Consider the following 144,179-nt stretch of genomic DNA (forward strand, 5'->3'; position numbering starts at 1 on the left):
ACCGACACAACATGACACCCGTTAGATTTGTTAGAGACATAGACAGACATACATTATCACCATATGACGCTGTGTCATGATAATTATTTTAAAGGTGGCTATTAGCATGGTGCCCATTAGTGTGCAAAGTACAATCTATGGGAGGTCTTTCCATTATGGTGCTTGCTCTGCATTATGACAGCAGTATTAGTTTAGTCAAGGGATCATGGGGGAGGTGGCATACACATACTGATTCACATATTTTGCTCTGAGGACCATACATATTTGTGCAAAATTGAATGGCAAGTCATGACACAGCTGAGCTATGTTTTTATCATCCCTAGCCACCACCAATGACGCTAGACTTCTAGAAATATATAGATAACGTTTATGATATTTGTCTTGACTAGGATTGTAAGGTTAGGGGTTCAATAACAAATAATCTTTTAAAATGATAGTCAATATGGTCATGTTTGATTTGGTGGTGAAAGGCATGTTTGGCGGGGTCTTAAAGGCAGTTGAGCTGCTGACATTGGGCCAGCTAAGTTATGTTATGATTGAACCTGAGACTTTATTCATGTTAATTTGTTCTTCAAACATGTACTGCTGTACTACCATATTGACTATAACCTTAATCTGGTGTCCCTGGTAAATGGGGACAACAGTGTAGAGAGATCTATTGTCATACACAATGGGATTGCTCATGTGATTTGTCAAAAATGTCCAAATTAAAGGTAAAAATGTCTTCTTTGACCACTCCATCGTTGTGCCAAATTTCACTCAGGAGGGTTTGAGTCTGAGTGTCAATTAGCACATGCCTATAGGACTCTCGCTTGATGGGTCTTTATTAGCGAGGTGGTATATTGACTGTGAACTAAGTAATTGACTTTGCACATTTCAACAGACAAGTATGCCTGGGAGGCAATGGATATATGGATAACTTCATTTGGATGAATTGTATACAGATATATAGATTTTATGCATTGTGTGATGTAGAAGAACAAACAATATTTGTAAACCGTGACATCATCCATATTGATTTGCTATGAGCGGAACAGAAAGGTGTGAAGTACTCTGTGTGTTGTAACTGGGGGTGCACAATATAGTTTTTTTTCAGATGATAACGATAGCAGATAATTCCCTGCTTCTCATTGCCAATACCGATAAGACCACTGACAATATCAATCATTTTATGTTTTAAAAAGAGGTTTGGTACCTGTAGTTCATGCACAGCTGAGGGTAAGAAAGAACAAAGGCAAAGTTATAGTCAGCCAAGATGGATGACATGACCTATCCAAATCTGACTGAAAAAGTTAAAATGTACAGATGATACAGTTGTTAAGTTATTATACAAATGGCTTCCATTGACTAATCGGCCAACATTTCAATATTGGAATAATACCATATAATATAAATGTACCATTATCTGATGCTAATTTATCTGTATCGATATATTTCATGCATCCCTAGTAGTAACCATTAATTCCATGTGTTAAGTTTTACTGTATGATTCTACTGAAAAGCTTATGCCAGGGTGCTGGAGAGGAGGCTCCGACCGCTTGTCGAACCTCAGATTCAAGACGAACAGTGCGGATTCCGTCCCGGTCGTGGAACAGTGGACCAGCTCTTTACCCTCGCAAGATTACTGGAGGGGTCCTGGGAGTTTGCCCAACCAGTTTACATGTGCTTTGTAGACCTGGAGAAGGCTTTCGACCGGGTCCCTCGGGGGTTTTTGTGGGGGGTGCTGCGGGAATATGGGATGCCGGACCCGTTGGCACGGGCCATCCGGTCTCTGTACGCCTGCAGTAGGAGCTGTGTTCGTCTCCTCGGTAGTAAGTCAGACACGTTCCCGGTGGGTGTTGGCCTCCGCCAGGGCTGCCCTTTATCACCGGTCCTGTTCGTGACCTTCATGGACAGGATATCTAGGCGCAGCCAGGGGGCGGAGAGGATCCGGTTCGGGAGTCTCTGGATCGCCTCTCTGCTGTTTGCGGATGATGTGGTCCTGTTTGCCTCCTCGGACCGTGACCTCCAGCATTCACTGGGGCGTTTTGCAGCCGAGTGCGAAGCGGCAGGGATGAGAGTTAGCACCTCCAAATCTGAGGCCATGGTGCTCTGCCGGAAACCGGCGGATTGCTCCCTCCAGGTGGGGGCAAACTGCCTACCCCAAGCGAAGGAGTTCAAGTATCTCGGGGTCTTGTTCACGAGTGAGGGTAAGGTGGAGCGGGAGATCGACAGGCGGATCGGTGCGGCTGCAGCAGTAAAACAGGCGCTGTACCGGTCCGTCTTGGTGAAGAGGGAGCTGAGCCGGAAGGCAAAGCTCTCCATTTACTGGTCGGTCTACGTTCCAACCCTCACCTATGGTCACGAACTCTGGGTCGTGACCCAAAGAACGAGATCTCGGATACAAGCGGCCGAAATGAGCTTCCTCCGGAGGGTGGCCGGGCTCAGCCTTAGAGATAGGGTAAGGAGCTCGGACATCAGGGGGGAGCTTGGAGTCGAGTCGCTGCTCCTTCGTGTCGAAAGGAGTCAGCTGAGGTGGTTCGGGCATCTAGTCAGGATGCCTCCTGGACGCCTCCCATTAGAGGTTTTCCGGGCACGTCCAACTGGTAGGGATTATATCTCCCGGCTGGCCTTGGAACGCCTCGGGATCCCCCAGAATGAGCTGGAAAGTGTTGCGGGTGAGAGGAAAGCCTGGGTCGGCCTGCTGAACCTGCTGCCACCGCGACCCGACCCCGGATAAGCGGGTGATAATGGATGGATGGATGGATGGAAGTTTTACTGTGAACCTGATGTTGAAGGTCACGTATTAGCAGAAGCATTTGTTTTTGGCGGCGGTGTAGAGCCAATTGAATTCATGCCTTACTGATTCCAACAAAAGGCTAGTTTTTACTAAAATGTCTGTTGGGTCAAATACAAGTTTATTATTAGCACTCTATATACAATGCATTAATAATGTGTCACAGGGTCATGATCAATTTTCTGCATGTTCAGAAAATGTCAGCTGCACTAGTGATACAAGGTTTCCACAGAAGACAAAATGTATTTTATTTTTCCCAAGTGCATCAACAGGTCTGGCAGCAGTAGTGGTTTGTTATTGGATAAAATATGCCTTTAAACCGTATGCCTTTAAACACTCAACAGTCAACTTCCTGAACAAGGGAAGTATCAATGAGACCTCACGAAGCTCTGCCTATACGTGTGTGCCATCACATATTTCATTTTGCTCATATTTTAGGCTTATTCAGTAAGAAAAACTAAGTTGGACTGCACAGTCATTAAAACGTACAGCTCCGAGACAGCAGTACAAAGTATTGCCAGTGAGTATTCATAAATAAGTAAGAGAAGTGAGTCAATTAACTTTTTCATATCTTTATATAAAAATAAAATGCAGTGAATCATCATTACAAATTATTGGACAGATGACTTAACCTTGGTCTACCAAAACCAATTTGGGACTTCAGATAAATTTGCCTGCATCAGCTATTGTATAAAGTCAGCACAAAGAACAGTGGATCTATTATGGCCGCAGACTTCTTTACAGCATTGTCAAATTTGTGTAACGCTGAGACTGTCCCTACAGTATATGCTAATGTTTCTATTGTGGAATTGTTACTTGTTACAAGACATGCATAAGTTTGCATCAATGGCAAAACATTTAGAAAATAAATCATATAGCTATAGCCTACAATTTTCAAGAGCAAGTAAACCCATGCTCTCTTTTGTAATTGCAGCAGATCCTCTGTGTTTCTGATTCAAGTTTTAAGAATAAAATGTCATTTAAGGATGATATGTAAGAATATGAACAACATGCTATAATGCGGTACAGTTCTCTGTGCCATGGAGGCAAAGTGATAGTCACAACCTGCAGCACCAGGTGATGTCACTAATTAGCACACCTTTACTAGGAGAGAAGCAACTAATCAGTGTCATCTCCTGGTGTGGTTGTTTGTTTTCAGCATTGCCCGCAGATGCTGAACTCTCAGTGGCACGTGGTGTGCGAGCGGCCAAGAGCCAGCTCTCCCCTTCATCCTGTTGCCGGCATATAGCGCAGTTTGATTTCAGCACCATGGACAGAGCCCGTCGACGTGATGGGGATCTGAGGGCGCAACCGTCTGAGCGCTGTGCTTCTTTAGTTGCAGCCCGCATTACACCAGTGATCAATCACACCGATCGACCCAGGTCTTTCCACTGAAGTAGATCTCGAATGTGGGCAGATTCACATACATCGTAGTTAGTTAAGTAAGTAAGCTGTATTAAAAAATAATCAACTATTAATTCAAGTTGGGTGCCGTGAGGGATATCGAGAGCAGGGTCCAAGTCTCAGTAAATGAGTATCCTGTCTGTGTAGGAACATGTATTTCTTCCAGGCTATTTGATTTACTCGTATGCTTAGCAGCCGACTGGGAACCCCCTTAGAGGACAGACCGCATCTTTCACCGAGACAGGCCGTGAAGCATCCCTTTAGTTTTTCCATCTGTAAAAATGAAACTGTGCTCTCCACCGTGTAACTGCGCGATCCCAGACCGTCTGTCAGTTTTACCGACCTGCTACCGGCAGATAAAACGCCTGTGAGTGGGATACGACTAACATAATGCACTCTAACAGAATCTACTCCAGGCTATGAATCTTTTTCACCGTTTTATTTTCTTATTCTAAGCTGAACAAAACACCTCATTATCTCTGGCTTTTATCATACTGTGTCCGGCTTTCTTTCTTGCGCAAACGCTGTTTCCCATGAATGATCCAGGGTGTTGACCGAAGAAATATGAGCTCTGTTAGGCTAAATGCTGTCGAGTTTACACCAAAATAGTGCGCGCAAACACGCACGCACACTCACGCGGGTCCTTCTTTTTTTCCGCTTTTCCTTAAATGAACCCCGATGAAGCCTTATCAATAGGTTGCAGCTATACGATTCGGTGTTACAGCGAGTTAAATATGGGAGGCAGGGTAACGAGAGAGAGAGAGAGAGAGAGAGAGAGAGAGACGGGGTGCGCATGTCCAGTTCTTACATGCAGGCTGTTCTCCCAGCTTGCCAATCATTGGAGCGAGTTTCCCCACTCTTTCCACCTTCCCCTCTGTAGCTACATGTGCGCCCGACACAGAGCTCTCCTCTGAGCGGACACTGCAGGGAAAGAAACGAACGAGCCCACCATGGAATAGGACTACTGCAGGACAAAACGGGGGAAAAAACCTCTCTCTCATCTTTCTTATTTTCTCCTTTTTTTCCCCTGACGCCTTTTTCTCTTTTTTTTCTCTCTCTCTCTCTCGCATCTCTCCCCACTCTCCCTCTCCCGATGTCTCTCAACAGTTTCTGAAGGGATTGAAGGAAAGAAAAATGAGGATTATTATTTTGTCTTGGCACTTTCTCGGGGTGTATTCCGCCCTTTGGGGGATGGCGGCGGGGGCTTTCCCCAGCTCAGTGCAGATAGGTGAGTTGGAGGATTACTGAATTTACGCACGTGCACTTAGATCTGAGCACCTACACTGGTTAACAGTGGATTTTAGCGGACAGAAGGGGGGGGGACCCTCCAAAACACATAATCAATGTAAAACTAAAACAATGTATGCCGGAATAATGGAACAAGAACATACAAGTACAGAAACACATTTTCTTCTGGTGCATCTTTTTTCTACTCGATGTTTTGGGGTTTAGGGTAGATTGGTGTGTCTTTTCTTTGCTGAAACTCATATGGTTTATAAATGCCCACTTTCACTCTGGCTTTTCATTTGACGAAATGTGCTTTTATTTTAAAGGTTTCTCTAGGCTGAATGTTTTAGGGAGCTTTATTCCCTTCAGTCTACTTTACTGTTAGGACACTGCAGCATTCTCTCTCTCTCTCTCTCTCTCTCTCTCTCTCTCTCTCTCTCTCTCTGCCCTTTCCCAGTTACCCTCCCGTCAGTGCAGGAAGACTGTCTTTCAACCTGCCTTATAGATCAGAAATAAAGTTAACTAAATCTGGATCGTCATTGGTTTGCTCAGTGGGACCACATGCATGAAGTGTCTCTCTCTCTCTCTCTCTTACACATACACACACATACAGGGATGTGTGTGATAATGAATGCACTGCATCACTCCTTGTGGGGGGCAGCTGGGAGGTCCTATAATGAGATTCGGCTCCTTGACTCTGTCTCCCTACAGCTGCCAGTAAACTTAATATGCTAAATATGTTCTGCTTGGCACACATACACAGAAACACACACATGTACGCACAGGTTTGCACATGCAGTCCCAAAAAAAATGCACACATACTGTTGTCTGTGCACACAAATATGCATTCATATACATGTAGAGTACAGCATACATGTACCAAACACCTCTTGCACAGGTAAGAATGCATGTGCACACAAAGTGAACATGCGCGCATGCACATGCATACTGTATAAAGCATGTGTGATCGTGCAGAAGCACACGTGCACTCTTTCCATCCCTCCCACTGACTATCCTCCTTAAACACTCCAATATACATACATGATCATTCACTCGGCTCTACAGCACTTCACTTGAGGAGTCATTTGCATATCTCTGTATTGCACATGAGTGTAATGTCAGTAAGAGCACAGACAGTTTATTGTTGCATGTGTGTGTGTGTGTGTGTGTGTGTGTGTGTGTGTGTGTGTGTGTGTGTGTGTGTGTGTGTAAGAGAGACAGACGCAGATGAATTTCTTGGAGAAACTGGTGCAATAACGTGTCATGTTAGGACTTATCTATATACTCCTGTAGATGTGTGTGTGAACGTGTGTGTGTGCTCTAAGGTGGAATTCTATACCCTAAAACAAAAACTAATTTCCTTGGATAATTCATTTTAGGGAGAGTTTACATGTAGAATAAATTAATAATTATATCAATGCAAATATGTGTGGTTACTGATCTACTGCAGGGAATGATGCCAAAGAAAAAGGGAAGATGATACAAACATTTAGTATGAACAAGACACAGGCAGACACATACATAACTGACATATTATTGATTATTGCTTTCTTCAATACGCTCTTCCTCCCAACTACTCACCAATAAAATGTCAAGGCTTCACAGTCTGCCTGTATAATCTAATTCAGTTGAGTTGGATCTGATTTAGTTGAACTTAAGTCACATCAGTTTTTATTTCACTTCAGTTCAACCTACCGTGTGAAGCAATGTAGAACAAATTTATTGGATGAGCATATCAAATCTATGTCCATAGCAATACAACAAAATGACAAGTTCTATAGAAACAGAAGAGGCCCCTTATTTACAAACCCTTTGTAATATCACAGTTTATCCTTCTTTCCCAAAGTTTACATATCTCATATTGCAAATTCAATTACAGCTATACATTTACCCAGAATAACACCTCAGGCTTTTTGCATTTTCTGTGACGGTTTTCGTCAATACACTGTTAAGGCCTCTCTTTTGTGACTGGCCTGACCTACAACAGCCGGGCAGGACGTGGTTAATATGTGTGGATTTTGTTGCATGTTGTCTTTGCCAGATGCCATTTATTCCCCTCCATTTGGCCAATGGCAAGTATATGTATATGTATATTATGTTTAATCCATTTTCTGTTGATTTCATCAGTTATTGCCATTAAATTCCAGTATTATATCATTCATCAGTCTCGGGTTATTGGAGACCTCTGAAAGGATCAGATGACTCTTAAATTAGTATTTTCTTTAAATTTCAAGCAGAAGATATACCATATACACTACATCTATCTCTCTCTCTCTCTCTTTCCCACATATCTTCATATCTCTTCATCTTAACTGTGTCTATTTATTTTTTGGGACTTAATACTTTCAGCTTACTGTTTAATATCATCTTCTCTCTCCCCTCTGATTCTCAGTTTATCAGATGCATCCATATTGAGGGACACTCATTTTTAAAGGCCAACTCACACTTAGCACTCACCTCCCTCTCCCTTTATCTTTGCACGGTCCATGCCCTCCTTTATTTAGCCGACTCTGTCTGATCTGGCTTTTCTCCTCTGTTTTCCTTTATGCCCTGTCCAACTCATTATCTCTTTGACTGCCTTCCTGTCAGCTTAGTTGTCTCTCTTTTCTTCTCCTTTCCTCCTCCCCCCAGTCCCCCATCTGTCTTTCTCCGATTTCATCAATGACATGTGCTGTGTGGGTATCCATATGTATCTGAATTCACGTTTAAGTGTATGTGTGAGTGAGGATCGGCTGCAAGACAAATGACCTTTTGTAACAAAACTAATGAAGATCTCTCTGCTCTCTTTTTTCTCTTCCATCCTCTTCCTTATCTATCTTTCTTTCCCCACATTACTCTTCTTCTTCCTGTCTCTCTACCTCTGTGACCCTGCAATGACTCACTTCCTTTCCACATCAATGTGTTCATCTCCTCTTTGCCCCGCCTCTTTGTCCCTCCCTCTAGGTGGGTTGTTCATTAGGAATACGGATCAGGAGTATACAGCGTTTCGATTAGCCATCTTCCTTCACAACACCAGCCCTAATGCTACGGAAGCTCCCTTTAACCTGGTCCCACATGTCGACAACATAGAGACCGCCAACAGCTTCGCCGTCACCAATGCATGTAAGTATTTGACTGAGAATGAGACTGAAACAAATACTCTTTCCCTCCATCTCTCTCTGACTCTCTTCTTGTCCGTTGTTCAGTCTCTTTCCTTCCTACACTGTTGGATGAAGATTGGTTTAATTAGGAACTTGTGTTGTTAAGGATCAGACTGCAACTTTATTGGACGAGTAGTTTATGGTGGATATAGTTTGAAAACTCATCAATTTGCAACTGTTTGTTGATTTTAGACACTGTGAAGTATGTTTTATTAGCACTAAATACAAATGTTCTGACTGCAAGGCATTTTGAGGCAATGTTGGTGGTTAATGTAGCGTACCATTATGCCCAATACACTTTCCTAAATATACTTTGCTTCTTTTTATGTTATTCACATCTATTCCCCCTTTGCACTAAAAGGTAATATTACCCATCAGAATTACAGCACACAGCTCTAACATTAGTCTCGGAACAGTTGCAGACGGTGTTGAAATTGGGTCCTTTGTGTTCAGAACAGAAGGGAACAGTTGGTACTTGTGTCCGCTGTGATCTTTTGAATGAAGACAGCTAATCTTCCGCCCTCCCTTTCTGTGGGTCGAGATCTAATGCCTCACACTTCCTCTCGACCTGGAATCATGCAAGAGAGAGGTTGTGATGTTTGTTAGTGTTAACAAGGCGATGTGGGCAGCCAACAGTTTAGAAGTGCATTCTACAGGTGTTTGCATTGTAGGTGTGCCTTGAATATAAAAAATGTAACTATTAAAAAACAATCAAGCCTATTATGTCACATCGTAACAACTTGCAGTGTCTCAAAAACATCTTTGATTATGGAACATTAAATGCAATGTTGACCATAAAGCCAATGTTAGCCATTAAACCCCTTTGTATTTGGCTTATTTTACAATGGACATTTGTGTGCTTGGATGTGGACTTAGATTAAATAAACATGACACCTTGGAAACACTTTTGCAAAAAAGAATTGCGCCTATTTGACATTCACCGGCTGGCCACTTTTGCTTTGTTGTTTTCCTGCGCTTATCTGCACCTGGAGAATGTACTTATTCTCAATGATTGTGATCTTTTCCCTCCATATGTAGATGGATTTTGCTTCTTTAACTTAATTGCTTCAATCTGACTGGCCTCTTGAAGTATCACTTGCCCAGGCATTGCAATTTACTGAAACTGATTTGATCATATGTAGTTATCACAAAAGAAGATTATGATCATACTCATATTTGCCAGGACTGTGAGATGTCCTTACTTGATGGATTTGCTTCCTCTGGCTTCTTTCTTAGAGCAGGGGAGCTTTGCTGGAGCTCTCTGCATGTATTTGCATGACTTAAGCAGTTTGATTATTCGCTTTCTGGCATCTGCTGAGTGAGACTCGTTTACGCCACACTGATCGAAATGCCTTTAATGTTGTTAGATGTTTTTTGGTTTGTGAGTATTTTTGAGTATTTTTTGAGTATGACAAAAAATCTTAATTATCTTGCTCATCTTCCTCCTAGTAAGATATTGTCATGTCAGTGCATGAGCGGGTACAAATGTTCTGTTGTTACTTTGAACAGTGTCATATGTTAAGTTTAGTTATTTGCACACAAAATAAAAAGTTGTTGGGGCTGAGCAGTGGTAATTATATTGATAAGGGGAAAGCATATTCAATATGAAAATACTATCAGATTATGTTGCTGCCTTTTGCACTGAAGCTACATTTCCCTATAATATACCACATACCGTTATTTACACAGTAGTATGGTGCAACACTCTTTTATTGAGGTAAAGTGTCATGTGATTGTTCTGTAATATTTCACCTCCTTATCTCATCAAACTTTCCCAAATCGACCACTGGTACTGTTCACTAGGCAGGGCGAACAAAATCAATACAGTATAATACAACAATACAGTTGTGATGTTATATCATTGTGTTTGACAAGATTCTTTAAAAATCTCCAGATTGTAAATGAAAGTTGACACAAGCTGCACCATTGTCAAACCAAGCTACTAAAAATGACCAAATAAATGGTTCCGAAAGGAGCGCTTGAAAGGTTGAAAGATCTTGAATATCATCTCGAGTTGTGTTCAGCATGATACATTTTGACAAATTATGTACACGGAAAGTTTTAATGCAGGACTTAACTTCAGCCAAATGCAAGTCACATATAGTATCATAAATCAAAATGGTCTAATGCAATTTAAAAGTCTATATGTCTCCTGTCCTCTGCATTGTAGCCCCACATGAATGAACAATCCAGTTAATGCAACCTACAATGACTGGAAAATTAATAATCCATCTACTACCTCCCACCCACGACAAGCTGCATCTATTTATGTTCACTGTTTAGCAGTGTGAGTGGGAAGGTACATATTTAATGCTCATTAGGTGGCATTCTTAAAATGTAAGGGGAGTTGTATGAATTTCACAAGTGATGAATAAAGCGGCGTGCTGATGGAAAACGATTGGGCACACTCGTTCTGAATGCAAAGAACAATCCTGCAGGTGTTTTACAAAATGTTTGCTTGTACTGAGGCCAGACTGACTGAGATACATTACAGGGTCTGCTAGAAATGTTGCTATTGGTTTAGTTACATCAAAGAAGTTGCACTGGCTGTTCCTTCCTTGCCAATAACAGGTTTAATGTACACTCCCACATACACTAAACCATCAAAATCCTGTTTGAGTAAATACAAACACACACACACACACACACACACACGCACACAGGGACGCACACACAAACACACACACACTCATGGAGGCAATGGGTCATAAGAGGAGGAGTTCTCTGCAAAATGAAGCTCTTATGTGAACCGTCTGCTCTCCGCAGGCTACATGTAACCTCTTCTCTGTCTGTCTCTATCTCTGCCTTTCTTTCTTGCCTTCTCACTTGTTCCATCTCTCTCATTCTCCTCTGTGTTACTTCCCCCTTTGTCTCCCCATTCCCCCAGATTCTCTCTCCTTTCCTCGGCTCCTCTATTCTTCGTCATGTTTTGCCGTCTCTCTCCTCTCCACAGGCGTGGCGAATGGATCTCTAAATTAATCCCTGACACTTGCTCCGGGTGGTGAGCAATGCTCTGAATTAGAATGGGGAATTCTGCCTCTGACCTTGGCTAGTTCCTCTCTATTCTAGTATTCAGGAAGCGTGAACGGATCAAAAAAATCCCTGGTCCCCACCGCTTTCCATATTTCCCGAGGAATACAACTAGTTTATTGTCCCAGCGTCACACATTCATATGTCCCCTGCTGCTGTCAATCTTTCTTTGTGGTTGTCCTGCCAAGACATGCATACCAGTGTCTGTCTCTTTTGTAGTTTATATATGCTGATACCGTCTCTGTGTAGCTCTGTATTTTTGTATTTTCACCTTGCTGTGTTTGCATAGGTGTATATATGTGTGTGTCTTTTGATGTGTCTCAGCCAGAGAATCACACTATTCCACTGAGCTCCTCACCAACGTGTCTCTATTCACTGGCTTATAGAAAAGAATGCAAATGGTCTAGCATGACCAAAAGCCACTGTGAATGCGTGTGTATGTGCCTGTATGGGGATATGTCTGTCCATTCTGAAGGCATATGTAGAATATGTGCCATTGAGTAGAATGGGCACATATGAATGAGACTGTGTGTGTGTGCTGTGAAAAAAAGCTGCTGAGAAAGAGCGTGATGAAGATAGACAGAACGTGATAAGGTGAATTATGGACAAAGGAGAAAGAAATGGAGAGGAAAGGATTTGTAACAAATGCTAAAATGCAAAATGGTTATGCCTGGTTTGTCTGCCAGAGCTCAAAGACACAATGATGTGCTGCCACGGCTGTAAATGTGATTCTCGATACGCAGGGTAATACTTCTGTTTTAACTAGTTTCCTGTCCAAAATGAAGATAAATGCTTGTATTGAGCACTACTTATTGTATTGTTCTATTCTGTACCTGCTGTACAACAGTAATGATAGTGATTATGATGTGTGGTGTGATGGTTTGGGTGGTTGATTGTTGCGGTCATGCATAACCTCATTCGTCATCTAGAGTTAATATAGATTGCGCTTATAGTGAATAATGTACCAATCAATACTGTTAATGTATTATTGACTCCCACCGATTGCATTTACATGCAGGGTGCACCTGATTATCTTTTCTCCTTGAGCTGTTGGTCATGTTTTGTCCCTCTGTTGTTCGTATAGGACAACATTTATTAATTTAGTGATGTGAAGGCGGTAAGGAATGGTAGTTAAACCTACACTCCACCTACACTATGACAAACATTCCCATCTTATCCATCTTCATATCATCAATCCCTGTATTTACATTGATATAACATATTCTTATGAAATATTGACGCTTCACCTCAATGTAACCTGGTTGACTGTTGGCACTATTCAAAAGGTTAGGTTAGTTTCGCCATAAAGCACAGGACTTTAGATCGCTATCATTATACTTGTTTTCTGATGTTGATAAAGGTTCAGTAACATTTGTGAACAGTCATAAAACAAGTCATTGTTTTGTGATTCAAAGTCACAGTGAATAACAACTAAATATATAGCCGCATAGAAATGGAATCACGCATCAGGGCTACAGCGGAGGACTGTGATTGGTCAGCTTGCGCTTCTTGTGTTTTCTCCTGCAAGTTTCTGATGCTGGTAGAACATGTCCATAGCAAAGACAACAGTATGAAAGTTAAAGAAAGATGATAGATGTGTTGTTTCTTCACTAACACTTATCTTACACAACCATCTTCATCAGCCGGCCTCCCTGTTGGCCCTGCTGATGCGCCCCGCCCCCCCTCCTCTCTACCTCCTTCTGTTTCATGGATTGGAGTTCCATTCATACATTGTCATATTCATGTAATGTGTTTATGTAACTCTGTAACTCTGTTCATCTGTACACATGACATCTATTGCTTCTGTCCATCCGGGGAGAGGGATCCTCCTCTGTTGCTCTCCTGAAGGTTTCTTCCCTTTTTTCCCTGTGAAAGGTTATTTTTGGGGAGTTTTTCCTGATCCGATGTGAGGTCAAAGGTCAGGGATGTCGTATGTGTACAGATTGTAAAGCCCTCTGAGGCAAATTTGTGATATTGGGCTATACAAAATAAATTGAATTGAATTGAATGCAAACGTGCTCATCGCAATCACTGCTCAATATGAACAAAGGTAAACACAAAAGGGCAGTAGTCTCCTTTTTAGTAATGAGACTAAATCAAATAATGTTAAAATGTACTTGGTGGTGCTAAACACGGGTGACTGATGACGATGAATTACGTATGAATAAAAACCTATGGTAAGGAATGCACAGCGGTATTCTCATTAATCCCTTGCATCGACTACAAATCTTTCTTTAGAAACATCCTACTTTTTAGACTCTGGCATTATAAGAGTAATTTGTATAGCCAAATGACATAACATTTATAATGGATTGACAGTAACAGCAAGTGTAATTATAAAAGTTCGACCAGGTTTAACTTTGAACAGTTTTTCTTCACAAACTGACGCCGTCGTTTTAGTTTTCACCATTTATTAGCGCCTTCCTGTTCATTAAAGATGACGAGTGGAAACACACCCTTCAGTCTGTATTCCCATGTTGACAAGAAAATGACTGCATCCGCGGTGATGAACTTGTTAATTGAAAGGGTGTTAATACAATGGTGTTCACAAAGACACGCATGTGGACACACACGCACACCCTTTTAAAGAGTTCATCAGTGTTTCACATTCACCCTACATGTCCAGGCTTGATTAAATAGATTCCTGGTACAACTCAGCACCACCCACCTATACACACAAGCACCAATATAATATGTTACAGTCTTTTCTCTCTCGGACACATATACAAATTGATTTGCCACCATGTCCGTATATTTTTCCCTTCCTCAGTGAGCAAGGAAAAGGCACAGCAAGTATCTGTGCCTTTTCCTTGCTCACTTAAATGGCTCAGTCGTCTTGGAGATGATTTGAGACTCTCAATAGTAGCACTCAACCATCATCTTTATAGGAGAATTTGTACATGGTTATATGTCTTCTTAATGGCCACACTGGGGGAAATAGAGTTAAATGATATCTGAAACCCTGACAGGACAAGGAGATTTATAATGCAGCTAGCCTTCGTTTATTCATGTTACTGGCATACGGAAAGAGTTGGATGACTCTGATGGCGCTCTAAATGCTTTTCCTGCCATCAAGACACATTATCAGGGTCAGCACTAACAGCACGGCAATAAGGGACTGCATTTAACCTCCATCCATTTACAGGTACCTTTAGTAGAGCGTTATTTTGTTTGTCACCAGTTAGCAATAAGTCTGCCATTTATATGGTTGTTATTGTTTAGTTCCTACCGAGTTTAAGCTTATGTGTTTACTCCAATAGCGATAATGGAACAGTAGTAAAGAGAAACAATAGATACAGAGATTCATTGCAGCTAAGTTGGTATTTTTCTCTGCATAATGTCATCAGACCCAAGTCTGCACGCTCTACAGATGGCTGCTTCACCAGTAAAGAGGTTCAAAGCTGCCTCTTCAATTAGATGGCCCTTATTTCATCCAGTCAAGTACGACTGACAGACTTTATCACATCAGTCTGTCTCACACACACTCGCAAATGTGATAACCGTTGTTAGATATGAAGGTAAAGCATCGGCCTGTATGCCTTTACAACGCCGACAGCCGTAGCTCACTGTGATCTCAGAAAGCAAGGGGAAGGGTAGAAAACCACATTGCCATGAATCAGGAATACAAATGCTAATTATGACAATTTCACACAAATGAACAGCCACGGCTGTACACATGACCGGTTGGCTGAAGCATACAATCACAAGGCTATCATTCTAGTTGATATTAATTCATATTTTCAGTGGGTCTCAGGAGGTTTCAAACCTTTTAATTTACTGGTCCAGTGACGGCCAAATGCTGAACAGTATTCTGTGTATGTGTGCACACTTGCATAGTGGCTCATTTGGGGCGCTGGAAGCACTCCATGAAGATTTGTTTGTTGCATCATTTTATTTGAGCGTCCGCAGTAATGACCAAACAGCAAGCAATATCATTAGAAGATGCGTCAATGAATCCGCACATTTGCTTGAGGTAATCTGATTTCATTTAGTGGCACAATAAAACAGACGGTTTCTCAGTAGGTATCACTTAAAAAGTCTACCGCCGTAGAGTAAAGCTGATATCTCACTGCACTAGCCTATCGTGAACGTTTTTTGTTTTTTTTAACAGCAGTAAATGTTCTTTTTTCCAAAGATGGTGCTGAAGGCTATGGGCACAGAAACCATTAGACTCAACAATTATGGCAAACTGTATTATGAAGAACCAAGAACATTACGGTGAGTCCAAATTGTTGAGTCTTATAACATCAACATGAACAGGCGTTGAGAAATCTTAGGGTATGTCAATGATGATTCAAAGCAATGGTGATAGCTGGGTGTGTCTACTGGGAAAATACATGAATACAGATTGTAGATTTTTAAAATACAACTTTGACTATATGGTAAAGCCAACAGAGGCAGATATGGTACTGAAATATCAATGAGCTTTTAAAGATCAATAACATCACAAATATGTTTGGACTTAAAGATCTCATTTGATATTCATATATATAATGTGGGTCTGCAGTTCCTTGAGGCAAGATGAGACGGAGTGAGAGGTTTTACAGACTAGTGAGCCTGAAGCTGGTTGAGTAAAATCCTCCCACAACATGCTGCAGTGTTTTGTCTGGCAGCCCAGTGATATCGCAGTAACACTCAGTAAAGCCTCTCAGTGGTCAGATGGGAAACGTCAATCAGAAAGATGGAGGTTTTTTTCCTCCATGTTCGTTCAAGCCTCAGTAGTAATGCACAGTGAATAATAATGATGGACCATGTACGTCTCAATGAATCACCATGATGCCTCAAGGTAATCTAACTCCACTGGGATAAAAGGCAGACTGTGTTTCTTTAATCCACACACTGACCCACACCTACCCACTTGTATACACTCACACACACCCCGTAAGAGCCTCGGCTAATATATCGGTCTAATATGTCTAGTAATATATTATGTTTCATTAAGACCTCTATTTTCCCAGTGGGCATGATAGCTGATACAGAAGGAAATGTCTTTATTCTCTGAGTTTGTTTTTCCCTCTCTGGCATTTGGAAGATGAAAAGCATGAGAAGAGATGACAGCGGATTTTAAGTGTTACCCATCGCCTTAGCAAACACAGGGGTGTTTATGCTGGATGGAGCCATGTTCGCAGTAATTGCCTGTGACGTCTTTTTGTTGTTCTTCACTCTCTCGACTTAGCTGCTGTTGTTTTCATGTTCTGATCAAAGGATTTTTGATTCTCCATTTGCATTCTTTCTTCTCTTCTTCTTCCTTCCTCTCACTTTGCTTTCTTTACGCTTATAAGCACAAGCATGCACTCTTGCATAATCACAAACACAAACATGATAGCGAGTTTATTTCTCACGTTCAATTTCCTTGAGTCTTGCTCACCATTTATCTCGTGTTTTCACCTCGCTTACAGTACTTCCTTCCTCTCTTTCTCTCTCTGTGACTCTCACACACCCACCTCTGTCTGTCATTGCTCCATCTCATTACTCATTAGCTGTTAAGTGTGGGACAAAAGCTGTGATGTGTGAGTCGTGGCTTTATTTGAACTCAAATGGACACATTAGAATGCTGAAACAATCACTACACCTACATCTTCACATCTGTCTCCCACTGTCCCTGTTTGTTTTTACTTATCCCTCTCCTCCATTGGCACAAACTGGAAGGACACACACACACACACACACACACACACAAGAACTTGTCCCCAAACCCTTCTATGGGTTTGTTTCCATGGATTTATGATGTGGATGAAAGGAAGGGCATTAGTTAATATTGATGAGTGCTGCCACTCCGTGCTTCTCACAAAGGCACACTTAGAGATGAGAGGCATGACCTTTAAGCACGCACGCACGCACACACGCACGCACGCACGCACACACCAATGTGTGCCCTCACGCACAACCATCTACAAGTTCACACAAAAGATCCCCATCAAAGGTTCAGTTATTTCATGGTTGTATATTAAAGTTCTGTTCCCAGACTGTGCCTTTAATTGGAGAAACCTAGCTTCGGTAAGTGTGTGTGCATGTACATTGCACGTGCATGTTGGTCTACATTCTTTGAATCTGTGTTCGCTCATCTAAAACACTGAGATTTTCCCAAACCTCAATTGTCGGTCTTGAACCAATTCATCCCTAATGGCCAATTGGTATTCAGCAAGGTTAATAGATTATTAGGTAACCAGTAGGTAATTCATCACACTCACAAATAGGAAGAGACAGAGTAGGAAGCCAAACAAAGCTATTACACCGATCAGAGCAGCAGCGGGAAGAGAGAGAATGCCTCTAATGGAAATAAAGGAAAATAATTAATTGTGCACTGTGTGGCGATTATCATGGCAGCTGATGCACATAAAGAGGCCAGCATGGCAGGCACGTACGAGCACATGAGCATAGACACATCACACAAACATACTTAGCGATGCGGTTGAAGCAAGTCATCTAAAACTTTATGCGAGACAGCGAGATGGCTGCTGTGTCTATATGGACGTGTTGTTATCTGTGTGTTTACTGGCCTTAGAGGTCAATTCATTTCTGACAGCATTGGTATTTATCTCCGTAGGCTTACTGGTTACCTGTGTGTGTGTGTGTGTGTGTGTGTGTCTGTCTGTTTGTGTGTGTCCACGTGCGTTTGTGTAAGTGTGCATGAGTGTGTGTCAATATCTCAAAAGGCACGTCACAGTTTGACTCACATTTGAACTCTTCTTGGTGAGATAGTGGAGTGCATCAAATAACATGCACACACACGAGCACACGCACACAATCGATCCGGCCCTTCAGACAGTCACAGTGATAGATGGACCCTCTCTTGCTTCTATTTTTACCGCCGAGCACTCTGTGTGTCCGCCTTCTTATCTTCAGAAGTCAACCTGGTCAAATCGTCAAATACCGATGGTCAGCCCCATGGCATCTGATACCGTCGTATCAGGCTTCCAACTAACTCCAATGTAAACCCACCGGCATCATTATTAGTGGGGCAGAGCAACTACAAAGCGAGATTTTACACAGGACTTTTGTCCGAGAATTAGCTGTTCGTGTCATCTGCAAAACTAAAAGTAAACTTCAATATTTTCTCACGTCAGTCATTGGTCACAAGTGGTTATTGTTGTCACGTTTTCAACCACGCTCTTTTCTTTAACCTAACCAAGTGGTTTTCCTACGTTTATTTTGAAAAGAAACTATGCGTGTAACAAGAGGACACTGCCATGTCCAACACTAATGCGCTATAGAGGGGTACCTAGAACATCATCGTTTTAAGCTGACATAGCCACTGATCAAGCATCAGTATTTGACCTGTTGTTGATACTTTTACTTTGCATCTTCTTCCACCACTGGTCATGGTCACCCTGTTTTAGTTTAGTTAGCCGTATGTGTGTGTGAGCTATTATAATCTGGGCTAACGTTCTCCTTTTAATGCTGATCCATGAAAGATTTGAGAAGATGAATTTGAGGCAAAAGGACAATCTGTACTTAATGATGACCATATTTCATCCTTTGACCCTCAATAAAATCTTGTCCAATATTATTGGAAATATTTCTTCACAGGCTCTGACATTGGCTGCATTAACACTGAAGGACAATACAGCTCTTCATTATTGTACATACAATCCACTATGCTCCTTCTTATTGTAATGTCAATCAAAACAGAACCAGACAACAAAACCTGATTGGAGATAGTCATGTAGGTGGAGTGTGCTACCACTCAATTAAGAATCAACCTCTATATTATAAAAACATACTGGTTTGTGATTATCATAGTGAGACATTTTCAATATCTGCTTCTATGATGACTCACTCCATTTAGAAAAGCATTGAGTTCGGAAATTAGTAAACTAGCTGAGCATCAACATTACCTCTTGGCAGTGCGGGATAAGTTCAAAACAAGGTCACAGCCTTCCCATCTGGGGCCCTTTTAGTTCGAGGAGTCACTAGAGGGTGCTTACTAAATGGGATCACCAACCGCCTGGAGAACCCTGGTGCTGCTGTTCAGTTTTTTCCTCTCTAATATCCTCAAGGAAGAGGGCGCTGCTCACTGTCCACTCCAGAGCTATTCAGCAGTGTCTATTCTTTCTCTTTAAGTACATGTGTTATCCTGACAAGAATAACATTTGTATTTCAAGATTTCTGTCTTTCATGTTTTGTGTCCATCCATCCATCCCTCTGGAGTACACACAGTAACTAATTACCATTCATCAGGCACTATTATTGTCTGTTGACTGAGTAACTGCATGGAAACACTCCACTTAGAACCCCTTGATTGCAATTGATGTAATCGCAGAGTTAGTAATAACATATACTGTATATATTTCCCATAGGTAAATGTCAAATCATGTGCAGGAGTGTGTTTTATGTGCCAAGATACAGCCCAAACTCTGCTTGCTTCTTTCTTTCTTTGTTTCTTTCTTTCTCTCTTTCTTTCTTTCTTTCTTGCTGGCTGACTTGATGGATGAATGGCAAGCATCAGTCGGTCCACCACCAGGAGGTCAAAGTCTCAACATCAACCAGATGAATTGGCAGATTCAGAGTGTGTCCACACCTTCATTGTTCCCAGATGATAGTGGCTTTAATGATCCTCCCCCAGACATGTCCTTTAGCACCAGCATGAGTTTTGGTTTGGTTTTTAAATAAATGTGCTTACAACTCTGAGATTAGTTGACATGGAATTTAGCATAGATATTCATGTCCCAGTGAGGATGAATTGATCGAGTGATCCCTTAACTTTTAGTCAGGCGCCATCAAGTAAAGTGTTCCAAACTTTGGTTTACATGTTTCCAAACCTGATAACATCAGCTGCATTTTGAGTTTAGAGCTAAAACTAAAATGGTGAATTTTAATGGGATTTGATTTGGCTAAACATCAGCTTACTTTCTTTCTCTCTTCTTTTCTCCACTCATGGTAAAACATACTGCCAGACAGATGGAAGACGAGTATTCCCTCTGACAGTTTGTGGTGTTTGTAAGGCAGTAGGTGAGACTAGAAAAGAAAGATTCGGGTCAGGAATGTGTTTCATGTCTGCTGGAGGATGGAAGGGGAGGGGCAAGAGAGGGAGATGCAGAAGAAATTAAGAGATATAGTTCAGAGCCCTGCATTTGTACAGCTTTCTAGTTATGTATATGTCGCAATTTTCATATAATCACATATATCTCCTTGGTAAAAGCAAGCTGTGTGATGAAACACGTATTGTTGTCTGCTTGATGTTCTAGAAAATAGTGTCTGTAGTGTATTAAAACACCCCCACCGACAAAGAGCATCAACTATAACAATCAGCATAGGTTGGGATTATTACACTGTGTCTCATCATGGCAGCACCATACAGACTGTAAAGTATTGGAACCAGTGCACATGCACGTAAACTCACTCTCCATCTCTCACACACACACACACACGCACGCACACACACAGACACACACACACTCGCACACACACACACACACACACACACACGTCCTTCATCTCTCTTCGTTCATTCTCACACAGGCACTATTCTCTCTCTCCCACACACACTCTCACATACACACACACACACACACAGTCACACCCTCGAGGGCATGGATGATAGTACAGATGGCATACTAGAGTATTATTCTCCATATGGGAAGGTAATATCGTCAGAGCAGTCGTCGGGGGGGAAGGAGAGAGGCAGATTAGATCTTCAGAGAGTAGCAGAGTTGCTGCCGTATATGACCACAGGATTGTACATGACTGAATTTGGTAATGTGGAATAATTGATGTTCATGCTACAGTAAGTAGTAGTAAATATAGTACAAAATAAAGCTTTAGGTGTTTATTGAGCTACAGTATATATATATATATATATATATATGTGTGTGTGTGTGTGTGCAGCACACACACACACACACACACATAATGAACTGTATATCTGAGTTGTTGCCATCATACCTACCATTTGTCATGATAACAGTGGAGGGACATTGTGTGGCTTAAGATAATAACCTAAATTCGGAGACAAAGCAACTCATAGACAGACTTTTCTTTTCCATTCACTGATGCCATCTCTCTGGTGATTTAATGGGATAAAACAGATGGCTTTCGTTAGTGTGGTGATTTATTGTGGTGATACTCGGTTACCCATTTTGAGGAATACCTGCGGGAACACTGATGCTTTCCTCCCAAGGATCAGCACCATGCTAATACACAAAATCGAGCCGTTTTCTCATCTCTGCCTCTTTGGATTTAATCAAATAAACAAACCAAGCAAACATACATGGACTGTACAGCCTGTGGTTAATGTAAATCTTAACACAATATGGGCCGACGCCATACATGAAGGTTATAAGATAGCAGTGCTGTTACTGCTGACTGTACATTTGTATTTTATGGACCCCGTAGTCGAAGTGAAATATTCCCCCTTTTTGTTTGGAGCATGTCGCCATGGTAATGCACATAATATAATAGTGCCTGTTCAGAGTGCATGATTGTCCTGTATTGCTTGGCCCCCAGAAGTGCACCATGGCGATAACCTTGGCACGGCTGTCAAGTGTAAAGTTGATTTGATAAACGGTTCTCAAGATATGCAAAAGACAGACATAAAGTACATACATACACATGTGGACACAAACATGTAGCCGCTTCAGTGCTTCCTATCGACCAAATGGCACCAAATTTGTCATTTTCACATGTCAACCATATGTGGTTGCATTAGCACATATTGTTTTTGAGATATGACATTTGTATGTGATGAAAGCACTGCACAAACTTTGAGGGCTAGATACAGCACAACTATAATATATTAAAACATAAAAAAGTAACTATTTGGTCGAGACATGTTCTTTACCAAATTTGGTGACAATATGTGTAACAGTAAAAGAACAGTAGATTTCGACATAAATCTATCAAGATGTTAATGGGTGTGGTTTATATGGATATATTTGTCCTCCCACAAACTACAGCTTTTTATTAAAGTTAACATAAAGTTAATTGCTACATCGCCACCATCTGGTCAAATTTCACCATATTCAACACATATTCCCCAGCAATATACGCTAAGTTTGTAAATGATCAGATGATTATATTATCACCACCTATGATAACTTTACTGCAAATGTAGCTTTGTGTCCACCTGTTTATATTTTGATACCATCGTCTGATAAATGTGTGTTTCTTTTTGGCTGGTATGTGTCTTTTAAATCATTTCACTGTGGACCCCTTAAATACAGTCCTGGTCGGGAGCTGCTTCACTATTTTAATGCTCATCATTAGATTTTGGTTTTATTAGTTAACAACAGCAGTCATGCTACACAATACCAACTTATGTCTCCCCATCTTGTTTAATGCATCTGTTGTTCAGAAAGTACCCAGGCTTTTGCCACTGAATTAACTATTTGTAGAAAAGAACTAACGTAATCTAACGTAAACATTTCTTTCCCCTCATAAGAGATACTGCATGTCATTAATCTTCATACTCCTACAGATCACATCCAGTGTTGTAGAAACAACTCTGAAAAAAGTCTGAAGGGTATAGATTGTGGCTTCTTTTTATAGAGCAAATCTATTTTTCATGAGAAGACTTCCGTGTTTTGTGTTCCCTGGACTTTCTTAGTGTTTGTCTGCTGTGGATGCTATATATACAAGGCTGCAAACAGAGAACATAAGAGATGGGAGAAATATATATGGAATAGACACATATGACACTAACCACATATTAGGCTTGGGAATCATAGTCATCATTACACATTGGATCAATGTGTAAGTGTGTTTGTGCATTTGTGCTCATCCAACCCATATAAATTCTGCACATGCTTTTGCACATTCTTCTTCATATTTCATTTTGTGTGTGCAATTGTTGTCTTCTCTGTGTGTTTGTGGTTATCTACATGCAAACAGCTCAAGATAGAGAATGAGTCATTATCAAGTAGAGCCCTTGAAAACGTGCTGTTCAGATAAGGCTCTGAATGTTTATTTCCACATGTGTGATATGTATATAGAGTATAAGCCCAGTGCTTTAAGTAAATAGCATAGTAGCTGCTACAGGGAGACGTGTCTGTCTGACCTAAGCCACTGCTGTGCATTGTACAACAGAGCAACACTGGTTATCTGGTAGAAATGAGCAATCAACTGATTTTAGCTTTGCAATTTAGAAGCAAAAGACAAGAGTATTTAATACGAAAATGGAGTTTGGATTGGAGGATTGAGTATGATGTGTTATACATAGATAAGGAGTAAGCCCTAGCTATCTTTTAACTATGACATTCTGATGCTGTGTGTCTTTGATGAGCTCTTTTTCACTGTATTCACATGGAAAATCCTCAGCTTTGGATTCCCTACCCAAGAAAAATAAATCACTAAAAAAACACAAAAAACAAAACCTGCACTGTATTTATTTATACATCTTGCAGACGTAATGTGTCAGTGTGCATTCTAGTTGAAATTATTACAGGTTTTTTTTAAACTGCAAGAATTTTCATATGATAGATTATCTCCTTGGCAAAACTGTAGTGTTTTACACCTCTCAACTTATAGTGTAAAGTTCACTGGAATAGCTGCTTCTATAGAGAGTTCAGGGTTATTTATATATCTATAACTAATAGCTGAACATGTTTTAATCCATATGTTCTTCTGTTACAATAGCCTGCATTTCTAAAGATCTTTTGATTGATACATGGTAGTTTTCATCTATCTTTGTTTGTCATTTATTGGCAGCTTTGTTGCATAACCCTTTTCTGTCATTTTGGCTTTAGAATCAGCTCTACTGAAGCAATACTATAGTGCCTTGTTCAAGGGCACCTCAACAGTAGTTGTTGAGAGAAGTTGTAGCACTACTCGTTGCTTCCCCCGAACCACACTTGAACCAGCCATCCTCTGGTCTGAGGCCTGTTTCTCTATATTACAATCTGCCACCATATGGGTATACTTTGACATTTGAACATATTTTTATGCATGATTCACCAGAGTTACCCCAGAATGTTGACAGATTATTATATTATAACAACCTGAGGCTCTTGGTCTCTTGTCGCTGTACTACTTGACCATCAGATTGAAACTCTACCTGCTCACTCATTGTAATTCTCCGGATGAGAGCCTCAACAAAAGGCTAGATACGTTGTAAAGGAATGGGGGTTGAAGAGCATGCAGCAACCTTTAGTTATGTATGCGCGACTTTTGGAGCCAATTCATTATCCCTTCACTGAGCGAGGGCAACATGAAACTGTGCTCCTAAACCGAGGACATATTCGGTTCACTGTTTTAGAGGTCAGTTTAAATGATTATGTGGGCAGCCCAAGAATTTCAACAACATATTTTTTTTTAGAAGGCTTGTACAGAAAATAGCAAAAGCTGGAATTGTCCTTTGTGTATGGTTTGTAACTCTTTCAAATATGACCATGTGTGGTCAAGTCTCAAGACAATATAATAATAATGTATCCTTTATTGATCCCACAGTGGAGAAATTCTTCTCTGCATTCAACCCATCCTTAGTTATTAAGGAGCAGTGCCCGGGGAGCAACTGGGGGTTCAGTGTCTTGCTCAAGGACACTTCGACATATATGTTGCAGTATCTTTGTTTAATCATGATTTCTGTGTGTATGTTCACACAATATACAGTATATCATTGATGCTGTGAAGTGTTAGTAAGTCCATCAAAGGTTATGGTGGACTGTCTCAAGAGAAATGCATGAGCATACAAATGGTAAATGGTAATTGTACTTATATAGCGCCTTTCCAGTCCTCCGACCACTCAAAGCTTTTACACGAGATGCCATTCAATCAATGACACCCATTTATACACTGATGGCTACCATGCACGGTTCCACTTGCTCATCAGGACTAACTAATCATTGAGACGCATTTACACACTGATGGCTCAGCCTTCGGGAGGAATGATGGGTTAAGTGTCTTGCAAGGACACATCGACATGGACCTTCTTAGCCGCAGTGATGTCGAAGTGCCTTTGTGTGTGTCTCCTTAGCTTTCAGCAGCAGAGGTTGACTTTTTGCCCGGGGACGCTGTTCGCTGTGCTGCAACCCTACAGTGTGTCTGTGTGTGGAGACTCCCGGGGGGACTGAGAGTGTACTTACACTCAGGGCAGAACTGTGGAACTGCGGACGCTCACGGGAACAATGAGAGGGAAAGATCTTGTTCTCTAACAAGCTCACCTCTGCCTCTTCATCGCACCTTCTCTTATTTCACTTTTTGTTATTCAGGTGTGCTTCGCTGAGCCTTGAGACACAATTAGTGTCAGAAATTCCAGGAGATAAATGCAGCAACAGATACACGTGGCAGCTTTGATTTGGGGGTGTTTCTGATTACATCATGCTAACTATTTATCAATCAGTGTGTTTGTGTCGGAGTCAGGTTAAAAATTAATACAGCTTCCCCTCTTGAAAGCGAGTGAGGCATCTACTGAACAGCATTTTCCTTTTACCCCTTTTATTTTTGCAGGTCCAGCAGTTCAGTGAGATAGTTCAGTTTGATAGTTCCATGAATCATTAAGCATTAGGGGAAAACCCTTTGAATTAAAAAAAAAGATATTCAGAAGCTATTGCAAATAAATGTAAATCAGAAGAATATACTTTAATCATGCAAGAATTGCATTTAGCCTTAGTGTCTTATTACACAGAATTCATACATTTTCTCACATTAAATGCAAATGCATCTAATGCCCACTGCTGCCAAACTCTCAGCTTAACATAAGTTGGAATATACATTTGATTACATTTTAACGTAAAGCATTTGATGGTCATATGTATTTAAAGTAACATGAAAGTATGCACTTTAAATACCCCTTTATCGTAAGCCCTCAACATGCTGTAGCTAAAGGCCTTTGCACCTACTACGTTTATAGACTTATTATTCATGATGTCAATGTGTTTATTTTCTAGAAATGGCAGTTTTTACAGTATTACCAATTGAAAATCAAGGTAATCACAATGTTTGGTAAACAGACAGGAGTAAGATGAAATGTTAAAGTCTAAAGACATTTAACACCCCAGTAATGATATGTTCCTTTTAAAATAAATTGCAAGTGCCAGGTTTGATGTTTCAAATATATTTTTAATCAGATTTCTAAAATATGCAGATATCTGTGAAGAGCAAATATTGCCTTGCTCAGCATTTACATTGGTATTAACAGACATACCATCAGCCCTGTGACAGACCAATATAGTAGAAATCAATGGAGAAAAAGCCACCAATCATACATACAACGTCACTCACAATCTAAGCACATTCACATTCAAATGTGGAGCACAATGTACCACACAATGAAACCAATAACAATGCAGGAAATTTAAAAAGGAACTTATGCTAAGTCCAATGCAATGGTAGATGCAGTTTCACGCATACCCCCAGATACAACAATATGAAAAAGGGTTCACTATTATTTACTGTTATTATTTTTAAGTTATAGTGCATCTAAATCTGATTCACTTTTGGCAGTGATGTGGTGGTCTGACAAAGGGACAATAAAAACACAATAATGACTTCATATCTGCATTTTGCATTCCTTTGCCCTAAATGTACTGGTCAAATAAACTCAATTACAGGTATTACCTGTAATAATGGCTATTTGTATGCCATCTGTAGACTATTAACTATACTCAAACTAGCCACCCCTATAATCATGCAGATTATGCAAGATTATGCAGTCTTCACTTGCTAATTAGTGTCATCTGTCATGCAAATCTGTATTTTAAAACCAACTTCCCCGGTTTATTCCCCCGTGTCTGCAGCTCATTTTAGTATTTGACAACTACATTAGCATTGGAAATACCATGTCATTAAGAGACAAGTTGGTTCACAAGTTTTCTTTAATGATTAATGTGTTTGTTTTGGATTCCAAAACCTTCTGTCTAAAACAATCTGTGTTTACCCAGGCTGGGAGCTCAGCAGTAGCCACAGTCTGGTGTTGGTTTTAAAGGAGAATGCTGTCTTGGTCCCACTGTTGGAAGTGTGGTTGTACACGTCGCGGCCACATGTGTAAATGTCTTTGAATACTGTTCCACCTGCTGCACATTACACTGTGTGACTGTATCCACGGTGGTTGCCAAGCTGTCCTCTTACTTACATAATGTTGTGGCATTTGATTTCAATGTGAACCGTACATGATGGCATGTTATACAATATCTTCAATTTGTTATGTGGAGAGAGCAGTGTAGACAAATCTTCTGAAAAGTACATTTGCTGTCAGCTTACGTCCCTGATACAGAATGTGTGTAACCCCCTCAGATTGCACAGTACATGCAGCTAATGTCCAAATTACATGTACTGCACATCATTGAATACAAAAAGTTTAAAAAAAGTAAAGTAAGACTGTGCTGAAACATTATGCTATTAAATAAACAAAATATAAAGGCATCCCTTGTTTTCTCATACATTTGAGTAAGAAACCACACAGGAATCTTCTAATATAAAATTAATCCAAATATATACGAGCTTGTAGTGTAACGGACATGCAACTTTCATCTCCATCAGCCGATCAGAGATTGCAGGGTCAGCTGTGGAACAGCACTCAGTGTCTGCAGGAGCAGGAGGCATATCACTGAATTGGAATAAATAAAAACAAATGTGATTTGGTTCTCCTAATTAAATAGCTGTCTTTGCTCCTCGTATGAGATATGACGCACTTAGGGCCTTAGTACCTATTTTCTTAACTAGCAGCAGCACTCAGCAGATGCTTGGGTTAAGTCATGGTTTTCACTGTTGCTATGAGATAATATGTTAATACTGGAAGCACAAAGTGCTTTGGGAAAATGTGTTTTTTAATTTTAATCACATTGCACCACATTAGCTAAAACTAAGCTCAGCTCTTAGCATCTTTTTCATTGCAAATGAGGTAAAGTGGCCATTGACGGAGGCTTTTCCAACACACATGCAGACATGTTAGTTCTTTCATTCACTAGTACTACTACTTTCCTTTCATACACATAGTATATGGCATTTTCTCTCTTTGTCCCCTTCATAATTCGTGCGTTTTGTTTTGTAACATTATCCACTAATGCATTAAACATTAAACTAACATAATAACACCCATATAAGACAGCGTGGTATCCTCCTTTAACTACTGTTAATCAAATTCTCTATGCCAAGGCACCTCTTCAGTGTATTTCACTTGAGCATATTTACATTTTGTAGAGGCAGAGAGTAGTATGACACTGTCTTCATATCAAGTTGTGCCAGAACTCACTTTTCTACTGTTCTTCTCCTTCACACACAGAAGTGCAATTAGGGGTTGAGGGTCTTGCTTAAGGACCGTTTTACTTGTGGTCCACGGGATTTAACCAACAATCATGCAGTCAGGGGGACAACTGGTACAGCCATCCACGCATATCCTGTGTTGTTATAAGATGAGCCAGTCGACATTGACCTGAATTGAATTGACCAAATCGTATCAAAACAAGTCAAATTCAATTTGATGGTAGCAGAAGACCGAGGAGACAAGCAGGAGAAGGAGATGGATGGTCTGGAGGAAGAATGAGGCAAGGTGAGATGAAGAGTGAGACAGCAGGAGAAATGGGTGTGGGATGTCATTTCCTCTGTGAAATTACTGCTCTGTTTATCTTGTGAGCGCATTCAATAACTGTGGACCAGCTCAGCTGGAAGGGCATACACAAACAACCACATGTGAGAGTGTAGTTGTGTGTGTGTGTGTTCCAGACACACCTATACACAGAGATGAGGGAATATTTTTAGAACCTTTTAGGACATTCTTTTAAGTAATTGTTTGCCATTCATTTTGGTTATAACGATGGAAAAGGATAGAAGTAGAATACAGATACACACACTCTCACACACACACACACACACACACACACACACACACACACACACACACACATACATAAATACACACTGTTGAACCCAGGTGTCTTTTTTACCTGAAGTGTATCCCTGTCTCATCTTGCTGGTTACCGCAGACACCACATTCAATTCACGCACTCACTCACATATCTCCCTCTCTCATGTCCAGCCATTGTTTACCCATAAATTCCAATCAAACTTGACAAGACAAGGACAGTGATAGTCAGAGAGACATTTTGCCTTTTTTGCAGCAACATCAGGTACCGGTAGTTGCGTTGTAAGAGAAGGCTACACAACATTTCCTGGCAGCTTCTCATTCTGCCTCACTGCATTGTCATGCATCAGACGTCAATGCTTTGTTCCACGTGGCTGCAAGAAAAACCTTTGAAATGAGATGGACAACTTATTGATGATTCAATTCCCGAGTCGATACTGGACATCAGACCAGTACGATTCATTGTCTCTGAGGTACGTCTTCGACTTGCTGTGTGTTAAGAGTGTAAAGCTGAGCTATTGTTTCCCTGTGGAAAGCACACCAGATGCAGCACTACCTTTGACCTTGCACACAAATCCTCACTGATGCATTCAAAGTTGAAATTACTAGAATTTGGCACAATTTGCAGCTGAAGTTTCAAGACTCCCCTCCCATGAAAAACAACATTTGTTTGTATTCAGGTGACAAAACCCTCTGGTGCCTGAGGAAATTATGATTCCTGTCCATCGGGAGTAAAGGACAAAATCCCCAAAACATGATTTCTTATACATATGTCTTACCTTTAACCCAAACCATCCTAAACCTAACCAAGGAGTGTTTGTGCGTAACGGTAACCAGAAGTTAACTGTGGAATTGTAAGGTAGTATCATGTATTTATTTTCCCAGCAGTAAATTGTAACCGTTATAGATAGAACAAACAAACGATGTTGTCCTGCGTCGATGTCAAGGGAAAAAGTATTTTGAGTAATCTTTTTCTTTTTACTTTGTTCTCTCATAGAGCTTCCATTCATTGAATGTTCTGTATACTGTTTGATACAACAACAAGAATAAAGTAATAACATTTTGTGTAGACTAATATTTGGTATAGTCCCAGCAGTCCCGATACATGCACACTTCTGTTATAATGTATCTACTTATGCCCTAGTTATCTTTCTGTAGGATTGTCATACAGAACATTAATCATGTGTTGGCACTCTTACGGATCACACAGAGAAGTGTCACAACAGAAGAATCTTCTTCACAAATGCATATCGGTATACCATGTTGGGGGAAATAGATGTCACGTTGTGTGTAATTGACAAGCTGAGACTACTTGAAGGTTTTTGCATGGCTCCAAAACTGCAAGAAAAGTATAAAAGCCCATCACAAGAGAGGAGTGCATGCCGGGGGTGCCATATCATAGGGAATCAGCGGTTTCTGCAGGTTTGTCTGCGTGATCACTCTTTCATAGGGAGATGAAAGTGCCATACTTATATGCAGTATGAGTCTAGCATAGTGAGTGAGCTTCTTCTCCCTTCCTTACTTTATTCCCCTTCTCCCCATGTCTGCTGTGATGAATGGTTTGATGTCAGCCATGTGTGTGTGTGTTTGTGTGTGTGTGTGTGTGTGTGTGTGTGTGTGTGTGTGTGTGTACAGTATGTGTGGTGAATGTCTGCGTACCGGACAGGCCCGCAGGGCTTTAGCTACTGTTAGTAATGCTTAAAGATGACTGGAGTAAAAAGGCTCTCTGTCACTCAATCTCTCTCTCTCTCTCTCTCTCCCTCTCTCACAGACACACATATGCACTATATGCACACACAGATTAGCCCTGTTTAAAGGACTGTCCTCGGGGCACCATGTCATGTCAGGTGACAAGCAGTTTTCTCTCCTGTTCTATTATCTTCTCCCTGCCTCCCTCTTCCCCTCTATCTTTGTGGCTGCAGAGCTTGGTGAGGCAAAGTTTCCACATTGTCACTATAATATATGCCGCTGTGTGTGTGTGTGTGTGTGTGTGTGTGTGTGTGTGTGTGTGTGTGTGTGTGTGTGTGTGTGTGTGTGTGTGTGTCTGTGTGTCTGTCTGTCTATCTGAATACATGTTTTACTGGTGTATCATGCTGTGAGCGGATATACTTTAAGCTACAGTTTTGCCTTGAGCTGCTTTTTGCCAAGTTCAGCATCACAAGATTCATAACAGGCCTCGGTGACCACAATTCTTATTACAGTTGTTTATTGAATGTTTAACAAAAGAATCTCCTTTGCCAGGGTGACACTTCAATTTTCTAGATGTCAGAGACCAAACTATACCTATTTCCCTAACAATGGAATTCAAACGTGTATTGCAGCCATTGTCAGTATTGCCTGGCAATTAATTCAACGATCTTGATTAGGGACACCCTTTCGTATGCTTCTGATTTGAGTGAGTTTAATACAAAGGCAATATATGACCCTGCTGATATCAGGCTGTGGTAAAGTACAATGTTGATGCACAAAACCCAATTTATTCCTACTTGGTTTCATTTCATTCCTGTTTAGTTTTTATAGCTAAAATTATTAGATATTGGAGGCCTTTTTAAAACATTTTAGCCAATAATGTCTCATATATTTGAGCTCCACTCCAAGGATTCTCTGCTTGTGGTCAATTATCTGACATTATTTGAATAATGTTGTGACAGATTAATGTGCTTAACATTTAGTAGATACTTGGTAGAAGCATCATACTTAACTTGCCTTAACTTAAGAATTAAGGTTATAATAAGCTTCAATTCCAGGAAATATCTGAATACTTGACTTTGGAATACTTGGGTAAAATCTCTTGGAGCAACAAGCGGGCCCAACTCTGTCACTGTCACTGTGTATGTGTGATTGTCTCCGTCAGACTGATGACCCAAGTAATAAGAGATATGAACTTGAGACATTAATGAGATGTCATGACAGTTTGTTAATTTCCTCATGACTTAACAGAAAAGGAAACAGAAGTGCTGATTGGTCATATCCATGCCTCATTGGACTGAGATAGTACCAGTTACAACCAACGAATGAGCTATCAATGTTCAATCGCTTTTGCATGTCATTTTCTCCCTCCCCCTTTCTTGTAACTCTTCATTTTCACTGTTGACTAATGCAGATAAATTCCACAAACCTAATATTTAGCAGTAGTTTTTCAGGCCCAGGATTACCCTAATGCGCAGGGCTTTACACCACGTCCCAACAGGATATTTAAAAACATTAAAGTCAAAGTGAGAAGTCTCAATATCCATACAAGCAAAATAAAAATAGATCACTTGTGTTATGAGAGAGATGTCTTTCTCAGCATATATGTTACCTCTATCAATAGCTTAATTATGTGATTAATTATGGACTAACCCTAACTAAGGGTTAGGGTTAGTCCTTTATTTCTGCTACAAGAACCCTTTCTTCATGAGAATACTTACTGTATATTCAGATAATACAATATAAATAGAACATATTTATAATGGAAAATACAGACTGAATTATACTAGCTTAATAAATGAATGAAAATAAATAATAACATTATTTTTACCCTAAAACATGTGTATTACATACTGTTTTGCCCTTAGTAGTGTCAGCAGGTCTTCTTCTCAAGCTGCATACTCACCCAACAAACTCCTCTAACAAGGTTAGGCAGCCTGTGTGTGGCCTAAGAATCCTCCTCTCAACTACTTCGGACAATAGAAAGGTATAAAAATGTAAATGTAAGCAGTAAGAGCCGGTGCTCTAGCGGCACCAACTATACACATATCTGAAGACTGGTTGTATTCGAGTAAATCACTCAATAGAGGAAAACCAATCAGAGAGAGAGTAAATGAGCTATCAAAGAATACTGCTCATGAAAAAAAATAATGTGTTAGCCAGTTGGAAACTTGAGTGAGGATCGATGCCAGCATCATCCCTTTTGTATCCTAATTACCCTTGTGAGCAGCAAACTGTGGAAGCCATTACATTCCTGCCACCTTCCTCACTTATCAAACCATCACAGCCAAATGTAAAACTATACATTTTTTAAATTATTCTCAAGTGAAAACTGAATCCTTGCACAGTTGGGAGGTTGATGATTTTCTTTCCTCTTATTTGATTGCACAAGGGAAGAAGCCATGTGTCAGCAACTATTAGCATATTCACTAACTGCGACAACACTAATGGCCATAGAGTTGTCCAAACTGACCCCCCCCTGCCCCTTCTTGGGTACTTGCCCTCATTTTCCTCAATCAGTGCTCTTATTCTTAGACGCTTTATTCATGCCGCCGGAGGAGGAGGAGGAGGAGGAGGAGGGACAGGAGGAGGAGGAGGAGGAGGAGGAGGAGGGAATGGGCCCTGGCATTCTCTTTTCACATTCACACATATTAAGCTTGTGTTGAGCTACACGTACATTATGACAAAATAACCTGGCGACGTTGATGCCGGTAACCATAGTAACTCACTCCTGCCTGTATGTGCACAACAAGAGAGGGAAGAGATGTTGCGAGAGGAGCACAAGTTGCTAAAATGTTCATAAAACATTCTGGGCTGTAGCCCTGGACGCCCAGACAAATCTGCCTGAAGGTCTTTTTGGGGACGGTTATTTCTTTGCGCTGCCCTTGCCTTTTGTCTTATCTATTTTTACACTGTTTTTTTGCATATGCATTGTTTAATGAAGGCCCTGAGCATAAAGTGGGAGATGTGATTTGGCCTGCCATTTAAGAATAAAATACCAATGGGCCAATCTGCTTGTTTTGTGGACCGGTCACGGTCAGACTAAAGACAAACTGGTAGCGTCGGCCCAAAAGGCATGTCGGCCCACCAAGAAAATGTCTGGAGTGCCAGATTACCAGTCCAACCTGCTCTGACCACATATTCAGCCCTGTATCCAACACAGGTGCCCACAAAAATACATTTTCCGAATTGCCTTTGAGGCCGCTCTGTGCCTGTGTTGGTTTGAACCTGAATGGATGTGCACATTCAACTCCAACATACTGTATGTGCACATGAACATAAAGAGCTGTGAGAGCATCTAAGGACTATTCCGGTCCTTTCTTATCCTTCGCTGACGTGCAAGGCAGCAATTCCTCACATTCTCTTTCTGAACTCTTCAGCATCCCATGCTTGTGCTTTCTGTCCATGTCTCCACGTTGAGAGAGAGAGAGAGTGTCTGCATGCAACAGAAGCCCCCTTTTTCTCTCTGCTTGAGGCAATTGTGTGAAAGAGGGTCTAGTGGCAGACAGGAGGAGGCAGACAGAGGGACCAATGGCCTCATGCACAAGCAACCAGACACACACAGCACACAATACACTATTACTCACAACAATCACTGCCCTGTTTATGAAGCTATTGCGGATCAGTTATCTTGTAAACTATGTTCTGGTGGAGAGGATCAGATATGAAATCCATATGGTGGCTGAGCTCCCCTTCTGGACTATTGATTGCAAGGCTCTATCTTTTATCTTGTCTTTATAATGCTGCTGATGAGCACACTTGAGGCCTTGTGTCAGTATAAACTTCTAAACAACTAACCATTGCACGTTGGCATCTTTTGTTTTTTGGAAGTATTTTGTTACAACATAATCTGTGATGTTAAAGAGGTCAATCAAAAGTCTTGGTTTGGTGCTCTCGACTGAACACAGCTGGTCATTGCTTAAAAAGTTATAATTTCTGTGTGTTATTGAATTGCGAGCATTCTCTCTTGATGATTGATCATCAGGCTTTATGCTTGTCATCATAACATTGCTTATGATGGATGAGTTGTTGTCTGGGCTAAACATAGTCATCATATGTTTATCTGGGAATGAGGAGCATGTGTTTGAGTGTTTCTAGTCCAAAGAAAGTACCATTGAAGCTAAAGGTTGCTCGTAGAAATAGATGTTCTACTTTTTCAAAGAGTTATTGTAATGATGTCATTACAGGATATCCTGTAAAATTATATAAAAGCATCATATTTGACCAAATTCCTTTTCTAATTTCTGAGCAGTTGCTCCATTGTCATAATCTATGTTGTAGTGTAGAGGAACACTTATTAAATCCATACAGTGATTGCGCTCCCTGCCTGATAGTGTTGATCTCCAGACTGTGTCTGTAGTTATATAACTTCTGTACAGTGTTTCTGTTATGGTTTGTCTCTGACCCCAAGCGCACGACAACAGCAAGGTTTAGTTCTAGCCGAACACACGGCGTAGTTTATTGAGCACAAGTCGCTTAGAAAACACAAAAAACTCAAAGTGTCCCCTTAGTCCACGGGTGATCGAACATCAAACCCCAAAAAATCCAAGAAAATACTCCACACAAAAAAAGTCAGCAAAGACACGAGGGAAAGTTCAGTGACGACACAGGAAGGGAAACTCCACGGACATCATGGCACGAACTCACAACGTCAGCACAGACAGTCCTGATCTTTATTTCCCCCCCCCCCCCCCCCCCCCCCCCCCCCCCCCCGAATACGACGAGCTGCAGCCGTGGGACGAGCTGAGTGGCTTCAGGTGTGAGTTGGAGCTCACCTGGCTTGGCCCCGCCTCCAAGCCCGTAGCTCCCTGGCAGCGCTCTGAGGTACCGGGTGTCACTGTGAGACCGGGCTGAGGAGGGAGTCCGGCTGGCTGAGTCCTGACAGTTTCATTGTCTCTACACAAGTGTATGATTAATTGTTGATGATATACTGTGTACACGTGTTAGTTTTAGTTTGTATGGCAAGATGTAATATCATGCATCTGTTGCATCTTTACAAAAATGCTTATTTTAATAATCAATTTACCTTCACATGAATGAGTCTGTTGTGTATGTTGGATACTCTGCATCAGTCTACAAGATCACACAAAAAAGCATTGTAGTCATCGACAGATGAACCAGTAATGGTTGTGGCGATGCTGATTTGGCTTTTTAATAAACATTTATTTACTCTCTGTTCAGCTTTGGCTGCTGCAGACTGCAGTCACACCTGTGACTGGCAGAACAACATCTTCCCTGTTATCTGGAGACACAAGGACCAGAAATAGCATTCATTATTATTTTATGATATAATAAATTAAAACTAAAACAATATAGGGTACGAGGCAAAGAGGTGTCAATATATATAACACAATCATAAATGACTCACTGGTTGTGAATGTGTTATTTTAGATATTAATATTATTGTAATATTATATAGGGCTTATAATTATACACTATGAACTAGTGTTTGGATTTTTTTTGCACAAAACAAAGAAAACATAGATGGCATTTAAAATAATGTTATGATAAGTTAATGTGTTTTTTTTGTAAATTGTAGATCATCTATATCCTTCACTTCTGACCTTCAGAGTTGGTCTTGTCTGTCTTAATAATACCACTTTGGGGAGCTGAGAGCAGCTAGCAAACACTAGAGAAAAATAGTTACCCAGCGAGCAAGTACCATCCACCAAGTGAGAGCTGTGCCATTGAAATCACTCGGGTACAGAGATCTCTCCATTTTAAAACAAACTACTGTCACTAAGTCATGGGCTCAATTCCCCCCAGCTTTATTGGAATATATTGACAGTAAAGTTGTATTTGACATAAAATGTGTAAGAGCTTGCTGCCATTAATCATAACGTAATAATTCATGATAAAACCATATGCTTTGAGGGTTCAACCCTGTCTCCTAGAAGTTCTGTTTATATACTTCTCGAGTAATTTGCAACATAAATTTGTTTTGGAGGATTCATCCTTCTGCCTGAATTACTTTTATTTGTTATCAGCATAATGAGAAAATATTCGTACTTAACTTATCAGTAAAAATGTGCATTAACAACATATTTAATTTGTTTTCAGCCAAGATATCCAATCTTGCAATGCAAAGTCTGTGTTCCATATTTAACAGGCTTGTGTGAACCACACTTCCCCCTCCTGGTCAGTCTGCACCAGTAACTATAGTGTAGTACAGTGGCCACTGTACGGGGAGATTGAGTTTCATCAAATTTGGGGGGTTTTGCTTCAAATTTGAGCTACATTAATTGTTCGCTAACATAAGCCCCGGAAAAGCGATTATAGATTTCACACAGAAGTGTCTACAATGTGGATTGGAAGGATATATCCAGGATGTCAAACTGATTTCAGCAGCGAAAAGCAGGTTAAAATGGTGAAGATAGAAGCTGAAGATAAAGCGAACGTATATCTCCTTTTAACCTCTCTGGGGAACAAGTGTCACTATTACTTGTGCCCTAGGCACAACGTTTAACCATGACAAAACCACAAAACCAGCCTGGAAATAAGGAAAATCTAAGACTATTGCATGAGAGTCTAGAATGTGTTCGAGGGGCAGGACAATTACATAGATAATGTAAGCTTATTTGATAAGATCTTTTGGAAATGGAATAACTATAAGACCCTTAAAAAGAACTAAAAACAGACTCTGATAGGGATAAGGGATGCTGACAGGGATTTCATGACCACTAGCTACCTGAATGCTACTTCATTCCTCTCATACTTAATTTTTGTATCTCCGCCAATGGGTGTAGGCCATCGGTCCTGTGTGTCTGTGTATGTGTGTGCGTGTGTGTGTGTGTGTGTGTGTGACTCTGTTAATTGCTAATCCCTCATTCAGCTGTCTACATACAATATTTTCTAATTTTTAGCTTTTTGTTTTGGACATCATACTTACCCCTGTTTCAATATGTGAACTCATCATAAGTGTTAACATATTTTACACTTTGAACTAGTTGTGTCAGTCTGGATTAGAGCTTTAGTCATTGTAGAAGCTCCACTGCAGGATGCTCCACTCTTTGCCTCTCTCAAAAAAAGATATCTCAAAACCCACACAATGCTGAAACAAGAGCCATACTTTCCTGGAGGTTACTACTGTTAATGCCTTAAATATGAATTGTAGTGTAAGGCGCTGAGCGGTATATTTAACTCTAATTAGGTCATAAAAGCTTATTATTGGCATTTACCTTCCTTCACCCTCCAGGTACCACTGTGCTGCACTGAAGGTAGCCCCTGGCAATGCCCGTATCAATATGCCTGATGGCTTTTAAACTTGTTTGTATTCCACATACACAGGTGCTTCTTTTACCTTGGCCTGTAGCTGCGGGTAATGAGAGCTCACAGTATTTCTTGCAGTGTTTCTGTGGCTGCCTGGAGAAATTCTCTGCAACGAGAGGGTTATACAGACTAATGAGTGAGAAGCAACTGCAGCAACAGGACCGAAAGTCTGAAAGTTGTTTATTGGAGGATGGGGGTTTATACTTTAGTGTGTTCAAAATGTGTATAGGTGACTATGTCCGTTATGGGTGTTACCTTTTATATTATGTGCTGTGCAGTGGTAGTTAAATCAGTAGCTGATTTATATGTGAGCATCTGTTCTTGCTGTCAAACAAGTGGCCAGTTTAGAGACAGAGGCACTATGCTGAGAGAGGCGAGGAAAGAGGGAGGAAGGAGAGAAAACTTGAGAGTAAAGAGAGCTACGCTATTTGTCTGTATAGTATTGTACTGATTGAGCAACACATCTTCATCCCTGTTATACAAATTGGACAAGATTGAATTTGAAAAACAAGAAATAAAGTGATTTGCCATGTGTGCACTTGATTGAGAAGTCTTTCTAAATGCACAGAGACTCAAATGAAATGAATCAAAGAGAGAGAGGGAGAGCTGCAGAGGAAGATGCGACGATGCTGAGGCTTGATCTGCTGTATATAACAGCTTAAGGAGGGGCGTTTTAAAGAGATATATGGAGAGGTCTGAACGGAGAAAGAGCAAGGTTTGACAGGCAGAGCGAGCAATTAAGAACCTGAAATAGATAGGAGAGTGTACAAACAAATAAATCTAACATATGGAGATGCTGAGAGAACAAGCGAGGGGGAGGCAAGAAGATGTAGAGGAAGTCCCAGGAGACCTATTGTGTCCGATGCCTTTACTGTGGTGGTGATGATGCATCCTACCGCTGGTCCCCTCCTCTCATTAAAGCTTTATGAAGCAAGCTTAGCACACATTTTATTACAATGACGCCACTGTCTGGTACATTCCAGCCTTGCGGCGGGATGGTGGAGGTGGTGGAGGGCATTGCAGAGAAACAAGCCCATGGAGACGTACATCAGAAAGGGAAACATGGGAATAAGAAAGGATGAGAGGGTCAGAGAGGCAAAGCCAGCATCAGAAGGCATACATCAAAAATAAGGGAATAAGGGAGCGAGAAGGTGAATGATAGGAGATTAAAAAAAACAGGGAAAGAGACAGTGGATGAATGAAGAATAACACATAGAGACTCTTGTTATGCGCTCTGGGCCTCTGTGTGGGTTTGGTAAAAGATGTCTTGGTGTTGTTTAAAATAGAATGTTTTGGGATTAGGGCTATCAATATTTCCTTAAGTTTTGATGGAGACACAAGAGATGGGTGAAAAATAAAATATAAAGACAGTGATGTCACAAACTGCATCTAGGCCAGCGGTTTCAGTCAAGTTTTAAAAGAAATCAATCAGATGGCATCGGAGGAGCACTCCACTTACCCAGTCACTTCACATGTGCAGTGCCTTTGTTTTTGTTGTGCTGCTTTTGCTATTTGTGCTCTTCCCAAAAGCAGCTTATCCCAAAAACACATTAATTTAACAAGCACAGGAATGGTCATGTTGCCACAAATAAATTGTGCTTTGATTTTTTTCTTTTCCCTGAGACCACCATTTCTTTCAGCCAAGACAAGCCATTATGAATGAATGCCAATGCAGAATTTTCCCTGCATATTTTCGAGCTGATAATATGCACACATCTTACCGAACGTTCTCTGCTTGTTTTTGGCTTCAATCCCTGTAATTTCGTTGTTATTTCAATTTTGGGGGAACATTTGCTCCTATATTCCGAGCACTTAATAATTAAGTCAACTTCAGTGATGTATTGTAAACATCTTTGTGCATTCCAGGTACTGAATATTACATATAGCACCTATCATTTAGTAGTTAATCACACACAGTCTCATCTTTTAATCATCTCTCATGTTGTAATGTGCTCCAAATTATCAAAGAAAACCTGGAAATGCCATAAAAAACCTCTTGTAAGACATTTAAGTTTGTTAACTTTGAGGAGATGACTCAGCTCGTACTGAATGACGCATGCTAGCATACGTAGTATGAATTCAAGACATTTAGCTGCTGTCATAATCAGAGACTAAATCCCTGCCTTATCGCCTCCTGGGTGCAGGGGCCTCGGCTTTGTTTAATTGCCACAAGCCGAACCGTCAAAGCTGCATCTCCTTCAGTATTTACCCCCAGTGAGGCTTATAGCTGATAATGGAATTACTCTGAGTCCCAGGAGGAGGAAGAGAGGAAGAAACAGAAAGAGGAGGCAGTCATAGAGGAAGAGAGGGAGAAGAGATGACAGAAAGTGGATGATGGAGGCTGCAAGAAAGATGATGGATGTCGTGTCCGTCTTTAAAACAAAAGAGACGGGAAAATGTATGCGATGAAGTGATGCGCAAGGAGATTAAAACGGGAGAAAAGGCTACAGAGTGATAGCCGGTTGATGCCAAAAGCAAAGTCTGCATTCCCCCTGTCTCCCCGTTTACTCCAGTGTGACGTATTGCAGGGTGGAGAGTGAATTATGACGCAGGATAGAGCTCGTGCTCAAAACATGCCTGCCTGAAAGAATCTAGCTGTAAGGATGAATGGGTCTAAAGAGAGAAAGGAGGGGATGAAATAAGCGGATGAAAGAAAGAGAAACATTAAAGAGTATAAATAAATAAAAAATGAGTTGACATACTTTCAGTCACTTCTCTCGCGGAGTCCTTAGAAAGGGAAGCACGCGTTTGTGTGCACATTTCGGTTGACTTGTCAGAATATGCAGGACTCTCCGACTCGCAGGGCCAAGAGCTTTTTCTTTTTTTTTTTTTATGTGTGCAAACAGTTTTGGTCGAGCCGCATTGATGAACAACAAACCGGAGCACAGGAGAGATTTTTGTGGAAACGAGATAGCGGAGGACGTCAATGCTTTTTCACTCTCCTCTCTTTCATGGTTGAAAGCTTCAAGGTGTTTGAAGACTGAGTTGCAGTGTTGTAGTGGAAAAGTACTTCACATCTGAAGTGAGCTTGCGGCTCGGTCAAGGGTTTTGTATCTGTGCGTGTGTTTGTGTGTGTGTGTGTGTGTGTGTGTACGTGTGTTTGTGTGCGCGTGTGCATGGATGTTACAGTGTAAGCTCCAAGCAGGTGGGGCTATTTGACTGTAATTTCCTTAACGACTGCAGTTTTGGCTCTTGGGAATGATTTTGTGAGTCAGAACATTTTAAAGTTGCTTGCTCTGGTTTTTTAGGGTGTTCTGATTTCCACCCATGTACATGCACATGTGTGCTTATACGTTACGATAACATGTAAATGTGTATGATGAACAGTCTGGGCGAGAGGGATTCTGCTTTAAGTGCCTCATGTCATTATGGATGAAATACAATATATTATAATACCTATAATACCTCTGTAAAACTGATTGATTTGAAGCCGTATTTCTGTTTCAATAGACATTAGACTTTAGAGCAGTCAAATTTATGGTTGCTGACAGAAGCTGAGGCCGCCACTCATTAAAATGGCTGACATGTTTAAAACATCTACAGTGTGGATTTAATTAGGGAACATGTCTCTTTCTCCATTCCACCTTCTTGTTTTCTCTTTTTCTACTCTGTCTATTTACAACGCTCTCAACTCTGTATTTGTGTTCTCTAATTGTTCTCCCCTTGTTTTCCTTCTTTCATCTGGATCCCTCCCCAACACCCCTCCCTTTTCCTTCAATTCCCTCCTCACATCAGTCTGTTCTCAGTATTCAAGGGGGGTCTTCGCCATCTTTGGCCTTTACGACAAGCGCTCGGTGAACACGCTGACGTCGTTCTGTGGGGCCCTGCACATCAGCCTGGTGACGCCCAGCTTCCCCAGCGAAGGGGAGGGCCAGTTCACCCTGCAGCTCCGGCCGTCCATCAGGGGGGCTTTGCTGTCACTGTTGGACCACTATGACTGGAGCCGATTTGTCTTCCTCTACGACACTGACAGAGGTGAATGCACAATGACAAATGCATTAACATTATTTAGAGAGTTGGTGTTTCAAGATAAAAGAAATTGTCTCTCAATTTGAAAACCCGGAAACTTATTTTCTATAATAATATTGACGTTTTGGAATTGATTTCCATATGAACAAGTAGGAACAACTAACTGGTATTGATGGACCTTGAAGTTGATTGTTTCTTTCAAAAGATAAGATATAATGTAAGATATGCCTTTATTGGTCTGCAGAGCAGAATTTCAGATGCTAGTATATAAAATAAAAATTGTTTTACAAGAAGCCAGTAAAGTCAAAACTCCAAGGCAAGAAGTATACGTGAAAAGTACCCACGATGACTGTTGTACTTAAACTAAGAGTGAGAGAGTGAAAAATACAACATAGAAAATACATATGCCGTTATTGGGCTTGGGGATTGATTGAGGAAATTGCATGGCTGGAGTTAAAGTTTACAATATGTTCGCTTTTGTAAATCCTCCAGTTGCCATCAAAATGCTGCAGTACATTCACATTATTTTGACCTCACCTCTCTTGTGTTTTCTTCTCCATTTTCATTCCTTATTGGATTTAAAAAGAAAGGTCAGAGAGCAATTTGGGGAAAGTATGCAAAAGGTCTGTAATTCAGTGGTATCGGCTGCATTCCAGAACAGTCCAAACGACTCAAGTGATGCTGTGTCCTTATGACGCCGCAGCTGAATTCATAAACTCTGATAACCAGTATCTTTGGGTTTAAATGAAATACTCAGTTACGGAAGATTAAAATTGATTTCCAAATTAGTCTGATTTTAAATACTTTTTTTGTATGAATAATTATTTGTTAATTTGGGCTCAGTTTGGAATGGCATCAAGAACAATATTATAATATCATGAAGGCATGAGAATCTTTTTAAAGGTCTGTTTGCCTTGGATTATTGTTTGCCTTAAGTTAGTGGGCTGTGCTACTGGACCTGCAATTTCTTGATGAAAGGATACAGCTGCTGAAACAAGCGTGTAATTTAGCCCTTTTCAGCCAGAAACTATACAGTCTGTCCTCAACTCAACTGCCTTCAATTTAAACACCCATCATGCAGTGCACGTAAGTTAGTGGAGCAGCCACAGCTGAGGCCCACGGCCCCTAACCACTGTCATGAGAATGCTTGGATCTCTCTCTCTCTCTTTCTCTCTCTCTCTCTCTCTCTCGCTCTCTCTCACACACACACACACACACACCCACACACACAGCCACAGGGAGAAACGCAGGTCAAACATGATGCAGAGTCCCCGGACCATGGTGTAGTGGCATGCTAGGGGGGATCTGTGAGCTGCACAGTGTGTGTGCGTGTAATTGTGTAGTTGTGTGGGCTCTGTCTCTGCCAGTGTCCCTCTGGTCCAGGTTGTCTGGGTTATTACCCAGGGGGAGCAGAAGGAGAAAGAGGAGGGACAAAGGGGAGCAGGAGGGACAGGTTAGGTGAGTCGAGCTGGTGGGGCTGCCAAAAAGAGACAACATAGGAAAGACAGGTGTGAGAAAAGGGAGGAGGAGACAAAGAATGTGACAGAGGAAGAGACAGGAAGAGGAGAAAGTGGAGGAGGGAGGCAAGGGGGAGATTACAGAAAGGGCAAAAAAGAGAAGTAAGAGGACAGCCAGGATGGCAAGCCTCTGGGGATATACACAAGCACATAACAGGAAGAGGGGTTGAAAATTGAGAGTAAGGAGAGAGAAATGGAGCGGAGGATGGATGCTTAGATTTTGGGCTTGACTTGGCCGAGGCAGGGCCCTTCATTATAGGCTCCCATCAGGCCGTGCTGCTGGTAATGTGCCGGAAAATGGGCAGTAACACTGTGATCTGTTTTATGCTCCCTGCTCCGCAGACAGCCCACTGACACACACTCACACACACACACACACACACACAGATGTCCACGAGCTTGCACACAAGCTTACAAAGACAAATGCAAACACAGACACAAATTCACATACAGCAGATCAATGTGTTTACATCCATGCATGAATAAGATTGATATAAGTTCAGCGACACAAACAAAATGCGTACACATGAACAACTCACGGACAACCGTTACCCTAAATACAAACATTAATTTAGAGCACATACAAATTATTTAGAATATCACTTGTGTGAATGTACACACATTTCCACACATACACACCGTGATTACTGAGGCTTCAGATGATCTTTTTTTAATTTTATTTTCAACTTAAGCAGTAAATAGCTACTTCCACTGTTGCACCGCAGTGTGTGTGTGTGTGTGTGTGTGTGTGTGTGTGTGGTTGTGTATCAGTCATTATGTATTGTCATGTACATGTGTGTCTTATATTGTAATTGACCATTAAGATGATACTGAGTTTTCTCTCATTATTGTTATGACCCAGCTAGACAGCTGTTCAATGTAAAACGCCTTAATTCATTATCGCTTGTGTTTTCACCTGCTGCTCATGGGATTATATTAACTTTGAAACTCATCTGATATCACGTCGAGAGGCATATTCAGCCTTTTCAAACGTGTGAAAAAATATCTTTCCTTTCTTTGATTTGTTCCAGGCTATAAAATTGATGAATTGATTGAAGTGGCAGTGTGTTCTCAGATGAGTAGCTTTTGAATAAAAGTTCAGCAACTAGAAGCTTAATGTCAACATTATCAACAGTCTCTATTGTTTTTGCACATGACTCGGGGTGCTTAACCCTCACTAATGAAGATAAGATATTATGGTGGTGCTTTGGTAAATGCGATTAGCTTTTTTTTTGGGGGGGCGTTTAAAGCAAAGGGTTGTAATGTTTGGAAACTCTTAAGAGTACGCTAGATTTTAAAGATGACACCCGAAAGACCAAGCCCGGTGTTGCTGCCTCTTTATCAACAAAGGAAGTTGCAGCGCAGCACGAGCCTCAGAAGTCGTTAAATCAGGAGAGAAAATCATCAAGTCGGAACACTGACAGTTGCCCTGTCCCTTCATGAGCTGGATGGTTTTAATATTTGTGTCAGAGCGTTTGATGTATTGATGGATGTAATGTAAAGAATTTCAACACAAAAACAAAATAAATGTTTGAGGAAGATTACCTACCATAACCAAATAGAATTACTCCTCATCCCAATTACGACTTCTACCTTCAGCTTTAATTATCCCTCTCTCTCTCTTTTCCTTCCCTTACTGTCTGTTGTCTAGGTTATGCAATACTGCAGGCAATTATGGAGCGAGCGGGGCAAAACGGATGGCAGGTCAGCACACACAAACACATACTATCTGGAAAAAGGGCCCAAAAAAATCACACGCAACAACCCTTTCATGCTGCATACAGTGCTGTGTAAATTACACGACCACACATTCACATAACTGAACCAATGTTTTTGTTGTTAATTCTTCAAACACAATTATCATCTTGCTTCTGGTTTGTGTGCATGAGCGTATCCCCACATGCTGTTTGTGTTTGTATGCGTATACACGTTCCCCGTGTACGTTTTAACGCAGGTGAGCGCTATCTGTGTGGAGAGCTTCACTGAGGCAGCATACCGCCGACTCTTAGAGGACCTGGACCGGCGTCAGGAGAGAAAATATGTTATTGACCTGGAGCCGGAACGATTACAGAGCATCCTGGAACAGGTAATGTGTTTTTCTTTTTAGCACTGAATCAATGTAATGGTAAATTACTTTTAAATGTAACGGTCAATCTAGGACCATTTAATTTATTTTCTACATGTTTCTTTTTTTTATGGTTCATATAAGTAACAGAATTTTTAGCATTACGCTAGCACATACATGAAATGACATGAGAACACATGGTTAACAGAACTGGTTTACCAACACTTTTAAAAAACAACTTTAAAAAGAACAACCACCACATCTCAGAGATTATTTAGGTAACAGGACTTGTGTTGGGATTTATGTTCTCAGTCACACTTTAATGGGATAACCTTTTACCCTCCCCTGGCCTTCAGGATGGTACTTCCTCTTGATCATGATTTGTGTAATGTCCCAAATGTGACTATTATATGATGAATTTCTAATAAAAAACTGTATTTGTATATCTAAATTGTAAAACAATAATATAAAAACAAGATTTTTTTAAAGGATTATAATGCCGATCATGTTTTGTAAGGAGGCTCCGACCGCTTGTCGAACCTCAGATTCAAGACGAACAGTGCGGATTCCGTCCCGGTCGTGGAACAGTGGACCAGCTCTTTACCCTCGCAAGATTACTGGAGGGGTCCTGGGAGTTTGCCCAACCAGTTTACATGTGCTTTGTAGACCTGGAGAAGGCTTTCGACCGGGTCCCTCGAGGGTTTTTGTGGGGGGTGCTGCGGGAGTATGGGATGCCGGACCCGTTGGAACGGGCCATCCGGTCTCTGTACGCCTGCAGTAGGAGCTGTGTTCGTCTCCTCGGTAGTAAGTCAGACACGTTCCCGGTGGGTGTTGGCCTCCGCCAGGGCTGCCCTTTATCACCGGTCCTGTTTGTGACCTTCACGGACAGGATATCTAGGCGCAGCCAGGGTTCGGAGAGGATCCGGTTCGGGAGTCTCGGGATCGCCTCTCTGCTGTTTGCGGATGATGTGGTCCTGTTTGCCTCCTCGGACCGTGACCTCCAGCATTCACTGGGGCGTTTTGCAGCCGAGTGCGAAGCGGCAGGGATGAGAGTTAGCACCTCCAAATCTGAGGCCATGGTGCTCTGCCGGAAACCGGCGGATTGCTCCCTCCAGGTGGGGGCAAACTGCCTACCCCAAGCGAAGGAGTTCAAGTATCTCGGGGTCTTGTTCACGAGTGAGGGTAAGGTGGAGCGGGAGATCGACAGGCGGATCGGTGTGGCTGCAGCAGTAAAACAGGCGCTGTACCGGTCCGTCTTGGTGAAGAGGGAGCTGAGCCGGAAGGCAAAGCTCTCCATTTACTGGTCTGGTCTACGTTCCAACCCTCACCTATGGTCACGAACTCTGAGTCGTGACCGAAAGAACGAGATCTGGGATACAAGCGGCCGAAATGAGCTTCCTCCGTAGGGTGGCCGGGCTCAGCCTTAGAGATAGGGTAAGGAGCTCGGACATCAGGGGGGAGCTTGGAGTCGAGTCGCTGCTCCTTCGTGTCGAAAGGAGTCAGCTGAGGTGGTTCGGGCATCTAGTCAGGATGCCTCCTGGACGCCTCCCATTAGAGGTTTTCCGGGCACGTCCAACTGGTAGGAGGCCCCGGGGAAGACCGAGGACACGCTGGAGGGATTATATCTCCCGGCTGGCCTTGGAACGCCTCGGGATCCCCCAGAATGAGCTAGAAAGTGTTGCGGGTGAGTGGGAAGCCTGGGTCGGCCTGCTGAACCTGCTGCCACCGCGACCCGACCCCGGATAAGCGGGTGATAATGGATGGATGGATGGATGTTTTGTAAATTGAATCAGTGGGATTGGAAAATTATTTTAAAAATGTTGATTAATGAATTTACAATCAAACATTAAACTAAACATTTTAGATGCCATATAGAGAGTGGTTTCATAAAGTTATGTATTGCTGTCAATGACATATAGCTCTATAGTCCCTAGCTACAGTGCACTACAAGATAAAAACAAATCACTATTAGTTTACTGCAGGCACAGGATGATATTTGAAACTCATCTGGAACCTGAACGACCCTGCAGCGTTTTAGATCATGAGATACTGCTTTAATGGAGGCCGCACTGTAGTTTTATGTGGTCCTGTTACTATCACTGAGATTACTACAGACAGGCCAGAGATGATAGCACTGACCTGGATTCAACAGCACTTAACACTTAATATAATAAGGTACCAACACACCAAAATGACACATTATTACTCCCTTAAACCACAGACAACAGAGCACATAGTAAGCTTTTGTGCAAGTAAACCAGAACCTTTTTAACAATTTTTTAACAATAACATTGTTTGTTTCTGTTGTATTACTGGTGTTGGTCTCCTTCCCTTAGCTAGTTGCAACAACCCTCCTTATTCTCTCTGGAGTGAAAACAAGATTTGAATTTTGCCCTGGAGTTCATAATGTGGAGTGGAAAGAAAGTGACTTCCCCAACATCCACATCAGTGTATGATTGCAGTAAACACACCACACTGTCCACACGGATACAGATTTTGAGAACACACACGCACACATATGAAGGCACACACTCTGACACCTTACACTGGTCCATGTTCATTATATCATCTCTCTTGCTTGATGGTTGAGCTCTGGCAGGTGGCGCAGATGTGTGTGTGTGCGTGTGTGTGTGTGTGTGTGTGTGTGTGTGTGTGTGTGTGGTGTGTCTGTGTGTGTGTGTGTGTGTGTGTGTGTGTGTGGTGTGTCTGTGTGTGTGTGGGTGTGTGTGGGTGTGTGTGTGCTCTTTGACTCTGGTTTCTGTGCCATCTGATCCTCTGTCTGCACACAAACTCGAACATGCATGCACATGTATCTATAAAAATACAAACCAGCACATAACCAGCTTTTAAATGCACATTATCATACAACTACACGCACACACACACACACACACACACACACACACACACGTACACACACTAACAGACACCAGTAACAGCATCACAGACAGATAAGCAGCAAGACAGTTTCTTAATTGGCTTCTGTGGCGAGTGAACAGACAGACGGAGAGACTCACACTAACAACACACACAAGTGTATACAGAGACAGGCATACAGACACAAACACACACTCCTGACACAGTGGGCTCTGTGGTACTGGCGTAGGCGTTGGCAAGCGTCCCTGCTCTGAGACAGGGACTGCTCTGTTTCACTGCCCCTGCCAGCTGCGATATTTGTGTGTGTGTGTGTGCGTGCATGTATGTGCATCTGTATGTGTCACTACCTAGATGTTGATAGGTGTGGATGACAGAAATAGAACAAAAATAATGTGAGCAATTTATAAGTTAGGTTTCGGCACCATGTTTATATGAAGAGGCTCATTCCTCCTTTCTTAAATATCTTACAATGTGTGACATTTCCCTACATCCCGCTGTGCAGATGTAACAATGACAACAACATTATTTCATTCTTGAACAGAATTACACTTTCAATTTAATCACTGGACCAAACTGTCAGCTATTCAATCTCACACAACCACACAAGGCAAACAATCAGTAGTCTTTTATTTTAAACCGCAACATGAATTCACATCGTAGACTACGTTTTGGGGTTTTAGTTGCATGAATTTAACAATTTTTCAATCAAAAGTCAAAGTCAGTTTTATTTATCATTTCTTTCATTTGTGCAAACATACAAAACATCTTACTCTTGTTTATTTAATAAGGGACAGTGCACATTAATAAAAACATTTCTGTAAATGTGCCAGAGTTAGCCAAGAGGCTATTTTTCATCTGTAAAAATCTGAAATTATTTTTCTCTCTTGAAGTGATAGTAGTGATAATAATAATAATAATAATAATAATAATAATAATAATAATAATAATAATAATAATAATTGCAAGAAGTAGATGTTGTAGGGGAAGCTGAACATTGATGATGTGTTTTTGTATGCGCTCTATGCTCACACTTACAGTATACACTTCTCTGCAGCTTAAAAACTGTACTGTGCCAATACAAAATGTGAACGTAAGTATCTTTAGAAAGGATTGGCTCTTGTGGTGACTGTTGGATTCAGGCCACTATATCAAAGTTATTACCAAAGGCAAGTAAAACCGTCCTTCTTATAGGATGCAGGGTTAAACCAGACGTGTTCACAGATCTCTAACCGAGACAACACATTGCTGAAGCTAAATATCCCAAGAGGCTGAGACAGCATGGTACCAAGGACAAGTGTAGCACTCACAGGCTCATCACTCCCTCTGCTTTTAATCAGTATCAGAATATAACCACAGCCACAGATGGTGGGGAGTCTCCTTCATCTGTAGTATGACTATGCTGCCCTTCTCTCTAAAACTTAATTAAACCAACTTTAGGTTCTCTTGCTAGGTAATTCAATGGCTCGTAAGTTGATTGTGAATCCTGGTTTGCCTCACCACATGTATTGTCAATAGATAGCAAATAAATGATGTATTGTTTCTCTCTCTCTCTGTTTTTTTTCCTTCCAGGCTGTAAGTGTGGGGAAACATGTAAAAGGTTACCATTACATCGTAGCAAACCTGGTAAGAGCTCCGAATGGCATTGCTTGTCGTTGGCTGTTATTTTGCTAAATGTTTTGTAGAATGCTGATGTGGTGTTTTGTCTTAATAGACTACAAGAGGAGCATTGGCTGCGTTTTTCAGGCGACATGTTTTACTGTCCCCTAGTTTGACATTCAGCTTATTCAAAGTTATTGGCAGAAACAACAAATACCACGTTTGCCGAGTTCTGCAATGATCTTTACAAATTCACACCGAGGTGTCATTGTTATCTTTCACTTCAGAATGCATACATTTGTCTTTCCTCAACAAAGTCAGAGCTGCAGGTAGCTGCCAGAACTCGCATCAGTAAATGAAGTATTGCTTCAACCATAATCCCCGAAATCTGTTCCACAGCAGTTCTCTCTGGGACGCTGAAAAAGGGTCCAGTGAGCTCAGGTCAAGTTAGATAGACTTTTACCAATTAGCATCCATCAACCCAGGATAACCCTCCATGTTTTTACACTCTACATTTGTCTTTGGCCTGTGGATCCCTCTCCACAACCACTTTACTATGAAGTGTCACTGCGAATGAATTCACACTCTCAGCTGTAGAAGCCACTCCATATTAAATCATAAATAAATAATTAGATAAACTGATGGAGTATGTGGAGTTTGATTTGTCAGCAAAGGTCACCGCACTGTGTCGGAGGTGTTTGTCGTCAACTTCCATCAGTGGGCAAAATACCCAGGGGTTATCATCGGGGTGCCACCTACCTGATTACACAGTGCTGAAGTCTTACACAGACTCAATTGAAATCAACACAATTTAATGGTTGCAAGCCAAAACAATCAGACTGCAAGGGACAAATCCTTTTTTCAAGTTTTTCCAATGAACCCCAAAATGTTGCTGGTGAGGCTATGAGAGGGTCAATCAAGTGGTCTCGGACCCCCCTGGGACACCCTGTATTCTGCACACTGTTCTTGCATTGTCCCTTATTTGTATTTCCATATTTCTTTGTTTCTCTCTCAGGGATTTAAGGACATATCTCTGGAGCGTTTCATGCATGGTGGGGCCAATGTGACTGGTTTCCAGCTGGTGGACTTCAGCAGGCCTATTGTTATTAAACTGATGCAGCGTTGGAACAAACTGGATCAGAGAGAGTACCCTGGATCTGAAAGCCCACCTAAGGTGATAACAAGTTGCTGTCCCATCCCTAAATACAAGGATTGGAAAGAGCTTCCCTAACCCTAACAAATATCATTTGAAATAGTTGCAATAGCGGGACAAAAATGCAGAACTTCTCTTTACTTCAGACATGTAGCTGAAGGTATTTTCCACTATATCACATTGTCGGTACATCTACATATACATCAGAAATATGTTCACAGATGCACACAAATCTTTGTAGTGCACACACTTACACATTTAGTGACGGCGGCATTGATGTGAAAATGGTTCTTTTTACCTAACATTTCAGAGTAGAAGTAAATTGTACAGCTTTTTCAAACAGGTAACTAGTCACAGGATGATGTGCTGCATTGAAACCATTCAGAGTGTGATTTAGTGCATTTGGTATAGCTTCTATAAGCCAATCAGAGTGTGACCTCAGGATGTCAGAAAGGTGACTTGGCTGATCCTACTATGATTGAATGCATGAATCCCTGTGTGATTATATCATTTACTGTCAAGGTTAACGTTCAGACTTCTTTCGCATGTCTGTCATGCATGATATACCCTCATTAAATCAACGTCACCTTTTTCGATTTTGATTTTCACTCACCTTGTCTCGGGTTCTGTATCCAAATGCATTTGTATTATATACAGTATCTATCTCATTCTCTTATTGTATATCCCTTCTCCTCTCCATTCACCATTTCTCTCTCTAACCATGTGCCTTTTTCTATGAAATGAGTGTGCCATTAGTCTCTCCCACTCCACTCCCACTCCCACTCCCACGTCCTCTCCTTCAGCTGAGTGATGACAACTTGCCGGTACTGGTTACAAACTGGTTCGACAGTGAACACTGCGCTAACATTCTGACGGAGTCTTTGTTTTTAGCTAAGACCAGAGGATATTTGGTTGAAACAGATTGGTGATGCTGTTGTGCCCTCAATGTTCCCTGGGAAGTTTGCTGTCATGTCATGCAGCGCTGGTGCATTTTATGTGGACTTTAAGAGGCAATTTGGCCGTGTGTGCTCTGATTAATTTGTCCTGCAGTTAACACATCCGTTATAGCTTTGCTTTAATTAATTATTATATTATTATTATATTATATTATCATAATAATGGGAATGACAAGCAAATCTGCTTTAAAAGTGACAGAGTCACTTTTGATCGAGTACTGACCCGTAGCACATTGTATTTGATTTGTGCCTATATTAACTGAAAATATGACCACCTACCTATTAAAAAGACACCATATTGCAGCTATCTGTCCATTCCTCATTATCAGAAAACATGCACACAATGTAGTGGTGATATTAGTCTTAAAACGCTGCATTGGTCATATTCTTTCATTATTGAATCGTCATTTTTCCCCCAAGGACCAATGTCAACTGTCTAATCATCGCTCTCATATTTACCTGATGAATTTTCATTAGTGGATGTCAGCTGCATCAATCGACCCGTTGACACACCAGTTGGTTTGTTAATGGAAAATAAACTTATTTTAAATGTTTGTGACAATTAGACACAGTGGATGCTTACATATACAACATACAGGTAAACACAACTGCAAGTGTTCTCATCTTTCAGATTCTTTTGCCAAAATGTAATTGATTTAACACAATAACACAAAACCAGATATACCTATAGTGGCAACAGATGCTTCCAAAGTGCTCCAGGATAATTGGTGCTGTGTAAAAACCCAGCTCACTTCGCCTTGGGCCAACTCCTAGCCTCAGGCCAAGTAGTCTAATAATGTGCAGTGTGCAAAGTACTGTGGATGTCCCTTTCATACTGAATGAAGAATGGAGTTTAGCTAGCTGCTTTTGGCCTTCAATCAAACTGTGTAATAAAAATACAAATTGTTCAGTGATATCTCAATATTCTTTAATGAGCACTATTGTAGCTTCTGTGTGTAAAGTTGCTGTGAGCAGAGCTGGTTGTCCTTTAATTAACCAACAAGTTGGTGGTTTGGAGTTCAATTCCAATTTGTTGAAATGTCCTTGAGGGAGACACTGAACCCCAAGATGCTCCACTGCTCCTAAGTGCTTAGGATGCAAATCAAGGGAAGTCAGTAAGAGAATAAACTACCTGTAGAAGTAACATTTTGTGCATGTAATGGATGTGACGATTGAATCCAAATTTATTTTTTATTGCATACATTATTTATAAATCTGGTCCTTGTTATAGGTAGAGTAAACTTGCACTAGGCTATTTGAGAAGGCTCGTTTAGTTTTCTCTATTTTGTCTTGCTGACTTTTATCTGAACTTGGAGATTTGAACTGAACTAGAAAATATTTCCAGAATTAGGCACTTTTAAAAAACAATACTGATTTGAATGTGTCCCAAAGGTGTTTCTGTATATGCTAGCTGGCTCAGTTTAGTTTTTTCTCTTTGGTTTGGAGTCTATAATCATCATATGTCCAACTACCTGCATCGTCTGAGTCTCTCAGCTGACGTCCCTCTTTCCTCCCATGTTCATCTCCCCACTCGTTTCTGCCGTGATGTGAAGGCGGCCCGCTGTGTGTTTGACTGCCTCTGTCTGTGCGCCGCTGTATGCGCCTGTGTGTTGGCCGGGTGTGTTGGTTGCTGCTGAGTTTGTGGTGATGTCCTCCGCTGTGCGTTACCTATAATGAATTTGTCAAACAATCTGTCAAGATCATCACTACTTTCAAGAGTTTTATCGGAGAAGAGATAATAGTATCTCTTACCCTTTCACATTTCCTTACTCACTGAAACTTTTCAAATGTCCTTTAAAACTTTGAGGCGTTGTAATTTACTCCAGATCATTTCTTAAGGGCCACATTGTATTTTAGAATACAATGAAACCACAAATAAATCTTTGGGAAATAATCTCCATTCCCCCATCAAAGTGGATTTTAATTATCAGATTAATATTATTATTTAAAGACATTTTATATCATTACAATGGCCCATTGACTGTCTAAAATGAGCACATTTACAGTGTCATTCCATTACAGAGACTGCTGTTAACTGTGGAAGTCTAATAAAAGTTGTTGCGATAGACTGAGGCCAGGTCAGCATGTTTGCATGGTGGTGTATGGATTTAAGATGGTCTGAGGACTGATGCAGTGATACAGTTGTTGTCTAAGATCAAATCGGTTCTCATTTAAGGAATAAACCACATAGGCATTATTGCATTTTACTTTGGCTTTGTAAATCATAGAAAGCATTCATTCAAACATTGTATGTTGTGTATCTTAAATCATGAAGTTACTCACTGAAAAAAAAAGAACAAGTTTAAATGCATCCAAAAATACATTGAAATGATTGGACTGGAATATTGTATTCTCAAAGTATTACTTTATAGGCCCACTTTATCACCCACCAGCAACCTTTTGATCAAAGTGAATGTTTTGTTATGTTGTTTAAATCATAAGAGTGTGTAAAGACAAACCAAGCCAATATTCATGATTTTGTCAATTTTAGAAATTATGAATTTTGTGTAATACTCTAGATACAATAGACACATTAAATACTGAAGTTCAGTCTTTAATTTAAACTTTTTTGTAGGTACACATCAGCTGTATTTGTTAGAAAGATAAGCGTTTGGACATTAAGCTATCTTAAGCCCGACATTCATCCTGAGTAAAACAGGTTCTCGTTCTGTTTGTTTCAGGAAACATTTTAATGCTCGATCAATTGTATGACAGGATTTAGTTCTGTAATACTGTGTACTGACAAAGAAGAGGTTTTGATCTACAAAGCAATTTATTGGTTTAAAACTTGCTACAATGATAACATTTATCTTCTCTTCATGCGCTCTGTTTTTCTTCCATCCTTCAGTATACCTCATCTCTAACGTATGATGGCGTCCTTGTGATGGCCGAGGCCTTCCGCACCCTTCGCCGTCAGAAAATTGATATCAGTCGCCGTGGCAACGCTGGTGACTGCCTGGCCAATCCGGCTGCTCCCTGGAACCAAGGAATAGATATGGAGCGGGCACTCAAACAGGTTGGCACAAGTTTGGTGTTGTATAGATTAGTAGAGACAGGTTGCGAAACACTTAGATGTTCACAAACATGCACAAAAGAAAACCATGCTGACATTTCTGTGTTTTAAATTATTGTTTTGGACTTTGATGAAGTGCCCGCCAGAATCCACAAACACCTAACACACAAACTTGTATTGCTATTCTTGTGGGGACATTGTAATGACCTCCATTCACTTCTCAGGTACCTACCTGTTTGTGTCACCCCACACTAACCTTAACTCAGTCATAATTATACCCGTCAAACCAAGTCTTCACTCTAAAATAGGCTACTTGTTGGAACAGAATTTTTGTTATTTGACTGTTTCTATATATTTTGGATACTACACGATTTCTTCTGCAATCTCAATTCAATAATTAAATCTATATTGCAGTTTTTATTTTTGGTGGAGCTGTCCCACACTGGATTCAGATTGCCTAGCTAAGCACAAGGGATGGACAGGAAATGATTCATGCATGCATTCCATTGTTGTAATATTATCTCACAGATATAAGCCTCACTGCTTACTATTAGTGTTTGGCTGCACTTTAAATGGATATTGCTCGAGCAGTGTTTTCTGCCCTCAGAATGTTACAACCAGTAACTTTGGATGTTTCCAAATTAGCTAGATTAAAATCCTAAGGATTATAACAGTTTTGTTTTTATTTCTCTCCAGTTCTTACTATCATTGTTGTTATAAATGCAGGTGCGTATTCAGGGCCTGACTGGAAACATTCAGTTTGATCACTATGGTCGGAGGGTCAACTATACCATGGACGTGTTTGAACTAAAGAGCAACGGACCACGCAAGGTAGGCTGTCCTCATGGCTGAGAAACAACACACTTCGATCGGAAATATACCACAAAATCAACTTATTCCATTCAGTTTTTGTCATTTATTTTTCGGGTGTAGTGCTGAAAAGCAATGTCTAACTGCATGTCAAATGAAAGGAAAGCTTCCTTTAATCACCACTGAAAGGACACTGTTTTTGTTTTAGGATAATAACTGTAGTTTTTAATCAGTCCTGCACATTTACTTATTCATCCATCATGATTGTTAATTATTTAAACAAATATTAATTCACTGCGTACTTATCTCCAGAGTTCTTAAACAATAACTGCAGTTACTTACTGCAGTTATGAATGTATTTATATAATTGCAACTGAACCATCACAGCTTGAGTTTTAATAACTTTTTATAGTGTATATTGGGGAGCAGCTCCCAGTCAACCTGGGGGTACATAAACCTCTACAGTGACATAAATAAGGAGTTTGAACATAACCCTTATTTGTAATGGCAGAAAGTAGGAGGACAAGGCTTAGGTTGCAACTACTCATAGAAATACATCTAGCACCTATAATAAAGAAATAACATCATGTTCCAGCTTCTCAATTGTTCCTTTGACAGCGATGTGTGTTCATTGGAAGTTCCTGCCTCACACTCAATACCTCTCGATATCTTCTACAGTACCAATGGGAAATCTGCTGGAGCGTGCTCATTCTGTTGACTCAATTCTTTTCATTCCCTTCTCTTCATCTCACATAGCTTTCATTTCTTTGTATATAAATATATATTTCTCTCTTATCTCAATGTTTCTCTCAGATTGGCTACTGGAACGACATCGACAAACTGGTGTTGGTCCAGAATGAAAATGCTCTGTCCAATGACAGCACGTCGATGGAGAACCGCACAGTAGTCGTGACAACCATCATGGTAATGTGCCCTCACACTGTTTTCATTTCTGCATAATGTGGGTGCTTCTTTGAGATTTGTTTGATGCTGTCCTTTAACAGACAAAACAGTCTTTCCAATTCCACAACTTAATTTTCAACAACACCTTTCACTCACCTGATTTCCCAGCTCACATGTGCTTCATGGAAAGGGTTAATGTTTTACGAAGAAGCAGGATTAGTGCAAATGCTAATGTAAAATAAGGTGCACAACAGGTGATTAATAACAAATGTGCTAAATAGGAAGGAAAACAAATCTGTAATTCTTCAAGCAACCTCAGGTGCCCAGCATGAATGTGGTTGAACAGCACTACATAATAACCAATGTGTTACGGGCATGGCTTTGCTTCTGTACTAGTGTGTTTCCAAAAGACGCATTTAAGATGATTGACAGTCTAGAAAAACATGTTTTTTCTAATAGTTGCCTCTTAGGTTACAGAAAGCCAGGGGATGACTTACAATGTGTGGATGTAATGTTGCAGAGTTTTTTTGATGTCAAAGAAAAAACAGGTTGAAGCAGGATGAGCTGTACGAGTTGAAGAGAGCTCATGGAGCTCAGCCAGGAGGGAGTGGCACTTATCCAGCTGGAAGATTACATTAATGTCTCATTAGTAGGCAAATCTAAAACTGACCTCAGATCACCATTTTGAAGTGACCTCAGTCCAGACTCCTCAAATGGCTTTCTCATAGACACCAGTCTGCAGCCGAGTATAATTACTCCTCTTTCTTACACAAACACGGATAAAGGATGACTAATCGGTGGATTTGTGCACATCCTCTGCTTACATTTGATTTCACTTCACCCATCTGCAGCCTTTTTATGGTGGCCATCCCCTTCCTGTAAATGCAATCAGTCTAACTCAATTGGGCATGCAAAATGATGCAAGTGAAAGCAACTCAAAAGACTAATTTCAGCCCTGAAATAAAACAAGCCACAGATGCTTGAGCTTTGGCAATTCAGCACTTTGTCTCAAGCCACTTCGCTTCTTCCAGCAAACTCCTAAGTATGACCAAAATATCTATAGTTGTACTGTAGTGCTTGCGATACAAATACCTATAAACGTTCAAAGATTTGATAACAGGGTGAAAGTCTACACCCAGTGGCCGGGAGTGGAACTGGCCAGTCAGGTCTGCACAAAGGGGAAGAAACACATGCTGCAGGAAAGAGTTCAGAAAAAGGAATTCAGCTGGACTAAATGTCCCCAGCGTCCTTCAGACATGCACAAAATAAAAATAAAATACACCAACACAAACTAAATTAGAGGGCAAGTTTTTCTGTGGCAAAACATGTAAATATGTGTATATTGTGTTACCATTACTGTTAGAATATATTATAAATATCAAATTGCATTCATTTTGTGTCGTTGAAAAAGAGGTTTGTGTTCAAAACAGAGTTTGGCATTACTGCATTTGTCTTTTTGAGGTCTGTTGCCTCCCTATATAATCCCGCCCGTGTCTTTCTGTCACATGATTGTTTCCAGCCTCACAACATTCTCTCTCTCCCTCCCTTTCTCTAACTGTGTCTTGCTGTCTTTCGTTAACCCCTTCTCACCTCATCAACACCCATGTCCCTTGTTTTTACCTCTGTGCCTACCCCACCTGCATATTTATATGTGGATGGTGACCTCAGCAGGCATTGGCTAAACTTAGCTCAGCCACCTCCTCCTCTTTGCAGCCTCTGATGATGAGGAAACCTCTGCTGCGACACTGATTCCGGGTCTGCAGACAGAGCGACAGACAGACACACAGACTCACCTGAGGACAGACAAACTGACAGACCGAGTGTCTGTGAAGCTCTGTGCGAAGACTCAGTGTGCTTTATTCTTGCTTTGTCGTGGTGGCTATTGACTTTACGTATATTTTGTTTGAAAGGTGATTTTCTTATTTTTGTTGTTTCAAATTTATTTATTGTCCTGTGTAAGATATGTGTTCAGAACTTCGGGTCCCGTGGCCGCAGGAAATTCAGGATTCAATGAATTAAAGTTTAACAATATTTAATGGCAAAGATAACATTAATATAGCGTTCACGATCGTGCAGCTGGTAAGGGAGAGCTCTCCACAGACGGACACCTCGCTGCTCCCAAGGCCTCTCTCTCAGCCAGGTGCAGCGTAGAGCCCGGGGCGGTCTCAAGATCCCGAACCAAAGAACTCTGAGTCCAGAACAAATGCTCGGCTGTTAGTCTGGTCATGCAAATGAATTCACACCTATGGGTTAGTTCTATTGGTCAGTTCAAAGGATGCCGCCGTTCTGTTCGCGAAGTTAATCGATAAACTGGGGGGGTCAAAGCTCACACTTACGGTCAAGGACAGGAAGTTCCCCTTCAGAATAAAACCTATTATCCTGCCTTCAGAATAAAAGCAACATCTCAGGTTTCAATCGGCATCCATTTTAACTATAAACAATAAAACATCATTCATTCTCATGCATCATACAGTTACTCATTACATTTGTCATCAACAAACAGAATAATAAAACAGTGATCCTCTCTTATGCTTTATAATACATTTCTCCTCAATATTCCTCATAATATCCCAAATTAATTATCATAACTATCTTTATGTATTAATTTAAAACAAACTTTCTTATCTACATGTGCAAGTATATATAAAATCCACTACAACTCAACCCCTGCATTAAAACAGAAGAAATGTCAAAGAGGGGACATGAGAAGGAGACACCGTGTTTTGAGTCTGCGAGGCCCTGAGATGCCTTGCTCGCTGTACGATAGCTACAGTTGGACGGATCCTGTGGCTGCTGTCAAGATTTGACACTTGGCTACACAAAATCACCAGACCATCAGACAGCCCTATTAATTCAGATTCTTTTCACTCCTTTCGAGGACACACCGATCACCACCACCGTCTCTGCTACACTACAGAGGACCTGCAGGAAATCACTAAAATGTATCATTTGTTCTATTTCTCTATAAACTTTTGTTTTTGTTTTTTGGAGGTGAGGGATACATGGACAGATCTTTGTGTCAAGTCTTGTATTTTGCTGCCCTCACCTTGGGATACTACTCTCTATCAATCTTCATGTTTCTGCTCCGTCGCTCTGTAAAACTCCTCAGTCACGCTCACTCAGCCAACTTTCCTCTACTGTATTTCAGTTCCAGTGAGAGCTCTACAGCACCTGCATGTAGAGGAATTCAACAATAGGGGTGCTTGACTAAAGCACAAGAGATCTCCACACATGGCATTGTAATCGAGCCAATATAAATGTGTTAACTTGTCTAACGTTCACACTATAGCAAAGTGGACTAATGGGGATTGATTGTTAAGCCTGTTGACATTTACTTGACTTGTTAACACAGTCACTGACGACTTGACAATTTATTGTTCATGCTTTCAATTTTGCCTTAGTTAATTGCAGCATTCAAAATGTTCCTTTAGTGATTTTAAAGTTTTTTTGGCTTTGATATAATATTCCATTATAATAGATGTTCTGACTTCTAATCAAGTAGGATGCTCATACATAGAGCTGAAGATGGGAACGTGTCATTTGAGAGTTACATTATTTATGTGATAGTATAAAGTAGATCAAATTACATAAACAGAAGACAAAATACGAAAGCTTTTAGAAAATATTGACTTTGGAAAAATATGTCCAACCAAAAACGGTGTCTTAAAAAAAGTGTTGTAGATGCTGTTGACTGGCTAATGGACTGAACGGGTGGTTGTTGAATTATTCGCTAGACAGACAAGAAGGCTTGTTTTTGGCAGCCTGGTTAGTTACCTGGTGGACTGATTTATGCAGCAGCTCACAGTCTGGCTGACTTTTTTAACTGGCAGGTTGTCTGGTGACAGACGATTGGCATCGTGACGAACAGTCTGGATGCTGACTGACTGTCATTCGTTTGCTGCTCGACTGCCTGCTGAACTGCCTTGCTCTTTTTATGGTGGAATTGCTGCAAGATAATCATACTTGCTCCCTGTCCAAGAATGTAAATGGATAGATGATTATGTACGATCATTGTAGTATTCAATCAATGAATTAACTGATTGACCAATTGACTATTTACTTTGCCAATTTGAAAGAATGACTGCTCGGCTTATTAAAAGTTTTGGAGGTTGGATAACTTTTTACGTCTGGCAAAAAGTCTGGCTCTTTAGATGCTGAACTGATTGAGCGTCGGCAGCCTGAATCAATGACTGAACAGCAATGTGACTGTCCAGTCGGGTGCCTGTCTTTTTCGCTGGTTGGCTAACTGGCTTACATAGCAAGTCCTTTCTGCCTTTTTGGCTCCAGTGTGAAGTGTTTCATGTCTTATCAGCTCCAACCATTTGCTTCTACAAAGCTGTTCTGCCTCTTTTTCCCCCCACCGTTTTCCCTTTTTTATGTCTGTCTTCTCAGTCTTTCTTCTGTCTTGCTTCCCTCCTCTTTTTCTCCACATTTTTCACTTTGTCATATTCCTCTTCCTCTATCTCTCCTTCACATTCCCTTTTTCTGGACCTATCTTCTCTTCTTACTGCAGCTATGTTTGTATTCTGATCTGCTTCTTCATCTTTTTTCTGTAGTTTCGTGCAGCCAACACATCTCTGTCTTCAACCCCATTTCTATACTGTCCCTTTAATTTCCTTTCAACCTCCTGATCAGCATTGGCATTATTACCTTCACACCAAGACAACGGCATCTGGGGCAAACTGATAACGAACCATGAGGAGGCTTTGGCAGAGCTCACACTGTATGTGTGTCTGTTTATGTGTGGCTGCTTACATGATACAAAATGAACTAGGCTGATCTGATTTCAAACACTTGACCTTCTAACAATGATACACATCAGGGCAATTTGATGGAGGAAGCAACTGAGATGGTTGCAGACTCCTTTTGAGCACAAATTAAGTAAGTGGTTTCCCTTGAGAGTCAATGATTTAGACTTCTTGCATTTCTCAAGTGAGGGGACGGGGTCATTGATGACACAATCTTCTGATGTGTGACACTATATAGAAATGATAACTTTAAATAAATATATTAAAGTCGTAACTCAACATTTGAGATTGAGATTGATACCATTCTCATGTCTGTCCATTTGATATGTCGCCGTAACCAGCAGCCAGTTAGCTCAGCTTATCATAAAGACTGGAAACAGTTAGCTTTGCTCCATCTTAATAAAGAAAGAAAGAAATAAGAAATATAAAAAAATGCACTAATTAAGATGTCTCATGTCTTATAACATCTAATTTAATCGGGGAGTAAAAGAGTACAAAATTAAATGTCTTGGAGCAGGGACTTCCTGAAGCATCCACTGGCTGCCTGCAACCTCACAGCGTCAACAAGACCCAAGTCACTGTGCTAAGCAAACCTTCTTCTGGCTGTAGCTTCATATTTCAAAGATAGATATGAGAGTGGCATCAATCTTTTCATCTAACTCTCAACAAGAAAGCAAATAAACATATTTCCCAAAATGTCAAATTTCTCTGAATGAGAAATGCTGAATTAATTAACAATGAAAAGGGTTACTGTATTAAGTGCTACTCCTTTGTTGTGTCCATTAGATGAAATATATGGGACAATAATCTCTTTACAATTTGGCCCAAAGTTTCCATTTTGTTGGTTCCAGATTCTTGAATTTGTGTTTCAGTGTATCTGAAACAAGTCTGCCAAGTACAGCTTTTAATGAATACAATCATGTCCATCTGGTTATGGCATTATCATCTTTTTTTTTTAATTACTTGAAAAAAACCTGAGCTAAATATTCCCTTATTGTCATTGTTACTTTCATGTTGCATGTAACAAACGGGCAATTTAGTATCATTCACCAAATGTCTTCTTCGAGAACGTTTCCTCACAAACTTTAATGTAAAAAATGTTAAGTCAAGTTTATGATGCAAAGCAACACATATTGAAATAAAAAAGACAGTAAGATGATTGTGAAAACTGTAAATTACTAGTAAGTAGGCTGCAACTATGAATCACAGTGGTATTCTATTGTCTTTTATTATTTTATTTTTTTAGCTCACATCGTCATAACTTCTCGTCTTCATCCTGCTACAGTACAGAGTCGTCCTCATGATCTGTATGAGAGAATTTACTTCAAACAGTTTCCTGTTCATTAACATTATGATTCATGTTGAGTCAATGGGATGAGCTCCCCAGGACATGCTATTGTCCTGGGGAGAAATTGTTTTGTTTGTTCTGACATTGAAAACAATGGGGCAAATGTTTGTGATTGATGGTGGTGATGATGATGATGATGATGATGATGATGATGATGATGATGATGATGATTGCGTTATTGATCAAAGTGTAAAGTGTCTTATCTGTGTAGCTGGTTTTGGAAGAAATCTTATACTATGTATAATAGTTTGTATTTAATGTAATAATGCAATGCTCGGGGTGCTTTTAATTTGTTTTAAAATGTCTGTTTTTGTTTCTCAATCTTTATGTAAATATGATTTATCTTTATTAATTCACATGTGTGAATTAATGTTCAATATCAATGTTAAATGTGGTTTATGCACACAGAAATGGACATGCACATACCAAAGAAAATTGTGACAACATTTTCAATCTTGCAAACAGGAAGTTTACTGAAGAAAAAGGATTAATTTACCAATTCAGCTTCCCTTTGTAGTTTTTCTTTTTTTACCGTTCAGTTTCCACTGTAAGATTTATTTTCATCCATGCCTGCTTTTTTTCTGATCTAGATATAGATCTAGATTTTTTTTAAATTATATTCAATTTCCCAGATTGAAGATCGCTCCCTACAAATCTGTGTCAGAGGGATTATGTTGCTCATTTGACCCTTTTCATAACATGCAATTAAACTATACTTGTTTTCAATATGAATCAATTTCCTAAATGAGGAATTCAATCCGAAATATGTTATCATCTTTTATTGTGTTGTATTATCTTTATAAACCATTTCATAGCAGGGGAGTCCTGGATATTTCGAAAGCCGGTTTGATTAATTAGATGAGATTAGTCATTGATTAAAAAGGGTTTGATAGCATATTAATAGGCTTGGTTTCAGTTGGATTACAGAGTGAGCAGCCTCAGGCATAATACCATAACTCACTGCTCCTGACGAATGCGCTGTCACTCGAAAGTCGGTATGTGTGTTTCTGCTCTCTGTGGATATCCTGCATAGGTGTGGTAATGTATGTGCATGCTTATCTGTAACTATGGTTGTGCGTGTGTCATCGCTAATACACCCACCATCTCTCGAGACAACATTAAACTCTCTCTTTGCTTTCATCTTTGTTTACTGCTAGCACAGAAATCAGTCTACCTCTTATGACACATTACCAAAGCAGCAGTCTCCTCCTCTTTTTTTTTCCTCCCTTTCTCAGTATTTTTCCTCTCTTTTGTACATTTCTTTCCTCACAGCATTAGCGTTGCACTGAGTCAGGTGCAGGTCCCAGTGGAGGCATGTAAAGTCAGACCAAGGCATAAAACAAAACGTGGCCTTTATAAAAACAAAAACAAACAGCTCTCAGTTTACCTTCACTGTCGTCTATGTATGGTTAAATCAGTCTCTTATAATACATACACTTCAGAATCTTAATGTTATGATGACACTCATATTTCATCACGAGGTTGGTGTCCAGTTTAATGTGGCAGCATTGCTTTGGTGTATTTCATAGAGCTGTGCTTTTCTTTCCAAACAGTTGTGTCTTTATCCCCTTATGCTGGTTTTGTAGGAGGGTCCCTATGTGATGCTGAAGAAGAACTGGGAACTCTATGAAGGCAACGACCAGTTTGAGGGATACTGTGTGGACTTGGCCTCGGAGATTGCCAAACACATTGGAATCAAATACAAGATCTCCATCGTACCGGATGGGAAGTATGGAGCCAGAGATCCAGAGACGAAGATATGGAATGGCATGGTTGGAGAGCTTGTGTATGGGGTAAGTTTGGATGGCAAATATTTTGACTTTTGATTATTGTTATTTTTGAATTTCAGTATTCAGCCTATCTAATGACAGTAAACGGTGTTAAATGTCCATTACAAGCTCTCAGATCTCAAGATGTTGTCCTTAAATACATGCATGCAGGTTAAGATACATTACAAACATTAGCAACATAACTGTTGTACGTGTAGACACACAAAACGTACAGGTAAGAATGTTAATACAAGTACAATAAAGAAGAAGAAGAAGAAGAATGAGTTTTAAACTTGAAGTTGTGTTCACTCAACACTTCTCTGGCACAGAGTCTAACTTCGACATTGTAATCTTATAATCTAATATATACAGCAGGGCTATTACATAGTATTTGTATGTGCTCTTGCTATTGTGACCCTGCCACAGGCCAGCTTGCAACAGATGATAAATGATTAAATTAACTCCTATGCAGTACATAAACTTGTCTTGAGCTCTCCGTCTCCTTGGTTACCATGTCAGCTTCCTGCAAAGATTACGTGTCTTGGAGGGTTGACTTATCCTTGAGAATTTGGCAAGCTGGCTAATTGCCGTTGACGCCCACCCATGGTCTGAGATTTCACACTGCTGTCTTCATGCAAACTTTACCAACATGCAGAAGACAATGTCACTTGTCATTTTGTGGAAAAGTGAAAGTGGAGACGTTTGCTGCAGAACGTTGACAGCATTAGTTAGCTTTCAGAAACTGTACAGTGGAAGGTGACACAGCAGAACAGCTGCACTGACTAATCAGGTTTGATTTCTTGCAAACGCATGCAGTCATCTCTAAAGACTCTTCTGCCACATAGAGAAAATACAGGAATTTGTCCTCTACTTTATCTCCTTTACTCGGTTTTGTGTTGTTACTTTCTTCTCCTTTTCTTTCATGTTGTGTACTTGTGTACCCTGTTTTCACTTTCTAATTGATTTGATTTCTCTGTCTGAAGTGTGTTTGCTGTTTCTCCGTGCATTGTATCAGCCTGCCTCCTTGTAGTGAAGAAAGTGAAGTCATGCTATGTTATTGTTGCCTTTTTTTCAGATGAGACTACCAACCTTGTATAGACACACACAGGGACTATTGTAGCCGATAAAGCTGCACAATTAAGACAAAAAGTAATCCAGAACACACTAGAAGTGAAAGGTAGAGTGTAGGATTTGGAGCCATCTAACTGAGAGGTTGCACAACTAAAACTTCTCCCGTGTGCCATGTGTGCAGGAGAGTGCTAAAACTCAAATGGCCCTATATCTAGGGCCTGTGGTTTGTCCTTTTCTGGGCTACTGTAAAAACATGGCAGCCAGCTGTGTGAAGATCTCCTTCTGTAGATATAAACCGCTCATTCTATGGTCAAGAAAAGTTTTGTTTTCAAGTTATTTGACACATTAGATTCCTTTTCTGCTAATAGATCCCCCTGAATGCTACACGCTGTAGCAAGTTCCCTGTCAAGCAAATAGCGTCTCAGTATCGCTGTGCTTTGGACAAATTTAAATTAGGTAATATACATTTATTGAGTAAAAAATGGTCCCCTTTCTATCTAGATGAGTGAATGAAAATCAGTCCAATTAAAAAAAAGGCACATTGCACTCTGCTGCAAAACGGTATGGGTGTGTTTGCTCTGCAGATAGCGATGCACAATTAATGACGCTATCACCGGCCGTATTCCATTATTTGTAAAAGCGCTTTCAGTGTACTGAATTAATGTTTTTTTTTGTACTCTTCTATATATTTTGTGTGTGAGCATGCACACAAACGTGTGTCCTTGTAGACTAATTTATACTCCGTCAGTGTCACTTTCATGCCTACGTATGAATTACCTCTCTGTCATTCTGGTTTTCCATCCTCTGTCTCTTTCATTGTTTTCCCCTCCCCCGCTGTACCACAATTCCCCTTCTTTGCCTCTCTTATTTAAATCATTCCCTTTTATTGCTCCCGCCTTAAAACTACACTAATCTGTTAGAGTGTATGTCTACTTTATCTGCTTCTTGTGTTTTAATTCAGATTTATATTTCCTTTGTCTTTGTCCTCACTTTTTCCTTCTGCAGATAAAAGAGTTCACAGAGAATTCCTGCTTACCATCACGTACATTAACTACCACTACAATATGACGAAACTAAATCAAACAAACACAATTCTTCCTGAAACATCTTTGCAGAAAGCAGAAATTGCCGTTGCCCCGCTGACCATCACTCTGGTGAGGGAAGAGGTGATCGACTTCTCGAAGCCCTTCATGTCCCTGGGCATCTCCATCATGATCAAGAAGCCCCAGAAGTCTAAGCCCGGTGTTTTCTCATTTCTGGACCCGCTGGCCTACGAGATCTGGATGTGCATAGTGTTCGCTTACATTGGAGTCAGTGTCGTACTGTTTTTGGTGAGTGGTTCTTAACAACTAGTAGTCAGTACTTCCGTTGCATTGCAGGGCTGTAAGAGTTTGGAGCTTTAGGGATGAAATAACTGATATATTATTTGGCTCTCAGGCTCACAATGTTTTTAAAGAAAATTATAATTACAGTTCTCTACTAGGGGACTACAGCACATGGTGCCCTGTCTGTTTCCTACTGAGCAGAAGTCATTTTGGTCAACTTTAATGACATGGGAGATTATTGATGCACTGTTCTAATGATATAGTACATTGTGTCCTCAGTGATCATGTATCCAGACGTTTCTGAGAGCACACTGTGTGTATGTATTAAAGATTATTACAACCCTTCAATAAATTAAATAATGTAATAACTGTTCAAGTACATTGCCTTTACCTCCTCAACTGCAAGTGTTGAAGAAAGCGTTGAAATTGTTGGCTTCATAAGGGCGTCCTATCTGGACAGAAATACAATCACGGTTGAATGCAAAAAAGGCAATTAATTAATTTGAGACATGCAAGTTTATGTTTGTCAAGATCAGGTTGGCATAACTCTATGACACCGGATTGTCTGCATATTTAAGGAAACATGTTTTTGTCTTCCAGAAAAGTCTGTTTTTGTGTGTAAGTCCCTGCACTGGGCGCTCTTCCTTTATAGACCTCTAAAAGATCTATGACACTCGTGTTTGTTTTCCTTCAATGTCTCAGGTGAGTCGCTTCAGTCCATATGAGTGGCATGCAGAGGAACCAGAGGAGGGCACAACGGAGCTGGGCCCCACCGACCAACCTCCCAATGAGTTTGGCATCTTCAACTCCCTCTGGTTCTCGCTGGGAGCTTTCATGCAACAGGGCTGCGACATCTCGCCACGGTGAGGGAGGAGGGAAATGTAGTGAGACAAACGGAGTGCTTTGAGTAAGCGATAGTGTTGCACATGAGGCTGTACACAAGATGTGTTCATAAGAGAGTGCGTGTGGGCCGGGGATAGTGTGTGGCTGTCTAACTGTCTGTAATGTTAGAGTGCTTTAGTATTTAGGCTGTGGTGATTCAGACTGTTGTCCATGTGAATCACTCTCCGTACTTTTCTAGCTTTCTCCAAGACAGTATGTTACAGAAGCTTAAGATGTGCCAGAAATGCACACGTACATAAAAATGGAGGTGGGACAAAAACACCTGCACATAGTGCAATGGTCATGTCCATATGGGTGTGGTGCGGTGGGAGATTTAACAGTTTGCAAGATGTGAATGCATTTTTAATGCAGGACTGAAGAAGCAGTATTTTTAGAATATTTATAAGATTATGGCATTTTATTATTGATAACCTGAGAATGCAGTTTAGTGAAATATTTATAGCCATCATACTCAAGACCTTTAGGGAGCAAATCTAAAGAGAGCAGCAGATAGCAAAGAGTGATAGACGACGAGCTGAAAGAAGGAAAAGGTGTGAGCGGTTGAGCAAAATGTGTGTGAAAGAATAATAAGAACGGGAAGCAAAGATGTGAAAGGACACTTTATCATAGACATTGACACAAAGTGGTCAGTGGTTCATGTTATTGTGCTGACAGACAAAGGTGCATATACAAATTCAGATGTACTTTTAAGATGCACAGATATGATTGATGGATATGATTGATGCTATATCCTCAACGTGATCATGTGAGAGACGATTCTTTGTTTGTCTCGACTTTGGTGACACGCTTAGTGAGAAGCCTTCACTCACTGGTGTCAACGTAAAGCATTTTATAATGATAACAACTGGAGCTTCCTACATATTGTTAACGTTCCATTTGTTCCAAACAAACTCTCTGTTATTACTCTCATAAATATTACAAGTTGTATACGCAAAAACACATCGCTGCCTGTGCAGCAGGAAATAGGGTTTTTCTTGTAGTTGCTCCGAATACTAAATGTTCAGTATTTCATTTTTTTCATTTCTTTAACCCCAGAGAGACTAACTCCTTTTCATTAATAACTTTAATGCATGTCCAGGCTCACTGACATTCATATAATCTTTAAGAATCTTTTTCTCATCTCAAGGACTTTACTTCTGCTTTAAAACCTAGTTAAATCCAGTATCTTTCAAACATTTCTGCTGGATTTCCATTAACATTTCACTTTTTGGAAAGGGAAGAAAGTTGTAAATTGGTTGCTCAAACTTAACTTTCTTCTTCATCCTCTGTCGCTCATTTGCCCTTCTTCTGCGCTCTTTCATCTATCTCTTTCACACTTTCTCTTTTCCTTCCTCCCCCGCTCCCGACACCTGTCGTCTCCTACTCCTCCCCACTATACTGTGACTGACAGGCCAATTCTATCCCCAACACACAAAATAGAAAACACTCACACCAGCTGCAAGCACACTCACGTGCACACACTAAACGCACATGAATACACACAGACATTTCACACTGTGACTTTGCTTACACGCACATGCAGAAAAAACACCCACTCAGCAGTTTCACAACAATCCAACACACGCATGCAGACCTCTCCATCACTGACAGGACTTGTTATAGATGTGTGTGCGTAAGCCACAGCTGTCATAGCGCTAATGTGATACTTAACATGAGGGCAGTGTTTGTCATACAAATCACCTGGCCCTGTCACTTATAATACAGCACATCTGTAGACCAAGATTAATGCAGTCCTAAAGGCCTGATTTTATTCGTATAAGGAGGAATCTGTAACTTGTGTACATTTCATGATTTCAAAGAGGTTTCTACGCTAACCTAAGTTGAAGTTAACTTTAACATGATGTTGAATGTATCATCACAATGCTTGAATGGAGAGAAAAGCTATTGGTACTACAGCTGTGTTTAGTGGTGTGGCTCTGGTCCCAGGATGATCTGAGAGCAGATTGAAAGGAACATGGAAATTGTTCGGCTCGGATTGAAAAGCCGGCCGTTGTAGTGACAAGAATGCAGTGAACTGTATAAATGGGCATAATGCAAGACATTTTCTGTTGGAGCTGGATTTTCAGTTTCTAAAGTTACAAAAGGTTTAGGCAGGAAAGGCGTAGGGGGGATCAAGCTCTTATACGAGAGCACACACATAGGCCCTATAGGCCATGCAGGATAAATTGGTGCTGTAGTTTATTTCATGTAAACTAGTTACTAGTTGCTGCTATGATAGAGCATTGGCATTATTGAACCACCCAGATGAACTGGCATGGCCAAAGCTTCCTGCCTGAACAACTTGTTCTTTGTCAATGTGTCTAAATGGTTGAAAGGTAAACACAAACTAAACACAATATGCTACACATATTACGCTCTCCACTTTTTTCAATACATACCCACCACACTCGTCTCTTTAATCTGTCACGATGACTCTTTTGTTCTGCCTAAGCTGCTGCTGCTACACTGCTCACTGAGCATGCCTACATCATCATCATCATCGGCTGCATCCACCTGCAGCTGCTGATTAGGGAAGTCCCTTCCTAATCTCTCTACGCATGAGCTTAAGTGCACACTGTCGGGAGTGATGAGGCTCGACTGACTTGCTTAGACGTCAAACATGTACAGTACCTCGTCCCCACATACATCCATTCCACAGGCACTGACTGACTGATTATGCTAGAAAATTAGGAAAAAACTAAAGACACTATGGTAAAAGAGGGACATTAACTCGTTCATTAGATTCATTGATGAAGAAATGATATAAACCTGTAGACCAGGATTTCTGCCATAAAACCAAGTGATGGATGAGCCTTCGCTGCGACACCGTTCCCTGCAGCGACACTACATCATGTTCTTAGAAAAGGAGATGTGTCATGCATATCATCATATCATATCATTTTTCTATCCCCTCAGTACATTTCCTTTAATTTCTCATTGCCTTGTTCACCTTTGCAGGCAGACAAAGTCATAATGCTAACTTCAGTCAGCAGAAGTGTGCTACAAATATAGTTAATACTATATCACACAGTGTTGTATTGCAACCTTCCTTTATACAGAAATATCAAATATTTGACATTACTTTCGTTGCTACATTAAGGATGTTGCAAGACACGTTCATTTAATCACTGTTGGAGAACATGTCAAATCCACAGGGTGTCAATTATAGTGAATACAGTAGCACCATTCTGCGTGGTGTGTTGATTTAGGCCAATAAGACAGCTAATTTTACAAATAAATACTGTATGGGCCAGTGGAGCTTTTGCTTCTGTGAGCATCAATGATACAATTAATTATTTCAAGGCACTCCACATAGTGTAAATGGTGAATAATTAAACAGGTCAAATTAAGTCTGTTTCTTGGGCTGTCGTGACACAAAATAAACTACTGAATTGATACTATATGAGTTTGAATGAACTTTTTTATTTGGTTGTTATTTTACATTAGTCCTCTGATAGACTGGTGACTTTTTGTATTTCTATTTGGGTTGTATAAGACTCTGTGTATGTTCCATGATGCTTAATGACTCATTTCTTTGCCCCTCATATTTTCCTTCAAATTATGTATTACTTTTTCCATCTTTCATATGTTTGACTCAACCATGGGATGCTCTTTCATCCTCTGGTGTTATCCATTTCATTCATCCTGCCACTTGTATGGTCTCTGGCTCGTCAGCAGGGATTAAGAAGTATTGAGGTTGACATTTACTGTGGAGCAGGGAATAAAGGGCAGGAGGCACAGGTAGAGATTTTTTTTAAAGACTGGTTGAATGCCTTTCATATGTTTCTGAGAGTGTGTGCAGTCTCTCTTGTTGTTTATTAACAGTGTATTTGTGTTTTTCTTTCCAAAGTAAAATCTCTTCTGTCTTGCATTATATGTTTCTGAGCATCCGTCTGTTAACCGCTCTCCATGTGTGAGACGCTGGTTGTTTGACTTCATACAGTGAACATGTGTGTGTGAATACTGTGTGGGTTGTGTATTGTGTATTAGGCTGCCATAAAGGTCCATTGGTATTCAGTGTGGGTCCCTCTCTCCCTGCTGCAGTCATCTCTGCAGTCTGGGAGACACAGTATAACACACACTCCTTTTCAACTCACCCACTTTCTCTCTTTTATATCCATCTATCATTTTTTTTTTCTTCCTCACAGCCTTTTTTTGCTCTCTGACTAAATGCCAATCATTGCTGCTTTGTTGTCCAATCATCACCTTAGTAAATTGACATTCAGAAATTACTGCATGAGCGTGCTGGCATGTCTGTGTACTCTCTGAGACAAACACCTGCTCTCTCTTTTGCAAACACACCAACTTCTGTTTCCTTCACCTTCCTGATCAAGCAGAAGCTAATGGCTGGAAGCAGACACGAACGCACGCACACACACACACACACACACACACACACACACACACACATATTCACAGTGACCTTGAGATGGCATTTGCACCGCACACACCTGTCATCTTTCAGCCCAGGCTTTTGGGTTTTTCGTAATGGGGCGATTGGCCCGGTCATCTCGCCAAGGGTGGTGACAAAGTAATGGACAGGCATGTGATGGGACAGGAATTTTAAAATATAAGAAATCTATAAATAGTGACACGTTGTACATTAAGGAAGACCGAGAGAGGGAGAGAGAGGTAAACTGATCACCAGCGAATATCTCAAAGGGATTGGATCTGTCTCTGTCAATAACCATCTGACATTGCAGCCCTCTTATGTGTGGATGTGCATGAGTATCTGCTGCTAGGTGAGAACACTTATGCACTTTCTGCCTGTGTGTGTGTGTGTGTGTATGTGTGTATGTGTGTGTGTGCGTGTGAGTGTCATGTGTAAGTTTGTTAAATAGTTAATGACAGCACCAGATCCAGTTAATGGTTCGACTAACTAACTACAGTGGAACACTGAAGTCTACTGATTAATAATCTCAAGGTCACTGATTCGAACTGTGTTTATGAATTTCACCAGCAATAGTTTTCATTAGGGATGCACCGATCCACCTTTTTCAGTCCAGATACTAATACCTGGGCTTTGGGTACTGGCCGGTAGCCAGTGTTTAATCAATAAGCTGTATGCCTCACTGTGTGGAAGTGACTCGGATCTTTATTTTATGTGTAAGGTAACATCAGTTCTAACTTTGTAAAACAACATGTCAAAAATAAATAGACATACATTTATTGAATTATTATTTATCATTCGAATAATAAATTGGACACGAGCAACATGGTAATAATATTCAAATGAAATTAAAATTCCAGTATATTATGTATATCGTATAGAAACAGATTTGAATTGAATAGATCGGCCCCGTGGTCAATGATACCCGGTCGGTGTCTGATCGATATCCAATATCAGCATCGGAGCCCCCTAGCTTTTATAGATCTTATCTTTTCTGCTTCACTGATATGATCCCTGTTCTTATTTAGTTTGATCATTCCTTCATTATCTGCCTGCTGCATCTAATCTTTGATCTATTAATCAGATTGTCATTCATGTGTGTCCGTTTGCCTTTACGCCCTTCATTCTGCCTCCGTTTACTGCAGAGTATTTCTGCCGGTTTCAAGCAGTCATTCGGTTCACTTTATTTCACACCAGTATTCCGAGTCGGACCGAGTCGAAAGGCAAGAACAAGAAAAGATCTTTGTCTTTATTTCTATCTGCATTGGTCTTTCTGTCCTTTATAATGGACTAATCGAGCATGCATGCTTCATTTCCCCAAAACGTCTAATTCAACATCGTTAACATATCTGTTACCATCACTTGAGAAAACATGTTTTCTTAGCACCCCAATCAGGTGACGACAAAAACATTTTCATTTCCTCTGTCTGCATGACTTGATAAACAAGGACATTAGTATAACAATATCAATAACATTCTCACGATTTGCATCATCAATTGGAACGTATACGTCACTCTGGTGTGTCCAAAGTTTGCAAATGTATCAGGTTATGATCAGTTATGAGGAGCTCAGTAAAAATGAGCATTTGTTGGAGAAAATATGCCTGTTCATTAAAACTTTACACAATTTGAAAAACTGCTATATAATATGTGGTATTTTATCATAATAAATGAGATGTTTATAGATTGGTGTATGGTTTTCATAATTTCAATGGACAACAACGCTCCAGCGCTGGCTCATTTAGTTGTTTTTGTATTTGTGTGTTTGGATGTGTCGACATCAATCTACTTTAGTACTTGTGTGTGTTTGTGCACATGCATGTGTTTCTCTGTGTGTTTGAGTATGTTTGTGTGCTCTTGTTATGGCAATTAAATTAACAGGTTTTTCTTCTCGGATGACTGTGATAACTGTCGTACTAGTAAGAAGCCACACATCATAATCTGAGGAAATAAGTAGATGGTTGAACCACGGGAAAACATATCTGTCTTCCATTAGTCCTCATAAGAATGAAACTAAAACACACATGCAAGATAATATGCACACGCAGCCTTAAACTGCTGCAGTCTCTTGTATTTTAGGTGAATAAACTGTATAGCTTGGAACTATGGGTATGTGCGTGTGCGTGTGCATGTGCGTATAAAAGAGAGAGAGAGAGAGAGAGAGAAAAAAACAGCATGCCGTTAATCTTTCACACGGAGGATTGGGGAGGCAATCTGTTGGCTATCATAGATGATACATGACCCGCTATAGAATGAGGCGCCTGTTGCATACCAACAACTACACACGCAGGCAACACACACATTCACACTGCCACAAACATAAAGAATCAAGGACGTCACTCCCAAAGCTCGTCCACAGACACCAAGATACACTTTCATACGAACACATACGCGCACTCTTCCATTCTCATTTGATGCGAGCATGCTCCATGAGCCTTGAGAAGGTACATTTGGCTCAAAGGCCAAACACTGGTGAATACCTCCTTCATGCTGTTCTCATCCACACACACACAAATAAATCAAGTACAACACATTCACAAAGAAACATACTATTAATCATGTTGCTCTTAACCAATTAGTTTCCGTCTTCTCAGCAGGGTGGTTTCCTTTCATGCCCACTGAGATAAAGAACCATTTCGGTTCTGTCTTATTTTACAAACTCATAGTCACATGCAAAATGGCCTCTCCTAATGATGTGTTAATGGATTTGTTTACAGTACAATTTATTCAATTAACATCAGTTTGTGTGCTGAATCCTTACTGAACTTGAGTGGACAAGAGGTTGAAAGAGGGCGTCGAATCGAGGGTGATTCACTTCTGGTAACTGTGCCAGTTGAATGTTATCTTGTCGCTATGCTAAATAAATTAGATTTAAAGATGCAGATTGGAGCTGCTGCAGTGAGAAAGCGGAGCTTTGTGTCAAATGTGAGGAAACAGATATTGCTGAAGTTGCAGAAAATATCACAGTCCTCTAAGCTGAAGTTGCAAAAATACCCAGTTGTCCACCTTGGCACAACAACAACAACAACAACAAAATGAAGAAGAAGAAAAATAGTTACTGGATGTATGGGAACTGCAATGATACAGTGGATAGATACTCTAAAGAAAAGCTTTAAGAGTGCAGTACCCCCGACAAACACCGGGGAAGGCAGTATGTGTCAGCATGGCTTGAAAAGTTATTTTTTCCATAATTAAATCTATGCTTAAATTCATTTAAACAAAGTGTTGTGATGGAGTTTGTGTTGCCAGAAAGATTTTAATTTGTATGGCAGATGTTCAATCTATCACTTTCAAATATTGGTAATCAGTCTCCTTAATTGCTAACAATCGGTTGCAGTATTGGCCCAGAAAAAAACACCAGTTGAATCCTATTGCCTAATGCTCCTGGAGTAATTAAAGTGGCACTGCCAATTAAAGTGACATCTATTGCACAAAAACATCTCTCACCGTTCCTGTTCTTAAGCTGGACACGTTCATGAGATAAACGCAGCATGTTTCACCATATTTTGGTGGTAACAAAATTGTTCTGAACATACTGATCACAATGATGCACAGTGGAGAAGTGCTCTGCCCTTGAACCTTCTCTCCATTTCTTTATCTCGGTCTGTTTATCTTCCTGTTCCTTCCTCCGCTGTGGCTTGCTTCCATCCTCCACCTTTCCCATTGGATGTCCACTGAAATCACAAAGTCACTCCATCAGTTCAGATTAAAAATGCTGTCACAGCCCGTTTACTAGCCAACCAATCAAATCACACGCCCAGGTTGGGCATTGTCCATTGGTTTTAAGAATCACATTTTCAGTGCAAAACTATATCTCTGTCTTTCCATCATTATCAATCTTGTTCCTGCTGTCATTTAATATGTATAAAATGAAACAGCTCTTTTCGCAGGAGAATCCATAAAGTGTATGCCAGGTTCATTAATTCAGGTAAACAGATCAATGCCTCAAGGACACATGCTATCAATTTGTGTGTGTGTGTGTGTGTGTGTGTGTGTGTGTGTGTGTGTGTGTGTGTGTGTGTGTGTGTGTGTGTGTGTGTGTGTGTGTGGATTAAGAGGTGTGCTGGCTTTTGAACAGTTGCTCCAATAGGTGCCGAGTCAGGCGTCAATGCACCGCTCAGCTCTCTCACTCCTCTTTTCTCTCTCTAGCACACACTCTTTAAAACCCAACTCTAACAATACTAATTTATTAAGGCTTTCACATCAGGGTGGTATTACCAAATGGCTACCTATCTGAGACATGTTGGGCCTTATTTTCTGATTGCGTGTAAAAGGGGTTAATAATGTCACCCAAATTTAGATAAAGCCACTATAATCACATTTGTTATATTAATAATGGCTCAAATAATGATGTGCAATTTGATAGGGGTCACTTGTGAAGAGGAGCCAACAGATAATTAGCACCCATGTCTGCTATTTCCCTCAGCTCGGAATAACTTAATTACTAAATAAAATACATTGGTCAATTTAACTTGACATTTAAAATATCTGTCATCAACATAAACTGTTATACGACTGGAAGTTAAGTGATTCAAAGAAGCATATTTTGAAATCACAGATTCACTGAGGAGTGTAAATAACATCATACTGGCTAGGTAAAACCTGAAAGGGAAATGGTACAAAACATGTTCCTTTTCATTCTCTGTGAATGTGATGGCCCTCCTATATTTCATAATTACGCGAAACTGAGGAAACTGTTAAAATATATTTCACCCAGTTACGTCTCCTTTTTCTGTCTCACTCTTACTAAAGCGCGGATATGTTATGTCTCTGTGTGCACCCATTTGAACGTCAAGGTCTTTTGTGGACTACAGCGAATTAGAGAAAGCACAAGATTGTACTACGTTCTCCCATCTCTCTCTCTCTCTCTCTCTCTCTCTCTCACATATGCTCACTCTCGCCAGCTCTCTTCCTTTTTACTCAGTGAAAACAAGTTTGTACAAACAAAATGAATTGCCACTTACTCTGATACTTCAGCTCACAATTGGTAGATAAAGAAAGTAAACACGGAGAGAGAGAATGAGGATGAGAGAGATGTAGGAGTTCCCAGATTACAATCTGTTTCATGTAGGCTTTGTTATTGAATTGGTTTGGGGCCTGAAATACAATTACTTTGGCGCAAGTGTCATTTTCACAGTTATGCATACAATGGTGATGAACAATGCTTTGTAGAGCTACGGCGTGTTGTTTAGCATATCTCTGACTCAGGAACTAACCTTGAATATGTTTCCTTCCTCTTTCTCTTATTTCCATCCTTCACCTTCATCTTTTCCTTCATCATCCTCTACTCGTCCCGCTAATTTCTCATCTACAAATCCTAATTGTTAACACTTTTTGCATCTCTTTACCCCTCTTTCCCTCCTCCTTGTTTACTCCCGACCTCTCCAACGTCTGTCTTCTCTCCAGGTCTTTGTCTGGACGAATTGTTGGAGGTGTGTGGTGGTTCTTCACCCTGATCATCATCTCCTCCTACACAGCCAACCTGGCTGCTTTCCTCACAGTGGAGCGGATGGTCTCACCCATAGAGAGCGCAGAGGACTTGGCCAAACAGACAGAGATAGCCTACGGGACACTGGACTCGGGCTCTACGAAGGAGTTCTTCAGGGTATTGTCTCCACACGTTCATTTGCTTTTACTTTAACTAAGTTAAGTCAAGTCAATTTGCTACTGAGCTCAAAAGCCAATAGCCCCAGATGAGCTGTCTCAATGTTGATACTGCTATTAAAATCCCAACGAGTACTGCACAGCTGCTTTTTTTACACACAGAAATCTATTTGAAATTCTAGTCCAAATTTAAGGTCCATATTCTTTGCCAGAAATCAGAATCAGAATCATGTATTGCCCACGTATGTTGCACATTCAAGGGATTTGACTCAGTGAAAGGTGCATTACAATAAATATAGGCATACAATAAAAATAAAAATAGAATAAAAACAATGAATGTAAATATGCTAAACAAAACAAACAAATAACAGTATTTTGAACAAGTATATATTATAAAATAAAAGTGGCAAGTGTACCAATTTAAAAGCACCCTGCAGTTTTTGTTAAGTCTATTTATGAGCTACTTCCCATTTTGTTGCATCCATAGCAATGCATATAAACGCATAAAGATTTGCTGCTCCACTTTTCAACTGTTGTTGGCAATAATGTGCCAAGAAACATAGTGAAGAAAAAAAGAGACTGTAAGCTAGCAAACGTGTAAAAAATGCAGGTTCCATAATCTTTGAAAATATGTTTTTTGCAAATGTTTATGAGGAATGAAAAGTATTTAACTTTCATAGATACACACAATACATTTTGGTGTGAAATATTGACAGCAAAACCATGTGTGTTTCCACAGGGCACTTTTAAGAAATGGATGTGCATTTTCATATATATTGCTTGTGGTCTTTATTTCTTTTTTGATGGCCGTTATGTAAATGTGATGGAGCACAATATGCCCTCTGGAGGCGGAACAATGCTATTCTAAATATGCTTTGCAGCATTCATCACCTCCATTCAATCCATAATGCATTATTGTTCACTTATTGTACAGCATAAAAAAGGGGAGAAACAAGGTGGAAAAAAGTCAGAACAGAAGAAGGGATCATGGAAGAGGATCACAATATTAAAAAACAAACAACACAATCTTAATTTTCTCCTGAAATACACTGGCCAGTAAGAGGAATCAAATGCAAAGGAGGTGATTCATTTATTGAAGTCAGACAAAAGCCAAGCAGCAGAAATCCCCTCTGACTGCGAGTGGGACAAGGACAAGTGACTAATGACAGTATAAACCAATTTACAAATGTCCAGGTGGGTGGAAAGGAATGAATGGATGACTTTTCCCTGATCTTGAATTGAGAGCCTTGAATTTTGGAAGTGACGCTATGCTGAAATGCTTGACTTGATGGTTGTTCTAAGTTCACACCAAGGTGTTGGAGGAGTGCTGAAAGAAAAAGGAGCAGCGTGGGATCTTAAAACTTTTGATTAAGATTTAAATATTCAAATAGAATAATGTTTGTTTATTACACCCCTGTTGCATTGAGTCACTTCCCAACACTGTCAAATAAAGCAATGATCATATTAGTATTCATACCATTTAACAACAATGAGCAGTAAAGTAGAGATGAATAGACTACAGGGAGCTGTTACTAGAAAATGGTGAGCAGGAAATTATAGCAGAGTGGAGTGAAGTGGCCCAGAAGAAACCCGTAGTGGCTTCACCCAATAACCTATTCACAAATGTGAATTGTAATTACATAAGTACTCATAAACACATAGTAACATAGAAACACACATGAGCACAATGCTGACGAAGACAGATTTTTCATGTGTACCAAAACAAATCTGCTCCGTCATGCTCTGTAGGAATATTGAGAAGTGTTTGTGTGCTCATGCATTGTGTACGTGTATATATACCAATTTACAGTTATGCTTTGTGTGCACCAGTGTGTGTATTTGGGGATGTGGAGGAGGGGGAGGTTGTAGCAGACAGTGTGTGCTTCTGTGAGCGGCTCTGGCATCATCAACATAACGAGCGGGCTGAAATCTGTGGAGGGTGGAAAAGCAATTTACTCTCCCACAGCTGAGGGGGATTCGCCACCACCATTAATTATCTGTGTCTGTGTGTATGTGTGAGTATATTTGTGTGTGTGTACGTAAGCGTGCCGATATGCATATTCTTCCACATATGTATGCGCGTATATGTGCACGTGAATGGGTGCCACACACAGCAGATTTGTGTTTGTTAAATGAATATTTGAAAGTGTTCGCCATAGTGTGGATGCCTGAAGGTGACTTGCAGCATCCATTTCCTCCTTCACCCTCGCTCATTGTTAAAGAATCTGGAAAGAGTCACACCGCGTTGTCACACATCCATTCCTCCAAGGCCAGGCGTTGCTTTATACGTGCACAGTCATCATCATCACTGTCTCTCCCTCTCTCAGTCTCATTCTCACACACTCACACACACACACAGTGTGACACACAGGCAGATACAAGTACACACAGTGCACAACACACATTAATGCATACACATTTTGCTGTGGCCAGACGGAAAACAGAGGATAGAAAAATAAGTGAAAGATGGATGGACAGATCAAACTTAAGGAATAAGGATAATAAAAGGGCTGGAGGTGTAAAAAAGAAGGGGATGGTGAGACGTTTTTCTTATTTTTTTATCGATGATGGTAAACAGATCGACAAATGATAAGAGAAAGAATGGAGAGAGAGAGAGTAAAAGGGTAGAATGGAGCGACGAGGGGCCTTCTGGTCCTGATAGATGTGAGTGACATTATTATGGAATAGGTGTCCGTCACGCACTAGTAACACACTTACACGGGCGCACACACATCCCCCAGGGGCTGGTTTCTGTGGCTGAGGCCGTGGCTTGTCGCTTGCAGAGCGACAGAATAACGCTTAATCACCAGGAGAGAAAGAGAAGAAAGAAGCAGGACAGAGGATGACAGTTTGACTCCTCTGCTTGTTATTTTCACCCTTGATTGAACATGTGAACACATAGATTTACACATACATATATAGACTCACACATACACACACATGGTATGGTATGGTACACACACAATATAATACAATCTATTGCATCATACCAGATCAATGTCCAAAGACATTGATCTTGTGAATTCATAACGGCACCACCAGATCAGTATGCCACTATTCCAGTCATAAACTCATTTAAAGTAAGACTGAAGCTTGACGTGCCATGGGAGATGTACTGTCACATTTCAAATGTGGTTGTAAATGTCATTATGTGCCAGAGGATCAACATGGAAGATGGGAGACAGAGCCCTCCATCAGAAGTGTAATTTTATTCAATGACTGTAAGAGGAAATTGCTCCACATCATAAGAAACTGGAGCAATAAATGAAATGCAGTAAAAGCATATCGATGATTAAGACACTGTGTATGTGCTCAATCTCAGAAGAATTATGTTTTTATTGTAGAGGCATAGAAAAAGCACAAGTCCTCAAACATAAACATAATTGCTTACTCTTTGGGCATCAGTGAGGTAGACACAGAGCATGGACATGTAAACAATAAGACGGCATTCTTAAATCATAATGCTGATGTTGTTTACTATTTTTCTGAGTGTCAACAGATCCTGTGAGAAGCCAACAAGTTTGTTTCCCAGTTTATGATCCAAGCCCATTCATCCCTGTTGAAGACACAAAGCCTTTAAAACAGGCCCTATTAAAGGGCTAAATAATCCACTCATACTGCTGGCTGTATTTTTTAGCAAACCGTTTTTAATCCAGAGTAAATTGTTAATTTGTCTGGGACTATTTTCAGTGGCGGATTAATACACATTTGACTATTGAGTATTTACAGCTACAGCGCCGTGTATGTGGAATCGACTAAAAATAAACTACAGTTACCGGGTTCATGGTGATGAAGGAACATGGAGCCCATTGGAACTGGTGTATTTTTTTATAGTTTTTGGACAACCATTGAACTCAAAATAAATATACTTCTTGGCAGGCAACACTTGTTTGTAGGATTGCTTCAACATTCAGTATGGTTTTCCTTTTGTCAAACTAAATCTTGTTTCACAAGGTCACTTGAAGGATTCAGGAAATTCTAGCTTGACTTTCCTCGATATTAAGTGTAAATAGTCTTTTTCAACTCAACCACGCTAACTAATGAAAAAAACATTGGTTTTTAAAATTCAAGATTAGATTAAGTATAAGATAATTGCAGAACAGAGTGGAGACACACTGGAGACACATTGGAGACACATTGGAGACATACTGGAGACACACTGGAGACACACTGGAGACATACTGGAGACAAACTAGAGACACATTGGAGACACACTGGAGACACATTGGAGACATACTGGAGACACACTGGAGACACACTGGAGACACACTGGAGACATACTGGAGACAAACTAGAGACACATTGGAGACACACTGGAGACACATTGGAGACACATTGGAGACACACTGAGACACACTGGAGACACATTGGAGACACACTGGAGACAAACTAGAGACACATTGGAGACACAGTGGAGACACACTGGAGACACATTGGAGACATACTGGAGACACATTGGAGACACACTGGAGACACATTGGAGACATACTGGAGACACAGTGGAGACAAACTAGAGACACATTGGAGACATACTGGAGACACATTGGAGACACACTGGAGACACATTGGAGACATACTGGAGACACACTGGAGACACACTGGAGACACACTGAGACACACTGGAGACAAATTGGAAACATACTGAAGACAAACTGGCGATACACTGGAGACGCATTGGAAACATAATGGAGACAAACTAGAGACACATTGGAGACACACTGGAGACACATTGGAGACACACTGGAGACATAATGGAGACACACTGGAGACATACTGGAGACACACTGGAGACACATTGGAGACACACTGGAGACATAATGGAGACACACTGGAGACACATTGTAGACACACTGGAGACACACTGGAGACATAATGGAGACACACTGGAGACACACTGGAGACACACTGGAGACACATTGGAGACATACTGGAGACACACTGGAGACATACTGGAGACACACTGGAGACACATTGGAGACATACTGGAGACACACTGGAGACACACTGGAGACACATTGGAGATATACTGGAGACACACTGGAGACATACTGGAGACATACTGGAGACACATTGGAGACACACTGAGACACACTGGAGACACATTGGATACACACTGGAGACACATTGGAGACACATTGGAGACACACTGAGACACACTGGAGACACATTGGAGACACACTGAGACACACTGGAGACAAATTGGAAACATAATGGAGACAAACTAGAGACACATTAGAGACACACTGGAGACATAATGGAGACACACTGGAGACACATTGGAGACACACTGGAGACACACTGGAGACATAATGGAGACACACTGGAGACACATTGGAGACACACTGGAGACACACTGGAGACACATTGGACTGGAGACACACTGGAAACACATTGGAGACATACTGGAGACACACTGGAGACATACTGGGGACACATTGGAGACACACTGGAGACACATTGGAGACATACTGGAGACACACTGGAGACATACTGGGGACACATTGGAGACACACTGGAGACACATTGGAGACATACTGGGGACACATTGGAGACACACTGGAGACACATTGGAGACACACTGGAGACACACTGGAGACATACTGGAGACACACTGGAGACATACTGGGGACACATTGGAGACACACTGGAGACACATTGGAGACACACTGGAGACACACTGGAGACATACTGGGGACACATTGGAGACACACTGGAGACACACTGGAGACATACTGGGGACACATTGGAGACACACTGGAGACACATTGGAGACATACTGGAGACACACTGGAGACATACTGGGGACACATTGGAGACACACTGGAGACACATTGGAGACATACTGGAGACACATTGGAGACACACTGGAGACACACTGGAGACATACTGGAGACACACTGGAGACACACTGGAGACACACTGGAGACACATTGGAGACACACTGGAGACACACTGGAGACACATTGGAGACATACTGGAGACACACTGGGGACACATTGGAGACACACTGGAGACACACTGGACACACACTGGGGACACATTGGAGACACACTGCCTTCTGCAGTCACTTCACATGGCACATGTTCACTACTGTGGCAATAACTTTACTTTAGCTGCACAGTGGGTTTTTTAGGAAATGATTACAGTGTGGACAATAGCTAAACTATCATCTGTGTGAAAATCTGGCCTTGTTAGCGAAAAGATGCCCACTCATTCCTAATTAACATCAGCTCTCTCCTCTTCCCCCTCCTCCACACCACAGAGGTCCAAAATAGCCGTGTACGAGAAGATGTGGTCATACATGAAGTCTGCCGAACCGACCGTCTTCACCAAAACCACAGCGGAGGGCGTGGCGAGGGTCCGCAAGTCTAAGGGGAAATATGCTTTCCTGCTGGAGTCCACCATGAACGAGTACACGGAGCAGCGCAAGCCTTGTGACACCATGAAAGTCGGGGGGAACCTGGACTCCAAAGGATATGGGATTGCTACACCGAAAGGCTCACAGTTAAGGTGGGTGGAATAGTGTAACAATAGGAGACAGTAACAAAGCTGATACTGTCCTATTGCTGCGATATTCCACTTACCCTGCTGTGCCTTTTATACTTCACCTAGATTAACCTGTCACTGATGTCAGGTGAAAATCCACAACAGATTAAGAATTCAGTTACAGTTGACCAGTATTTGGCTAATGATTTTTTTCTCACAAAATCTAAATTCACTGTAAAGATTATGGCACCAGTCCAATCAATGTATGTATTCGTTATCATTATGAACTCCAAAAGCAAAGAAGCAGTTATAGGTTTTCACCTAGCAGCAGCGATATAAATGAGTATGTTGAATATGTGAAGTATGTGTTTCATCCTCTCTTGTTTGCTTAATTTCTTGACATCTTCTTAAAAAAATATTTTGTCCGTCCGTGCTTGTCCTCATTTTTTCCGCTACCTCTCTGTTAATTTAGGGCCTTTTAGCTCCATGTCTGTGTCCTCTGTCACTGTCATTCGTCCATCCCTGCATGGTCACATCCCATCTTTCATTCCTCTTTTAACCACTCTGTTTCTCCACAGGGCCACCTTACAGGTAACTTTGTCCATTTGTCTGCCGTCTCGTCTCTTTGTTCCTTTCATCCTCAATGATGGTAGTCATGATGATGATAATGATGATGATGATGATGATGATGTTGATGATGGTTATAATTATTATAGGAGAGATTTATTAACTCTGCAAGGAGGGGCAGAACCTCAGACTGCTGCCGCTACATCCAAAGCTTCAAGGGGGAATTTATCGGAGACAGGAGCCAAAAAGTGAAAAACAGGAAGTAGAGGGGCCTGGCCAATGGGGGGACTAGAAACTAATCATATTACATGATCCCACATCAAAAATACTGAGTCACAAATGAGAGAACAGAAGAATAGTTCTTCAAATTTTAAATAAACAAAATAAAAAAATATGTATGGTAATTGGACAACACAAAAATAACCCAGAAGTAATCAGTAGTTTATTAAAAGGATTGCACATAATTGTGTGTGAACCTTAAAAAAGAGACCAAAAGCTGGAGGAAATTCTGAGAAAGTGACTGAGTTTAAGATCTAAAGTTGGTCCTTTTGTTTAGATTTTCCGTCAGCAGACACTTGTTTATCCGGCTTGTTAACTTGAGCCTACAGTAACAGTCCCAGTAGGTTTAACTGAGGTATTCTCTCAGTGCAAATAATCAATTTTTCAGGCGACTGTGTGACAGCAGTTTTGAGAGACTTTGTCTTTACGATGTTTCAAGTGACTGCCGAGGGAAAATAATTGACTAAATTCTGCAAAGCCGGACCACTTGCTCTCTCTTCTCTACCTCCATCTCTCTCTGTCAGCATTTCAGATTTGTCTTATGAAAGGCAAAACACAAACACCACATCAGCCTCACATCCTGTCCTGTAACTTTCCCCTGTGTGCGGTGCAAACAACTTCCACTAAACCCCAGTCACTGTAGTTTATTCCTTGTTATTTACACAAAGGTTTTTCCGTTTATGAGGGAAAAGTGACAGACAGCGGGTGGATAGATCCCTTTTTTTAAGCCCCCTTCCAGAACACATTTTTGGGACTATCCACGGTTGTCTCTGGCTTCTCTCGATCAGCGGAAACCTGATCTAACAGGTGCACACGAGGCAGGAGAGTGTGCATGTCAGGTGAGCCTGCCTCTCCTCTCACCCTAATCATAGTGTTAATTTGACTTGATGATGTTGATGAGGAGATTGAATACTCTGATGATTACTATGGTGTTCTGAAGTATAGCTGCTTTTGATATGTTTATTTTTATGTCACTGCTATTATCATGACTTGAAAAGAGATGTTTGAACTGTTTGCTTACCTCTTACGTTGATGAGATCAGTCATGGTTTGTAGATTGGATCACCCCAGAGAACGCTGTCTCTTTCTGAATCTCTTGACTATCTTTATTAAGAGAGCTGAACCCGTAGAATGACTGTGTTTTACTCTTACTTTCCTAGTTTGTCCTGAACGGACAACCTTACAGTCACAAGCCAGCTCTTACCTGCAGTCTACTAACACACTCTGTGATGAGATAGGACTTCCAGATAGACATGTGTACAGACAAAGAGGCAGATTAACAAACGAGCAGACAGCGACTGCAGTGACCTTTGTTGTATAGATTTTCACGACTGATTACAGCATCGCACAAACAAAACAGTGGACAGCAGAGGGTGGTAGCAAGTGAAACAAAGTATGTTAGGGGTAGCTGTAAAAAAACAAAGATATAGAAAATCAGGAGAGACGGGCGAAATTGATTTATAAATGGCATGCAGGGAGTTGAGACAATCATTCAGCCCCTGCAGCCATGTTTTGGACATCGCAGTAAGGGAGATTTAACCATCATATTTCTGTTTAGATTAAAATCCATTTTGTCATCTTTTTCCGTTGAAGTTATATTATTCTAGTTGAAATAATGGATTCTTTGAAGTTAAACAGTAAAAACAGGTAACAGTCCCAGTAGGAGATCTAAGAGTTGGCTTAATGGCGGAGCATTCACAAGGTTTGCTTTGTTCTTAAAAAAAACAACCAAGCAAACCTGAGCATTGTAAAAAAGGATTGCTTTAAACTGAACTGCAGGGCAATGGTCATTCCAGGTTTTTTTTATAAAAAGACAACCAATTTTTTGATTGTTTAGTAAAATGTACTGGAGACACACACACACACACACACACACACACACGCACACAACCACACGCAGAGAGTAGCATTACGGTAGGAGAGCATCAGGAGGGAACAAGAGCACCATCAGCAGGCTGCAGAGAGCTGGTTACCACACTGAATATTACAATCTTCCAGTCTTAGTGCCGCCCGGTACAAGAAAGCCAATAAAAACAGAAAAAGTTCAACAAAAAAATTTCGGAAGTGGAGAGTCAAAGAGAAAGACGTTGCCTGGGGTACATCCTTCCCCACTAACCCACCTTTGTCCCCTGCACCCCACCCCCCCACCCCCCTTCTGCTCCCTCTCCTTATCTTTTCCCTCCCCTTTTTCCTCCTGGCTGTGGTCCACGTCCATCTTGTCTGTCTGTCCCTCCAACCTCTGACCAAACTATCTTATCTGTTCCTCCTTTTTTACTCAAAGAAATGCGGTCAACCTGGCCGTGCTAAAGCTCAACGAGCAGGGCCTGTTGGACAAATTGAAAAACAAGTGGTGGTATGACAAAGGAGAATGTGGCAGCGGGGGAGGGGATTCCAAGGTTAGACCTCTCTGTCTGACCACACCACCACTAGGGGGACAGGGGCCACTCGCTGGTTATGTAGCTGGCGGCAGCCCCCGTCCCGAGAGTGTAATGCATGCATCTGCCCTGGCAAGAGTCAAGCAGCACAGAGGGAGGACAAAAAGTGACACCCTAAAATCTCCCCGGGACACCCTGCAGCTTCAAAAATGGGCACAATGTTGCATCTGCTGTCAGTGAAGTGTGCCTTTTTATATAAAAGGTTCAGACACAGTGACAAAGATACAACACTTGAGCTTGTTGAGAAACAGAAAAGGAAAACCCTCCCAAAAAGATAAAGGCATTTGGCTAACCCAAAAGAGAACCAACATCATTTTTTTAAAAGATCAATAAGATCATATAATTTTCATGTTGAATAGTTGAAAAATTTGTAAATTTTTTCCGTATCATGCAGGGACATTTCTCCATTTGCTGGTGAGTGCGTGCCAAGATAAATCGAGCACATGTCATGATAATAACAATTTTCAAATGTGTTTGGCACATATCTGGTAATGCCCCTCTGAAAGGACAGAGTGTGAAGGTGGAGAGATAAAGACAGCAATTACTGTCAAGGCAGAAATATGTGCACCCCAGTGGCAGCTCTGGGGAGAGGAGGGAGAAGCAAATTGCAAGGACAAAGACAACAAAATGAACCTTATCACTTCTTCAACTGAGAATATTGGATGCATGGCAGATGAAACTGGTTTTAAAATATGTCATGGGAAAACGAGACCCAAGTGTAGCTCCTTTGGGCTCAGTTTACTTGAGGCAGAGGAGAGGATGAATAATTAATTATCAAAGTATAAAGTTTCAGTGGCAATTCATTTTGTAGATGTTTTTATTGGATAAATGTAAATTTAAACCTGCCGGTGGCACTGAATATAAAGTCAAACCATTACTAAAGTCAGGATTTGCCCTGTGCACATCACGAATGTCTGTTCAAAATATCATGTCACTCAATCTATTCATTAAGATATTTCTGTCTCGAACAAAGTTGTGGAGTGAACGGTAGACAGTCTGCCAGTCAGAGAGACAGACAGACTGAACAACCTGACAGTAATATCTACTAGAGTAGCAAAGAGTCATATGAGTGCAACCAGAAAATATCATATCTGTAACAAGATAGGAGTTTCCTCTGGCCCTTAAAGGCTGTAGAGTTTATGAAATCATCTACACATTCAAGCCCGCCTCGCTGTAGCCCTCTCTCCCAGTTGTAGCACAGTGCTGGCCTGACACCAATAGTCCTGACTTAACAGTACTTGCCTCTGGCTTAGTGTAGGATCAGCTGGGGCAGCATGGGTGTGTTACCTGATGTGACAAAGGTGGGTCCCACTCATATGTCTGTAGCTCGCCTTAGATCCTCGCTCCCCCCAGCCCCTCCTCAACGAGCATACACACATGTACTCAGTGGGATCCATCCTAGGTCACTGGATGTGTACTTTTTTATGTACTTTTCTATGTAACTGAGCTGTGCAATGCAAATGTGAAATACCCTAATAACATAAAATAACATGACCTATGATGTTATTTATGTTATTTTTACACGCGAAGAACCCCGGTAAACCTTGCAGTATTGAAACTGAGCGAAGCAGGAGTCTTAGACAAACTGAAAAACAAATGGTGGTATGACAAGGGAGAGTGTGGACCCAAGGACTCTGGAAGTAAGGTCAGTCTCACGCTGCTGCGGCCCTCAGAACGCTAGCCTGAAACTCTCACCCTGAATACGCTCCAGATTAATGCAACTACTGTTTTAGTAATAGGCAATATTTTCAATTAGCCTGAAACATATCTTGTATGTGCTCCACAGTAGATTTAACTGTCCATTTAGTGATTTACTGCAACATGTTCCTACCTCTACTTTGATGCTGAACCACATTTACCTAAATATGCATCAGAATAACTCAAATCAGTTTCTCTAGCATTAGAAATGCTATGACCATTTGGATTATCATCAGCAAATTATCACTTTCATGATTTTCTTTAAATATCATACAAAAATAAATTAGATTAGTTTTAGCAACGTGTTGCTATTGACTTTAGCCTTAATGTTTAAGCTTAAAGCGAGACGTAGGACATTTTATTTATTTATTGGAGTAACGTGTGGTAATGCTTCATTTTACAGGTCCATATTTTTGAGATAAAATCCTCTGTAGTTTTGTGAAAGGACTCTGTTATTTGGTGCTAATTATACAGTAGGTCAGTTAAAGGGCAAGGTTAAATTTCTACACATATTTAGGAATTTATGAAAATTCATTATTAGTGTATAAAGACTTCAGTGAACAACAGGTCAGCTGAACATTCATGTTAATTTAGTTAACAGACAAGCATTCAATTTTATTATCAATTTAACATACTGTATATTCAATAATAAATGAATACTTAATAATGAAATGAGTTTAAGTAGAGCAGTTCTTTCCTCTGGAAATCAACAACTTCCATATGCTCAACACAACCACCCAAAAAATATTTAGACCCAAATTATGCAGTTTGTTTCAAAGGGTATGGACCTGTAACATATAGTGTTGCTCTATATATATACCAGTTGAAAATGGTTACTGTTTAGTTTCAGTAAAAAAAAAAAAAGATGTTCTTAAACAGAAATATTTTTACAATATAGAGTATAGGAGCTTCTCACTATACATGTTTAGACTATTGGAGCTTTTAAATTACATTAAAATTGCAGTGAAAATCATCACCGCTCAGATTAAAGCCTGTTGTTCTTGACCTGATTTAAATGTTTATTCAAGCTGCTTTGATATCATGTTACTATGCTACAGTTAGAGTTGAAATATTCTGTAGTTTTATTGACTGTTGCAGATGTATAGTATGTAGTAGGCGTTGTGGTGATAGTAGTAATAGTAGTAATTATTGTAGTAAAAGTAGAATGTAAATGTATGTAACTCATAATTAAGTGATAACAAATGTAATTTCAGTGTCATACTATAGTACATTTGAAAAGTATAACACTAAACATCACTTTTCTTTCTGTGGCAATCTCCATTTCTGTATCTAACCCACTGTATCTACTGTTTCTGTCTGCTTTTTCCCCCACCTATTTTCCCATATGCTCACCCCCTACTCCTCATTCACTTCCCTCTCCTGCTTTCTTACTCCCTGTATTCTCCTCTTCTCCCTCTACCTCTTATCCCACTTGCCTATCTCCTCTCCTTAATCACATATTGTCTTTTTCACACACCTGCCTAAACTTCATCTTTCATAAACGTCCCACTCTGCTCCTTTGCTCTCTTTTGTTCTTCTTTTTTCACATTGTTTCACATTGTTTCCCCTTTTTACTTAAACTCCATCCTTCTGCTGCCTCCTCCCTCCACCCCAACTTTTTCCTTTTCCTGGTCCACTCTTCCCCAAACCTCATCCCACTGCCTCTCTCCAGGACAAGTCATCCCAGGCTCTGAGCCTGTCCAACGTGGCGGGGGTCTTCTACATCCTTGTGGGCGGCCTGGGCTTGGCCATGCTGGTGGCCCTGGTCGAGTTCTGCTACAAGTCACGGGCCGAAGCCAAGCGCATGAAGGTGGACCTTAGCCCCCCCCACTGCCCCAGCCCCTCCCCCAGCACCCAGAATCTAGCCACTTATAGGGAGGGGTACAACGTGTACGGCTCCGAGGGGGTCAAGATATAGGGGTAGGATTTAGAGGCTCCCATATAGGTGGGGTAATGGCGTTGTTGATCATGGTGGTGGTGCTGTAGATTATTGTATTGTCGATGTAGAGGCTGACGCAGCAGCCCCACGCAACCGTGTTGTTCTTCATGTGGTGATGAGGATGTGGTCAAGCATTGTGGAACCAATGTAGCTGTTTATGTTTCGTGAAAACTTTGGGCTGTTTTGTTTCTTTATTGGCCTAATATTATCTTAGATTTTTAGATTTTGGGGTTTAAATTTGTTTTGTTGCATTTTTTTTTTCATTATTCAGCATTTCACCCCCAGCTAGATTGGGGTTATATTTGTGACTACATATTTGGTTCCATCGTCTTTGGCTGCAGATGATGATGATGATGATGATGATGATGCTCTTGGCTCATGACTTGATTAGGCACCTGCATTGTAATTTTAGCTAATAGTCAACACAATAATGACGAAGAAGGGATGCACAACTCCATCCTCAGGGACTAGTGCTGTGCTAAGAACATTTTTGTATAGTATAGTGTACTGTATAGGACTGCAACTCACAAAAATGTCCTTCATCAATTAATCTACCAATTGTTATCCCAAGAAAGTAATAATTAATTAAATACCAATTATTATTCAATGAACTATCATTATCATAAGTCATTAAAAGCAGAACATCTTCACAATTAAGAAGATGAAGTAGTTTGCAAGAAAAACTATTTTAAGGTTGTAGCAATAGTCTACATTGACACTTCACTACCCTTAGGAACACGGTTACTGTGATGTTCCTCATTAAAGTTAGTGAATGCTTCTAGCTACAAATTAATTGGAGAACGCGTGGGCATCAATTATCACTAACTACGGTCTGAATATAACTTTCAGCCATTATGTGATAGATATTTCAGGAATTCAAGAACACTATTAAGTTGTTTTTATGTCAGTGGATGTCTGCCATACTTTTAATAACTAGACTAGTAGGACCCCTGCAATGTCAAAATGGCATGAGTGCGTGAACAAACTTTTAAAACCAATTCACGTTAAGCCAATTCAAACTAATTTAGGTTAAAAATGCACTTTTGACAACTTCAGCCAAGTTTCAAATATTCCCTTTAAATACTGATCTAATCTTGTCCATTTAGTTAACATGTATAATCTAGTAAATGTGTGTTATTATGTAAACAAATTAAATAGCAGGATTTATTTTCATCAGCAGCAGTTTTTAATTGTTTTTAATTTGTGTCCATAGATGACAGTCAACCTGCAGCCAAACCTGCAGGTTTAGTGGTTTTATGTTCTTTATATTCTATCTAATATACTGATTATAAGCCAATCCCTTATGGGTACACTATACTAATCTTGACTTCTAGAGGCTCATTAAGATGGACTCATACATCAAGTGTTTTATTTCAGATGTTAATCTATCCAACCATGACTAGAAATATCAAGCGTAGACATGAGAATCTAGTTAACAAACGACAAAACTAGGCACACAAAACCTTCGTCAACCTTGTACAGTACCGACAGTTTAGTCTTACTGAATTGATATTTCACAGTTCTGGTGGCTAGTAGTCGGCAGTGTACCCTATTCATACACTGCACCTTTAATTTGCCATCCATAAACTGGAGTTGTGCACCCCTGTCGTAGACGGTCTAAACAGAGACTCTGACTTATTCCAGCCCTGACAACTTCCAATCATCCCAGTTACTTAGTGTTAATGGAGAGGAATAATTGATGAAGCAAACACTTCATACAGAACGGTGACTCAGTGATGCCGTTGTAAAAACATGAGTCATGTTTATTGATGGAAGAGAGCAATTCACTTAAGCAATAGGAAATACTGGACCTCAATTCGACGATGTGCTTAGCAAACCTTCCAGAGGCATTATGAGGTCATATTTGATAATCACCTAGTGCAGATCAATACCCAGGAAACAGAAATAATGACAGATAAATGTGGTACACTAAATATTGGTTACTATCTGTCCACAGGTAGCCATGCCAAGTTCAAATGAAGTGTAAGGTTTACCACAGATAAATCATCTCGAAAGTAGACTGTAGGACTAAATATTTGTAGGTTCCTTGAATGTTTTCTTAGATGCTCTATTACATGTTCTTCTTTGGTTTTTAATTGAGCTGTACATCAGCAAGACAACACGTATTAAAAGAAGATTATTATGTATTACCAAATACATCTGGCTGTCTTTAGCTGCAGAGTTAACTGTTCTGTCCTCTAACTTCAGTTACAGACACGTGTTGATAAAGCCATTCAGAGCTCAAGCAACACTAATTTTACTCAATACATGTTCTCAAAAGATGCACAGCCAGTTGTAAAATATGAGATATGACAGTGAAACATCACAGAGTAGCCTGTCTGTGTGAAGTGTCACCATCCTCTGAGCAGTATAGTCTGTCACTCCCTCTCTATAAATCTGAAACCTTAAAAAACTCCTTCTTGTTTTCCTTTTGTCTTTTTCCAAAGTCCTCACCTTCTAATTCCTTTCAAATCCTCACTGGAATTTTTCATTTAAGAGAAACCCAGAAATGCATGGTCACCTTTAAAATGCAGATGTCTACAATCCAAATCCACCTGTCTACTATGTACATGTTTGTTAGTTGTGCCTGCTTTTACATTTACGTTTGCCTCTAGTTAAACTATGATGGTGGTGCATTTGCATTGTGAGGTTTGAATGTGTAGTTTGGGGTGCACTCACAGATGAAGTCACAGGCATTACAACTTTGATTAACAACAAATAAGTGCACCCAGAACATCTATAAATGCTATTTAAAGCAGCGGATGGTGAATTCTGATCAAAAAAACTGAAAAGAATAGTTCACCCAAGAAAATATAAATTATATTTAGCACTCACCTCCCAGGGCTCTCTATGGTCCCAGAGGAGTTTTTTCTACAAAATAAAATAAATAAATAATAACATTTAAAAAAAATAATGATATTGCTTTTGGGTGAAATATTCCATAAAAAATGTCTGTAACTCTCTATTTAATGAATTACTTACTTTTTAACCTGGCAGTGTGACATTTGAAATGCTGGAGCCACCAACCACTTGGCATTTTTTTCTTGGAAAATTTATTTAACAATTAATCAATTATCAAAACTGTTGACTGTTATCAATTATTTGATTGTTTCATTCGGAAGCTTATAATGCGAGTCTTACAGCAACAGAAATAGACTGGAATGCAAATAGCACAATGTACCCTGTACTGTTTTGACTGTGCGTGATTGCACCCTCACACCTTTCTGTTTGCCTCATTGTATGTTCAGTGTGTATGCTGTACAGGCACATGCATGTAAGTGTTCTTTGTGCATGCGTTTTTATAGAAATTTCTGTCTTTATGAAAGTTTGTTGTTGCACAGTTGTTCTAACTCACTCCATCTCTACTGAACTCTAAAGGTAATACTCTCCTCCAATCACAATCACAAGTTTGTCAACTAAAAATGGTTGCTGGCCAAATTGGACGTGCCTCCCCGAAAACATGCGTACCCTACAGTATATAAGGCATCCTTTTCTCTGCCGTAATGCCTTTTGTCTTCAACCCCATGTAAGAGACAGGAAGGCAAAGTTACATCTGCTTTACCAAGTACTTGTGTTGTCATGTTATATTGAATGCATGGCCCCCATCAGACTCACTGAACAGCTGTGCTTCGGTGTAGCCAGTAAAACCCTGTCCAAGAAAGGTCTTGCCGGATAGCTTTGTGAGTCTCAAGTCTATAGTCAGGCAGGAAGATATTCTCCCACTGTGGCCCACAAACACTTTACATGCAGTGAGGCAGTGTCTGCAGGGTTAGCAGTCTTGTTCGGTTTGGTGAGTGTTGAGAACATATATACGGCTTAATTGTGGATTACGCCTCGCTCTACTCATACGACATGTCTACTCTTGGACATGTCGGGCTTCTTTTCAGGGTCTGCGCTCTGTAACGACACAAGACTTGTGAAGACTTGTGAATGTGAAACATTCAGATTGTGAACAATCTGAATGTTTGTTGCTTGTGTTACGCCTGACCTCCCTCTGGGCATCATACACCTACATGGCCCAGCGCTCTTTGAGTAATGTGGTGTGCAGGGACTCTAGATCTTGTGTTCTAGACCCCTGCAAGGTCCCATGACTCTAGCCAGGTCAGTTACATACTACCTGGGTTTACTTGGGCTCCCTACTCCTACTGCTCCGCTGTGGCAGCCACGGTTATAAAGAAGAGCAGCGTTGTAGGGTGGGGTTCACCTGTTTACGGCTAGGTACGTCCTGATTGGCCGGCTTATGCAACTTTTCAATAGACATACACGGCTCGTGATTGGAGGAGAGTGTTTCCCATAGAGTCCAGACGAGCATTTGCATATGACTATGACATGATTGTTTTTCCAAACTAAATCTCCACTGCCATCTCTATTCCCTTCTCCGTCCACACCTCCACCTCTCCTCATATAGCTGTCTTTTTCTGAAGCCATGCGGAACAAGGCCCGTCTGTCCATCACGGGAAGTGTGGGGGAGAATGGCCGCGTCCTGACGCCAGACTGCCCCAAAGCCGTGCATGCTGGCCGCGCCTCCCTCCGACACCCTGGCCTTGCAGTGGTCTCCTCCGGACTGCCCTGAAAACCAAAAACACCTTCCGTGCCTTAACGACACTCAAACATACAGACTTCGACAAGGACACAAACAAACAAACATGCAATCAGACACTTACCATTTTCATGCATAACACAAACATATATATATATATATATATATATATACAATTACAGATACTGAAATACAAACACTCACATTGTTACACACTTGAGTACACAAACACTGCGCATCATCATTTCACTTTCCTGCTGCCATTGACTTATTTTACAAGAGATAAGTGGAAAAAAAACTACGGAGTGAACAGTGGAGAAAAAAAACAAAGGACAACTATGACTATCACACTTGCCTGCAGCATTCATTCTATTGTTTTTTGGGAGGACACCATCCTGATATCAACAAACCGACAGGAAAGCCAGCACAGACTTACATGAAATGAACTATGAGCTGTGAACATGACCGCAAAACTGATCATGATGATGATAGTGATAAGGATGATGATCGCAGGTGAACGTTAAAAAAAAGAAAAAAAGACAACCAAACAACTCTATTCCTGCTCTGTCTTTGTAGGACAGTGTTGGCCAACGCGCCGCACCCCTTGACAACGCCTTACTAAGACTACAAACATTGTTTTCATCATCATCATCATCATCATGGTCATCGTCATCTTAACTTGCCTGCAAAGAGTGCCAGGTATTATCACCCTTAGAAGACCAGAAAACTGTAAGCTTGAACGTTCAGACTGTGCAAATTAGCTACTTTGCCATGGACTGTTCAAATTGAATGAAATGCTTTCTTACTACGCATATAGAATGATTTCTCGCTCCAAAACCAGCGAGATAATCAGCCAACATAGAACAGAAGTAACCTCGAAACACACATGATCTCACGGCTGAACACGGCCATAGATTTCACAGGGGTTTGTAAAAGAATAAATAAACAGTAGTAAAAGTCCTTCATCAACAGCATCATCATGACAGTAGATATGCTAAATAGCAAATTGATGATTACTTTTTGCTGAGTGGCAAATGCAAAGTTTAAACTGTATATTCAGTTATGGAAAGAAACAATTAAAGACATGGGCAGATCTCAAATGGCTACCTAATGAAGTGCTTCTCAACCTGTGTGTGACCTTGGGGAAAAATTGAATGGTGCAGGAAATGTGATGTTTAAAACCTTTTAACTGTGGAAACTAATTCTGCCTCCGTGTCCTCTTGGATAATAAATTCAAATAGCAGAGCAATATAAATTCAAATCAAAGTCCATCGTTCTTTGAATGTTTCCCAGCAGTGGACTAGAGAAGTAAACCATTTGTTTCAAGGGCCGTAATAAGGTTGAGAACCACTAGTTTATGGTGGGTGCGCTTCATTTGACTTGAACTATAGGTATAATTTAAGATTTCTCTGAAGGTAATGACTCTAATGGGCAGTTTGGTTGTCATTTGAGATCCTCAGTCTTTTTCAGTGGCCGGGGAAAGGTACCATATCAGAAAGCTTGCTTTTTAAAACTGTTGTAAATAACTGCGTAGCAAAACACACTCACCTGTCTTTTTTAATCATCTTAGATAACAATTCATTGCAATAATGAATATAAAAGAAAATGCCACTACTTGTAATTAAGATCAAATCTTTTTTTATAAATCTACATATTATATATAATACAAATAAATATATATCTATACGTCTATAGAGAAAACATTGATCACAGATTTTCATAGGCCATGGCATACATTCTGTTATATGGCTGTTTTTTTTGATAACTTGAGAATATTAATACGCCACAGTCTCCTGCTCAACACTGAACAACACAGACACATACGTAGGAACGCACGTACACACACACACATTGTTGCACACACAGGGTCAGCTCAGATCACTCCAGTCCTGTAAGAGGTTCGAACCATTTTATTTATGCCTGTCTGTCTGTTTCACACTGATTTTCATTATCTAACAGTGTTGCTGGGCCCCTGAGACAGCATGTAGGTGCCAGTATTGAGCACTGAAGCTTTTAGGAAGGCCTCTAGAGAGGATGGGCTACTGCAATTACCAAACTGTAGGGAAACAATACTGTTTGACATTTGGTGAGTGTAGCATTTGTGTTGCATTTCATATCGCCTCAGTGCTTTTTGTTATTTGTCTTCTCATCAGATGTAAGTCAGCTTCAGATTTAAATCCAACACCAGTGCAAACTGAGCCGGGTTTACACATGTTGAGGACATCATGCTTGGCAAGACCAATCAATCCTACAAAATGTTTAAAATATGTGACATAGCGTATGGCAGCCTGTTTTGGTGCATCCACCAACTGCCGGCCTGAGGGAGGGTGAAATATACATTGCTTTAATATCTGAGGATCAATTAGGAAAAGAGAATCTATATATTTAATGGATATACATCAGTGCATTTTTACTTTTGTAATGCAACTTAGCCTGGTGGTGATGCCTAGATATAGCTCGTGTCATAATCCATCTATACTGTGTGTAGGACTGAAATATTGTGTTTGCTGCCCTGCTCATCTCTCCTATTCTTACTTGACCTCTTTGTTTTTTGTTATTCTACTGTTTGACCATTGCCCTGTCAACCATCTCTCAATCCTTGTTCCTTCCCTTGGTTTGTCTTTGTCTTACCTTCTCAATGCTTTTATCTCCCATAATGTCTGTCCCATTGTAAGACAGAACTGTCTGTACAAAGTGCATCTCAGCAATGACACATTACTTTATGTTCTGCCCTGACTCACTGCAAAGTAATGGGATAGAGAACTCAAGGCACCATCTGACAATCTGAGTTTCTTCTGGCTCTTTGTTCTGAACATTGCGTACCTTCTACGTCGTCACCTCAAACCTCTAACAATAAAAAAACATTGAAAAACGTCCAACTTCTTAGTTAAACTCAAACACATACCTCATCACGCATCAGTCTGCATGTATTTAAGTCACACTCTAAAGACACAAGTATAAATGGGAAATAATACCTTAAAACCACAAGTATCTCAAACAAAAACCCTCTTCATGGCTCTAAAGAATAAGGTAGACAGTTTCATTCACGTCCTCTCAGCCCAGGGTATCAGTTCAGCAGCACTGCAGCAATCCAACATATATACTGGAAATAGTTAGTGGATACATTTGTGAAGAGACATTTAACACTGATCTAGCTATCACCACACCAGGCGGTTGAACTGTACATGATACTGTTGTCTTTCTTTTTTTGCCACCTCCAGCACATAATTAGACAGCTAACAGCAAACTGCTTGGCTGTCTACGTTCTGGCTTTAACATTTTTTTTTTTCTTCCTTTGTTTTTTGTTTTACCATTTGGTTTCTTTTTCTAGTAAAACATCAATGCTGAACCTGCTCTCTCTGCGTGGTTATTTATCCCCCGATCCTGTTCCTGTTTACGGCAACCATCCATCCTGTGGGCCTTATTTATATCTGAATCATACTGTAAAGGTCATTTTATTCAGCATATTGGATTGCTTCTTCTCTTTAATTTCGAACTGGTAATAAAATGGGATTAGCAGATTTAACGTGTAAGTAATCTATAATGCATAAGTATTATTACAGCTACATTTATTGAAGAAAAACATTATAGATTACGAAATGTGGCTCGGTTCCAGACTATGGGTTGAACAAATACAATTTTTTACCTGATGATGGCGCTAGACCATAAGTCAGAGGATCATCCAAAGGTATGTACAAAATATTGAATGTGTGTACCAAATGTCATGGCACGCCACCTAATATTTGTCAAGACCTTTCATTCAAAGCCACAAATGGCATCCTGAGGTTGACACTTGAGGAAGAACATCAGGGGATCCCCAAAGTCAGTAGGATTCGTCATCTGGGGACGATGGATGTCAGTGCAAAAGTGTGCCAATCCTTCTTATAGCCGTTGAGATATTTCCATCTGAACAAAAGTGGTGGACCGAAGATTTGTCATAAGCTCGAACATTTCCATTATAATTGTGCCTAATAGTGTCTTGAAAATTACAACACAGCTGTAGTGGGGGATTTAACCTTCAAATCAGAGCTCAACTCAATTACTCAGCGGCTTTGAAATGTCCTCAAGAACAGCTGCACTTTTAAGCCTCACCAGAAGTTTTAAAGTTGTAATATCTGTTCTGTTTATGTGAAGCCTCACAATGTTGTAGACCAGCTGGTACAGGGTTAAATTCCCTGCTGCGATTTTGTCATTAGGGCTCGTTTTTGTCTGTGGGGACCCAACACTTCTAATGCAGAGCCATCACTGACAAGTGTTTCCCATTATTTCCTATCTCTTTCACACACACACACACACACACACACACACACACACACACATATACACGCTCACACACCAAGCTGGGTTATTACTGACAAGTATTTCCCATTTACCCAAAGATGAAGCAAAATAACAATTTTAAGGTGGTTCCACCAACCTTTTAACCTTGCATCTTCACGTGCAAATGCACACACACACATACACCTTCAATCTACCTCTTTTATTGTCACTTAGAAGCGACAGCAGCCTTTTCATTTTTATTGTCTCATTTCATCTCAGTCTCTGTCTTTCCCTCCCTCAACTCTGTATTGCCCCCATCTTGTTCAGCCCCTCCTCATTTCGCCTCTGTTGTCGCTCTCTTTTTACTCATGCTCGTTCTCTTCATCCTCCCACTTCCTGTCATACTTCAGTTATCCATTCTTCTGCATTACTCTCTCTAGGGAAGATATCTCAAACCCTGATTTCTCATTCACAGCCCCTCTCTTAATTTTTATTTGAGGAGAGGAAATTGAATTCCCCAACACTCATAGCACACACAAGCCATCCTTGTTGCTGTTGGACTGCTGAGATATGAATTTATATATTATAATAATATTATAAACACTTACCTATACTGTATACAGACGTACATGTCATACACACAAGACATTAGATGACAACGAATGAACACATGTGATTTTACATGGCTGGATTAATACAGATGTCATTTTTTGACAGACTTAAAAGTAAATCTGACTTGTATTCATGTTTAATGCTATCTGAAAAGTGTGACTACAATATTTTGGTTTAGATTAAAGAGTAAATCAAATGGAACTGTTTACAAGTTGATTAAGAAATCCTTTGGTTCTCAGTATGATTATCTCTTTTCAATCACAGTGAAAACTAAATATGTGTTGCAATGCATTACTGCTTTTGCAGTATTCACTCATCTTGTGATACATATATTTGACACTTTTTTAATATAAACTAGGAGTGAAAGTCACCTTCTTATCATCTGCAAATCTCAGAAGAAATTGTAGAGAGGATGATATACTATAACATACTAGCAAGATGAATCACATCAAGATTTTGAAGCTGGGTGCAAAAAGCAGCATTTCCCCAGCGTGCTTTTTGAAACTAGTCATAGATCCTTAAATCCAATGCCCAATGGCAACAACAATATTACCTTTGCTCGTGTGATGTGATTTGGTGTGTCTGCAGATGATTTCAAAAACAGGATAGCAACATTTAGGTTGTGTATTAATCTGAAAGCTGTACATATATCTGACCCATCCACTCTGTGTAAGAATATACAGCTAACATTGCCTATTTTAGAGTAGCTGAAACTGAACTGCTGTGCAAAGTGAACCTCAAACCTTCATGCTGTTATATTCCAAGTAACATTTTAAAAGATATAGAAGATTGTGCCATTATAATGTCATTCTTTTGAACAGCTTCACTTTCCAGTTTGGAATATCTTTACACCAATCTCACACTCCACAAAGTTCACAAAATACTGTTTAATACAGAATCTTGACAGAGAAAAATTCTTTGGATACAGCACCTCTAGTGGAGGTTAACTGAATATTAGAAATGGCCTGGCCGTGACACTACCTCCCCCTCAACGAGAGCCTCCAGGCGAACCACCAGGCCTGCCAGGGTGGTCCCTATGGAAGTCCCGAATGAGGGAAGGGTCCAAGATGAACTGGTGGGATATCCAGTGCCGCTCATCAGGACCATATCCCTCCCAGTCCACAAGATACTGGTGTTCCCGACCCCGAGTGCGCACATCCAGAATCCGCCACGGTAAATGATAAATGGACCTGTACTTGTAAAGAGCTTTTCTAGTCTTCTGACCACTCAAAGCGCTTTAACACTACATGACATCAATCACAAGGAATTTTGGGGTTAAGTGTCTTAACAAGGACCCATCGACATGGGCTAGTGGAGCCGGGGATCGAACCACCGATCCTCTGATTGAAGGACGACCCTGCTCATCACTGAGCCGCCACACCCTAATGTAGGGTGGCAGGGTGGTTGTCAATGATCCGGACGGGCAGAGACAGGCTTCAACTGGTGCTGGTGCTGGGGTCCGATGGCAGTCAGCAATGCGCTGGGTGCGTTCGGCGGATCGAAACAGAGCCAAGTGGGCCTCCCACATCCGTGAACGATGGTGAGTATGGAGTCCTTATCCTGACACGGTGGAAGCTGGGAACAAAATTGAGACCAATGTGGCTCCAAGGACACCGCAGGACAGGAAGGGGACAAACTATGCCGGTGGATGGTTGGTGAGATGACTTGCTGCGAGTGCAAGCAGTGCAAGCAAGTACAAAGGCACAGGTGTCCTTGTCCATAGATGGCCACCAGAATCAGGAGAGATAATGTGCGATAGGTTTGAACCCACTGGAGAACTTGTGTGCTTCGGCACAAAAAGACAGTTAATAGGACCCCCACCTGGATCTTACTGGGTTCTGTGGGACTAACCAGGGACGACGTTCAGGAAATCAACAAAGTACATCAAGACAAGAGATAGAACACAGAGTCTGGGCTCCGTTTTATTAAACTCTGATCATTACAGATTTTGTCTGGAGGTCATGTTAAAATTATTAAGTAATTTATCAACACAGAGCACATGGACTTAGTAAGAAATCTTAAAAAATTATACGTAGAAAAAAAAAGTACACACACATATGCATACATATATATATCTATAGATATATATACATATACTGTATATGAATATATGTACATAGTATACATATATTAGAAGAAAATAAAAAAATGCTACACCGGTTATGTGACCTGAAATCAAGTTGCTTACATAGACAAAACATTAAAAAGGGTTAATTGTTTCCAAAACAAGTGTTCGATGTGTCGGACAACATAACCTTCTGTAACCAACTGTAACCTTCAGTACACACTAGCAAAATATAGTTTTTAGCAGCCAGTAACACTTCACAGTATATTCACAGCACAACAAAACTGGAGACACAAAGCATTTACAGGAATATTTCCCTTTCATTTTTTAGCATGCACACCAGTAGCTGCCCATCGCAGATGTTCGGGCTCTTTTCCAAGTCCACAAATCTTAATGGCACAAACAGCTAATCTTAATAGTACTTTTTTTAACAGCAGAAATTCTGACATGTCACAAAAAGAAGAGGCTGGATTCAGTTTCAGGGTGCTGGATTCACCCAATGCCGTATGAATAACTCAACAATTCGTCATGTTAGACCATTTAGTGTGCAATAAGATTGCTTTTTTGCGTGTCATTAATATGCCATGTCGTCTGTACTGACTGCAATGTGAATGTATCCGCTAAACTACGATACCCTCTCAACAAGTGACGTAGTATAAAATGCAAGCGGGTCCGCTTTCGGCTGGTAGGTGGGGTGATCGTGACCAGTGCCACGGTGGTTACGTTTTTTATGTACTTATGTTACGTTATTTACATACGCATTGTACTTTTGTTTATGCAGTTTTTTTGAGCCCGGTTCTGCTGAGTGAAACCGATGCGGAAGTGTCTTAAATGTTGCATTCTTTCTACTGAGAAGCTTGGGGCGACTCCTCCGGTTGCAAAAATAAATCAGATTGAATGGAAGTCTCTGAGTAAATTAACCTACTTCTCACGTGATTTATTACCCTCAGTAAACATTATAAACTTGAGTTTATGGTCTTAATCACTAGTTTTAAGTCTTCTTCAGTACAGCATGATGCTTATTTAGTAAATTATGGTCCATTTAGAGTAAAATAGATCATAAAGTGGAGTAATTAACAAACTGATAAGAGCCTCGGAAATATTGACATACCACTTGATGCAATTCTGTGTGGCAACATTAACTGTAAGAACCAAAACCACAATAGTGATATATGTGTAATGTATGATAACATTGTGAATTGTCTAAATAATGTTAGTAAATCATTTTGCAAAAAAAGGGCTAAACAACATAATCTTAGACCAGGATGGAATGAATATGTATCTGAACTCCATATAGAGGCTAAAGAAGCTTTTTATAACTTTGGTTTTATCCGGAAAAGCAAGGCGTGGTCCAGAGTGTGAACATAAGAAACAAGCAAATGCTAGATTTAAATACACTGTGCGCTTCATTAAAAGAAATGAACAGGCCATGAGGGCAAACTCCATGGCCAACAAGTTTCAACAGAACAATGTTTATGAATTCTGGAGAGAAGTTAAGGTTGCCAATAACATTAAGATACCACTGCCATCCAATATTGATGGGGCTATTGGTTCAGACAGTATTGCAGATCTGTGGAGTAAACATTATAGGGATATTTTCAACAGTGTTAAGAGTGACACATGTAATATTGGTGAGGTTCCCAATGATGCTGGTGTGTGTATTCGACCTGATGAAGTGTTGTATGCCATTGAAAAATTGGCATTGAACAAATAACAGCAGAACATCTGAGTTATGCTAGCAACAGAATGTCAGTGTTACTGGCTCTGTGTTTCTCTGGATTGTTAATGCATGGCGTACTTCTTCCTGACTTGATGCTCACTGTTCTGTTAGTGCCAGTAATCAAAAATAAAACCGGCAAAATATCCAGCATTGAAAATTACCGACCAATTGCTCTGGCCGGTATAATTTCTAAAGTATTAGAACGAATCCTCTTAGATAGGCTTCAAGATTACATCATAACCACTGATAATCAATTTGGTTTTAAAAGTAAACATAGCACAGACTTATGTATATATGCACTGAAAGAAGTTGTTAGTAAATACAGGAGACATAACACCACAATATTTATGTGTTTCCTAGATGCATCTAAAGCTTTTGATCGAATGAATCATTCCAACTTGTTTATCAAATTGCAAGAACGAGGGGTCCCTCCGTATTTGATTAGAATGTTGCACTTTTGGTATTCACGTCAAACCATGCGAGCTAGATGGGGTAAGAGTGTATCTGCACCCTTCCTAGTGACCAATGGGGTCCGACAAGGTGGAATACTGTCACCTGCTCTTTTTAATCTATATATGGACGACCTTTCTAAAGAGTTAAAAGAGTGTAAGACAGGATGTATGGTGGGGGAACGTCTTATTAACCATCTGATCTACGCTGACGACTTCGTGGTCCTGCCCCCTTACAGCGCTGGTTTACAACAATTGCTCAGAGTCTGCTCAAGATATGGGGTGCACTATGACATCAGGTTCAACTCTAAAAAGAGTGTTATCATGATAGCTAAAACCAAGGAGGATCAGAAGCTACATTTTCCTTCCTTTTTTTGGGAGACCAGGAGCTAAATGTGGTGCAGAAAGTCAGATATTTGGGTCACATCATCAGGAACGACCTCAGTGATGATGACGATGTGCAGCGGCAGTGTTGCAAACTTTATGCACAAGCCAACATGCTGGCACGTAAATGTCATATGTGTACAGAAGATGTTCAAACTGCTCTCTTCAGAGCCTACTGTACTCCTCTCTATACAGCCCACCTGTGGTGCAGTTATAGTAAAGTGGACATTAAAAAGATTCAGGTGGCATTTAATGATGCTTTCAGAATCTTGCTCCAGCTTCCCAGATGGACAAGTGCAAGTCAGATGTTTGTGACTCGTAATGTTCCCACTTTCCATGCTGTGTTGAGGAATTTTATATACACATTTAAATGTCGATTAAATGACTCAAAAAATGTAATTATAAAAGTCTTAACTGAGCCAACACAAAGTGATACAAGGTATTTTTGTATGTTTTTAAACCACAAGTGACTTTTTAACTGCAGTAATTGTACCTATGTCCCTGTATTGTATTGTATTTTATATATTGTTGTTGTATTTGTGTTCATTGCTTTATGGACTCATGAGTCTGGAATAAAAGAAATATATGCTATAGGGCAGGCTACCGGCTTCTCGACGTCACTGCTCAAATATAGTAACTTCTGTTCAATGGGAGCAAAAAAAACAACATGGCGACAGCTGAATTCGAGGCTTCAAAAAACAATTATATAATACCGGTAAACGTGACAGTTTAAAACTGCTGGACGAATATACAAAGTCACAAGAATTACCATGTAAACGACATTTTAACAAAAGAACTTAACAGCAAAACATGAATACCAAAGAATGTACAAGTAACAATATTGTGCTTTTGTTTTTGAATGTATGAAGTTAAATTATACGAACAAGAACCCATGCAGTAAAAAAAATTGGCACGGATTTGGTGCATAAATGCAGAGTAAGACTACATGATTCCGTTCTTCATGTATAACATTATAAAACATTCCTACAAAGGTAAGGGTGTTTTGCTTTGATATCCCAGCATTTCAAGTTTAATACTGCACGCTATGTGTATTTGGATAAGGTACTTAACATTTCATAAATCAAATATGTCCAAGGCCAGCCAACAAATCCTTGATTTTAACATCATGGCATCTTTTCTGTCCAATCACCCATTTTCTGAAGACATCATAAGGCACTGCTTTATCATGTTGGTCATAAATATGCCAGCCCTCTCTCTCAGTCTTGTCCTTGGCCAGATTTCAAGTCAGGATTGATCATTTATGTGCCTACCACCTTCCTTTTGTGTGTGTGTGTGTGTGTGTGTGTGTGTGTGTGTGTGTGTGTGTGTGTGTGTGTGTGTGTGTGTGTGTGTGTGTGTGTGTGCGTGTGTGCGTGTGTGTGTGTGTGTGTGTAACTCAATAAAGGAACAGCTGCCGATGCAATTCACATTCTGGGTTGTTTTCAGTATTAGAAGTAACCCTGAATCTGGTGAAAATCCAATGTATTCATCTCTCTCTCTCTCTCTCTCTTTCTCTCTCTGTTATTAGTCATTTTCTCAGTGGCCCTGATAATCTTTGTGCAGCTGCATTCTCTCTTTCTCAACTTGAAGGCGTTCTCTCTCAATCTGCAGTCTGCCTGCCTCAAATTTAAAAAACTGCAGCCTCTCTTTCTCTAGCTGCACTCGCTCCTTCTCTAGTTTCAGCCTTTCTGTCTCCAGATTCACCATTGGAATCCACGCTTTACTTTCTTTATCTCTCTCCCTCTGTCCATCATAAGTGGAAGGTAAAGACGTGGAGGATGAAGGCGGGCCTTGTTGTGGTGGCAGGTAGAAGGAGGAGTCGACCTGCTCTGATTTGCTAAGGAGCAGAAGCCTCAGCCTTTCCCTTTCCACCTGCAACCTCTCTCTCTCCAGCTGCAGCCTTTCCCTCTCTACCTCCATCTGACAAAGTCGCTCCTTCTCCACAACCAGACGCTCTTTTTCCACTACCAGGCGTTCAGTTTCCACAACCAGGCGCTGTTTTTCCAGCTCCAATCGCTGTTTCTCAACAGCAACCAGAATCCCCGCCCCCGTGTTTTCATGATTGGTTTGTCCACCCAGAGCATGGGCTGGCGTCCCCATCGGGCCCCCAGCGAGTGGAGGGCCTCTGTTGGTGGTCGAGGTCGGATTCTTTGAGGAGCTGAGCATGTCCAAGTCGTTGTGGGTGTAAACATCACCAACATGCCCCCCACCACGTGACTCAATGTCACTGAGGAGGGAGGGAATATCATCTTCATCTAATTCTCCATCTCCCATATCACCATCACCATCCAGCTAGAAGGAGAGAGGAAATTCTTAAAGGAGCACTCGCGAGTGTATTTGTCATGAGAGAGTCTCAGAAAGTAACCTTGATAAAAGATGATGAAAGTTTATTTAGGGGATATGCAGGATCGCAGCATTTTTGGAACTTGACCTACAGAGACAAAACAAATCAGGAGATCTAAGCCTCTGCAGCTTTGATCTCCTTTTACTGTATAAAGAATGTTTGGCCGTTTTTTATTGAATGCCACTGAATACAGATGAGACTCAATACTATTACCCCTTTTACTACTGGAGATTGTCTGGCTGATATTATAAAGAATTTTAAAAGACTGGATACAGGTTAATTACACTGTTAGGAGATGGGATATTTTTTTTGAGAACGATTGTGGAAGATTGTAATACCACAGTTTGAACAGGGGATGATTTTATCTGTGAACACATCTAAATGCAATTGTAAAAAAGAAACATTTACATGTCAAGTTTAAATAAATCCTAATGAATACCTTAATCCCTTAATTTAATTTGATCTTAACCTTCATCAAAAGGACGGCTTAACAGGAGCCACTTGAGCTACAACGTGCTGGCACTGTGCTATGTTTAACATAACTACCTCTGCCAGTGGGGATATTAATTAAGCTAATGAACACATTAGAAAATACTTGCATCTTAGCAACTTAACATGAACACTGTTAATGTGAGCTCTTTATCAAAGAACATGAAGGTGTTTGAGAAAAGAATGTCCTCATTTACATGTTAGTTTAATTAACGGACTCTAAGGTTTAATTAGAATATCTAATCTATAGTTATCAGGCACTACCGTATGACGTATGATGGGTTTTGTTTCTTACTCTGTATTCACTGACATCGTCCTCCATCTTCACGCCCAGCGGTGCCATCATGGCCTGCCCATTCGGTTCCCCGAGAGATGCCAGCTCCGGCCAGTCACAGTGACAATCCTTCGAGAGGCTCGAGAGGTCAAGCAGCTGGTCACACCCAGATCCCAGAGAAACTGCCTCATGCTCGGGGGAGGAGTGATCATACTCAGTCTTCAGGGCCACAGACGAGGATGAGGAGGAGAGAGAGAGCTCAGCCCGAAGCTGTTTTCTTTTCACCAGTGAACGCCAGTCCAGGTATCGACGCTTCACCTGCACAGGAGATTATGGAGGAAAAGTACTGGTGTTTAATAGGTTTTATATAAAACATTAGAAAAGTATGATTCAAACATAGAAATAAACACACCTCAGCAGCAGTGCGTAGCTCTCCCTCTCCCAGTGAATTAACACCTTGAGCCACTTCATCCCATGCCTCTCTCTTCAACTCATTAATGGCTGTGTTCTTTTCACACAGAGAGAAGAAAAGAAAAAACAACAACAGTGTGATTGTTTTATTCTGACAATTCTAACATGGCTTCTGTGAGGACAAAGTAATTCCTGTCAAAATAACAGAAATGTCAGTTTTACAACAAAAAAAAGATGACACGTCTGTAAGACAAAATTGCAGCTCTATAATAATAGGGGATAATTTTGGGGCCAATACCAATGTAGATATTTTACGCTTTAAATTTTATTTCCACAAATACATTATGTAAAGAAAAACATTTGTGACAAGCATCACGTACATTTTGGAAAAATGAACTGTATCAGTGCTCTCTGGTGATCATGGAAATGCTACTTCTAAAGTATTTCTGCACTACACTTTCATTTAACTTAGGAGCTGACCTATCGGAGACCCGGTCGAATGATCAAGATTTACTCTTTATCTGACTCATAATGTTTTAATATGTTATGACTTGCATTTTGGATGAGCATGTCAGTTGTGTCCTCAATGACACAGTAATGAAATGAATGACATTAAACAAATGGTTTGAAAACTATTTTCACATAAGAAGTTTCTATTGATGAGAGATCATTGATTTGTGCTTCAGTTGATCTATCTAATAGAAGAGAAGAAGAAATCTATACCTGCTGTCTAGAGAACAACACGTCCGTCCTCTTGTGGATTTCCCTGATGAGCGTCTGTGTTTCTCTCACACTGTAGTTGCTCTTCCTCTTCCTCTTCAGATGCTTCACCTGCAGGAAATCCAGCGTGGCAGCAAGAAGGGGACAGAAACCCCAGAGACAGGGAGAGAGAAAAGAGACAAGGATAGACAACTGGGGAGGGAAGCAAGAAGACAAGGAAAGAGAGCAGTCAGAGGTCAGAGTAAAGGGGGGATGTTATTTGTAAAAGTTAATCCATGTCTAGAAGTGTAGCTTTTCTTCAGAATCACAGTGGTTTTCCTCAGGGAGGAATCCCTCAGTGGCTCCAGCATTCCCTGTGAAGTTTTCCACCTGGAGGACTAATCTCAGCTGTTACACTAGATGCTGGCTCTGTGTAATGCCACGTGAGAGAGAAGTGTGTGGAGTTGTAGAGGTCACACCTGGTTGGCTGGAAGATTAAATCATCAAAAGTCTTCTTTTTTTCCCAGAAGAGGGTTCTCTTTTTCATTGATGAGGCCCTGATTTGATGTGTGCAGGGTTTTCCACCTTTATTCCCTGATCTGCACTGCTGCCAGGTGAGCGTACACGGGTAGAGAAGCATCACAGACTGAAAGGACTGCAGTCTTCCTGTTTGTAAATCAGAGAGTAGTTAATATTGCTGAGTAAAAAAATACTTCTCAAGATATTAAAGAAATAGAATTGCAATATTAAGTAATACAAGGAAGTAATATACTACATACATATTAGGTGCAATAAGTTATTCTCTCACCTTTGTTTTAAGGAAAAATACAGACATGTTTGTTGTTTCTTCCCTTTTTTCCCTGTCAAAGGTTATTTTTGGGGAGTTTTTCCTGATCCGAGGTGAGGTCCTGGGACAGGGATGTCGTATGTGTACAGATTGTAAAGCCCTCTGAGGCAAATTTGTAATTTGTGATATTGGGCTATACAAAATAAACTGAATTGAATTGAATTGAATTGTTTGTCTCGTGAATTGGAAAGACCAAAAATATATATCTTTTTTATAAATCGGAAAGGAATCTTTTCAAATATTTCATGAGGTTACATTTTTAGTAAGGGCTCTTTTATTAACTGATTATCTGTCAATATGAAGAAATGCACATTTTGAGGTTGGGAGTAGGCTCGCAAATGCTGAGTTGTCGCCAATGAAATACTGCTGATGTTTCATTTTTTTCTCTGGAGCACATTAACACACATTGTTATGCGATGCTTACTTCTTTTATTAGGCTACTACAAGCAGACAATATCGACAACATATCGTGTGTGCTACCGTTACTACAATATTCAAGTGTAGCCTTGGGAGGTTTAGTGTAAGTACATTTCAGATGTGTGTTTCTTCTGTCAGCCTACACATAGACCAAATACCTATAAGCAGTATGTGCTTCTAGGTTATGCCCTCAGACTGTACCTCCAATATATTTCGAGTTAAAATAACGTTTTTTTAAGGACGGTAGCCTACGCTATGAGATTGTTCTTCTCACCAAACGAATTTCATTATCATTATCAGAAATTTAACGTAATCGTGTGTGTTGCTTCAACCAGCACCTCCAATTAAACATCATCTTTCATATATTGTGAAGACAACCTACCTTTTACACACACAGATGTACCGCAATCAAAACAACATCGTAGAGGTACAATTTAATGGTGCTTTCAAGTACGACTCGCAAATTAAACATCCTATTATTGAAGCGGAAAATAGGACGGTACCAGTGGAAATCGGACAGAATAATTTGAAGGGAAATGAAAGACCCTTTAATAAAAGCTTTTTTTTTACCCATCAAGGCGCTATTTTCACAATTATGTTACAGAAGATACACTTAATTGACCTTCAAGGATGAGCTCTAGCTGAGAGGTGTTTTTTTAAAGAAGCAAGATTGAAGTACACCAGCTTTACAGTCAATAGGTTTCAGCATATCCCATCTCTCTCTCCTGTATTAACAACATATAATTTTCATTGACACCGCGGCACGTCCTCTATCGTTGTTACAATATTCCCGAGAGCACCTGAAGGCGTCGTTAGTTGTGTACCATTTAGATCGCTCCTATTGGTCAGTTCTCCACCGCGCCCACTTATGACGACATTGAATCTCGCCATGGCTCTTCCGGCTTGCTCGGCGTGCTCACCCCGCTATGAGAAACAAAAAGTGCAACGTTAGTAGTGGTTTTCGTTGTCTCCAGTTCTGCACTGCACACAGGCGCCGCTGTGGAAGTAGTAACGCATTGGATACAACAGAGTGTTGTTGTCAGTCAAACCGGACGTGCTAACGTTAGCTCACTAACAACTTGTGAGGACCCTGAAGTTGTGGCGGAGTCCAGATGACCAGACGGAGGTGAGGAGATGGGCTGTGTCCGCTGGGCTTTTCGCTGCGGGTCGTGGACACCGACCGGGTCTGACTGGCTGTTTTCTGCTCGTTGCGTTCAGCGGGAGGAGAAAGACCGGATCGGACAGTTTGTGTTTGCTAAGGATGCCAAGTCAGCCATGGTGAGTGTGACTGTAAACGCTGTGTGTGTGTGTGTGTGTGTGTGTGTGTCGCCTTCTGCGTGCTGACTTATCGCACAACGTGGATCCGTTCCCGCTTATCAAATCCAGTTATCCTTGTTTAACCCACTCGCTGTCTGTCACCTCGTCAGGCGGGCAGGTTGTTGCTGAGGAAATTTGTGTGTGAGAGGATGGGGATCCCCTGGTCGGAGATCAGACTGGAGCGATCCCCCAGAGGGAAACCTTACCTGGCAGCACCACTGAAGGTACAAACCAGTATTATTATTCAGTTCAGTTCAATTTATTTTGTATAGCCCAAATTCACAAATTAGCCTTTACAATCTGTACACACATACGACCTCCTCTGTCCCGCCGGGACCTCACATCGGATCATGAAAAAAAACAACCCAAAAACCTTTATCAGGGAGAAAAAGGGGAAGAAACCTTCTGGTAAGCAACAGAGGAGCATCCCTCTCCCCGGATGGACAAAAGTTCAAAAGATGCCATCTGTACAGAATGAATAACAGAACAGAGTTACAACACATTCAATGAATATGACATATAATTAGAGCAGGAAAAAAATGCAAAAGTGGATATACCAATATTTGGCAATGCTAATTATTATCTAAAAAGGAAGAAATAAATTGCCGTCAGTTTGAACACAGTTAGGATGCAAAAGACAGCGAAAAGGTATACTTGTTGATACCCCCTAAACTACACTTAAGTAGTGTAAATAAGGCATGCATAGTATTTTATATGTTGAGTCACCAGAACAGAGCCTTTGCTCAGGTTGATTTGTGTACATTATTACGTGTGGTACAGTATGAATAGTAATAGTTGAGCTTGAGACATAGTTTATGTAAATTAAATTGTACGGGACTGTTGCTCTTACTTGACTTAGTTTTCTGTGTTTTGCATAGCGTTCCTCACTGTAATAGCTTTGAAAAGATGTTAAAGTAGTTCTCTGATGGACATGTGTTTTTTGTCACATAATTTAAGATAATTTGATTACTGTCTTGCTGTTGGCATCCAGGTCAGGCCAGATTCAGGTCCTGAACCCCCGTCCTGGAGTTTCAACTTGTCCCACCAGGGGGACTATGCGGTGCTTGCTGCACAGCAGGGGGTGCAGGTGGGAGTGGATATCATGAAGATCACCATGCCAGGTAAATGCTAACGGTAACAGTTGAAGCAGCATTGGCAATATCGACAGCTTTGTGAACATACTTAGAGATCAGAAGATGTTTTACTGTCAATTAGATGTTCCAAAAAAAACACAAAACTAAATGTGTTGCATGGCTAAACGCAAACAGGCTGAACAGCCAGCGTAACATTAATTTGAGGATTTATTTGGTAAATTTGTGGAAATGGTCAAACTTGAGGTAATAGTTTGACTTGTGGACACAAAAGCACACACACATTGTAACCGACACACACAGAGAGAGAAAAGGCTGACTGTCATGAGAATCTTTAGTTCTCATTGGCAGTTCCTGTTATATAGCTAGTGTTGATGTTCTCTATAATGTGAGACTTTCCACAAATCAAACATGGTTGAATCATGTCAAAAGCTCAAAGATCAAACTATAACATTCTGTGTCAGCTGTCTATTTCAACCATCTCACACTATGATAATTAATCTATGACAGCCAAATCTGTATTATAATCATCTCACGTCCTACGGGCGAGGCATAAATGGAAATGCTTTTGTATATTTTCCGATTTAACCACAAGGGGCCACTGTTGCCTTGTGTATGTAAAAGGTTTCGGCCAAGGCTGCAAATTGCTGTTAAGAGATATTTCAGAGAGGAAAAAGTCCACAGTAATCTCAAAACCTGAGGATGTTTGAATAAGTCTTTGTCTGTCCCTTTTGTCGTTGTCTCCATCCTTCTTCTCTCCTCTTCCCTTTCTTTGGCCCTCACACCTTTCCTTCATTTCCTCCAGGTAGCAGCTCCGTGCCAGAGTTTTTCCGCATTATGACTCGTCAGTTTACAGCGTACGAGTGGAGCGTCATCCAATCAGGCGGCTTAGTGCACCAGCAGCTTGCCGCGTTCTACCGCCACTGGGTAACCATGACAACCATACTATTGTGTGTGTGTGTGTGTGTGAGTGAGATAGTTTGGGTCAGTAAAGTAGCACAATAACTTAAAACCACAACAGATGGGACTCTATGCATACATGCACAACAGTGTGTGTATACAAAAGAGTGACTTTGTGTGAATGTGTGTTTGTCCAGCCAAAACCAACCCTGCTTGGTAGCCAATGAGCCACAATAACAGTATTACAAGGCTAATCGCTATGCAACCGTTGAACTCTCCCATTAGTCAACAGTACGGTGATGATATCAGAGCTTGATGTCTCTGTGCCACCCTCTCGATCTCACCACTGTGTGTGTGTGTGTGTGTGTGTGTGTGTGTGTGTGTGTGTGTGTGTGTGTGTGTGTGTGTGTGTGTGTGTGTGTGTGTGTGTGTGTGTGTGTGTGTGTGTGTGTGTGTGTGTGTGTGTGTGTGTGTGTGTGTGTGTGTGTGTGTGTGTGTGTGTGTGCGAGAAATTAAACAAAAAACATCAGAGGGGAAAGAAAGAACTATTGCTTGAGATTGTGAGGATGGAGATAGAGAAGGACACAATGTGAGAAAAGGATTTGTCAGATGTATGTGCACGTGTGTGTCTCAAAGGATATTGTCAATGTCTCACACACGAAAAGAAGCACATAAGACAGACCATCGGCACAAATGTCTTTTGTGTGTGCTGGTAATCATTTTCTTCATGTAACTAATTGAGTTTCCTCTCTTTTCCTCCAAGGCCTTGAAGGAGAGCTTCATCAAAGCCATCGGCACGGGTCTGGGCTTCAACCTGCAGAGGGTGGAGTTTCACCTGTCCTCTGAACCGCTCACACAGAAATATGCACTGCGCCAGACCAAGATGCATCTAGACGAGGAAGAGGACGACGACTGGGTATTTGAAGTGAGTCTGTTTGAAGACTGGTGTAAAGAGTAAAGAGGACAAATAGACTACCTTCCATTTCTAAAAAAATTAGACGTCCATCTTTTATTCATGTTTTTCATGCTCTTTGATTCTACTTATGTTTTATATTGCCCAATAGGAGCTTTACCCCTGGCCACATGTTGTTTTGAGCACAAATTAAAGCAATAGTCAAACATTTTTGCCAAGACATGTATGAGAAGAAGTACACCACGCTTAAAACGATCTATTAAATATGAAGCTGCCGCAAGGAGACAGTTATCTTAGCTCAACATAAACACCACAAACAAGTGTCCAGAGGTGACAGAATCTGCCTTTTAAACATATACAGTATATCTCATTTGTGTGATGTCAGCTGGTTGCCTTGCAACTTCACGGTTACAACACGGCTCCTCCTAACTGCACATAAACACAACTTGTTTCCCACAATTTTGAACTATTCCTTTAAAGGAAAAAAGGCCAATAGTCATATATATTTTTTATTTTAAGACTATTGTAATTGTTTAGGGTTTTTAACAGTACTTTCTTGGCCGAATGTAAAGATGTATTGTCGGGTTGAATACTGCAACCAGTGTTTGTATCATATGGGGAAAAAACTGTTTGAGGAATAATACATAGTTCTTTCTTATTAGTTAGTGGGTCTTGTGTAGAACCAGTGTAACACAGCCTTCAGGAAATCAATTAACTTTAAAGTAGCTTGGTAGCTGTGCTGTGGGTTTTTCCATGCTCTGTTTTCAAGTGGCTGCTCCCCTTAAAAGCATCTCTTACCGAGAAATAAGAGATTGCAATAAGTCACAATATTCAAATCAAATTGTTGCTATTTATTTCCCATTTTCTTTCCTCGTTCGTGCTCCTCTTCATTCCTCATCCTCTCCACATTTCCATTTTGATGTGTTCTCTTTCCTCTCTCTCTGTACCTCCTCTCTTTATTTTTGTGTTCCCCCTCTCCTCTCTCTCCCATGTGTTTTTCCTCTCCACTCCTCTTACTCTCTTCTCCATGCCCAGTGGCAGGTGGATGAACAAGTGACCGCAAAAAGGTTACCAGTGGTTTAAAAGGCCTGATGTTACGTCTCCTCTCCTTTCTCCATCTCTCTTGAGGTCATGGCGGCTTAATGCTGTTTTAGTGTTTTCACACCGGCGAGTAAAAGCTCTCTTCTATAGATTGCGGGGAATACACATGTCCTCTTTTTAACTATAGAAGAGTTGCAACACGAATAGAGAGAGAAGTGGATGTTAATATTTAGTTATAAAAGTGTACTTTTATCTGATTTACAGCTGGTTTATTCCATATTTGTTTAAAATGATCATCAGCATCATCACAGTTAATAACATGTTAATACATAGATAAATAAGACCAAATTGCCTAATTAGAGCTAAAACAGTTAGTCAATGAATTGATTAATTGTTGACGGAATAATAATCTGCAACCGTTTTGAGTCACTTTTCAAGCAAAAAAGCTGTTGCCATATTTTAGCATTTCTTTATATATATATATATATATATATATATATATATATATATATACATACATACATACATACATACATACATACATACATACATACATAGACAGACATTTCTGTCTTTCTTTGAGCTTCTTTTTATGTTTCCTTACTCCCTTCCATTTTCTGTAACTCAACCCCCACTACACACCGCCACTACACACCGCCACCTGTTACTCCCACGTACACACTACAGCTTTTGGCCTTTTAATGTCCAAGTGTATTTTTGCAGCTACAAAGGCAATTGCATTTGGAATAGAAGTTATAGAGTGCACAACATTTCTAAACAAACAAAAAACAACAGAAAATTTATTTTTACAATTTTTAAGGCTCAGATGCAATTACAACAAGCATGTTTTAATTAATCATCATCAATTTACATAAGCAAGGTTGGTGTACTGCATCGATCATGCTCGATCAAGCTAAGCATTGACATTTGTTAGTGAATGCATGTCTGCTTTATGTTTCCTGGTATCACAGGAACCTGACGTTGCTTGGGATCGTGTGTGTGTGTGTGTGTGTGTGTGTGTGTGTGTGTGCGTGTGTTTCTGCAGGAGACCTTGCTGGATACTGATCATCATGTTGCTGTAGCACTCGGACCAGCAGACTCTGCAGTAAGAGCACAACATTTACAGCTGTTTTTCTCGGGATGCATAATTAAAGGGAGGTTTTATATGACATAACGTATTGGTCTTTGGGAACATGCAATGTGGGAGCATGTTCAGTCATTTTTACAGGCTAAATAATGTAATGAATCGCTAAATGACAAATTCTTCTTCTAAATAATTTTTCAAAACCCAGAAATGAACCATTAACTTCAGCACTATTAGACACTCCACTCTTTCACTAATTAAAGACTCTCTTGTCGCTCACTGGCAGCCTCTTCGTCCATGTCTTCCTCCTCCCACCTCGTTCACACTGCTGTCGTTCAGTGACCTCATCGCCTCAGCCTCACCTCTGACAGAGGAAGACCCCGCCTGCTGGGACAGCTTCAAGATGAAGGCTGAAGCTCCACAGAGACAAAAAGAAACGCACGCATCCAAATAACCCCCCTCCACACACACACATGCACACATGCACACACGCACACATGCACACACACCCACATGCACACATACACACATACACACACCTTTTTAAAAGTGCCAACAAAAAACCCACTGACACTGAAGCTGCTTTCTCAAGGCCCAGTCAAGTTTGACCAAAGTTCTCTCTGAGGGCTTCAGAATCCATACGGCATCTGACGCCTTCTATCTTTAGATCTTTGATTCAGATGAAACAATAAACCTTTAAATGCCCGATACACACACACACACACACATGCTGTTTTAGTACATTCAAGTGTTTAATGTTGATCAATAGATGTATATCCTGTGAATTTTGTTAACATCCTGTGTAATTTCAGGGTACACATTGTACCAAGATTCTGAACTGAGCACTTCATTATTACCCATGTACACTCAAAAACACATTTATTAAAATACATCTGTAATTCATGCTGTATATACTGTATAATATGTAAGATAAGTAAGGCATACTTCACAATTATAAAGATGATTTAATGGACCATAATTACTTAATGTTAAGTCTACTCCCAATGTGGATCATGAATGCAAGGGTCAAATAAAGAATTACTCTAATTGGCAATGTCAAAGTGTTGGTGTTCACTAATTTTTCCTCTCACGTTCTCTGTTTTTTTTATTCTCTTTTCTCTTTTATCCAGCAGTTATTGTGAATTCAATGCACAGCAACGTATAAAGTATCCAATAACTAGCCGGGTAATAATTCAGTTTCTGATCATAATGTGTTAACCATTTTATAAAACTATGCTGACCCAGACAATGATTTCAATCAAAATATAATTTTAAAAAACACATTATAATTAGTTATTGAAAGTTATTTTTAATAATCTGAAACAGAATATATCTGCCTCTCTTTTTCATATCTTGCATTCATTTTCTTCTTCTTTTCTTCCTCCTTATCTCTTCCCGTTTGTCTTTCTTTTTCTCTGTATCTCACCATCTGGTAGAACATCCATTTCAATCAAAAATATTTAGTCAAACATCGAGTTCTCTTTTTCTTTGCATTTCTTATCTGCTCCATCCTCCCTCTCTCTTGAGGACCGCTCGTAGACGCAGTCAGTCTGCATGTTTACCTTCTTTTCTGCGTCAACTTACTTTCATCGCAACATTTAATTATAATCCCTCTCTCCTTCACACACACAAAGGAAATGGCGTGTTAGAGGTCAAGTGGTACGTATGTGCAGTCGGGAATATTGCGCCGTGTTTGTGACATGACACACTCTACCTCGCCTTCTCACAACTTGAGATACAGAGACATTAGCACAAAGTGGCTGCTGAGGACATTTTTCTTGTTACCGTAATTATTAAGAACTAGAAAGGTGCACTCGTAAAGGCAGCTCTCCACCAAGTGTGTCTGGTGTAATGTTTGATTGAAAGAAAACAAATGGCGAACCCTCCATCTAGACTGCAAGTGTATCACATAGATACGCTCTCATTGTAATCTATATAGATGTCTCTGTGTAGGCGTGCATCTCAGCGCCGTCTCACGGCTTAAGTGTGACTAAATGTATTATGTAAACTGTTTTCCACCAATGTGTCTCTGGCCACTGAGTGGCGTTGAGTCAGCAGTGTGTGGCCCGCTCGTTCCTCAGCTGTTGGCCGACAGTCACCATCCAAAACAACAAAAGAGAGCAAACTGTTTCACCCCAGTCAATCAATATCGGTATGAAACGGACAATAAAAGGTGTTTTGAGAAAGCGTGAGTCACTACAAAGATGAAGGGTCCTTGAACATTCAGCCATTAATAAGCTCTCAAAATATAATGCAGTTTGGTGCAACAGTATGTGAGATTAACAAGAAATGTGCACACACAAAAAATCTAAGTATATCTGGCGACATAGTGAAACCAGGATCAATGACAACACTTAACGTTTTTATCAAACTATTAAAACCATCAACAAATACAGACAACATCCTAAGGAAAGGTTATTATTGGCTATTATATTATATATTCTAGACAGAAAAATATGCAATTGTCTGAACATGCTATAACCGCACACACACGATCTGACAAGGCTGTGTGACATGGTTCACGAGAGGTTATGAACCGGTTTTCTAACACCACAACCTCCACGACACCTGCTGCTAATCTTCATGTTGGGTATTCCTCTTTCTGGATTCCTTCCACCTTCAGATGTTCTTCCCATCAGATGTTCTGTTATTTTCTCACCACTGATTGTGCTTTTGTAATGTTGAGAAGTGATGATATTGTAACCTGCTGAGAGGAAAGTTTCATGAGGTCCTGTGTGTGTGTTTGTATGTGAGACACACATAATCATAGACCGTGTGTCAGGGGAAAAAGTGTAGTCATCCAAGAGTATTTGTGTGCACGTGTGTATGCATTTAGTGAAAGAAATGTAGCTTGAAAACACACATGTAGTCACTGCCTCAAGCTGGAGTAAATTCCGCCTCTCCGCCATCTTGAATCGTGTGTTCTCTGCAGCAGGGTCAGACTGGAGTCACAGGCTTTCCTTAGAGAGAGGACATTTTTAGTTGCCTCCGGTTTACTTGTGTGTCAGAGAGGATACCTATTTTCAAATGCAGGATGGAGACAAGAGTGCTTTATGCATCAGACTGACTATTTACTTTTTGTTTGTTTGTTTATTCAGCTAAAATTGAATTTAATTATTATTGGCAATTTGCTCATTCGCTGCAGGTATGTATTTTAACTTTTTAACCATGCTAGAGACATGGCGCTAGAGATGATGGACACCGCCGTCGTATCCATTTAATGCTTAATGGACAGGTATGATCTTCTTGATGAAGGATGCATATTAGCAAGAGGCCCACAGGTGTAGGCCAATTTGATGTCCAATTATGTTAAGTAGAGGGAGGTTGTTAAACATACTAGTTCGTCAGGGATGAAAACAAAATGTTGCTGAACCATTAAAGTTTCCAACTGATGCCTGAAGTGATTTACTTTGTGACTATAATGTTTCACTTTGGTGCATGTGTGTCTTCACTGAAAGACAGTCCAATGTATGATTAGAACGTTTACACAGCATTTGACACAATCACAAACACACGCTTACACAACAGGAAGATAAGTAATACTGACACAACCCATTCAGAAACATTAGCACTTGATTTCACTTGTTAGCTTGTACTGATTACAGACCCATCCATTGTGTGTGTGTGTGTGTGTGTGTGTGTGTGTGTGTGTGTGTGTGTGTGTGTGTGCGCGCGTTCAAAGTGGGGTTGAGGTTTACAGGCAATCACAGACAATAGAATTAATACCTTGAATAAAAACAGATTCAGTGGCACTTGATTGGCGCATTTTGTAGTTTGGCTTTCTTGAAGAAATTACTTTCTTGATTCTTGTTGTTCTGAGTTTGGACTCATGGTTTAATGCACTTATTGTAAGTCGCTTTGGATAAAAGCGTCAGCTAAATGACATGTAATGTAATGTAATAAAGGTAATACACCATTCTTTTCCTCTCAGGCTAATCACATTGTGTTTCACATTGCCGATAACTGTGTTGCATACAATGACATGTTGTTGTGGTTGACAGTGGTGAGGTTGCAATGAAATGTCTTATGGACTTCAAGCAGTTGTTGTCATGTCAACATATGTTGTTGTTGTCATTTATATTTTAACGGGCTCTGTTATCTGGAGTCAACTTGCTCAGTAAATGCATAACATGTTCATTGACTGATTTACTGATTGATTGATGTGTTTTTTTATCCTCGGACACCGATTGTATTGCAGCCTTGTTGACCCAAGACTGGTGTGAAGTTATTAATGACAGGGGCTTTTGGACAATAAATTACAACATCAAGGGCATCTTGAAGTTTAATTTGATACCTCTGAAGACCTGTTTACTTTGTTTCCAGTAAAGTTTAAGAACACATCACCACTTCTAATTTGAACTGGTTAAGACTATACATTTAAATAGTTACTATACATTGACTGTAAGATAAGTCTTAGTTTGTGGTAACTCATTGGACCACTGCAGATAAATATAGAGATTTTATGCCATGAACATGTCATACTATAGAAGTATAACAGAAACATTTTCCTATTATTGTATGTCAGATCATTGTAATCTTAATATGTCAGAAAACCACATAGTAATAAAAATATAAAGATGTCATACAACAACAGTTGGTTGTTGAAAATGTAAACGTAAATAAGTATAACATGATAAAAATCATAGCATCGTATGTAAAAAAAAAATGTCATGAAAAAAGTCAGATAAATACTGTATAGACTGCACTGTAAAGAATTTCCAAAAAAGTGATTGAACAATCAAGATGTTCATAGTGTATTACACTAAAAAAGTCATAAAAAGGTCACAGTTTAGTGTTTTAATATAAACCAAAAAAGTAATTGAACGGTCAAACTGTAGTATGTTGAAAAAAGTAATTGTGTAGTATTTCAAAATAAGTTATATTACGTAATGCTGAAAATTACAAAGTTATATAAGATTATATAAGTTATAAAAGTAGTCACAAAAAGGTAATTACAAGGTAATATTTTAGTATGTCGAAAAAAGTACCCAAAAATGACAGTAAAGTATGCCAAAAAAGTCCTGTACGGCCATGTTGTAACATATAAAAAAAGTCATAAAAAAACAGTAATATAGTGTGCTGAAAAAATAATTTAAAAATGTCATATTTGAAATGTTAAATAAGTTATTAAAAGATTATGGAATAGTATGCCATAGAAATGTCACACAATACAAAACTGTAATTATATACAGCAGCATGTTATATAAGATTCATGATTTTAGTTGGCAGAAGGTTTTTCCCATTTCGCTCCACGCAGAGAGCAGCAGGCACCTGCTAACTGGTTGATTTGTGCATTATTATTATTATTATTGTGCACACTAACCCTAATAATACTATTGATTTCCTTAATATTGAACCCAATACCTAAACCTGAATCCAATCCTTCAAGCAATGAGAACAAATATTTAACATGGAAGATTTTACTGACTGACATACACACACACACACACACACACACACACACACACACACAGACACACAGACACACAGACACACACACCAGTTTCCAGGATGACATTTGCTCACCCTCCCTTACATGTGCAGAACGAGCGTCCTTAGGACACACATACACACAGATACACAACTTAATCACAACCACCATCGCTGCCCTATTTTCAATATGTAACTGGGGCACCTACATCCAGCCAGCTGTATTAATGCAAACCTGTGTGTGTGTGTGTGTGTGTGTGTGTGTGTGTGTGTGTGTGTTTCCTAGCCATCTGCACAAATGCAATCTAGTGCTGCCGGCAGAACTCTAGCATCAGTCACAAGGGCATGATGGAGGGGGGGGGGGGGCAACAAGAGAGTTACTCCAGTTTCCTTGGAGTAAAACAGGAAAGGAAAGAGAAGGAGGAAGCAGGTAAATCGAGGCTACGAAACAAAACAAAACAAAAGCAAGATGATACAAAATAATAAGATGAGAAAATTCTTGAGAAAGAAAGAGGTTACTGTAAGGATGAATTAAAAGCCATGCAGAAAAGAAACGTTGCCACCCGAAACAAGCAGTAAAATGATGAAAAATCCATCTTCAAGGAGACTTGAAATATTTTAATTCCAACAATTGTCATTGGTGAAGCTATCACATTATCAAACTAAATGACTCTCGCCACACAGTGATGCCAGCTTTGACGTTACGGCTGCCAAACTCATTCTGTCGCACGTGAGTAGGAATATTATTTTTTGATAGAGCCTCTAAAACTGCTGATGCGGAGCATCCTGGTCACGCAGGAATTGATGGTTTGGAGACGGGAGATGAAGAGGAAATGTATGCCGGGGTGTTGAAATGTATGCAGAATTTAAGGGAGAGAAAGTGAAATGGATGAAATGCTACATGGCAGAAACCTATGTGCAATGACATGTAGAGAACTTTTGAATTGAAAGCATGAAGAGAGGAAAAGGGCTGAAAAGAAAGGAATGCACTGAGAAAAACAGAGGATACCTCAACCTGTTGCCACTAACAGCAGCAATCCATACTTTGTTAAGTTAAACATAATGGATTCATAGCTGGACAATTCATTATCACACACAGACACGTACATCAGTGAGTGCTCGGGGAATGGTCACGGGTGCACAAAATCAATTCCCCTTCAGGAATCGACACACACACACACACACACACAACCCCCCCCCCCCCCCCCCCCCCCCCCCACACACACACACACACACACACACACACACACACACACACTGCTGCAGTGGATTAGACCTCAGTCTTGGTCGCTTGTCCTGCACCTGTCCCCCAGGGAATATGTTGTTTCTGTAAATTAGCTACTGTATGTATGTTAGCTACTAGTGTGATGGAAACAGCTGGAAGGGATTATTCAACTTGAAGGTCAATGCAATGTTTACATCCAAATATTATCTTTAAAACTACATTAAACATTATTATTTTGATAACAAAACAAGCCCGTAGCTAAAGCAAGATCATTTTTAGCCGTTCTTTTTCCAACTAAAATAATGTAAGTCAAGTATTCATCTCACAGGAACACGTCAAATGACCACGAACCTCTTAACAGCACATTACGTGGCAGGTAATGGGTTAAAATGACTTGCTGGCATGATGGAAACAATGCCAATGGAAAGTTAATTAGGACTATCTGTGGTGGTGGACACACATATTAAAGCATGCAGTTGAATGCTCTGCTCAGAGCCAGTGACGTACAGTGAGACAGACTAGTGGGCGGTGGACGGGTCAAACAAACCTTCAGCCGGGGGAGATTGACTCTTTGGTCAATACTGGTTTGAGTCTGGCTGTGGCCAATATGCTCTTTGACTGACTGATTGTTTGCCACAATAAATACATTTTTAAAACACCAGAGACTTGTTTCAGACCTAAATTACTTACTTTACTGTATCTGCTGTCTGAGTATTTCAGCTGTTGAATATAATACAGTACAGCTGGAGGTTTACGTCACCAAACTACTTTCCAGTTTACAAACACACACACACACACACATGCAGGGTGTTTTGTTTTGACAGTACAAGACAGCACGTCCTATGGGAGGAAACCATTATGCATTACACCAAAACCTCACTCAAGGAAAGGAGACAAAAGGCATTAACATCACACACACACAGACACACACATGCATTACATATATACAGACAAAAAACTGCAGGAATATATTTCGAATGAAAGCACATCACACGGGATACACTGAACATCTTAAAATATATGTTTTAAATGAATGCAAGAAAAATCTCTGCTTGTTTTTCTTTCATTTAGATGTAACATCAAAGGCCTCGAAAACATGATTTTTTTTAAGCCAATAAATGCCTACACATACAAACGCATCTTTCTTCTTCTGAATCATCAAAACATCAATAAATTCCTATCAATTTCTTTTTGTAAATATTTACATGCAGAAACACATTGTACACACAAACACACACAGTGAGGATTGTTGTTTCAGCTGAGAAACGAGGACGAGTTCATGGGGGGCAAACGTCAAACAGGCCGGGGGAATGTTTACTGTTAAACTTTATTTAAACTGCTTGTGGGCAGACGAGCCTGACTGTCCATAACCATTACACTGCATACAGTAAAGTATGTGTTTATGCATATTTGACTGAGCCTTTCGATTTTGAAAAGAAGCACAAGAGAGGAACACGGAGTACATTCCAATCTGCTGTTTTCACTTTAATCTACTTATGGTTTATGAATCTTGAGTTATTTATTCTTTTTATGTGGTAAATCTATGCTGTAATCAAACTATCCATTCAAGGAAAATAAAAACTCAAGACTATAACATTGCTCTGTTGTATAAGTTATAAATGAAATAGGTTTTTTTGTAAGTGAATATGAATTCTAAAGATTATTATTATAAAATAATTTGTAGACTCTCAATGGCTGCTAAAGCTTGTTATGATGCCGGAAAAGCAGCCAAACATATTCGCAGAGCATGTGTTAGGGAAAGGATGCATGCATTTTACTTGTACAATGTCACTTGTTTTCAGGATTTAAATTCCTTGTACAATGAGGTATAATATTGTTGTTTATCTATGTTATTAAGCAGTAATACAAGTTAGATAAAATACTATTGTGACTACCAAGTAACTTAAAATTTGGCTGAAACCAGTATGCAACATAATTGTTGTTTTGGTGTCATCATACAGCTTGCCACTTTGACTGGTCTGAGGTACAGATCCTCAAAGGCAGCTACCATCGCTTTTCCTTAAAGCGATGAGCTGTCCGCTCATGTCCCTTGTGTTCATTTTGTCTAATTGTGTCTAAAATCTAAGATCCTAAAAGTCATTAATGTTGCAGATGTGACTGTACATCCATGTTTATTCATAGTCTGTTATTGTCTAACTGGCAGCAGTAATGAGGCTTGTGGATAGGTTTGTTATGGACTAAAATAACCTTGATTTGTCTTAAAATGATGGGTAAAACTCTCCAAGATCATTTTTTCTCATCTGTCTGAGAATATGTGTATTCCATTGCAACAACAACACCAACAACCAGTGCAACTGTGGCAGTCTATTGGGAGTCTTAGATGTGTGTATGTGTGTTTCCTCCCTTTCACTCTCTTCCTTTTTACATATCTCTCTAGTCACAACTTCATGTTGTTTCATTACTTTTCTCCTTTCCTCCTCTCTATGTGCATTTCCATTCATCTCGTATACTTCCCGTAAATTAATTTACTCACTTACTGTAAGTCGCTCTCCAAGCATCTGCCAAATAACCAAATCCCATTTCTGCTCCTCACATTCATCTCTGTCTTCCTCTTCTGCTCTCGTTAAGGAGGTTAGACAGTCCGCAATTAAATAATGAGAAAGTACACACTCTCCAATAGACACAAACATATAGAACACCTCCAGGCTTTCTGAGTCATAATGATCAAAGCCAAGTTAAAGTAACTCCCAGCACACCACACAACCTGAGTTTATTATCAGGTCAAGGTGACCACGTTGTCTCTCCATCTACAGCTCTCGATGTAGCCAACTCTCTGGTACACAAACATGCACCACAGGGCTACAATAAATATAGTACATCTACAATATATCTCTAATGTCTCCGCATTTTAACCCAAACCAGTCCAGTGAAGAGGTGAGGGCCGTCCAAAATGGACCCACTTGGCCAGTGTAAGTCCCTAACCATGCACAATGACACAAATACGAAGCAGGTGGTGCGTCCCAGTTCTAATTAGCTGGATGTTTGCAGTAATAATGGATTCCTCTCATAATATATTCTGAATGATTAGATTACAGAGCAATCTGATTGGTCTGAATGAGTATCTAATGAGAAGATGGTAATGAAGTTACACAATGTTCCAGGAAGTAGGAGGGTATGGAGAGCATATCCTTAAATCACACACACACACACACACACGCGCGCACACACACACACAGTTACGTGTATAGTTTGTTTAATCAGCTGTGTATCTGTGACCTTCTGTTTCCTTTGAGCAGCGATGGACTGACTTCATAGTCTGACTGTGTGTCTGGGTGTCCTTTACTTGTCTTGCAGGGACATAAATCTATTTACACAGTCACATTGAGGGGACTCACCTTCCTTTTGGGAACAAAATGCACATTTGTGTAACATAAATCCTTACATTATAGGGTGAAGACTTAGTGTAAGGTTAGGGTCTGGTTGAGGTATGGCTTAGGATAAGGCTGGTAGCAATTATGGTTGGGGTACGGTGAGTCTCTAGGAAATAAATGTATGTCAATTTAAAGTCCCCAGAAGTCATGAAAACAAGAAACACACACATGTCATATGGTTAAGTGAGGACATTGTGTACTATCTCTTGTTCAGCTGCACATAAAGTGTCTTATTCAGTATTTTGTTGTACTACTCGTGTCACTTCTGGTTGCAAAAAAACAAGCTTGCCACAGCCAACAGGCCTTGCTCGAGGCTTCAAAACCGCTGAAATATGGTCAAATGCTCTGTGGAGCTGAGAAGTTGTCTTTTCTGCAACATTGGTGCAAACCATATATTTTCTACAACAATACTCCTGTCGTTAAAAACGCTGTCCCAATGATATTGTATACAGATCTCTGAGATTAACCAGGATTTCATATATGCAGAGACTTCTAACGATATACATTCCTGTTCCAGTCAACAAAATACACATCACATTTAGTTTGTCCTGAGGATTAATGAAGCTAAATGTTCATGTAGATGCGTACAGCAAAGTAAAAAGGCACATGTGCAGGGAGATGGAGATGGGGGTGGTTACCATCTGTCCCACACAGACACTTACTGTAAACACTCACACAAACACATGCAGATTCACGCCCTTGTGAGGTTGCCTCTATGCTCTTTTAATTTGCATGGATCAACACTAATCCCCAACCTGCTCATCTCTTTTCCACTGCAGTGACCCTGGTGCAAAATATCAGCGCAAGGCAGATCATGTGGATTATGGCTCGTTTGGGATAAAGTCGGCTGAGATTTCAGTTTGTCTGTCATCTTGTTCACTGTTGTTTTCTTCTTTTGCTTCCCCTTAAGTCGTTTAAGGGTTGTTAAAGCCATCTTTTTCCACAACGTAGTTGTGTACCGATAATAAAACAAATATGTTGTGAGTTTGAACAATATTACACTTCTAACTCAAACTGTAATGATTACTGACTGTATGGTCAAATCTGTTGCAGAGCAGCAGTATTTAAATATGAAATTGTGGGAAGGAAATAAGGAGATCACTACATGAGTCATGGCCTAAATGCAGATTGCCTAAATGGTACTGGCATTCAGCTGAAAGGGTGGTAAAACAAAGAATAGCAGAACAACAGAGAGAGACATGTGAGGCCAAGCTGATTAGAGAGGGACTTGGCTCGGAAAAAGAGAGGAAGAGAGGGATGTGAAAGAATTGAGGGAGCTAAAGAGAGAGATGTAGAAAGTGATGAACGAGAGAAAGATGGAGGCAGAGAACAAATGAAAGCAGAAAACAAGTGACGAAGGCAGCAGTGATTCATTATTGACGATCACACCCCTCGACTAAACTAATGCACACACACACACACATACACACACTTGGTGGTCTTGTAGTGGGTGTGAGTGGACGCGCCCTGTTTGTGAGAGTCACTGACAGTGTATTATCTAACAAGAACCACAAGAAGAGGAAGCTGAAGGTCAGTTATTCCTCTTAAATCTCTATCTACATGTTTACAGCCTATGGAAACATATTAATCTGATGAAGGTTGACGAAGACCGAGATGTCATACATTCTGTTTTTGAATAGGTCTGCTTGCAGTACGAGATTTGTCGAGAGTATTTCACCAAGACAACACCGACAAGAAGTCCTAAAACTGCGATTGATGAAATCATTGACAACTGTGCAAACTCCACCCACCAATGAAGACTACGTAATACAGTTGAGAGCAACGGATAAGTGGCCCCAGAGTTGAGTTTGTTTGTTTAAACCACTGATGTTGTTGAACTGACCTTGGACTTCAAGAACAAATTCTCTAAACTTTTTCAATATGGTTACGATAGCGCTCTAATAAACTATAACATTCTCTCACAGTAGAAATTCTTCTCAGAGGTCAAGCGGAAAGGAAAACATAACAACCCACACTCAATGTTCTTCTACACAGAGATCAGAGAGCATTTCTTCTACACATGCAAACATGAATAATGGCTGCATAATTCATTCTGATGCAGGGTGGTCTGACACATATATACATACATACACACACCGTAACTCCACACACACCGTAACTCCACACCACCCTCATAACTCCCTGTCAAACTGTAATGCTGCCAGCACCCCATAACTCGGCCCTGCTTCATTTGGTTAATATGACACGCACAGTGTGTAAATGACATGACCTTTGTTCACTCTTTCATACCTTCAGTGTGTGTGTGCGTGTGTGTGTGTGTGTGTGTGTGTGTGTGTTTTCCATTAGCACGGAGGCTTGTTCAATGTTATGCCACAGCCCATACTCACTCCTCAGTTTGAAATATTCAAACCTCCCAGAGCCAATTAGTGTAATGGGGATGTATTTACATATACAGGGTGCGAGGGGCTAAAAGATAAAGGGCAGAATGACGGATGGAGGGCTGGAGGGTTAGAGGAGAAGATTAAAAACTGAGCCGAGATGAGGGAGCGAATGCATGGGAGGGAAATGAACATCATCATTGGAATTGTCATTGAACGTTTTGCATGCTTCTGGCTTAAGTGTTACTTGACTGTTATTACTAATTGCAGCTGCACTGTGTGAGAGCATTTCTAGAAAGAGCTGCACAAGAATAACAAACATAACAGGAAACAGCAAACAAACTGGTTACCATAATTAACATGGCAACCAATTTCCTTTTGCAAATTGCATGCAGGTTGAAAATTATCAACACAATTTTGAAAGCCTCCTTGAACAGTCAGGTTTGTTGGCTGACATCTTGTCTTTTACATATACGGTGCTTTTGTTTCAACAGGTTTGGTTACACCGTGACATGTGAGTACTAAGAGACTCCATTAAAAAACATTAATTTCAACCACCAGTGCACATGCCACCTGTTCAGAAGGTGCTCATGGAAGCTGGGACTGATAACAAAAAGCATGTCATTTTGTGGAAATTAAGCTATTAACTGATAGTGAAACGAGGGGGAAAAACATGATGTGAAAATGAGCTTTACAATCAAACTAGCAAAGGACCTGAGGACTAGCGGAAGCCTGTAAAGACAGAAAAAAAAATGTCATGATGGTTTTTACCAACTTGCACGGATATTTTTTAAATCCTTCACAGTCGTGAAGAAGCGTAAAGCTTTCAACTGAAATGGTCCACATACACCACGACATGGGTTATTATAATTACTCAGCCTGATTACACCACTAGGAGGGGGATGGGTGGGGCTATGCTGAATATTACATGATGTAATAAGAGTAATGAGTGAATGAGATGTCAATCGATCATAGTCTGTACACATCAACACAGTTCTGACAAGAGCTCCAGTCAGGCAACAAGTGAAACAAGTGTGGTCGGGCCTCTACAATTAAATCCTTTGTCTAGTCCAATAAGAAGCTTTCAGGATATCAACTCATTTGATTCAGACTACAGGTTGAATCTTGATTTATTTTAAACCATATATGAGAAAAACAGTTTAGTTTCTCCTGAACTAAATGTATAAATAAGCAATTGTTTGTCAACAAGATTGCCATTTTAGCTTAAAGGTGACGATTCATCAGTGTTGTGTTTACCACTTGAAATCTGCTGCCATCAAATGGCCAACATAATCAGTTATTGCAGGTTTTGTTCCCCTGATAACTACTCTGTTGAAGGATTATATTTCAAAAAGAGAAATAATGCAATATATAATTCTCTATAACTGTGATTTCTTCCACTTGTATCATTGTCACAATCAAATGCATCCTCAGTAAATCAAATGCTCATCAGTCATATACAAATGTGTAAATGCATGTATATACAGTAACAGCCACAGCATTTCCAACTTATTAAAGATACTTGGTGTTTTGTTTTTATTTACATCATATAAGACAGAAGATGTGCCCTTAATGTCAGTCAAAAACAAACAGCTGTCATCAAGCCTCTTCCACATACACACCTGATTCCAACGACCGAATCAAACAGGGCTCATGTCCAAGGTCAGCTCTGCATGTTCACAAAAGGGCATCAAAGTACAACACACTGGCTACTGTGTGTGACACGTGACATCAGCCAGTGGTTCCCAGAGTGACATCTGAGAGAGATCCCAGTGAAATGTCACAATTATGATATTAGTCTTAACGTCCGCTGGAGAACAAATGTTATGGAAGCTACTATTCTCATGTGGGTGAAGCTTTACAGATTGGAGATCGGTGGAATAATGTGCATTTTTGTGTGAACCCTGGACATGGTTTGTTTCTGCTGTTAAAACCGGGTAATGTTAAACAAACAGGGACCAGTTTCCCATCAGCTTGGACCCACACTACTGCAAGTCAATGGGGGTGAAGTTGATCTCGGCAACAAGACCGTTTACAACAATGTCCTGCAAAAAACATATGTTCAGCAACTTTGTCTTTCAATACAAATGACAGTGTCATGCTCATTCAGTTGCTTCATTAATCCATCATTCAAGAAAACCATTTGAAATTGTATGTGTAATAAAAAAAGTACAATAGTGTCAATGGAAAAGTCTACTTTTTTCTAATTTCTTGAAAGAAAAAAGAATACGTGATGGAGGAAAGGTTTTGTGAGACACTGGCATGTTGGGAAACGCAGCCTGGCATAAGATGGCACATATATTGACATGAAGTATCTGAAATAGAAAACGGACAACAAAGCAGTGAAACATGTGATTACATAAAAATCATTTTGTGAAATATACCCCCAAACAAATCAGCTGATGTTATAACAATTTCCATAGTTTAATATATTAAATAGATCTAAATTGTACAGATTTGTTACAAGTACAATAGGCGTTAATTAACAAATTATTATGTTTGTACATCTGCAATCTCAATCTGTTCTTATATTGTTTGAAACACACACACACACACACAGACAAGCAGTGTTGCTAGAGCTCCAGATGTTTTTGGCTCTCGCTCACTGGATACTGGACCCTCCCTGACTTACCTCAGGCTCATGACAACATTTGCTCATATTCATTGTTTGACACTGCTTATTCAGTACAGCTCAGTTGTATTTCTACTGTAACTGATGGATGCTTGTGTATGAGTAAGTGACCTACAGTATGCACTGCAGTTTAATGGTCCATTAGTGACAACAACTCGGTAGAAAACCAGTATCTGCAACCCCTCCGCTTCATAACAGCAAGACTTGTAAGATCTGACCAAACGTTTCATATTATGCTGAGAACTTACAGACTTGGAGACATGAGAGTTGGACACAAGTTCCGTGGGTGTGACGCTGGTGTAATGTCCTTTATTTATCTGAGATACAGAATTCAAGTTGTATGTAAATGACACCTGCACTACATTTATGCTACAATTGATTCATTTAGGACACATAAATGCATGTATGCATTGTAGGCAATCACAAGGATGGCCATCAGAGAGTGCTGAAGCGTCTCTATGTATAAAACCCCAGGCTCAATAACACAACTGTCAAATACACTTAAGAGTGGTTCACCTGCCTTATGGGAACCCTAAAGAATTTGTATTAATTTTTTTACTGCTTGATACGATGCAACGTAGTATCCTTTTTATGTACTATCTAATCTCTGTAGGCCACAGGACAAGATTTTGGTATCAAAAGTGTTCTGGTTTCCCTTGGTAGTCTCTGTATTATTGACTTATAACAGTCTGTCAATGCAGATAAAAGGTCTATAAGGAAAGCAAAGGGAGCAGAACACATTGGCTGAAATGCAATCTCTGAGCCCACCACCTATTGTCTCTGATTGATTTGGCTTTTTATCGGTTTAAAATTAGATTGTAAACTGGCTACTTGTGAATCAACCCAGTTGTACCTGTCGTTTCGCAACAGTAACTCTAGTCTCACCTCTCAAGTTGTTTATCGGAGTGCAGAAAAACACATGGACGAGGAAGTATTTGCCCAGATATCCGCTGGCTACATCGGAACCCAAGAAATATCGCCCCTCGCTCCCAAGAGCTCATCCCTTGTCAACCCGATGGCCGATGGGTTCCGTGTACACCGAGTTTGCAATGGCAGGTATTCAGTAAACTAGCAACATGGCTATATGAAGTGTACTGTGGAAAATGGCACCCTATGAGGCTGTGTTGCCATACATCTTGCCTGAGTAACATAAAATTGTTACTTGTTCTATGTTCCGGGTTTGACCCACTAAAATAAGCTTTTACACAAGGTACTTCTAATGAGTTCAAATGTCCATATGGGATTTTGATTTGACTCAAATAGAGCTACAGATTCTTTAAGTATCTCTCTGAAAACTGCTGTTTTCTAAAAAATGGTCCATGTGGCCTTTAGTTATACTTTACTTTATCATCAGGGCAAAAAATAAGACTGAGGAAAACTCGGAAACTTCTCCCAGATGTTTGTGAAAAGATGAACCATTCTCTAATGTATTTGTAAATTATATTGAACATATTGGACCTTTTAGGCAGACATGTCCACATTACTATAAAGAGAACTGTCAAACTTCTGAACCACTGATGTGTGCATATACACAATGTATGTTTCGGGAAGTTGTTGCAGGTTCTGGTTCTCTATAATATCACAAAAAACATGAATGTTTTAGATCTTTTGTTTCCAATAAAATGGTATGCTGCTTTCTAACAGGTGTAGCAAAAAATTAATCTAGTGATTTCAATTTTAGTTAAATCAACTTATACTGTAGATAATTTCCCTAGGCTTTAGATTACAAGGCTGACCCTAACAATGGCACGTAATTCAAAGATAAAACACATTTCATTATGTTCCTGATATTTTTAGGCTAAAAACTATACTCCCAAGTCTTTGAATAATTGGCTTTATCTTTTAGTGTTATTGTTGTTAGTTTATTATTAATTGTATTTTGCATAGTATATTTAAATGAACAGGAAATCATTTTAAAGAGTAGGTTATAGTTATTTTTGTTTACAAAAAACATGGATACGACTTTAGGGAGTATGGAAAAAAAGTTGTAAAAAATGTCTATTTTCATGGCCGAAATTGTTCAGGACCTTTACAGAAAATGTTATAAATGTGCACGTGTTTCATGCTTTCTGATCTCTTGCGGAATTATGTATGACAATAATAAAGTCTGACCAAAGCATTGTAAAACTAACTTTGATTAAAACACTGGCAGGTCAAAATTAAATCTCTATAGTCCCCTCCTTACTTCATATATGGCACACTGCTATCTTAGTGGCTTCGATCTCGTAGAGGGCACAATGACCTTTAGTGGCTGAATCTTTCGACCAGATGGACATAAGTTTTCATGTCCCAAGTAAATGATCCTTCGGATGTTTTCCCACAAGCTGTGCTTTACATATTAAAGCCAGCATATGCTCCTGTTGAATCCCCGCCAAGGCCAGTGAGAAGACAACGTGTTTGGCTGTCAAAATGTGCCGGTCCTGCCTTTACCAACAAAACGTACATAGCAGACAGCAACAAATCCTTTGCCTTAGAAATATGAGCTGGTGCTGGTGGTGACTTTATTTGGCACATATAGTATTTGATCTTTTAGATGTTCAGCAGCCACTATGTTATTTGGCAAATGTAGTTAAATGGTTTGTGATTTAAAACTGAATTAAAAGCTTTTTTCCATTGTCAAAATGGTAATCTGCCTTTTTGACTATTGACAGTTTAGTTATTAAGTCATATTATGATGTTGTTTTACAATTGAGAAAAACACTTTTCACCAAGAAGGTAAGCACGCACAGGTACTACCACTGAATTTAAACAACCTAGATCATTTCAGAATATTTTTTTTCAACATCAAGAACAGAATATTTTATGGAAATTATTTTTTGTTTGTGGGCCTGTAGCAGCCAGCTATTCAAATAGATATAAACTTTATGTATTATTTGTACGTCACTGAGGTCACATCTATGTGATGTCAGCAAACAAAGAGAACAATGGCAGGTATGGTATGTAAATGTGAACCGTGTCAAGCATGCGTTCTGTGACGATGTGTACAAGTTAGTATAGTACTATATTATTAGTACTATATTGTGTTTATTATTGGTTGATCTGAACAAAGCAACAGATGAATAGAATTTCAAATATTTGAACTATTTGAGAAGCGCTTGATTTATCTTGCCAGTCACTCTTGGTTGTCTCAAAATTATAGACACAACCAGTTGGGACTCCTGACAGCTTGGTGCCAGGAGTTGCAACATCACAGCTCCAAATGAGGCTCAGAAACTTTGGCACATGTCATTCCCTCATTTAAATCTCGCACCCTCCTCTGGATATATAAGTGTCATAAAAGAAAGTCTTAAAACAAGATGAATGAAGCGCTCCTTGTGTTGTTGGTTTTTTCAAATATTCAAAACAAACCCATCTTGTATTTGTCCTGACTTGAGCAGTAAAAAGGCACTGAGCTGGGAATCATTTTCAGTCCTAAACATATTACCTGCAATGAAATAGCTGGATTGTTGTTGGTTATAGTTTGCTGTGGGTCAAAAGCAGAAAAGGTTCCAAGGTCAGCTTAGTACGAGTGTTTTTAGCATTTGTCTTTTGACGACCCCTGTTCAAACTTTTGTCCTCGTTTATGATTCTCATTCCTCGCTCCCCACACCGACACACTGGTTCTAGATGTGACTGATGGATGTAACGAGCAGCAGATGTTAGAAGTGTGTTTGGTAAAGCATGACATGATTTAGGGACAGTTGCAAGGGTGGCTGTATTGTCCTCAGTCATGGTCTTTCTCGTACAAGAGGCCATGATGTACAGCCAACATGTGTTGCCATCTTCTTAAAGTCCATACAACGTAATTCCTTTGCATCCACTTGATGTTGATGGAAAGTGGATTTGTTCTTTTTGCACTTTTACGTTACTAATGAGTGCAACCACGGTCATGTAAATGGTCCCTCTCCGGGTTTTCTCCTAGCATTGTTGCCTCTAGACCACGTTATGGTGCTGTTTGTGAAAGAGGACCATTGGAGAGAACTAGAAACCAGGTACAGAGCTGAGGAATTCAGCTCGATCGCTATGTTTTATATTAAGGTTTCTCTGCTAATTGACCCAATCAGTACACTTCCTTAGGGAAGAGTCCATGTGAGACTAGCACAGTTGCTGATCCTCAAGTCTTTTGAACTATATCTCCATCGCTCAGAAAAAATGAGGGCATGTTGTTCTTTTTCAGGATAATGAGAGCATTTTTTTTAAAGTTTCGTTCATATAGGCCATCTAAGGTCTGAATCCAAGTTTTAATAGAATGCCTTGCATATCCCAAGATCCATGTGATCCATATCCTGCATGTTCCACAGGTTCAAATCCAGCCTCTCACATAATGAATACCTGTGTATCCTAGTCTGTGTATGGGACCTACAGACTTGTTTCTCTTAGAAACATGGTCCCAATGCTGTAGGAGACTTTCCTCATAGAGGCCGGGGGAGCAGAGCGTGAGCTGGTCAATGAGGCGTGGCTGTGAGATGTCCCCGCCTCCAGGAAATAACATGTCCCTTGAATCTCTTTGGGGAAATTATCTGGGAGTTCCAGCCGTGAGCGAGGGACGAATGAAAAAGAACGGTCGTCTTTCAGCAACCTGTTGAGAAGGGAAGCGCTCTTAAAGTAACATTTATTGTTATGGCGGCATGGTTAAAAACAAGATATACTGTATATATGCTTGTACACATGCACATCTGTTTGTGTGTACGTGCAGTGCCGTTACTTACTGGTACGTTGTGGGACTAACGTTGATACACCTCGGATGGCTGCCCGATTCAAACTTGCTGGCCAGTGTCACATTGTTCCCAAACAGGCAATAACGTGGCATTTTAACCCCAACCACGCCTGCCAGCACCGAACCGGTGTGGATACCTATCCGTAGCTGAGGAAGAAGGTGGTGGGAGAAGAAAGATTAAAAGATTAAAACAATTGTGGTTCATGCACCTTCCTTGACGCACGCACTTGAGCTGGACATAGAAGTTATGCTGCTGCTATTGTTACTAAATTTTCAAATCTGTGTCTACATCTGAATTGCTCATGAGATGAAATGATTAGTTGATTAACTTATCAACAACAACATATTTGGCAACATTTTTGATAATCAATTAATCATCTAATCACACAATTCACCAAGAAGGTAAGCACGCACAGGTACTACCACTGAATTTAAACAACCTAGATCATTTCAGAATATTTTTTTTCAACATCAAGAACAGAATATTTTATGGAAATTATTTTTTGTTTATGGGCCTGTAGCAGCCAGCTATTCAAATAGATATAAACTTTATGTATTATTTGTACGTCACTGAGGTCACATCTATGTGATGTCAGCAAACAAAGAGAACAATGGCAGGTATGGTATGTAAATGTGAACCGTGTCAAGCATGCGTTCTGTGACGATGTGTACAAGTTAGTATAGTACTATATTATTATGTTGGTTATATTATTAGTACTATATTGTGTTTATTGTGGTTCATGCACCTTCCTTGACGCACGCATTTGAGTTGGACATAGAAGTTATGCTGCTGCTATTGTTACTATATATTCAAATCTGTGTCTACATCTGAATTGCTCATGAGATGAAATGATTAGTTGATTAACTTATCATCAACAAAATATTTGGCAACATTTTTGATAATCAATTAATCACACATCGCAAAACATTCACTGATTCCAACTTGATGATTCCTTGTGAGGCCATGTTGCTCCTGTGTGTATTGATCCGCTAACTGGAAATTGTACTTTGGGAATCATACTTCCATATTAGTGTAGCTGTTATCATCTCATCTGATATCTTGTGGCAGAAGATTTGATGACAATCTTAAAATAGCAAGAGTGAGAGAAGAAAATTAATCAAATAAATAATCGCCTCCAACTCATGGTGCTCATATTATAATCTGGCTGAGCTATGAATCTATAAATGGCTGCAGGCGGAGTGAAAGCCATCCAGCCATCATTTTAATTTGACCACAACTTCATTGCCACTCGACCAGCTATTGATTTCCTCCATTTGGTAACAGCAAGTTATCACACATAGAGCACATACATCACACACACACACACACACACACACACACAAAAGCTAGTGGAACCCGGTAGATTTCTAATGATCTAGTTGAGCAGATCATCCTCTATATCCACAATGTGCATATCAGCACACTGCGGGGTAGTCATGGCAACAACAGGCAATGGGGTAGTGAGGTAGAAAGAGCACAGAAAGACAGAAAGAAATACAATGGAGAGAGAAGCAGAAAAATAAACTTAGAATTAGATGGCAAAACCTTGACAGAACAGGAGGAGAGAAAAAGACAGAAAGCGGCGAGAGAGAGAGAGAGAGAGAGGCTGGTAGGTGCATCAGTGTGACCTATTTTTCAGCTAAACTGCTTACAGATGGCCATGCACTTGTCTGTCTGCCTCTACAACAGACAACCACTCACAGACACACACACAAACAAATCTGTATCCAGCACCCAATCTCCTCTTTATTTCTCAGTCTCAAAACACAGACACAGTAACACTCATACTCTCTTCCCCTCCTTTTCGCTATGAGTCAGCATCCATAGCACATGGCCCTCAGTGAGCCAATGAGCAAATGGCACAGCAGCGAAGACGACCAATCAGAATTGTAGCCTCTGGTCAAGCCAACAGAAGCATACAGAGATGGAGTTGTTGTAGTCAACATTGTTACAAGCAGTTGCAAGTTCATGAAGTCCATCTGTTTTAAACTAATCCAGTCAGAATAAATACATCCTACAGTCATGAAGGTTATAATATAAAGAGAGGTTCAATGGTATGATCATTATGGAGGATGTAGTTTGTGGTGCTGTTCAACTGTATTGCATTACACAGAGAAGTGATACCTGATTGGTATAGACGAGGTGGACATACACATTACAGCCTTGTTATTTTGGACTGGACTAGTTTTAGCGAGGTTCAACTAATAAACCGGTAACCAAGTGTACTTCAGCTGCTCTACACTAACCAATACACATGCAAGCAGACTTTTGTCAGAAGAAGAAGTTGTATGGTTATTAGAACTGAAACAATCAGTCGCTTAATTGACTAGTCAAACCTCTGTGTACCAGGAGGTAATGGCAACTGTATGGTGAACATGTGGCCACTTTCTGTTGGCACGACAAGTCCCTGACCATTTCTGAATTCAGAATACTCAGATACTGCTGGTATAATGTATGATCGGTGGAAATAAGCCCAGATGAACACATTATAACAATATTAGCAGTGACAAGATAAGCACTACATCCCTAATATCCATACCCACTCACCCACTCATCCTGACAAGCACACACATGCAAAAGGATCGTGCCACGGGCCGGAAATTGAACCAGTAATGAAACTGAAAACAACTTTGTCTGTTTGATATCTATACGTGTTTGTCTCTCGATATCTACCTCTTGTATATACTTCTCACTGTGTCCCTTGATCACTTTCTCCATTTTTCTCTCACAAAACATTTTCTCACAGCTCTCATGCTAGTTTGCATAACAGTGCAACATTGGTTGGAGTTGAGTGCACTCACTGAACAGCATGTATCATGCTGAATGTTGAATATCTTTATAACTGCTCTTTCTACCACCATGACGTCAGGAGGGATAAGAAAGAGGAGAGCACTACAGAGAGGGCAACATGTAGAAAAGTGGATGGAGAGACAAATAAAATGAGGAAAGAGAGAGAGAGAGAGCGAGAGAGAGAGAGAAAGTGGATGAGCAAGAGAGCAGTTGTACACCCTTCTGCAGTATACAGAAGAGTGTCCTGTCTGTTATTCGGCAGCTATCTGTCTTAGCATCTCTCTCAGACACACTTTTTGTATGTGTCATTCTTTTTGTGTATTTATAAACAAGTTCAAATCAAATGCTCTCTGTGCCATAAAAAATACTTTTTTTCTGAGCTAACTATTAAAAAATAGATACAGATTGAATATTTTCAACTAAAGTTGCTATTGCTCTATACTTTTCTTGTTGCCGACACATTAGCACACAAAAAGAAAAGTCTCAATATTTAAAACGTAGTATAGTAATACATACGGGACATTAATTGAAATTTATCCACCAACCTTGTGATTAAAGGACGACCCGCTCTACGCACTGTGCTTTAACAAAATGACCTACAAGTCCGTTGCAGTCAGTCCCAATATTAATTTTGTTTTAAAGGCTCAGTCATTTTCTGAAATGTTACTCAAACAGATGTAACTAGTGTACTTTGAAACGGTTATTTCTTACTTCATGAGAGTTGTTCGCAGTAAAGGAAAAATATAGAAGATCACCAGCATTGTACTGGAAGTAAAAAGGAAAGACAGAGCACGATAACAATGACATTGTTCTAAATGTCTTTATCTATTGCTTTGCCTCGTTTGTTGATTCTGTTTCCCTGATGAAACCAGAAATAAAAAAACTATTGTATGCTTTGGCTCATATTTATGACATTGCAACCCAGGCCAAAGCAAACTAAAGACAGCCCGGGGTAATGGTTGACCTTGACAGAGACTGAACTGAAGATAGACATAAATAAATCATATCCAATTTTCCCTTTTCATTCCACTGAATTAACATGAGAGGTTTGAACTATATTCCCACAGTTGACTCCTTTGCTTCCCCTCTTATAGTCATCTTTTTTTTTTTTGCAAAAGCAAAGCTTGCTTTTCTCTAATTCCAGTAAATAATGTTAAACGCAATTAATTCCACATGGACACATAATATGGATTCTGAAGGAGGATAAAGACTGACAGCAACAGCTGTGTTCTCCCTTTAACACTTCTTTGTTCAGTGTGTGAAACTGTCATTTTACTGGAGTTGATAAATGGGACACATTTAAAACACAACAGTTTTAAATGTTCAATAGCTAACATGTAAAAATGAACCACGGGTAAAAAATAATGCAATACTGAGAAATGCGAGGTTGTGTAAGGTACACAGTAAGCAAAGCAAAAAAAACAAGGGAAAAGAGGACACAATTAAGGAGGACAGAGAGAAAGAGAGAGGGATGCCGAGAGAGAGGATTAGAGTAAAGACAGTTGAAAACACACACACACACACACACACACCACCAAGCATATGGTACATAAATAGAACAAAACATCACATGCATACACCCACACGGCACACACAGGCACATATAATCATCTCCCACTGTAAACACAAACGCATCTACATTAAGAAACATCCACGGACACTGAAAAGACTACAATGAAGCATTTCACTGCAAATCAGAGTGAAACTGTAAGTGTGTGAATGTTGCACAGGTTGCACCAGTGATGGACTCGGTTCCACCTGCGTTGGGAAAATGTGTTACGCTCAGAAGGCAACAAGTCCATTATTTCTCTTCTCTGTTTCTCTTTGGCAAAGATCAGTGCACACAACATTCAGGAAGCAGCTTCTCATCTTTAGCCAGATGAACCAACCACAAGAAACAAAGAAGCAGTGATAAGTCTTATTCTATCTGATCGGGAGGCACATGAACCGTTAAGACATTACAGTTCAACTTTTTTCACATCATATTCACAATTTCTGGTGATCAATATACAGATTATGAGATACAATCTTTTCAGCAACAATTATTGGATTCAGCCATAAAAAAAAAAACTTGCTTGGATCATACTTAACGCACGGATGGACCGATATGCGCACATACATACATACATACAGGAGTAGGTTGTGTAGCCCTACGGTTGATTGCACAGTGTCTTTAGTTTGAGAATACGCATAACTCAAACACAGATTCACATTACTGAGGGGCACCATGTCTCTTGCCACATGCTCATAAAAAGGCACTCCCTTGAACCATTAGCACCAACGTTTCATAACTATTCTGTCACACAGCAATTCTCACTTCAAACACTTCAAACCTCCAAACAACAGGAAATGTGATCTTTGTGTATATAAAATAAAACTAACGATTGATTATAGCACTGAAGCTTTTCTGGATTTTGCCATGGAAGACACTGGGATGACAATAGACAATTGACATGTAATGTGCACAACACTGCACATAAATAGCCTATTCAATGTGTTACTAAGTTGTTTTCTCTAAACATGATCAGAAAACTTTTTACTCAGAGGGTTCAATCCAAAGCTGCACAATGCTTTGCTACATAAACTTACTACATTTTCAATCTAAATCTCGATCCGTGTCTCCCTCAGACTACACACAGCGGTGTGCAACAATGGGATACATGTGTGGAGCAGTGGGGGAATGCTAAAGAATTGTTAAATTAATTTCTGGGAGCACATGGAAAGACCACCTCAAGCGACACAAAGCTAATAGGAAACTTGTGCTTTGTATTACTTGAGAACTTTCTCAATCAATCTCTCTCTCTTTTGAAAATGATTAAGAAGATTAAACTAATCCATTCTTTAAAATATCATTCAACCATCTGTCGATTGAGATCTCTGATCTATACCTATATGATCACTCTTCTCATTTCCCACAATGCACCCCCATTTTCACACACAGACTCAGCATGCAAAACATACAGGCATCAAACAAGCAAAACAGCTCATTTAAGTTCAGTCGGGGACAAAGTTCTGCACCAAAAATAAATGGAGGCCAACAAATGGAATACATTTAAATATGTAAAATAAAATATACTAAATACAAAGAGGCACACAGAGATACAGTTCTGGATGTAAGGAAATGCATTAACAGAAAATGCACAAAAAAACATACCAATCCCTGATGTAATTATCATTAATAAAATAGGACCAATTAAGGATTATTAGGCTAGTCAGTGTCACAACAAATAGAAAAACTCACCTTGATAGGTTTCCCATCAGGTGTCAGCACTTCCTCAGAAAGTTCCATCATCTTCAGAGCCATGTGTGCAATCGGCTTTGCATGACTATCAACCTTCTTGTGAAGTCCTCCTGCCACACAGTAAGCGTCGCCTATTGTTTCGATCTGCATGAGGAACAGTAGAGGAGGGGCAGAAACTCTAATGAATAAATGTGGCTGTGCTGATGGGTGAAACTAAGTAGCCACCCATTCAATCACTCATAACATCTCCATTGAGTAGTACATTAAAAGAACTCCTTCATTCCTCTTGTAACATTAGAACTACAGTCTCTGTCTGTTTCACTCTCTTGGCCTGACTCATTTCTAGTAAGAGTTGGTGAGCGTTTGGAGAAGGATTCCGGCAAAGCCACTTACAGCCTCTTGCAGAGCCCGACAAAACTAAACATAAATAAACTAGCATTTCTATTCATTCTTGACACCATGGCATCCATCCTGAAGGTCACTGAAATACCATAACAAAATAACCTTTTATTAAATGTTTAACAGGTTTAACAGTATTCTACAAAAGGCATTACAAACAGGTTCATGTTGTTTTATTTGTAAGGAACCATGACGAATAACAATTATAAATGCTTGACATATTGTGCAGTGCTAGAATTAGCTCAAAGCTAATTTACGTCTACTAAGTGGAACAAATTCTCTAATTCATAATTCAAAAGATTTTAGTTTTTTAAAGATACACCAGGCCAAAGAACTTTGAAATGTTAATGGTCTACAATGTAGATATGCTTGGATCAATCCGGTGCCATTGTTATCAGCCAAAATCTATTGCATTCTTGTTTGCATAGCCAATGAAAAAACATCTGACTTGATCTTTTAAGCAATAGTGCAGTGTTTCCCACATACAGTAAGCATTTAATTTGCTGTAA

At 40.2% G+C, this 144,179-nt stretch overlaps 4 protein-coding genes across 10 annotated transcripts in view; 2 read left to right on the forward strand and 2 right to left on the reverse strand.

Moving 5' to 3' along the window:
* The first annotated feature begins 5,311 nt into the window (after window positions 1-5,311).
* Window positions 5,312-96,241, forward strand: gria4a (glutamate receptor, ionotropic, AMPA 4a). Of its 5 annotated transcripts, none has more exons than XM_034548100.1 (18): window positions 5,312-5,408; window positions 8,351-8,509; window positions 42,005-42,244; window positions 45,407-45,459; window positions 45,710-45,841; window positions 50,267-50,320; window positions 51,309-51,467; window positions 55,251-55,418; window positions 56,142-56,246; window positions 57,039-57,149; window positions 64,811-65,017; window positions 67,180-67,395; window positions 68,092-68,252; window positions 78,068-78,266; window positions 84,528-84,775; window positions 87,878-87,992; window positions 91,402-91,539; window positions 96,077-96,241. In XM_034548100.1, the coding sequence occupies exons 1-18, from the start codon at window positions 5,315-5,317 to the stop codon at window positions 96,239-96,241; spliced, it is 2,724 nt and encodes a 907-aa protein (XP_034403991.1). In that variant the 5' UTR covers window positions 5,312-5,314. The 5 variants fall into 5 exon arrangements, with proteins under 5 accessions (XP_034403991.1, XP_034403988.1, XP_034403992.1 ...); XM_034548097.1 differs by lacking the exon at window positions 87,878-87,992 and adding an exon at window positions 89,562-89,676 and having other exon boundaries at window positions 5,315-5,408; XM_034548098.1 differs by lacking the exons at window positions 5,312-5,408; window positions 8,351-8,509; window positions 96,077-96,241 and adding an exon at window positions 32,326-32,338 and having other exon boundaries at window positions 91,402-91,647.
* Window positions 96,242-107,234: 10,993 nt separating this feature from the next.
* Window positions 107,235-110,286, reverse strand: msantd4 (Myb/SANT-like DNA-binding domain containing 4 with coiled-coils). The gene is made up of 5 exons (XM_034548948.1): window positions 110,245-110,286; window positions 109,940-110,128; window positions 109,218-109,313; window positions 108,827-109,123; window positions 107,235-107,990 (listed from the first exon to the last, which is right to left on the reverse strand). The coding sequence occupies exons 1-5, from the start codon at window positions 110,284-110,286 to the stop codon at window positions 107,235-107,237; spliced, it is 1,380 nt and encodes a 459-aa protein (XP_034404839.1).
* Window positions 110,287-112,057: 1,771 nt separating this feature from the next.
* On the forward strand, window positions 112,058-118,586 carry aasdhppt (aminoadipate-semialdehyde dehydrogenase-phosphopantetheinyl transferase). Of its 3 annotated transcripts, XM_034549323.1 has the most exons (8): window positions 112,058-112,305; window positions 112,398-112,457; window positions 112,607-112,720; window positions 113,488-113,617; window positions 114,393-114,514; window positions 115,251-115,412; window positions 117,487-117,546; window positions 117,812-118,586. In XM_034549323.1, the coding sequence occupies exons 2-8, from the start codon at window positions 112,455-112,457 to the stop codon at window positions 117,977-117,979; spliced, it is 759 nt and encodes a 252-aa protein (XP_034405214.1). In that variant the 5' UTR covers window positions 112,058-112,305; window positions 112,398-112,454; the 3' UTR covers window positions 117,980-118,586. The 3 variants fall into 3 exon arrangements, with proteins under 3 accessions (XP_034405214.1, XP_034405212.1, XP_034405213.1); XM_034549321.1 differs by having other exon boundaries at window positions 112,058-112,457; XM_034549322.1 differs by having other exon boundaries at window positions 112,058-112,457; window positions 117,413-117,546; window positions 117,812-117,928.
* Window positions 118,587-135,585: 16,999 nt separating this feature from the next.
* The window catches only part of gucy1a2 (guanylate cyclase 1, soluble, alpha 2), a 43,010-nt gene continuing 34,416 nt past the window's right edge, over window positions 135,586-144,179 (reverse strand). The window contains exons 7-9 of the mRNA XM_034549109.1: window positions 143,272-143,415; window positions 137,232-137,386; window positions 135,586-137,101 (exon numbers count right to left, since the gene is read on the reverse strand). Coding sequence (XP_034405000.1) covers window positions 136,882-137,101; window positions 137,232-137,386; window positions 143,272-143,415 — 519 coding nt within the window. The 3' untranslated portion in view covers window positions 135,586-136,881. The remainder of the gene's footprint in view (window positions 137,102-137,231; window positions 137,387-143,271; window positions 143,416-144,179) is intronic.

This window comes from Cyclopterus lumpus, chromosome 13, assembly GCF_009769545.1.
Source record: "Cyclopterus lumpus isolate fCycLum1 chromosome 13, fCycLum1.pri, whole genome shotgun sequence".
NCBI classification, from domain to species: domain Eukaryota; kingdom Metazoa; phylum Chordata; class Actinopteri; order Perciformes; family Cyclopteridae; genus Cyclopterus; species Cyclopterus lumpus.

Coding starts and splice junctions, on each gene's coding strand:
- aasdhppt (XM_034549321.1), top strand. CDS start 112,314: ATGGGCTGTGTCCGCTGGGCTTTTCGCTGCGGGTCGTGGACACCGACC. Junction 113,618..114,392: donor CATGAAGATCACCATGCCAG/GTAAATGCTAAC, acceptor CATTTCCTCCAG/GTAGCAGCTCCGTGCCAGAG. Junction 117,547..117,811: donor TCGGACCAGCAGACTCTGCA/GTAAGAGCACAA, acceptor GCTCACTGGCAG/CCTCTTCGTCCATGTCTTCC.
- msantd4 (XM_034548948.1), bottom strand. CDS start 110,286: ATGCTGGAGCCACTGAGGGATTCCTCCCTGAGGAAAACCACT. Junction 110,129..110,244: donor CCTCCCTGAGGAAAACCACT/GTGATTCTGAAG, acceptor TTCCCTCCCCAG/TTGTCTATCCTTGTCTCTTT. Junction 109,314..109,939: donor TGTTGTTCTCTAGACAGCAG/GTATAGATTTCT, acceptor CTGTGTGAAAAG/AACACAGCCATTAATGAGTT.
- gria4a (XM_034548100.1), top strand. CDS start 5,315: ATGAGGATTATTATTTTGTCTTGGCACTTTCTCGGGGTGTATTCCGCC. Junction 8,510..42,004: donor CTTCGCCGTCACCAATGCAT/GTAAGTATTTGA, acceptor TCCTCACATCAG/TCTGTTCTCAGTATTCAAGG. Junction 42,245..45,406: donor CCTCTACGACACTGACAGAG/GTGAATGCACAA, acceptor TCTGTTGTCTAG/GTTATGCAATACTGCAGGCA.